Source organism: Mya arenaria, chromosome 7 (genome assembly GCF_026914265.1).
Source record: "Mya arenaria isolate MELC-2E11 chromosome 7, ASM2691426v1".
Classification (NCBI taxonomy): Eukaryota; Metazoa; Mollusca; class Bivalvia; order Myida; family Myidae; genus Mya; species Mya arenaria.
In genome coordinates, this window is record NC_069128.1 from 23,584,323 (window position 1) to 23,728,501 (window position 144,179).

General features: G+C 35.3%; 3 protein-coding genes across 9 annotated transcripts; all 3 read left to right on the plus strand.

Moving 5' to 3' along the window:
- The first annotated feature begins 3,322 nt into the window (after positions 1-3,322).
- Positions 3,323-12,087, plus strand: LOC128241928 (uncharacterized). The gene is made up of 6 exons (XM_052959065.1): positions 3,323-3,421; positions 4,883-5,385; positions 5,654-5,781; positions 6,454-6,612; positions 7,230-7,401; positions 7,840-12,087. Exons 2-6 carry the CDS (start codon positions 4,950-4,952, stop codon positions 9,975-9,977), a joined length of 3,033 nt encoding a protein of 1,010 aa, XP_052815025.1. The 5' UTR covers positions 3,323-3,421; positions 4,883-4,949; the 3' UTR covers positions 9,978-12,087.
- Positions 12,088-16,759: 4,672 nt separating this feature from the next.
- Positions 16,760-29,278, plus strand: LOC128239884 (uncharacterized protein C7orf57 homolog). Of its 2 annotated transcripts, XM_052956325.1 has the most exons (9): positions 16,782-16,891; positions 17,099-17,134; positions 19,989-20,165; positions 20,566-20,689; positions 21,688-21,869; positions 23,093-23,198; positions 24,082-24,312; positions 26,353-26,484; positions 26,904-29,278. In XM_052956325.1, exons 1-9 carry the CDS (start codon positions 16,861-16,863, stop codon positions 26,953-26,955), a joined length of 1,071 nt encoding a protein of 356 aa, XP_052812285.1. In that variant the 5' UTR covers positions 16,782-16,860; the 3' UTR covers positions 26,956-29,278. The 2 variants fall into 2 exon arrangements, with proteins under 2 accessions (XP_052812286.1, XP_052812285.1); XM_052956326.1 differs by lacking the exon at positions 17,099-17,134 and having other exon boundaries at positions 16,760-16,891.
- A 5,251-nt stretch (positions 29,279-34,529) lies between these two features.
- Positions 34,530-118,122, plus strand: LOC128240915 (collagen alpha-1(I) chain-like). Of its 6 annotated transcripts, none has more exons than XM_052957904.1 (33): positions 34,530-34,670; positions 36,962-37,038; positions 53,465-53,776; positions 80,918-81,031; positions 82,573-82,701; positions 89,982-90,529; positions 90,772-90,831; positions 91,557-91,667; positions 92,962-93,064; positions 93,277-93,440; positions 93,878-94,060; positions 94,849-94,948; positions 95,392-95,577; positions 96,063-96,151; positions 100,075-100,137; positions 100,733-100,891; positions 101,022-101,186; positions 101,792-101,908; positions 102,427-102,825; positions 103,062-103,148; positions 103,740-103,820; positions 104,048-104,221; positions 104,440-104,475; positions 104,698-104,811; positions 105,148-105,336; positions 105,565-105,696; positions 106,515-106,556; positions 107,458-107,484; positions 110,158-110,223; positions 110,699-110,896; positions 112,429-112,544; positions 112,805-112,926; positions 113,356-118,122. In XM_052957904.1, exons 1-33 carry the CDS (start codon positions 34,660-34,662, stop codon positions 113,445-113,447), a joined length of 4,566 nt encoding a protein of 1,521 aa, XP_052813864.1. In that variant the 5' UTR covers positions 34,530-34,659; the 3' UTR covers positions 113,448-118,122. The 6 variants fall into 6 exon arrangements, with proteins under 6 accessions (XP_052813864.1, XP_052813865.1, XP_052813867.1 ...); XM_052957905.1 differs by lacking the exon at positions 107,458-107,484 and adding an exon at positions 108,498-108,518; XM_052957907.1 differs by lacking the exon at positions 107,458-107,484.
- The last annotated feature ends 26,057 nt before the right edge of the window (positions 118,123-144,179 follow it).

The window sequence follows — 144,179 nt, forward strand, 5'->3', positions numbered from 1 at the left end:
GTAATACTCGGGCAAATACATCGAGTCTGAAATCGTGTGCGGCACAAACGTAATACTCGGGCAAATACATCGAGTCTGAAATCTTGTGCGGCACAAACGTAATACTCGGGCAAATACATCGAGTCTGAAATCTTGTGCGGCACAAACGTAATACTCGGGCAAAAACATCGAGTCTGAAATCGTGTGCGGTACAAACGTAATACTCGGGCAATAGCAGACATATATTGAATACTCTCGAGGAAATGTCGCAGAGAGACCTCCATTAATTCTTACACTTGTCGCATCGTTATATAGCCTCTTGGATAGTACTACATGTATGTCGCAACTATTTAGCAGTTGTTTTGACGACGACACCAGCAAAAAGTTCACATTAATCATATTAAGTTTACATTTCTTATTCTGAGTCTGAAACTTAGACTCAACAATATTTTAAATATGGGCCCAGATTTGAAAGACGTTTCCAGTGTGAACTGAGTCCTCGGTCCACTTTTCTACCAAATAAACCTATAATCTTAAAGAAAAGGGAAAGTACGATAAAAACTCAAATGAGCAAACAAAGAAGATTCACTTGGTGATGAGTTTTGAGGTTTATTTAAGATAACGTTTTACGTTAGTTTAACTACGTATACTAGGAAATAAAAAAGCAGCATGAGAATAACTGGTTAACGGGCCAAAATGTATACGCAGGTTTTGGTTTAAAATGAAGGAGATTACAGAACAAAAAGAGGCAGGGAATCTGAATTAGCTGACACTATTGTCATACAATTATTTTGTTCAAAGGGTCATTTTTTTTATTAATTGGTTAACGGATTTTTTTGAAAAAAATGTTGGACGGGTGGTGCGAAAAAAAAAGGATTTCATACTCATACTAATTCTTTTACAATACATGTACATGTATTTTTCATAGCGTTTGTGGCGAAACCCAAAACCAAATCATCAAAATAACAACAAACAGGAAAGACATGTTCATAGATACATATGAATGATTTTTAAAGTGCAAAAGTATGTTTTGATTTTTTTTGCAACACAATGTCTTCAATGCCTCAATATAATAATGAATATTGATATTATGCTCAAATGCTCAACTTTGTCATACACATATGTTTGGCTTTATAGTCCAATTTTCTCTCCTACCAATTTCAAATTCAAATTAATGTAATCATTATATAAGCATTGTATACACTTCCACCTTATAATAGTGTCACTTTTTAAGCCAATATTGTTTTTCTATTTTCAACACTATTTCCACATATCAACCTTACAATGAATATCTCTGTGTCTCCGTATTGCTGGGCACTACTTCTTCTCAACAGAAAAAGCACAACAAATTTCACTGACTCAATTATTTATTAAATGGAATATGAAATGTAAATAACAACAAGAGCTGTCACAGAGACAGCGCGCTCGACTATTCCGCCGCTTTTTAGTGTAAGGATTGAAAAGTTTTGGTGAAACATGCATTGATCACTGTTAGATTAGATTTCAATGCAATACATGGTGTGCTGAGATATTAACATAAATGTGGTTCCATGCAAAAAAAAAGTAATGAGAATTTCTAAGTCTAATAATAAAGGGCCATTTTTGCAAAATACAGTTATCTAACTTGGTTACTCAATTAAGTTGGGTGGTTGAATACCATTGTATAAAGTCTCAATGCAATACATCTAATAGTTGCTGAGATATTATCCTATGTGTGCTAACATGCAAGACCTTAACCAGAATTTCTAAGTCGCATAATAAAGGGGAAAAAATTATATATTATGAAATATAGAGTTATCTTACTTAATTAAATAAGAAGGTTAAATAGATGGGAGCCTGTGTGTAAAGTTTCAATGCAATACATGATGTATTCGCTGAGGTATTGACTTAAAAGTGGTTACATGCAAAACCTTAACCAGAATTAATATGTCGAATAAAAAAGGGGCCATTATTTGAATTTAATGCAAACTTGAGTTATCCTACTTGGTTATTTCAGTAGATTGGATGGTTGAGTACCATTGTATAAAGTCTCAATGCAATACATCAAGTAGTTGCTGAGATACTAACCTATGTGTGCTTACACGCAAAACCTTAACCAGAATTTCTAAGTCATTAATAATGAAGGCCCATAATTTGCATTATATTTTAAAAAGTGTTATCTGGGAATACATATCTAATGTTTCAATGCAATACATGATATATTTGCTTAGATATTGACTTTAATGTGGTTACATGCAAAGCCTTAACCAGAATTTCTAAGTCGAATAAAAAGGGCAATTATTTTGCATTAAATGCAAACTATAGTTATTTAACTTGGTTAATTAAGTAGGTTGGGTTGGATGGTTGAGTACCATTGTATAAAGTCTCAATGCAATACCTCAAGTAGTTGCTGAGATATTAACCTATGTGTGCTTACACGCAAAACCTTAACCAGAATTTCTAAGTCGAATAATAAAGGCCTATTATTTGCATTATATTCAAATAATTGTTATCTTACTTTCTTAATTTAGTATGTAAGATAGTTGGGAATACATATCCAAAGTTTCAATGTAATAACCGATGTATTTACTGAGATAATGACTTAAGGTGCTTACATGCAAAACCTTAACCAAGGTGTGACGCCGACGCCGCCGCCGACGCCAGGGTGAGTAGTATTCTTCGAATAGTCGAGCTTAAAATGACTTTATATTCAGTAATGAATTCTTTGAAGTAAACATATTTCTCTGCAGCTTTAACAAAATTTAAGTTACCCCAGATTTTGATTACTTGAATAGTAGTCTCCATATAATTTGTTTAACATTTTATGGCCCCTGGGACAAACACATGACAATATATTTTATCAATTACTATGGTTTATATGTGATTAGTTTTCGAAAATATTGGGCGGCTGATCTTTTAACCAATTTATTAAAAAAATAGGCCAAGTGCTTTACACTCTTTAAAGTTTCTATGAAGTGGGAACATCCTTTCTTGGCAAACAATCTTACACTTCAACACAAAAACGCATTTGAGAACTTCCGTTTGTAATAGAGAAATACTTCCTTACTTAGACACTAACTTAAGATATTATAATTAACTAAAGCCTGGTTATTACGAATCTGAATATGATTTATATTTGTTATTAGTAGTGCTAACAAGTGTACATATAGAAAAACAATCCATAAAGCAATAACTTATTCTCGAGACAAACAAATTGTACACTTTATTGCGCAGTATTCTTCAAGTTAATATTCATATAATGGGTCCGGCCACTTTCTCTTCTCATTCTGATATAAGTGCTATATTTAGACTGAAGTAGTCTTGAAAATTGATATTGGCCGCTTTATGAAAGTGCACTAGGCGTAATAATCTGACTATTAAACCATATCTCTCCCGGCTAGTTTCGATTTAAAATGAGTTGGAAGTGGGCCTATGGCTGATAATAAGGGAAATATGTATTACAGTAAGTCACGTTCATAATATTTTCTGAAATTTGGTCAAAAGAGAAGTTCTAATCCCCAGTTAGGACGTTAAAAGTTAAATATTTTTATTTAGAGTGACTATTGTTGGGCAATTATCATATGTTTAACATTCCGCAGCACCCGATTGTTATTTGTCAAATCTGATTTCGCCTCTATTTTGAAAAGTTGATGGAAACAAATATTTCGTTTAAATGGACAGAAAAATATGTTTAAACATTCTGAAATAGCTCAGGTACTTAACAACATGATGTTGCATTTTTATTGTAAAGAAAAACAAAATGAAATGTTTTTTCTTTGTTAGTTTTGACTTTGCATGGAAAAGGCCTGCACAACATTAACTCTTCGTTTATAAATCTCGAATTCAGCTTTAGGTATAATATAAAGCTTCTTGCAAAGTCATATATATACGGGACATTCGTTTCTATAAAATCCACCTTTTTCGCTGCTATACGTTTAAAAGGGACTATTGTTTCACCTTGTTACCGTTATAAACAAAAATAATTATTATAAGCAACACTGGCGTTTTCCTTGGAGTCTGTGATAATTACTGGTGAACAATTTTACTACGTCGTATAGACAAAACATAGACATGTTGTTGTTGTTTTTTGTTGTTTTTAAATTGGGCCAGAAAACAACATTATGGTGATTAGGATGACATCCTTTTCAAAATCAGGTAGGGTAGGTAGGTTTTTCATGCTTTTTGAATAAACGTTATTGTCAAAATTTGATAATTGTGTTTAAGTAATCTTCTGTATAAAACTTTGAATGTTTAAACTACATATTAAAACACACACTAAATGTGTATTATAACTATAGGCCATAAATACGGTAGGGTCTGGTAACTCGAACCAAAAGTATTTAGGCCTTGGCACGAAATTTACAAGGTTAACATAGACGTCATACAACACACGGTTTAACTCGGCTTATCAATGAATTAAAGATAGCATGTGTCTCATTATATGGTATCTATTTTTGTTTAAATTGCGATTGTTGGATATAAAAAGTTAATATTTCACGGAGTCATATTATTATCTGGTTTAAAGGGACTCGTTCATTGGTCAAAAGGCGTGAAATTTGTTCCAATAAACAACATGAAAAACTTTTAGATTTTATAAATGGATATTGAAAAATATGAGAAGATATGCTTTATTTTGCCGAAAAGTGTTAGTACGCTATTGGAAAATAAACAACATGAGGGATTGATTTACAAAATAAAATGTTCGATTGAGTAATTGCCAGTTCGGTGATTGTTCATAAAGTAAGTATAGTAATTATATTTCAACATTTTTTTTTAAAATTCCCGCCACCATAACATCTGTGAACGAGGCCTTTTAGCATATGCATGTCCAACAGATGCGATCAATATAAAAATATATTTCGAGTTTTACTTCCTTCAAGAAAATGTATTAAGGTACTGTTATTCGCCATGTTTATACATTTAGGTGCCGTATACAACGTATTAGGAACTCCAAGATAAGATTGGATCATCGAGGAAAAAATATTGAAAAAATGGACGAACGTCAAAGTTCAGCGAGGAAACCTTTGAACACAAACTGGTACCGCTGCTGGCAAAGTGTCTGCATAACACATGCCGTCTTGGTTGATTTAACAACCGATGGATTTGATCGACTGCAGCAGGAAACGATTGATTATATCAACAGCCTCAATGGCTTCAAAGAACGCACCATTTGTTCGTCATGTAACACCATTAATGTGTTACCATGTTGGACAAAGAACCTTTGCAAAGGTACAAAAGGAAACTGCGAAATTCATTCAAGTCCTGCTTTGCTATACGGCTCATGTCCGACAAACGGGTTTTGCAACGAATTTGTAAGCAAGCTTGTTGAGAGCCATCGCTTTGGAAGTCCAGTATGGGCAAATACAGATGCTGCAAAATGGTGCTCAAATGGTTGGGAAATTGCAAAATGCTTTATGCCTCCAAGTGGTAAGTATTCGTAACCGTATTTTACGAAATTTACAGTTGCATTGCCTGTGAACTTCGTATCCCATTCGATCAAGTTTATAAAAGGTTATATACAAAGACAGCAATTGATATAATGCTGATATGAAGGGTAGTGTGTTGTTTTCTAAATCAATGTAAATATGTTACTAATACTATGGTTACTGTTTGTGATAAGTGTAATGTAGTTAATTGTATCATCTATTGAAGCATACATTCAAACACGTTTACATGGTGAATAATTTCTCTAAAGGTTATGCAGACAAGGCCAACGCAAAAGAGACCGATGTGAATGGACTTATTAGCTGCATCATTAATTGCACGTTTTTCCAGCAATACTTCCATGACGATCTTTCAAAGCCCAATAGCATCGCTGCGAAGGTACTTACATTCCAAAACACGTTAGGGTAAGAGTGGTCTAAATTAAAGCGCCCTCATTCAAATCAGAAAGAAAATCTGCTCGCTTTTTTGAAAAAAATCGGTATGATCTAAGGTTTTTTCATGTAGTTTATGTTGAATTATTTAGATGGTACTGATCCGACGAAAGAACAGTGATTTATGAATGCACTGTGTTCCATACACATAATGATGTACCATAACATCTCTAAACATGTGTCAGTAGGTCCGTATAGAGTATATATCGAAAATATAGGCGTTAAGAAAATGTTTACTTTATTTGAAGTGTATTGTTACTGCACCATATAAAGCTTAAGATAACTATTCTAAGGATAATGTATGCAGAACAGGTCATGCAATAATCAGTTAAAAAGAAGGTACTGCTTTATGCTGTTATGAATATATTACGTTATTTATTCTTTTTAAGTGGTTATTTTTTTAGTGTTCTTTTAGAATTCTTTTCCTGTTTCAAGTATATTGATAATTTTCAATCATGATATCAATAATCGGCTCCAAAGCGCTGCGTTTAACTTTCTCTAAACAAGTTAAGCGTGTGGCCATTGCTAATAATCCTTTAAACTTTGGAGCAAATGATAAAGTCAGTGTGATCATTTTGATTTTATTGATAAAGGTAAGTATTAATCTTTGCTATTTTAGGCCAAAGAGCACGTGACTAAATTGAGACATAATCCTGACATGGAGCTCACAGAGAATCAGACAACGTCCCTAATTGAAGATTTCATCAATTTACTGGATGACGAGACATATCTTAGAAAGAACGACAAGGCAATTTATGCATGCGAGCAATTAATAAAGGTAACACAAAACTCACACAACGAGCTGCCGCGTAATAAGACAATAATACAATGGAAACAAGAGACAAGCAACGTATTCAAATATTCGAATATGGTTTATTAAGAGGGACTAAGAAACGGCACTGAATGAGAGACAAAAACGTACAAACACAACAAGCAGTCTATAAACGCATCATAATACCTGTACAGTCATGAAACTGTCAGTGAATCGCGGGGGTGGGATGGATTAAGTGATTGTCCGCAATTTTTAATTGCAATAATGACGATACTCAATAATTACAAGACAAACTTATAGAATCGATGCATCTATTTTGTCTGGGGAATATTTAGTAATTTCTCCTCCCCCTTTGGGCGTCCTAGACTGGGTGCATATGGTTTCGACTAGTAGTCACCCAGACGGACAAATGGAATTCTTTCTTACTCGACTTTCATACGACATTTTTTTCCATTTCGCATTTCGTTATCACATTAACCTTTTGCTTTATTATTGCTATGACTTTTCAGAATCCTTACACAAGCCTTGTTAAATAATATATTGAATATTGACTCATGCCCCTACGTTGTGATTGTTGTTAATGTTTATTTTATATGGAAGTGCTTGTTCTCGTTTTATGACAGGTCAAGGACGGTTGCATCGAATTCACAGAGAGCGAAGTTGCAAATTTGATGTCGTGCATACGAGATGTTGAAAGTAACTTCAAAGAACTTCAGTGTTGTTTTCAAAGGTGCATGCTAAACGCTCAACAATGCATGCATGTTGGTTCACAGATGTTAGCATTTTCCCAAGCAGGTAGTGTCAAATCTCAATATTTTTTTGTAAATGCATTAGTTTCCTTTGCGTGTTGATGACCGCATGCAGACAGGAAAGGTTGCTTTCTTAAATAGTTACATGTATTTTGCATTCTCAATGGTACCCAAACATCGGATGATGTCTATGTAATATAAATTAGCGGGGTCAGTCTCACAAACTATGTATATCGATAAAATATATACCACACTATCCTATATTTCGATTGGACAGTAACATCTTGATAGCCAAAAAGTATTGTGTGTTTTCACAATAATTGCTGTGAAAGCAGTCCCGGGGATATGCTTAACACTTAATTAACTGATCAGAAACAGTGTTGTTTACGAATTAAGTTTTTATCTTATGATAGCAGATTTAATTCACAAGTACAATACATAGATAGGCGTTATTTATAATGTTTAATTATTTAACACGTTACAGGTTTTCGGGAAGATTTGAAAACGCTTTACAAAACACAGCACAATACTCTTCCTGTTTATCCGTCCGTGCCTGAAATTGATGACAACATTGACAATATATATGTTAAACCAAAAATCATCCAGCTTGACAAAGGAAAGTACGACAGAACATCATTCCACAGCAATACATTAAGACATGGCCAGGATTGGCGAAAGAGAAGTGTAACAACGCTTAGAAATATGTTCTATAAACGTCAGCAACATCTTCAAAATGTTTACATCCAAGGCGAGCCAGGAGTTGGAAAAACATCGTTTTGCAGTATGCTTGCAATTCTCTGGAGCAATACACAATTGTACGGCTTAGGTTACATTGAGAAAACTCCTCCATTTACAGACGTCGAGACCATCAAAGAATATGACTTTCTTTTTCTGGTTGCATTGCGAGATTTCAGCGGCTATGAATGCAATGTTGAAGAAATGATTTGGCGCCTTATTGTCAAACGCATGCGTAATAAGCAAGCATATCCAAGGGAAACATTGACCGAAATCATGTGTACAGCAAAGTGTCTGATCCTGCTAGATGGCTTAGACGAATGGGTTCATCCGAAGACGCCTTCTGAAAGTTGTATTTGTGGGACAAACAAAACCATCCCTTTCAGGGTCCAACGAGAAAATTGTACGTTTGTGACTACAACTCGCCCATGGAAGATGGCTTACGTATTCGTCAAAGACTCAGAGGTTGATCGAAGGCTCGAAATATTGGGTGTGAATGATCCACATGACCTCATCGGAAAAGTGTTGGATAGCTTAAACAAGAGAAAAGGAGAAACGAAGACATCCGATGCCTTTCTAAACGAAGTAGGAACTAGAGGACTGAACCATCTCCTCGAAATTCCTATCATACACATGCATTTGCTTTGCTTGTGGCACGACGACAGAGCCCTTGAACCGTCCGTTTGTAAAATATACAGCAGTATGCTGGACATGCTGTTTGGGAGAGCAATGAATAGCAGACCACATCAGGATCAAAGCCATGAATTGTCCAGTGGAAATTTGAGCCTTCCTATAAGTCTCGCAGACGATGAAAATTTGCAAGAAAACAAAACCCTTGTCGTTTCCCTTGCCCAACTGGCCTTCAATACGCTGCAGAGTCGCGAACAGGAGTCTTCCATCGTCTTTAAGAAAACTCAAGTCAATGAGTATTTGTCAAAGAGTGAGTTGGAGTTTGCCCTCAACATTGGTATTTTGACACAGAGACAATCCTTGTCTTCAACCAAACCAGTGTTGACGTATTCTTTCCTTCACAAGACATTCCAAGAATTCTTTGCTGCGTTGCATTTAGCAAACAACAAAGGTACAGAATCAGAGAGTATATTTTTGCTGCATGGTAACAAGATTAAAGTCCATGACATATCGCTTCTCTTCATATTTTCATGTGGACTTTGCCCCGAAACTGCTCAAAAGATATCTATTGATCTTATGCGAAGTATATCGGAAAGCTGTGCTGAGGAATTACACCGGAAAGGGACGGAGACGCCCTCAAATCAAAGTCGCCATTTAGCCGAAATAGTCGATGCACAGCACATAATACTTCAAGGTTTTCATGAAGGGCGAAATAATGGAAACTCAGAAATCAAGCTGACAATTCGGCACGTCGCTGGCCATATTCCTAAAGGTAAATATTGTCTTTGGAAGGAACTGGTAGAAACAAATAAAGACCACATCGAAACACTACTTCTTGATGAAACAGACACAACAACAGAAGATGTCACATTCATACAGGATGTCATTTCGAGCTCAAGAAATGCATTGAGATATGTCCACTTTAGAAACCAGCACGGTTCATATGATTTGAATCAGTGTGGCAAACTTCGGTACTTGTATATCGAAAACACAGATCACGACTGTCACACTTGTGTAGATATAAACTCAACAGACCTGATGACTTGTATTATGAATCATGTTACACCAGCAACGGAAAAATCTGTCATATCGTCACTGACCAGAGCCTTAAAACTACGAACCTTGCAGATACATCGTTGCAGGGACAGTGGTCGGCTTTTAGAAGCAATGTCCGAATTGAGAAGTTTGGAACAAGTCAAAATCTGCAATACAGATTTCGCTGAAGACCAAGTCCTTGTGCTGCCCGAATGTATTTAATACATTGACCTCTTCAGAGTGACGGTTTCGGTCGAAACTCTTACCAAACTCTCCGAATGGTGCGTGAAAATACCACACTCCATCACTTGCAAATTGAAAGACTGCAGCGTCCTGCCGGGAAAGAAGTTTCTTCAATTCAAGAAACATATAAAGAGTTGCACAGACGAATTCACAGTCATCAGAGACGGTTTCAAGTACAAATATGAAGAGGAGTATGAATACAGTGTATTCAAATTCACAACAGCGCACCACTAAGTTGGAAACGTGCAAATGGCTACGCTTCCTTACACTCATCAAATTGTGCAATCTACAGTGCGGAGGGCAATGGGTATCTCTTGATCAACAAAATATTGACATGGTGGGTCACATAATGCAAGATAACCTGGTACGATGTATGCCCAAGTGTAGCTCTAAAAGGACTTGTTAACGAGTATATTGTATTGTAGAGTTATCTAGAATACATGTTGACGCAGGAATCGTAGACATTAGTTTCAGTTTGGTATTTTTCTTTATTCATGAGTGTTGGGATAAGAGTGGGGTTTGTGCACATAAACCGGTTTAAACCCCCCGTAAATCTACATTTTACTGACCGTTCCAAGGCGGTACCTAACTATCCGTGATAAACATGCCTAGCTTGTTTATGTAGTATATATGCACTGTGTTGTTTGTGGAGTTTTGTACTATTGTTCCATGTTTTTTTGTGTTCCATGACTTTGGCGTTTACCCTGTGCGATTAAATGGGGTTTATGTTTAAACTTTGGCTAATGAGCTTGTTTCTGTAGTTTTTCACATGAGTTATGATATAGGTAATGCAATACAGATGCCATAATAGAAAGCGAATTGTATCGATCGTTTTTAATGTGGTCAAGTATTTATTACAATATAATTAATGATAGCGGATTAGTAACTGGATGTACGTGGTATGTTAAACCAACAGGTCCCAGTTTCATGAACATTTGAAAGTTTTGAATACTTATTGTATATTTCAAGGAAATAACCTCATGATTATCACAATAAACTACTTTTTATATTGTAAAATAAAGGTAAAGTAGGTAATTTTGCTTATTGGAATAAGATACTTAACGATTGTACATTTTTCGAGCCGTAACAATAACTGTCTATATACGAAGGTTTACATTCATGTATTTTGAATGTTTGAAATGAAATAAAATCTTGTTCTTGTTCATTCGTGTCTTCAATATGGTTATACCAGTAACATTCAAGATCACCGTAACAAATTGTGTATAACGCCTTGAAAACCGGTATGTACAAAATTGGACTAATATTATTCATTCGCGACCGAAGTTGTATTATTATAAACAATTTAAGGGACACTTTGTGTTTAATTAAAATATCATTGGGTAAATATGAATGATGAATATAGAACTGTGATATGTTTGCATTTTCACTGAATCGAAGTTAGGATATTATATAATGTTGCACGTTTAGGTTGTACATACATATTATAATATGTAATGCCGATATGATTGAATCTGAACACCACTTTATGTTTAGTTGTCAAATTTTCTCTGATTTATGGCTACACTACCCTTTTGCCAGATTATGGAATTCATTGAGTACATTTATCTTTACAATTACTTAAGAAAATATAGATATTATAAGATGTTTGTCTTACTACATTAACAACGCTTGCAACGATATGTTAATGCCTTGATGTTGCTTCATGTTTTATATATGCAATCATGGATATTTCTTCAGCGTTTGAAGCGATAATTTTTGCATGGTCGAATAAAGTTATAGCATTCAACATAAGATCATTAACTAAGAATTGTTAGAATAAATAGATGTATTGTTTATTTTATTGTATTGTACTATAATAACACCATACATGTTTGGTTTTTAATGATTATAAAATCGACCCAAATATTTCTTTTTTAGAAAATAGAAATACCATTTATATCAATTGTGTACCTATAAATGTGACTTTGATTCGTCTGTCTATGTAAATGACATGTCCATAAAATGTTTTATATTTGAAATAGTTCGTTAGTACATTATGTACTTGTAAAGAGTAATTTCTGTATGGCAGTATTGCAATTTGAGTACATTTCAAAAGCTTGTGTATTGCCGATATTGCCAATAAATCTTGCATTTGGTACTAAATTTTTCATGGCATCATCTTTCCAGCTATTTCCATTGACAAAATTAACCATTCACTAACAAAATCCTATGATTTTATGTCACTTTCATACAAATCGACCGTATAACAGAATGTCAAATGATCGTTGCTATGTTAGGTCAGTTGACCAAGTGATTTGTATCTACGATAAGTTGCATTCGGAACTCCTCGGCCATTATTTTCAAAGACAACCTCGGATGTATGCCGGTACATCAGTTGAAGTAGTCCGTAAAATTTTAAATAATATCATTAATTAAATGTAGTGTTTAAGAGTTGTATTCATTGCTCTCAGTTTAAATTGATTGCCAGTGAAGTGTATTATTGCAAACATAATTAAGATTCCCAAGAATTAAGTCATAAAGTTTAACTACTAAATAAGATTACTACGCGATCTATTTGCAGCGGACTTAAACGTACCACTTTTGAGTATGTAAACCGTCCAAATACATCCGAGGTTGTTTTTGAAAATAATGGCCGAGGAGCTCCGAATGCGATCAGTCGGTCACGAGCCCAGTATCAAAACCTTACATAAAATTGATTTATAGATTGATTGTACAACGCATCGAATATTACTCACTGGTGTATCACATCGCTTACGACACAAGTATCTTTCGCAGTTTTTGCGTATTTTTCCATCTGGAAATTCACTGAGTTTGTCTACCACGCGAATCCTAGTTAATTTAAAAATAGCAATGGTATATGTATTAAACTGTACTCATCATGTTACGTTCACATTCCATATATACTCACTATAAACTGGGAAACATTATGCGCCATATTTAAACGGGTAAAATCAGCTGAGTCAGTGACAAAATATTGCTTTAATCATCTAAAATGATGTATTGTCCGCCTCGTACGTTTTTACAATTCTTGGCTTATTTTGTGGAAATAATGTATTTTCCGATTTGGGGACCATCTTCTAAATCCTTTAAGTTAAACCTTTATATATCAAGGATAAATAAATCTGATTTGTATATAAAAATACAGCGTCCATTGACGTCAGTTAGGGTTTCATCTAGCTATGACGTCGCGCAAACTAACTCGCAGTAAGACCACATAAAGCTCGTTTCGCATTTCGGTATAGAGTATGTGTCATATAATACACAATTTCAAGTTTAACTTCTTCAACTTTTGCTGAACTTACAAGCATATTTCGTTGACAAGTTGAAAAACAATTATGTATTAGAATACAAGTGTCAAGTGTCAGAAAAGAGGAGTTAAAAATGAAGGGTAGGCAAACAGGATAAAGATGAAGGAAAAAAGGTAGAGGAGTTGTAAAGAAGGGATATATGAGGAGGAAAGTTCTCGTATCATGCGCGATCACATACGCATGTACGATGATGATCATAAGAGTCGATGGCAAAGACAGAAGAGAAGACAAATCTCGTCCCATGCACGACCACACGTACGAGCGATGGTTCTATATCGCCCCATGCACGATCACACGTACGAGCGGTGGCTCTATCTCGTCCCATGCACGACCACACGTACGAGCGGTGGCTCTATCTCGTCCCATGCACGACCACACGTACGAGCGGTGGCTCTACTCGTCCAATGCACGACCACACGTACGAGCGGTGGCTCTATCTCGTCAAATGCGTGACCACACGTACGAGCGGTGGCTCTATCTCGTCCCATGCACGATCACACGTACGAGCGGTGGCTCTATCTCGTCCCATGCACGACCACACGTACGAGCGGTGGCTCTATCTCGTCCCATGCACGACCTCATGTACGAGCGGTGGCTCTATATTGTCCCATGCACGACCACACATACGAGCGGTGGCGCTATCTCGTCCCATGCACGACCACACGTACGAGCGGTGGCTCTTTCTCGTTCCATGCACGATCACACGTACGAGCGGTGGCTCTATCTCGTCCCATGCACGACCACAAGTACGAGCGGTTGCTCTATCTCGTCCTATGCACGACCTCACGTACGAGCGGTGGCTCTATATTGTCCCATGCACGACCACACGTACGAGCGGTTGCGCTATCTCGTCCCATGCACGACCACACGTACGAGCGGTGGCTCTATCTCGTTCCATGCACGACCAAAAGTACGAGCGGTGGCTCTGTGAGAGTCAGTGGGAAAGACAGAAGAGAAGACAAATCTCGTACCATGCACAACCTCACATACGAGCGGTGGCTCTGAGAGCCTTGGTCGAAAAAACAGCACCGTCAGTTTCCGTAAAAATTTCAAACCCTCGGGAAAAAATTGTCAGTTATTATATATTGGGCTTTATTAACATACAGTTATCTCTCTTGAAATTATTGCATAAAGTGGCGCACTACGAGGTGTACTAATTTATTTTTTCGATGTCTGTTCTTAATTATTAAAGGTTACTCATCAAAATTGTGTCACTGGTTATACTTTTTTGAATTATCACGAATTTCTGTCTTCCGGTTATTGCGACAGTCTACTTTATTTCTATATTATTAGTAGTTTGCAAATAAAATTATTATAACCATAACAATGCTATGATGTATGACGTTTGGTCATTTCAATGAATGGTGCAAATAATGTAATGGAATGAAATGAAGAAGCATACCGGCGCAAAGCATATAGGTCACGCACTTTGCGCATTTTCAACGTAGTTATATATTTAAGCATGCTTGCAAGAATTATGCGACTACTGGAATTTTCAAAGGTCGATGATAAAATTTATAAGACAGGCATCCCAGATAATTTAACTTTACATAGTTTTATCATCTTCATTCTCGTTCACCAGAGTAATGATGCTATGTGTGTTAGATTTATCATTATCAAACCTCTGATGAATGAGAATTATCATCTTATGAAGACGACAATTTATCAATAATTGACTTGATAATACAGTCGTACTTGTAGGTGGTATTGTGTGACTTTATTTATACTCGCACTCGGGCCTTGCCCATTCGGCGAGTGTTCCGTTAAGAGTGTTAGTAATTTTAGGTTTTCGGAGCAAAGTGTACAGACAGGATGTAACCCTGATTCGAGCTACCCTGGTTCTTTAACGTGCACCAGTGCATTACACTGTCACACGGGACCCCCATTTAATGTCCCTCCCGGAAAATGATAAGTAGTTTTAGTGATGCGACGGGGACTCGAACCTGCGACCCCTTAGATTGATAGTCAAGTGTATTACAACTAGACGACGGATCCACCACTCGTACTTTATTTGAAACACCGCATACATGTAGATTGGCACCATCGGACATGACAGGTCTGGCCTCTTCAATTGATGAGTTTTATACAATTAGTCAGCTTCAAAACCTTATGTAGTTCTACATAAAGTGCTTCCAACAAAACTAAATATTCGATTTCACATCACATAATGAAGGTCTGGGGTGAAATACTTAGCTCAATTCATATGTTTTTCTCGTCAAGTTGACATATTAGTTAAAACTTTTCATAACTTAATTAATACAATAAACTATGTTTGTTTTTATATTTGAAACAGTTCTTGTCACGTGTTGTTAAACGGCCGGTGAGTGATACATGTTTTAAATGTGTTTTTGTTAATACATTGAGAAGTGACTATTTGATAATCGAATGACTATATATATATATATATCATTGTGAACATGTTTTATACTTATGTTGTATACGTGTATGTATTGTATATAATTTATTTAAAGAACTCTTTTAAGAAGACAACATCGAAAAGGGGGCGTTTTAGAGTCCTTAAATAAATCATTATTGTGTATTTAGATTAAAATTTAACAATACGTGTTAACATAAGATTGGTTTAGTAAAACGGCGATTTTAAAAACGTTATACCATTTGTAAGAACTCTTATATGTCCTATTGATTTTCGTTGTTAAATTGCATCACATTTCCATTACAAGATCGAAGTTCGATGACAAAATGATACAGACATGAGGGTACCATCAAACTATCAAATCGGTTTCAAGCGTTATACATTTTTCCTAGAAAAATATTCCAGGATAGCATGCCCCCGGACTCATTCCCCTAGAAAACTGGGCCTTCCAATCAAATCCACTCTAGCAACACCCTAGGCATTATTTTTCTTCCAAATAAACTTCATGCCTCAATTTGAGTAGCCTCGAAATTGAACTATACATGCGTCGTGGAGGTTACGAAATGACCAGATCCCCGTCGTTGCGAGGACAAGCATGTGCACATTAAACTTTAAATCTACAGTTAAAGGTTAAATTTACTGTAATAGTCTAAACAATAATATCCTGCAGCCCGGACTTGAAGCCCTCGATGGTATTTGGCTGAAGTCACTACATCTGGGAACGAGTTCCATAATCGTATGGTGCTAGGAAGGAAGGAGGCTTGATGTATCAGGAGCCTTGAATGCGGGACCAGGAATGTCATGCTATGACACCTCAGTAGACCGTGAAATGTAGGGGCGTAGCTAGGCCTAAAAAACATGTAGGCCCAATTGTCCTATGTTAATTATTGTATAACAATTCATCAATAAACATATGTACACTAGTCCAAATAATTGAGCGTTGACGGATTTTTTTACGATTTCTGATATGACAAATCCTTCATTTATTGGAAGAATCCCGTATAACACGTCAATTATGTTAAACTACAAACATGTGTTGCTATAATTATCATGTCGTGGGATAGACAAACAAATATTTTTAAACGTCTTTACTAATGGTTGTGTGTGGCCTAAAAATCAAACGAGCTCTACCCTCAACACCGTTTCGTTGGTTACGGAGAAACACCTGCTAAAGTTGTTTACATGATTTTCGCTTCAATTTTACAATAATTGTTAAAAAATGACCACAAATCAGAACGTTAACGAAGCTGGTAAGTTGTATTTTCATATCTAGCACAGTAGGGCACGTAAGTTATGATCAAATATCGTCAAAAATGCCATGTTTTATAGAACTTTATGCATGATTCGGATATTTCTTTCGGATGAAAATAAAATTGAATTGAGTTATTCAATAATTTATAAATTAAATAAGATTGGCTTTACTGTAAGGGTTATATGATATTTTTATTCTTATTTAGAAGGTTACACGTCTGATGAGGATAATAATTGTCCAGGTTTGTTTTGCACATATCATCACATATTCGATGGAGATCTAGGTCAACTGTTATTGACTCTGAACAATAACATCTTTTTGAATTGCATGCATTATAAATAATTTCATCATCATTTTTAATGATGATTTTCTTGAGGAAAGTCCTCTTTTCTATTCATCTGAAGTTCTGGCTGAGTTACGATATATGCCGTGAAGTTTACGATGTTTAAGATGATGCTATTGGTGAAGCCTACAAAATAAATTAACTTTATGATGAAACATCTCACACCTAATTTGCATTAAATTGTATATTCATAACATGTATTGGACGAATGGTATACGATCAATGAGAGACAAAAAAGAAATTGTGAGATGAATAGGCATAGATAAACTATATGTAGGGGTTAGACTCGCAGACCCGGGCCTCTGTCACAAGGGTTTAGACTCGCAGACCCTGGCTTCTGTCACAAGGGTTTAGACTCGCAGACCCGGGCCTCTGTCACAAGGGTTTAGACTCGCAGACCCGGGCCCCTGTCACAAGGGTTTAGACTCGCAGACCCTGGCCTCTGTCACAAGGGTTTAGACTCGCAGCCCCGGGCCTCTGTCACAAGGGTTTAGACTCGCAGACCCTGGCCTCTGTCACAAGGGTTTAGACTCGCAGACCCTGGCTTCTGTCACAAGGGTTTAGACACGCAGACCCGGGCCTCTGTCACAAGGGTTTAGACTCGGAGACTCTGGCCTCTGTCACAAGGGTTTAGACTCGCAGACCCTGGCCTCTGTCACAAGGGTTAAGACTCGCAGACCCGGGCCTCTGTCACAAGGGTTTAGACTCGCAGACCCGGGCCTCTGTCAAAAGGGTTTAGACTCGCAGACCCTGGCCTCTGTCACAAGGGTTTAGACTCGCAGACCCGGGCCTCTGTCACAAGGGTTTAGACTCGCAGACCCTGGCCTCTGTCACAAGGGTTTAGACTCACAGACCCTGGCCTCTGTGACAAGGATTTAGACTCGCAGACCCGGGCTTCTGTCACAAGGGTTTAGACTCGCAGACCCGGGCCTCTGTCACAAGGGTTTAGACTCGCAGACCCTGGCTTCTGTCACAAGGGTTTAGACTCGCAGACCCTGGCCTCTGTCACAAGGGTTTAGACTCGCAGATCCGGGCCTCTGTCACAAGGGTTTAGACTCGCAGCCCCGGGCCTCTGTCACAAGGGTTTAGACTCGCAGCCCCGGGCCTCTGTCACAAGGGTTTAGACTCGCAGCCCCGGGCCTCTGTCACAAGGGTTTAGACTCGCAGCCCCGGGCCTCTGTCACAAGGGTTTAGACTCGCACACCCTGGCTTCTGTCACAAGGGTTTAGACTCGCAGACCCTGGCTTCTGTCACAAGGGTTTAGACTCGCAGATCCTGGCCTCTGTCACAAGGGTTTAGACTCGCAGATCCTGGCCCCTGTCACAAGGGTTTAGACTCGCAGATCCTGGCCTCTGTCACAAGGGTTTAGACTCGCAGACCCGGGCCCCTGTCACATGGGTTTAGACTCGCAGACCCCGGCCTCTGTCACAAGGGTTTAGACTTGCAACCCGCGGGCCTCTGTCAAAAGGGTTTAGTCTCACAGACTTGGGTCTCATGTTTGTTTTTTGTTTGATTCATATCTATAATTACCTTATTTTCCCTTTTTCAATTCTTTGCTTATCTCTTCTAGCACCTCAGGGTAAGGTACTGGTCACAGTTCCAACTGGTGATGAACTGGTGTATTTCTGTGCTTTGTGGCTTGCTAGCTATTGTCATGTCCCTTTTTGCAGGTTACAATTTGTATGTGTAAGTAACTATGTTTTGATGATACCATTAAGGAGCTAGATCTAATAATAACCATGATATATTTAAAGATTATGACATAAATATTCATTTTTATAGGTTTAAAGCATTAAAATAATGTCACTTATTAATATGTGACTTATATTTCAAAGCCAGTATTAACTGATTATGCAAATTTCATAAGGCCGATTGTTCAGAACTATGTTAACGCTTTAGTTGTATACTTTAAAATGTGAACTATATTATGATTTGCTAATATTTAAAAAAAAAATAAAAAAATCTTAACATGGCTGGAGTTAATCTGAACAATCTGCCCACTGAGTACACAGTTTTTAATTAGGTGTGTGCAAAATAAAGGCTGATTGTATGCTAGATTATATAAGATTTGTAAGTTAACAGTGATGACATAAATTGATGTTAATCATGTTGTTAATTTTATCACAGTTCTGAAAATCAGCCCATTGCGAGTATATACCCCAGTAGTTCTAAAATAAGTTTGTGCAAAATATATGTAGACTGATTATATGCTAGATTATATACCATATATATATATATCATATGGGTATTGGTTTTAAAATATTTCTAGTCTGTTTGATATGGGAGATGCAAAACATATTGTAGCAGTTGTAGTTGCTGTTACCTACAAAGAAATCATATATAAGACTTTATGAGCCAGTTTTCTATCAGCATAAATGTGAAAACTTTAGCAAAAATGAGCCAGTGACATGCTATCTGATAGCATGTCACTGGCTCATTTTTGCTATAGTATCAACATATAGTGAGAAAGTGCTAAGGTGAATGTACAGCTGCTCTTAATGACATGCATAAAATTAGCGATAATTTCAAATTTCATATTGTATTTCAAAAACGCTATGATTGCCTGTGTATGAGGTACAATGCTTTACAAAAGACTTGAAGAGGACTTCTAAGTGTATTATTTTGATAACATTAATAGTTCAAATAACATTTTAAGTTTACAGAGCGTTTTTAGCCTTTAGACAGATATATGATAAGATCATTAATTTAGGGTTTAAAAATTCAAATATTAGAATGCCTTTTTGTTGTTCAGGATGGTTTTACCATGCTCCTGCCCGCAGAAGATCCCTCGAGCCCGTTGGATACCCTGCCATGTCCCAGATCCCGGGCTTAGCAGAAGATGAAGGCCCTCCTGAGGAACCACCCAGATCTCTCTTCCGGGAAACAGACACAAAATATGTGCGCCTGGCAAAACAGGGCGGACGACAGAGTAAGTGTGCTTGTGAAGGGGTGTGTGCATGAATTCTAATAGTGTCCTTTTATACACAGGCCTGACAAGGAATGTAACATGCTGCAATTGTTAAGTAACATTTTGAGATCAATGGTTAACTTAAATGTTTGTTACCCCAAGTTCCCTACTGCTTTCCGCACATTGAACCGGAATTCAGAACTCCGAAGGGAGTCTTAGATGACCACGGAAAAGTGACATGTTGTTTTTCAGACAATGATGCTTTTTGTTAAAAAAATGAAAATGTAATGGCAGTTATTGTTTTAGATCACATGACCATGAACGGTACCCCTTGTATATTACGCTAGAACTACCTGTAAGATACCACAAAAGATTACAGAATTATTTTATGTGCAAAAACTAATTATGTCATCATATTCAGATCTCCTGATGATGAAGGAAAACTCTGGAGAGAAGAAGCCCGCTGCTTACTATCCCAGGAACGAGTGGTTCTACTTGGCAGACAATGCTATGGAAGATGAAGCGGAGAAAAAGAAAAATGAAATGTACATGGAAATTTTGTTTCATAACAATTTGAGTACAAAGGCTAACTTAGATTAAAGGTTGCAATAATGTCAGACTTTGTGTCATTGACAGTGGAGGTTTCATTCATAAACTTTCAACTTGGTAACTCAAATGGTATAAATGATATATAACATGAAACTAGGTACCCATTTCTGCAGTTATGACACTTTGGTTGAAATATGACTGGCAACATTTCTATTATCCTGGGTAATAGATTCCATTACTATGGCTTATAATAACCCCACTATATGTCCCCTTGTCCATCTGATAAAATATGATGAGTATTGACATCAGATTGTGGTGTTCCTGTTTCTCATAGATTAATGATATTTCATGGAAATAAAACATTATAGCAATGTTTAAAGAACACCAATGCTTGTGTAGGGGATCTTAGATAAAAAAATAGGGCATACTTCAACAATAAGTAATTTCAGAGTTAGAGTGTAAAAGGTTCATTAATGTTTTAGAATTATGGACTAAGTTAAGGAGTTTATTATGATGACATCTAAACAAAGGCTTTGACATAATTATACCTGAAAAAAAATCTACAAGCTTGTTTTTGAGGTTTTGTAAGAGCATTGGTGTTGTCATAGTGTCATCATGGTGTTGTCATAGTGTCATCATAGTGTCATCATGGTGTTGTCATGGTGTCATCATAGTGTCATCATAGTGTCATCATGGTGTTGTCATAGTGTCATCATGGTGTCGTTATGGTTTTGTCATGGTGTCATCATTGGTGCTGGCAGGGTTTATTTTTCAATAACTTAAAACATTGGCCATAACTCATAAAATGATCAAGATATGGGAATGAAACTTAAATGGTACACATGTTGCCATTGATATAATGCACATTGGGAAGCAAGGCCGACACTCTGGCTTTGTAGAATTATACCTTATTTTCGATTCTAAAATAACAAACCAGAGCTCTTTTTTCATTTCTATGTATCACTCTTAATGTAGTAAATGTTGATTATTGTAGTGAGTACGACTTCTTACGACCGGAATACATGGTCCATGAAGCCTACAAGCAGGAACCAGGACATTTGTATGAGCGACCTGCCCGGGGACCGATTAGCCATGACAAACTCTCTGTGTTTGAGAGAGATGGAGGGAAGCGTGTAACAGACAAGACCGTCAGGCTTCCTGAAGTCAGAAAGCCAGGTACATTATATAATAATATCTAAATGTATACAATTGAGTTGTCAAATAAGTTGTTTTAATACTATTTGTTGAAGTAGTAAATGGACAAATTTAATAGTTTGATTATAAAGTTTATTGACAAAGATATTTTATAGCGGTAGCGGCCTCCTGAAGTGCACCACAATTATAATCAGGGAACTTGTGCATCTTTCTGTGAGAACTATGTACATTTTATACACCATTTCCATTAGATGTAAAAGAAAAACATCACATTAATTCCCTTGTACAGCATCATGGCCAGGACACTAGTTGTAGTATTCTATAGTTTGTGTAATGTTCTCTTTTAAAAGACATTTGAGATTTTAAGAAAATTGTCTTCGTAAAATCACCTTGAACAACTTTTTATTTTGTAAAATAAAATTTAATCAAGTTATTTGGCTAAATTCTGTATGATATTTATTATAATATATATCATATAACATCTAAGACATTGCTGAAATTAAGACTGCTGAAATTGGGGCCTTGTGTGTTTCTTGCTGGTTTGTCTATTTGGGTTCAGATCCTGGAGCGAGACGTTGCAAAAGCTTTACACTTTCTTCTCAAACACTTTCTCTGGTCTGAGAAACCATTATACTTTTAATCATTTTTCTCATGTTTATTTTGTTTATATATATGTTATCATTATATTTGCTTGCTCATGAATGCATTATGATTGTATGTTTTCACATGTAGAAAGTTTTTAAATGAATATTGTTTAAACCAAGACCCATTGAACGTTCGTAATAGGTTTTAGCTGTGTGGCTTTCAGCTCTAGTTTGATGGCATTTCAGCTTTAACAAGGGCATGTTGATTGATAAGCATTCATCTTTCAATGGTCGAAATTAATACAGGCCAACAAGTCCTGCACTGGTAAAATGTCTTCCGGGCTTGCTCATGTTCTGAATTTTATATAGCAGGGCTTGTTCAATAATTTGATGCCAAGTAATAAAAAGAATTCGGGCTTGTACTTCTAAAAATCTAATTTCGATGACTGATCTTTACCATTAGCTCACCTTCTTCCTTTTATTTGTAGCATAAATTATCTCTTCTTCAGGGTATAGGGTAAGAATTGGAAAACCACTTAACGTGCCCAAACAATAATCCTAAGTTAGCTGACACAGAACCCAGCAAAATGACCAAGGGCTAAGCCTATTTATAACTAATTTAGATGACATTACATAAAACATAAATTATCTCTTTTTCAGGGTATGGTGTAAGAAGTGGAAAACCACTTCGCATGCCCAAACACAAACCCCAGTCAGCTGACACAGAGCCCGGTAGAGGACCCAAGCCCCTTAGGTACCTGCCCATGTAAGTATAGCAACAAAATATAGCCACAACCTTTGTCTTTCCTCATTACTCTCTAAGCTTAGATTCATTATCATTTTGTTTATATTTATTTATTCACATTTAGCATTTTGAGGAATGCAAAATAAACAAAAAGCTGACATTATTAATCAAAGGTCAAGGAACTTATACTATAAATACCTGTATATTTATATTGATATATTCTTTCATATAGGAAACAGACAAGGTATACTACATGTATATAGTAAACGTTAAGCCATGTACATGTCATTTGTAGTGAGCAGTTAACAAAATATGTGTCTAAAAAGCTTTTTACCACTAATAATGCTTGAATTCAATATATTTTCCTTTACGTGTTTAAAAAGTATAACATTCAGAAAAAAAGAGAGAATTGTATCAACATTTGTCTGGAAATGTTGAATGCATGGTTAATTTGAATGCTTTACTGACTAACTAATAAACTAGTGGCATTTGTCCTTTTTGCCTATTTTTTTTTTGAATGAAAAATCTGAAGGTATATTGATAGTCTTGGCGCCTCACTGTCATCCAGGTCTTGGACATCAAGCTCAAAAGAAGTTCAAACTGTAAACTTTACTGTGTTGCAAGACCATTCATATGTATTTGTTGCACATCACAGAATTCGGGGCCCAAGTTTAATTTAATAAAAATTAGTTATTTACATTTTATAATACTCTGCAACAGTCAAAATATTCTTCCTGCTCATAAAGTCTGTGATGTGACAAATTTGTTGATAATCAAGGATGTCAGTCATATATAATAAAAGAAATATTATGAAAATACTTAAAAGCACATTCTTAGATAAAATTAGTCAATTGACAATTTAGTTTTGCACTGTATAATTAAACTTGCACGCAATTAACTTTAGGCCAGGTTCTGCAAACAACAAAGAAAAACCAAAAATGAGCAAAATTATTGGCTACGCATATGAACGTGAATGGCAGGACGAACATAGAAAATGGCAGGATAAACAGGAAACCGGGAAATATCGGCACCAGCAGATGACGAATATCAGACAAGTTCCTGAGGGTTTTGTGCAATCTGAGTATAACATGAGCTTTGGTAAACCCACCGCAGTGATACACACAGAAGTTAACAGGTATTATAAATATAATGGAGGAATGAAAGTGTTAAAAATTTATCGTGAAGATAATGTCATTGCCTTGTGTCAGCGGTGGTGTCCACAGAGGCAGCATGCAACCAGTGGAAAATAATTGTTATTAAAAACCACAACCCTTAGAACACATAACCAATGAAAATACCACATGTTCCTGAGATGATTTGAATAATTTTATGAGGTTGTTTCTTTTGCATTTAGCCCTAAATTAAAATTGTCCATATTACTTACTTGAATCCCAAGTTATGAAAGTTTTAAGTGTTTTAGATAATTTGCTTTTTTCATGTGTTTATAATATCATATTATTTTGCATATGAACATACTGAACGTTCAGCATGTCTGAAATAATTGATATGACCTGTTCATTTCTGTATTGCGGAAACTGAATGGTTTAGAGGAAATTTATTAAATTTTAACAGCTAAAAGAAGAAAACAGGTAGTGTTCATCACATAATGATATAGTGAAAGAGAATGTCATCTTGTATTGCATGTTGAAAATAAAAATAAATATTGTTGTTAATATATAGGTTTGCTAGCACAGTGTAGATACGTGTATATAGCACCATACGTTATTGAGTAGTGATTTTTTACTCTAAAAAATGATTGTGGTCAACATGCACCATTGTGTTAAATATTCAGTCAGCTACAATAAAAGCAACGTTTCGGATAAATGCTGTAGCATTATAAATAGGTCGTACTAAATCGATTCTATGCTTTAATAGTGTAAGGTTCCATTTTAAAAAACCTACAGAACCCAGCAGTCTCAAAAATTGCCTTAAAACACATCATCATCTTTAGTTTCTTAGACAATAAAGCTGAAATGATAAGTCATTTGTAGGTCCATATCTGTCAAAAAATTTAACTTTTCACAGTGCACACTATGTCTCATTTTATAATTATAGTTGATCCTTAGATCTGATTATTTGGGTCATTATTTTGAGCTTTCATAATGTTGTTTTTATAAGCCCATTTTATTAAACGAGGCGTATTATAGATTCATTGGCAATAGTTTTAAGTGTCCACTATATTGTAGGTACTGTAAATTGTGAAGTTTTTGTCCACTCATCACCAGACTTGGATAATATGTGTATGGTCCGAATATCTCAGCAAAGTTCAATAATTCCCATCTCTATCACTTCAGTATTATGGCCCCTGAATTGCTTATATTAAACAGACTTAAAAAGACACAGTCATTATTTTGCTGGTCATATTATGTGACAGTTGTGCCACTGTTGTTTACAATTTGAAAGACAAAAAACCCGCACACCCAATGGTGCTAAACTCTATAGAATCACTTTGTCCCAGACTTTTGTAGTTTATATAGTACTTTTTTATGCATGAACAATTGTACTATATTTATTATTGCAATTTATATCAGTGAATTGAAGCACTTGCATGTTATTTAAATTTCATATATATATCAATGAAGGTTTTCAAAGGAAGTTTAAAAATACATGTCTTTTTCAAAGAAAGTTATCACTTTGATGTAAAGTTAATCATAACAGGTATTATCATTACGGTAATATATAGATGATCTTACATTTATTATGATTTAATACGGGATTTATTAAACTTGTTTTCTATAATTGATAACAACCTTGGTGAGTTATTTTGCAACTTTAGCAAATTCAAAGTTTATTAAATTTCTTATTGAATGACTATGAATGTGAGATTCTTTGAATATCATCTATACGGTGTGTCAGTTTACAGCGCTAAAAGTCAATACAATTTTTGGATGATTATTTCATTAGTTATACATCAAAACTATATATTGACGTTATTTCATGATGGTTATGTGATTTATGAATATGACAAAGATGGGAATTATGTTGTGATAGTTTATTATGGGCTGATTTGAGGATAATTCTGTTTATCCAGAATCATTATTTAAATAATAATGAAAAATTAACTCACTTGATTTTCCTATGGCATCTGTATGTTCTCAATTTTTAATTATTTTTTTTAATTTAATATACTTATATTTTTCAATTCATTTACATTGTAAACTACTTGTGTTTTCAGGGAAGACTGTCAGCAATCATCCCGACCATCAGAAGGGAAGAGCGGGTATTCTGTACGCCAGACTGAAACTCAGAGATTACGTGAGGCCAAGCTTCAGAAATCCCCGGAGAAAGAGGTCTTCAAAATGACTAGGTAGGATAACATACTTAATACCGATTTTATGTTTGTTGATTCATATTTAATAGGATTCAAAGAAATTTATAATGAAAATATCAATGACAGATTTACATGAATAAAACAGGTATTGGGCCACAAGTCTTACCAAAATTAGTTAATGCTCTCTCCCAAGGTTGGTGTTTCATTGTAAACAAACCAGAGACTTGAAGGTTGGTTTTCTGCCATAAAGAACAGTCTACCATTGAATGACATTGATGTTTGCTTGATCTGAATTCCATACTCAATTGATACTGGCCCTTCTAAAACTGTAAGTCATCATACACATTACTTCAACGGTAAAGTTTCCTCAATGAAGTGATACTGTACATGCATGTGAAAATTGTGTAATAATATACTTCAGCATGTAAAAACGTTGATGTGTTTGTTTGTTATAGGTTTAAGAACATTCCCGCCAGGACTGAATCCCACAGACCCCAGGCGGTATAGGGTAGCCAAACCCCTGTGGTCAGTTCAGTATTAGGACATTCCACATGTATATAGTTAGTTAAAGACTGGCACCACAGCATTCAATATCGAAGATGGGAACCATTCAACACAGAAGATGGGAACCATTGCATATATTTATCGTTATAGGCGATGATATGGTCTATTTTTTCAACAGGCAAATAAGCTGACAAGGGTTGATTCCTACCCATTGCAGTATTAACTTTCCTTGTGCATATGAGGATAGTCAGGGACATAGACAATATTGATACCAATACATGCAATTTTGTAAATTACATCTGTTTAATTTACGCAACTTATCTCCCAAAATTAGTTTTACATCAGACTTTGATACCAAAAAAATGTGTTTGTGTAAATCATATACACCAAATTTATCTACCAAAAATACCTTGCAAGTATTTAACAAGTGCTCCACTGCTGTTGCTTTGTATATAAATATCTTCCAACCGTATCCTGATCTTATATTCTGAGGCTTAAATGATGGATTACATTTATTTATTGAGAGCCATGATTTATACAATCGTTAATTGAGGTAATGAATTAAAAATGAAAAACATTCTGTTTCACATTTCACCAAAAACATTAATCAACATCTCCATAGTTGCAATATTGATAAATTTATTGAAAAAAAAAAATTTTTTTAATGAGATGTCTCCTGTTCGTTTTTTGAGTGTTCAAGAAATGGAACTGATTCCATTTTAACAGGGTCACACTGTATGTTACTCATGTTTGTCATTTAATCCATTTTATTCTGAGACCCCTCCAGATAAGGTTCCCTGAATGTCTGGGCATTTTCCAATAACTGATGGGCCATCTAGCAGTCTCCCAAAAAATAAATAAATAAAGGTTAAGCATACATATATATATGTACTATTTAATTTTAGCATAATTATCAGTATTTAAGATTTTAGCTAAGTACTAACATTGTTTGATTATTTTTTTGTGTAAGGAAATGGACTCCAGAAATATTATTTTTGAAAAGTGGAGTTTGTCTTGGTGGTTAAAACATAACTGCAAATTTGTTATGGATATTACCTGATCTGTTGAAGATGCAAATGAGAACATTAGATTGTTTTGAGTTAGTGTGTTTCTTTATATATTTCATACAACACTGTTAAGCATAATGTCTTAGATGTATATATGTATTGTGATAAAGAATTGTGATAATTTATTGGTTTTAAACATTATATTTTAACAAATCTGTGTTTCGTTTTTATTTGTTGAAATGTTAAGATTGCATTACAATTTGTTTGTTACATTTATTCGTAGTTATTGTAATTGAATGACTTGAATTGAACTGATATGGGTTTTTTCAGATAGAATATTGTATTATGAACAACTTCTTTATTAGTTTTTCTGAAAGCTATGCTTTTTAAATTGTATATTAATATTCAGTATTATAACTGACTTGCTTTTTGGCTATAAAAGTTCCTATACAGTACGTATACATGGCATTTCTTCGTTAAATCTGAACTGAAGGTATCTTATACACAACTCCGCGAATCTAAGGTGCCTGGTGATCCCATACTGTGTAATAGTAACTCCACCAGCAACCCCAGTCATTGAGATTATAGTATAAATAACAAGGTCAGTGAGTGATGTAGCTGTTATGTAACTTGTTGCCAAGGGCAACATTCAATGAATAGTGAGCTGTATAAGAGGGTTGTGATTTATACACATGGTTTAATAGAATACACCCTATTCTCGTTGTTACTGATCTAATATGGTAGTGTAATGTGTAGATAAAACAATGGTACTATTTCAACTTTCGACTTTTGTGTACTGAAAAAGAAACTGTAAATATTTCCTGAAAACAATATAACAAACAGTGTTGTTTGGCAGTTATATATTTCAAAATATGTAATTTAACTTCAAATTCAGTAAAGTAAGAAAAATATTCAAACTGCCATAACTTTATGCGATGTTCTTTCAGAAAACTTTCACATGACACCTACATTGCATAGTGTCATGAGGCATGAACATCTTTACTGAATGTAAATGGAGCTGTCAAAGAACTTATTTGTAGGTCTGAATCCTTCTGTGCTGTTGAACACACATTATGTTTACAGGTTCTTGCCTTGTACTGTTTGAGGTATAATTGAAGACAGAAGTATTGGTGTCAATTGGTTCTATCTATATTTAGCATTATTACTTTTTTACCATTTTGTATTTTAATAGTAATGCTTCACAATGCAAGCATGTTAATTAGATTTTAACTTCAATGAAAGAATTGTTGAGTTTATACAATATATATTGATTTTATCATGAAATAACATGGATGATTTACTTTTAATAAATTATATTTGAAAAATGAATTGTTGATTCATTCTGTAACATTCTACGAGTATACAGTATTGAGTTTGGTTGAAGTTAGCTGAACAGTTTTTTGATTGGTCAATTTTTATCCAATAATAAATATTAACCAATCCAATCATTAAATTGTGCAAACGAGGCTTAAGATAATCCCAAGTTTTATACCATTGACTGCTGCTGATCACTTTGGCATGGCAGTATTGTATTCAGCTAACTTCAACCAAACCTAAGAAGTTTTATACAATTTGCTGCAAAAAGTTAAGTTTTAGAACGAAAAAAACACATTTACCAAAATCTTGATTAAGCAAGAAAATATGATTGGCCTGAGCCAAGTTATTCAAATGAGGATGATCTCAGTCAAGATGTCTATCTAATACATCTGGGAGTTTAATTATATGGATCTACCTGCAAATGTAAATGATGCTTTCTTTACAACGTTCATTGTTATAATCTGCTGTCAACGGCATCACAAGAGATAATATTTTGTTTCCAACGATTTTTTTCCTGCTAAGTGAAGTACATTTTATCCATAAGTCGGTACATTCAGCATTTTAGTAACACAAGCTGTGCAGAGCTTTTTAGTCCGACTATAATGTACATTTCTATGACATTAAACATCCTCAAAAAAATTAAAAGTAAGGATTAAGTCAAATAGATTTCCGAATAATGCTGCTATCAAATAGTTTCAACTAGCATCGTGGGCATTGTAAAAGCATTAATATATATATATATATATATATATATATATATTAATGTACGAATCTAAATAATAGTTTCAGACTTAATAAGTTTTGAACAGTTTAATAACAAGTAGAATTGACATATACAACGTAAGCAGCTTGCAATTGGTAAACAAATCACAAGAAGCAATGCAGATGAAATGGAAAGGCATGTCTAAAAGTACAAAGCATACAAGCAATTCAAACTAGAGTCAAAGGAAACAGGTTTGCAGAGCAGGCACATAAACAAAACTAATTATACAACAGCTTACAGACATGTAACAGCACACGATGGGCATGAGCAAATGGAGTCCTCACAGAAACCAATCAGAAAACAATCATTGATTTGAATTGAGAAAGGGTTGATTGTTTTTTACAGGACTAGGCAGCGAAATCCATGGTATGGCTGATGAAAACCTAAATCAATTAAAACCATACAGCGCACTATAAACATTTGGCAATTATGTCATGAAATTTTTTATACCTTAAATCATTGCTAGATTTTTTAATATTTACAATATCCTATAAATACACAAGACCTTGTTTTTTCAAGATTTTAACAAATTTTACTGCAACTGTCCTCGTACCCCTTATATTTCATGTGGGGGTAAGCCTGATTGTTCCAGGAGATATTCATATTAAATACTTGAATTCGGAGTTTTTAAAAAAGAATACATGGTCAGAATAACACGTGTTTTTAAGACTGCCGCCTCTTCTTTTTATACCATTGAGTTGTCTAGAAGCTTTCTTTCAAACTAGTCACATGAGTTTTGAAAGGAAATCAAAAGTAAATCAAGTAAAACAACTTCATCATCATTGTTGATAGTAACATCGTTGAAATTAAAACTTAGGTTCATATCGTGTTGTGTTTTTTTCTTTCTCAGGGATTTAGCCTGAAATTTCTCAGGGTTGACTTGCATTGAGTTATCTGAAAAGCATTTGATCATTGTCAGACTGTCTGACTCTAAGACCTAAATAAGGATTTCTGGTGAAGTACTGGCATGAGACAGGGTATAGAAATCGTTATAAAAGAATTATATATAATAAATAAATTTAATACATAAAACCGGCCTAAGAATGGAGTCCCGTGGAACTCCCTTGACTATGAATCATGCAGTATGGTAGCCCTGAAAGAGCTTAACCATGATTCAAGTTTAACATGTAATGTTTCCTGCTTGAAAGATAACTTTTAATAAGTGAAACAGAACTGTCAGTTATATTACATTGTTTTAGATTTAGCAACAGCAAGTCATGTGGTAAGCAGTCAAATGCCTTTGAAAGGTCCACCAGCACAGCTGCAAAATAAATGTTTCCATCTAGAAGTCAAGTCAAGTTTATTTAGTTACTTATGGCCAGAAAAACATGTGTATATCAATGACATACAATAATAGCATCGTCATTGTCATGACTATTATAACAATATTATGTAGACACCTACCGATGTTTAGTAAGCGTGCATAATCGCATGGATGAATCGGCATGTCTTTAACAATTTGTCATAATTTTTGCATGAAAGTTTGCTATAAAATACTTTCACCGAAAAAATGCAGTTGTAATATTGTCAAAATAAAAACATCGTATTATATCATATTTCTTATATTCAAAGAAACATGGTACTAACCTTCAACTACATCTGTATCTTTATCGAAACAAAACGCACAAAATCTATTATCACGTACAATTCCTAGATGTTCACCAGTCTCAACAAAGTTTTGGCTAGAACATATGAATTTTGCAAAGCTTTTGCGCAAATATAACTGAAAATCTGGCATTTATATATCATTCAACATCGAGGAGAGATTTAAAATATTTATTGCACTGACATCTAGAAGATTCGTTCATATTTTTGTATCTTGTTTTAAACTATCTGATACACGACTTTTGAACGTTCACATCGCCAACTTCCTGACTAACCCACACCAAGCCAACTCCAGATTTAAACAAGGTTTCCCTAACCTCGGAAGACCACGTTCGCCTCCCTATATCATCTAGCTGTTTTAGCATACAATAACAATTCTTGGTGTATCGATAATTCGACACGATGAGTTATTTGCATCAATACTTTATAAATCTCCATGATTGTAAAGTCTAGAAGAAGAGGTAAAAGACCACATTCCCCATGAGCAACATTATTATTGGCAGTCTTATTCACGCCTAAAACCCTTTTACAATATTTAATTTGAACTCGTTCTACTAATGGAGAATGTTTAGTCCCATACTTCGGATTCATTAAGCAATACAGGTTTCACCATAGAATCAACTGAAAGCTTTCAGCATAGTTAAGATATCCATATTTACGCTGAAAACCTTGGATACAATTACTTGTTACCGATTTTGTACCTTGCATAGCTAACTTATTTAATGCTTTGGACCATAACAACGTTGGCGTAAATAGCAAGCCCATATACTTATGAAATGTAGTAACATAAATTGGCGTGACACCAAATGACCACTTTCACGTGCCCCAGAGAGATCCATCGTTACGAAACACTATAATTTCAGTTGTGTTTGTCACCCCGGTGTCACCACGGAATGTTTTAATTGCATGCACTTGCCGCTTAAGTTGTACCAACGTTGTTGCTGGGTTTGCAACGTCATCAGCTGTTTCCATCTAAAGTCTTTTACCCAACCTCAGTGATTTTTCAAACAGTGTTTTATTTCATCCATAAGTTGTTCTAAATGCATAATAATTCTTAAAATATTTTTAAAATGTTCTAACAGCCGTGTGTGTATATATGCCTCTTTCAAATACCTTTTACCTGAAGAAGACTTACATGTCTATACTTGTCATTTTCAAGTTTATGATTTGGGGCCACCTGTGCAAGCTCCTTAATTAGGTAGGTAGCAAACACAATTTTTGAACACTTAATAAGCAATAGTTTGTAACCAATCTTTAAAAAGCGAACGTGTGTTTCTATTAGCCACGTCGTAAAAGGGTTGCTCATTAGATTAAATATAAGGGCATCTTGGGTAACACTCGTACCGTCCTTAGATGCCACGTTATCTACCCAATCTTTATGATGATTTGTAGGATTATGTGTATTGTTGATATCTACTTCCTCTTGTTTTGAATAAAAATTAAAAGTTATATACATGGTACACTTGTTTTATTTTCTATCAATAATAAGTTGAATGATTATGTCAAAGTGCCCTTAGTTGCAATGGAATGTAGGATAAACAATACCAGAATGCATAATTTCAGACTAAATAGTCAAATACTTCATGAACGGCTGGGTGTGACCCTCCGAAACATAACCACTTTTAAAAAATATAACTTCCGTTTTTTGGAACGTGGCGCATGGCCAAAGTTGTGTCCCTTACGCACCGGCACCGGATTTTCAAACTTAATCATTTTTAAAAAAAAATCAAAAAAAAATCTTATAATTCCTTACTAAAAATATATAACAATGATATGTAACAAAATATTGAATTTTTATTTTATTTTTAAATATGCACTTAGTATATTATACAGTACAAAGTGCATATTTAAAAAAAAATATTTTTCAACATTTTTTTACATATTCGGTTTTATATTTTTTAGTTATATATATATAAGAATTATAAGATTTTTTTGATTTTTTAAAAAAATGAATAAGTTTGAAAATCCGGTGCCAGTGCCCTTACGTTGGGTCTCCTCCATGCACTGTTTGAAATAAAAACTATGTTTTTCAGAGCAGAGTATTTTTGTACAGTGCAATGAAAATAGCTGGTGACATGGGGGCGTGGCTAGGTTTGCAGCCTCATTTACTGTATTAGCCTGTGTTAGGTGGGGGAGGGTGGTGGTGGGGATTATTTAATTCAAAATTTGGTAGCGTGCGTTTATTGGCCACTATATCTCTGAATAAGAAACAAACAGCAAGTGTCCAAACACCTATTTCATATCATAATCGTACACTTATTTGACTCAAATCATTTAGAGTGTGTGTGTTTGTGTTTAATGAAATATTTAACATTTCATTGAAATATTATGTAAAGAAGGACAGGACCACGTACTCAGAATACGCATGCACTTCTCTACCTTCCGACTGCCACATCATCAAGATGGGCAAGTATAGCAAAGTGATGTGGATTGTGTCGAGGTAGTCTCCCTTGTAAAATGTTCGGGTAAATCATATTGGCCCGACAAAATTCAACAACTTAAATTACTAAAATTAAGTCTGATTTAATATGGACCTTTCCAAAGTATTGCATACATCCGATGGCTTAAATGTCAAGAAAGATATTACATAGCCTTTTTTATTGTGGGTTTAATCTGTTGTATATTTGTCCTTACTTAGCAAGACGCTTCAATTTTAATATAATGACTTTAAGGACACTGATAAAATATTGTAGATCAGGGTATGTCCGTTTTTATACACTTGACTAAGGTTTGTGAAAGAAAAACGTGCCTTCTAAAGTTCTAATCCCCTTTCAAATAATTAAAAGCTAACAGCTTGAAACTCTCGTACTGGCTCGGCTGCATGAAAACTGCTTATCATGCGCAACAGGTAACCGCCACAGTCGAGTTTACGCGTACATATTTCACAGCGGTTTACCTTAAGTACCAAAGTTTGTCGGATAACTTGTTAGTCTGTCGTATGGTTCACATTTGTTGTAATGTCGTCTGATAGCTGAGTGTTAATTTTTCGGATATTTTTAAAACATTTTCAACAAGATGAAGCAAAGGTACTGTTTTATTTTAGTAGAAAATATTGCGATTATTTTTAAAATTTCTATCAATCAAAATTAATGATATTCACGCGCTAATTAAACAGGTGTTTTTTATTAATCGGTTAAATTGTTAATGCACTGACTGAATCGAACATGCTTTTGGTGAAAGTATCTTCTGCAGTTTATCGCGCTGGCGATTTCTCGAAATATTGTCATACATTGGCCATAAAATGACACAAGGCATGTCAAGATGAATTCATTATTATTCATTAGTTTATCAATTAAGGGACAATGTTAAGGCTTCCAGAACTATGATGACGTTGTCGAGACGTTACAGTAGAGGGCCGGTATTCGGGTATTACATAAAAAACATCTTAAGTCATGTTTTAACTTCAATCAATTGCTAAAGTTAAGTACCTCAGTTATTATATGATATAATAACTTAATATTATCTGAAATTCCTTATACGCATTTATTTGAGGCCTAAAAAAAAGATGTCTGTTTCGGGTAACCCGACCCTACCTATAAAAATGCGCAGACCCTTACTATTTTTCCGTATCTGAGCAAAAAAAATATTCTTTAGCGAATAGAGAGTTACGAAGGGCAGAGAAATGCAGATTTTAATCAGAATTATTGTTTATATGATAAAACAAAGTCAGGCAATGACTGTTACGTAGGAAAGACTGCCATGTGCAAGAAAACACTCTGAACTTACGACAGATTTTGATTTTTTTTTTTTTTTTAAATCCCTACCTACCCTACCTAGAAATTTTGGGAAGGTTACCCTAAACAAACAATTATTTTTTTTTTGGCCTGATTGAAAAATACATACTATCAATTTAAAAAACACTGATAATTCAATTATTTTAATTCTATTTATAGGAAATTGACTGAAGTTCAGATGACTTAAGATGTTTAATGAATACTGACCCTGGTCAGAAAGTGAAATCAATCCTGTTTGTTGAAGTTCTTAAGCTAACAAAATGTTTTAAAGTCATATTTGTAATATTCTTTAAAATATTTGATACAAAAAATACTGGTTATGAATCAGAGTAATTTTAATGAGTTATTGAATTAGTAATTGTGATAAGGGCAACAATTCTCAAGTTATTGATAGTTTACACAGGCGCAAGTCTATAATTCCAATCATGCAGGTTCCAGGTTATTGAGATAACACATATAAGCGCTAGTCTATAATTCCAGTCACGCATGCACCATGTTATTGAGATAACATACAGGCGCAAGTCTATAATTCCAATCACGCAGGTTCCAGGTTATTGAGATAACACACAGGCGCAAGTCTATAATTCCAGTCACGCAGGTTCCAGGTTATTGAGATAACACACAGGCGCAAGTCTATAATTCCAATCACGCAGGTTCCAGGTTATTGAGATAACACACAGGCGCAAGTCTATAATTCCAGTCACGCAGGTTCCAGGTTATTGAGATAACACACAGGCGCAAGTCTATAATTCCAGTCACGCAGGTTCCAGGTTATTGAGATAACACACAAGCGCAAGTCTATAATTCCAATCACGCAGGTTCCAGGTTATTGAGATAACACACAGGCGCAAGTCTATAATTCCAATCACGCGGGTTCCAGGTTATTGAGATTACACACAAGCGCAAGTCTATAATTCCAATCAAGCAGGTTCCAGGTTATTGAGATAACACACAGGAGCAAGTCTATAATTCCAATCACGCAGGCTTCAGGCGCTGTAACTGTTTTGTATCATGCTGTCAAAGACAACAATAAAAAAGCATGTGGTATGATTGAATAGCCTTGTAATTCATCAACAATATAATGATTACGCTCATTTTACTTGTTACCCTTTATAATACAATGCAGACAAAAAAAAAGTAAAACACTTTCAAACATGATACAGCTTAATTTTCACACCTAGTGTTTTTTCCAATTTAGGGGAATGGAGGCGAGACCCTTGGAGAAAAGACAAATAGCTTCGTTTTGGCAAAAAGGGGAACAAACTAACATGATTCATATAATGTTCATCTTGTTTTCAAACCTTTTATTCAAATATTATATCGACATAGTTATGAATGGTACATTATTGCTACATTTGCTGTTAAGATGTCAATTCACCTCCATTTTTTTTCAGGGAATATTTTTACATCGGTAGGGATAAAATATATATTACTCAGAAGGGAATGGAGCCCCAAAAAGGGCCGAAAAAGTACACTGAAACCAAATAGCAACAAATATTATCGTCAAAATGTTAATGTTCATGTTCTGAAATTTTGTAATTTTTCGTTTTTTATAGATAATAATATATTTTTATTTTTTTCAGGGCGCTCGCGGGCGCAGCCTTGCTGTTGTTATTTGGAATAATTCCCAGCATTACAGCGCAGAGTAGGGGCGACACAGGTTAGCTTTTATATGTGTGAAAATATGTAATCAGAAAATAAATCATATATATTTGCATATAAGGAAATCATTTTTTACGATAAATATTTGGTGATTATACTGGTCCTTAATGCAAGATGCAAACATTGAAATATAATTATAAAAGAAGTAAAGCAAGATATGAATAAGTAAAAAAAGAAAAGAAAAGATAATAAACAATGAAAAAATCCAAACACTGTTATTAAAATTACTTATTTTGGTTTTAATATTAATCATTATATAAATGGAGCAATGTGCATGTTGAGTGATTCTGGACCTTTTTCAATCCTCAGACTATGTACTTTTTTCAATCCTTATTTGCAGTTGTCCATTTGTGCATTAGATTACTTTCAGAGCTTATCATTGCGGTGATAGATGATCAAATAATCTTCCAAAAAAAACTATTTTAGTCATTTATCTCTGTATGTTAGCAGTCATTATAATCGTCTTTCTGCATTTTTCTGCTGTGGTATTGCACTGAAGATGTCTATCTAGACCTCAGATCTGTCATTGTATGACAAATTTAAACATTGATCAGTTTTGATCAAATATTGATTTTTAATAATCACTGAAGAGGATGTTCTCATGTTGAAAATAGGCATAATACGGATCCCAAAGTGTTTGGGCAAACATCATTTTAACAGGCATTTAGGTAAACACAAACTACAAATGAACATAAGTGGGAAAATTTCAACATGTGCAGTTTTTATCTGTTTACAAACAAAGCTTCAAAGGCCTGCACAGAATAAATTGTAGATTTATGAACCAGTTATCAATGGACATACAGTTACTCATAGAAGAGCACAAACTAGTGTTGTAGGTCGCCTGTATACTTGTATAATGATCCTAGGCTGTAACCAACCCCCGCTCCTGTTTTGGTATACTTGTGACACCAGTAAAGTTAACCTGGGAGGAAAAGTGTGCCTGCTGCGAGACTCGAACCCACGTCCCCCTGAACACTTAAGCATGGCCCTGCGCTACCAGCTGAGCTAAACGGGCGGCTGGTTCTTATACCTACACACATTTCACAATTCAAGGGAATTGAGTACTCAGCACTCTTTGTGGAGGGTTAATGGTATGCAGAAACTCAAATTTGAGCAAACTTGGAATGCAGACCCTCACAATTGTTTAACTTATTACGCAGGATTCAGTCCAAATATGAAGGGAGTATTTGGTATGCAGGGGGCAAGGCATAACCCCCTCTTAAGACCAGGCTCAAATCCTCTAATTGCATTAGTTTTCACCCCTCCCAATGTTTACTGTCCTGTGTGTTTATATGACCTCTGAGTTAAACATTTGGCTGAATTATACACACAATTGACTTCATAAATGACAGACCTACATTTTAATGTACTTGAAGGCAATTTTTGTGTCATAAAAAGGTTTAATGGCTATTCTGAAATGAACTCTATACCAGTTTATGCTGAGTGAAAGTCTTTAATTAAATACAAAAGATTTTCCACATGATTTGCAGAAAAAATGTTAACTTAAAAGGGTTGCTTTAGTTGTTCCAGGATTTGCATGTTGTGTTGTTTGCGTTTACAAAGAAGTTTTTGTACTTAAGTTTTGTATGCATATAATTAGCTTGCATTTGCTTTTTTATTCCTAAATTGCATGCTTTCAAATCATCTTGGCATACATTTCAATATTTCTGAACTTTATTGCACTGTGAAGCTTTATACCCTGTATAGTTTTATTATTTTGTTATGTTTTTTTCCTTTCAGTTAATTTAGGAATGCACTTCTGCGGATTATATTATGATTATTAGGTGTAATATTTCTTCAAGGATTAAAAGGTTTAAATTGTAATGCAATAAAATATTCTCTGTTTAGCAAAAAACAACAACAGTGATAAATCACGAATGTATTCAGCATTATATAATATGACAGGGGTGTTTCCCAAAGAACAAAAATTCAAGTGGTCATATTAGTGAAATTGCGGCAGACATTACATGCTAGATATGGGGCTATAATTTCATGGTAAAAGCTTATTATTCAGGAATTGATATCTATTATTCTATTTGTGCAGATATTTTGTTCCCTCCTAAATGTTTTATTGAGACTGACAGATACTAGATAGGTCAACATGATGATGGTCTGTGTGCGGTATTTTAAGAGTTCATCCGCCAACATCGATGAGTGTCCTTTATAACTGCGACATTTTGATTGCTTAATGATTTGGATGTTTGAAAATGTTGTCCAGTGTTTAACAAAGCTTTGGATTCTAAGGTGACCTGGTTTTGAGAAAAAAATGTTACCTTGATCATTTAAAACTTCTGTATTGAAATCAGCATTTTTAGTTTTCATGCTAACTTGTAAGCTTTTATTGCAAGTCACTCATTTGTAAGGCAAGTTAATTACCCATTGGTCTCATTAACGCTATTTTAGACAGACTCTAACATGTACACAAAGACCAGGGGTGTATTTAGAAGGTGGTCCCCAATTATAAAGGTTATTTGCATGGCTAAGTCATTCCTCCCATTTTTCAAATTTTCATGATAAAACAACTCAAAGAAACTCTTGTTTGGCTGTATTAAGATCCCCCTATCAGATAACACATTGAAGAAATAGAACTTTTTTAATCAAAATCATTTGCAGTATGAAATGTACAGTATGAGTGGTGGGGGAAAGCCGAATCCTATACCATACTTTTCGATTTGTGCGGTGTTTGATTTCACTGAAAACGTGAAGAATGTCCCAAAGTAATTTTTCACTCCTGTTTTCAAGTATTTATGCGACCACGGTCACAAAGCGTTAGAGCTACTGAATTGGCAAAGACTTAGATAAACTGATGTCTTACCTTTAATTAACTAGAAAGAAATGAGAGCATTTGTCTACATGATTTTGTGAAACTGTCGCAACATATGATCCTATTTAGTTTAGTTTTTAATATTGTCTGCATAGCAAATAATTTGCATAATAGCCACATTATTTAGAGGCTATAATTTATTTAGTCGCCCAATGGGAGTAGGCAAATTGTTAACATTTTCCACTAACCCTGCTGTGTTTTTATATTATTTATTTTAATGAAATAGCAACCAACAAGTAATCGACCATTTATTTCTTTTTCGCAAATGTGTCAGCCTATCAGTGTTTGCTTGTAACAAGATAATTTCATTGACTAATATTAAAAGAATGTTTTACTTTTGTACGGGTTATGCATAACTAATACACAGAAATAAGCAATTACTTAGTGTTGGCATGAATGTCTTTATAGTAGCCGCGCACAAGAGGGAACAGTTAAATGAATCAGATATCAGTTTATAATGCCATTTTAATGGAAATTTGACGGCTGTTTTCATCAGGGAGGAATGAGCTTCACCAACGACGAATATGTCTGCTTATATTTTGTTCAGTTTTGTAATTGTAGCTACATTTATTTAGCGTAACACCAAAATGATTCAAAATTTCTTTTTCAACCTCACCAACATTTCCTGGACAATATAAACATTTCATTGAACTATTTTCCTTTATATTTTGAACAGCAGCATAGGTTAGTTTAAGTTGAAAGTGTATGAGTGACATATTACAAATTAATTAACAAACAAATGGCACAGCTGTCCACCAGCTTTGTCCATCATAATTATAAATGGGGGTCCTATGTTAAGTCAGGTTTACAATGCAACCCTTGAGGGTGGCCAGTTTCGATAATGGCAACTGTCACTTCCTTCATTAGCAACAGTGGACTAAATGTCACTTGAGTGTTGTTTTTACACGCATTATACCAACAATAAAAACTGCAGCAAAAAAAAATACAAGTACGAAATAGATGGTGTATTGTTTACAGTCTCAATTAGAATGAACTTAACCAGGTAAATATATATCTGCTGTGAAAAGATGATTTAAATAAGTTTGAAACTGTTGAACACAGAAATGCAGCTTCTTTCACTCTGCCCCTAGGGTGAACACATACCATAAGGTCAAGGGTATTTTAGTCTCCTCCTGGAGTTAGTGCTACCATAAATATTACTGATTTTGTTGTTGGAATTTATCAATAGTCATCACAAACAATGAAACATGTTCGTCACTATGTATAACTACTGTTTGCCAAAAAAGGATGAATGCTTGGTTTAGATGGAGTCCTTTTCTTTAGGAGCTGTAAGTTCGTGGTGATATTTCACATGTATATGCCACTGATGGCTGCAGTCAGCTTCTTTGATGTGGGATGTCGATCTACTGGCAATAGTTGTTGCACTTGACTTGAAATCCACTTAAGGGATTTGGGCCATCCTAAATAAAATGCTTAGTTCATTTTCAAACAGAAGTTATTATGTACATGTAGATATCTTGTTGTTGTTGTTGTTGTTCAAGTTGGCAATGTCTGCAAGAAAAATACAATTATTTACAAATTCATTGACCCGGCATTTCATGTTTTTTGACCTGAACATTTATTACATTATTCATCATTGCTGCTGTCAGAATGATTTTCAATTGTTGTGATAGTTTTGAACCAAACTATGAATTATTTGTGCCCTTTTCCTGCATATTTGACATTTTCTTACATTCTTTCTGTAGCAAATAACATTTCATTCAACCCTGCTCAACATTCTACAGATGAAAGAAAAATTCCCACACTAAAAGCATGCAGTTCCTGTTTATAAAATAATGAAATCTACAGGAGTCAAATGTGCAAGTGTTTTAGACATCTGCAGATCATGCGATGCTAAGGTTTCTAATGTTTAAAAGTGCACCGAAGTTAATCCTTAAATGCCTGCAGATGGAGTTGATAACAACAAAAATGCAGTCACAATTTTAATGATAAAATAATGGGCCATGCAACTATGCGGCACCATGCAGCTCTAACCCTTACAGATTGACATGTTCGTCTGATGGGAATGTGACCTACACTTGAATCAGTCAGCACAAGAATGTAGTACACTTGCTCACTCTGGCACAAGAATGTATGACACTTGATCACTTTGGCACAGGAATGTAGTACACTTGATCACTCCGGCACAAGAATGTATGACACTTGATCACTTTGGCACAGGAATGTAGTACACTTGATCACTCCGGCACAAGAATGTAGTACACTTGATCACTTCGGCACAAGAATGTAGTACACTTGATCACTCTGGCATAAGAATATAGTACAATTGATCACTCGGGCACAGGAATAAAGTACACATGATCACTCCGGCACATGGGATGTAGTACACATGATCACCCAGGACACAGGATGTAGTACACATGATCACTCGAGACACAGGATGTATAGTACACATGATCACCCAGGACACAGGATGTAGTACACATGATCACTCCGGCACATGGGATGTAGTACACATGATCACCCAGGACACAGGATGTAGTACACATGATCACTCGAGACACAGGATGTATAGTACACATGATCACCCAGGACACAGGATGTATAGTACACATGATCACCCAGGACACAGGATGTAGTACACATGATCACTCGAGACACAGGATGTATAGTACACATGATCACCCAGGACACAGAATGTAGTACACATGATCACTCGAGACACAGGATGTATAGTACACATGATCACCCAGGACACAGAATGTAGTACACATGATCACTCGAGACACAGGATGTATAGTACACATGATCACCCAGGACACAGGATGTAGTACACATGATCACTCGAGACACAGGATGTATAGTACACATGATCACCCAGGACACAGAATGTAGTACACATGATCACTCGAGACACAGGATGTATAGTACACATGATCACCCAGGACACAGGATGTAGTACACATGATCACTTAAGACACAGGATGTATAGTACACATGATCACCCAGGACACAGGATGTAGTACACATGATCACTCCAGCACATGGGATGTAGTACACATGATCACCCAGGACACAGAATGTAGTACACATGATCACTCGAGACACAGGATGTATAGTACACATGATCACCCAGGACACAGGATGTAGTACACATGATCACTCGAGACACAGGATGTATAGTACACATGATCACCCAGGACACAGGATGTAGTACACATGATCACTCAAGACACAGGATGTAGTACACATAATCATTTGGAAACATGATGTAGTACATTTGATCACTTATGACATGATATTTAGAACACTTGATCACTGGGACACGGGATGTTAGTACACATGATCAGAGTCTATATGCTCTTTGAATAATATCTTTTTTTTATTTATTTCTGTTTGTTACTTTGAATTACTTTTATCCTTTGATATGTTTCTGCCATTGCGGTTATCTATTCTTCATTTTGAGATTTTTGTATGATTTATTCTAATGATTATTTAATCAGGGTTTCCGCCATGAATTTCCTAAGGCATGTCGGAAGGGGAGGGTTTGGGAGGGGTGTCCCCTCCTGACGTCGATTTTTTTTTAATTTTCGTATCCAAAATGGTGCAATTTCCTGCATTTTAAACAAGTTTACAGTTATGTTCCTATGATTTAGAATTACCAACTCAAGTCCGATTAACATTAAAAATATTTGTGAAAAAGTTTAATGGTTTCTCTTCATTAATTATTGGTATTTCTCAAGTTTTCCGACAATACAATATCGACGATATCGATCGACTCGTATTTCGTTTAGTGCGGGTATTATTTATATTGACACCGTTGACGTCGCAGCAAAACGTGTAAAGCACGCTGCATGCTGGAACACAAAAGAGCCCGGAGCAAAGCGACTGCTCGTGGGTGTATTCGTATTTAAGCTGCTACAGCTAATATTTTTAAAGCCGGGTCGGCTAAATAATAACTTAAAGGGAATGTTATGTGCATTTTCAGATGTATTTATCTTTTTTTCTAAATAAATTAAAAGAACAATAAAATAATCAATGTTTAATAATAAGCAACACAAAATATAACTTTACACTTTTAAACTAAAGACGGGAACGCGACTCAATTACATACGACGACATAGCATAACCCTTGTTTATAATAACACAGATATCTTCACACGGTTCTCAATAATAATTTAATAATTGGTTAACAAACGGACTCGGGATTAAGAAACAAAATAAAACGACACATGATTAATGTTACCGAACTCAATTAAGACATATTGTTTACTTTGCATTCATAGATGATTATAGTGATGACGGTCGCAATTACGACAGTGGTGTTTTTCACACATTCCCATTTTGATAAAGAATAGGAGGAGTTTGGTTAATTGGACCGTCGATCCTCACCGACACGCCTTCATGCTGTCGTCGATCCTGAATGGCTGATACAAATGCCGTATTAGTCCCGACACGCCCTCTGGCTGTCAGTCAACTGTTGCAACCGTTGCAATCGCAACAAAATTGTGTAATGTCAGAACTGATGATTGATTTGATAAGGGTTGTCGCTAAGCGGATTAAAGCATGTCGGCATAATTAACGCATGTCGGTAATTAGCCTTGCCAGCGGAAGGCACGTCAGGCCCGACAAGCCATAAAGGGCTGGCGGAAACCCTGATTTAATTATTACCAATAACTAGTTAAACATCTAGAGGGCATTTTGTATTTCTGAGATATCCTAAAGTGCACTGCAGTAAAACTAGCAGGTATATCAATTAAGACAATCCCATCTCTTAGAGATAAACCAATTAATAAAAGCACCCTTCTTGGGAACAGGTTATTAACCGAATTGCAAAGATTTTAATGAAAGTGCCTAGAGATTCGGAAATATTTATAAGCAAATCTGAGGTTTTTGCCTCCAGACTGTTATGTAACTCTGCATTATTATGCTTAAAACCTCTGTTTAGTTGTAATGCACTTAGACTGTGGGTGCTGCAGTTTCTCCTGACAGGAGAGATTTTAACAGACCCAATGAAAGACTGATGCAAGTAACTCCCTTGTTGCACTTTGTCTCCATACTGTTTGCTCAGGCACATCACTGCCCCCTCCCAATAGAAATTAATCAAGTAAAAAATGTGTGTATGTTTAAAAGTAATTGCTTACATATTCGATATTGTCAGCTCACATTTCATGTAAATTTTTAGTATTAAATGTATTATCTTCAAAGGTCAATTATCTCTGTAGAAAGAAAAACAAAAACAATGAAGATTAATTAATTAGAGGGACTTTATTCTTATTTTATTGTTCATATACGACCACGCCTTTTTTACAACAATTTATTTTTTGTTATGATTGCAAAATTTAAAGTACATTTAAGGTTCTATGCATAGTTCAGACTGGAGAATGACTATGGATGAGTTAGGGGAAGTTGAAGCATTAAGTATTTATAGGGGCCACTTTGTCAAGTGTTTTGTTGGACAATTAAATAATCAAGGACTTTGTCAGATGTTTGCTAAGTACATTGAAAAATGTAGTAACATGGTGTCTGATTTCAAATAAGATTGACATTCTACAAGTTAGCTCGTTCTTTTAATTGACAATTTACTAGTAGTGCTTGACTGTTTTCTTAAGTACCGCTGGTAAAGAGGGCGCAGCAAAAAGTGTGACTTACTGTGTAAATCTCAGTGAAAAAAATCCAGTACCTTAGACAGTAAAGAAAACAAAATTATATGACAATATAAAGTAAGACTGGTTGAAGATTGTCTCCCTGGTGAGTCTTTGGCGTATCTACAGGCTGTGAAACACACTTCCACGCTTTAGGGCTTACTTCGAATGTATAAGGCATACTTCCAGGCTTTAAGGCATTATATAATGTCCATGGTTCATTTTAAGGTAAAAGGCAAACCATCAGGCTATTATAGACTTGATAAAGAAAAAACAACCCAAAAGAAGAGAGGTGTACTTTAATGCATATAATATTTCTTCACCTGAAATTGGGTGGCTTTAAATTTCGGTTATAAATGAAATAATTTTACTTCAAACAGATTGAAATATCTGAAGCCAGCTGCTAATAAAAAAAGAGTTGAGACGAATAAATAATATATTGGCATATTAAATGGTTTATGAATGCAAAGAAAATGTTTATATTGAAGAAATTTGATCGATCGGTTTGATAAATAAAATCAATTTCACCCTAGACAAACAGTAATGCAGCCAATCTTGATTCCCTGCACATTACCATTCATACAAATGAAGTAAAGTGTCTGAATTCATCAATTCTGATGTATAAATACATTTATTGTGAGTTAGTTTAAGCTTGTCTGGTCCGTATTCAGTATCATCCTCAGTCAAGTCTGAGTTTGAGAAGTATAAAATTGCTTGTTGTAAAAATGCTTTAATTGCAGGATCAAGCAAATATGGTCAAAAGCGCTCATTATACATGTGTATCTGTTACGGTACAAATAATCAGTTTTACGATCAGAACACATCTTTTGCCAAAATGAAGTGTATTATAAGCATTTCTTCTGAGTCAATATATCGTTTATGTTACAGATTACTCCGTCCAAAGGAGCAAAAAATTGTAACAGTTTCAGTGTGCTGTATTATTAGTTACATAAAGTTAAAAGGTTAGCATTAGATTTGTCCTCAATGAATTAATATCCGCTATCTGATAATGTGCCATTTATGCATGTAATTAAAAATCAATTAAGTTTATTCATAAATAAAAAAACAAGGGTAAAATGGCACTAGTGGGTCAAGGGAGGGGGTGGGGGGTCTACTAGGTGAATGAGCTATCAAATACTATCAAGTGAACTTTTCATGTCAAAATGGTAGAAAAAATATGGATAAATTACACCAAAATAGCTTAGGATAAAACTAGCCGCGGACCATGTTCCCAGCCTACTTTAAGGTTTCCTGGGGTATGGGGCACATGCCCAAAGTTGCGCCCCTACAGTGCCTCTAACGTCAACTCCTGGGGCTGCCTCGGAGTGAGTCAGTGTCTATAGTATCTCACTGGAGTGTTATTCTAGATATCAGATTAGAAGTGAAGTAAATCATACTATTATACTGTGACAAGATAGACATTGTCAATAGAATGATTTTATTGTCTTCTGGCCTATGTATGGTGATCTTTATATTTTAAGGCAATTATATTTTCCACAAGGCAAGACCATTCATAAATTGAATTTATTTATATAATCAGTCAACCTGTAAGTTGCAAAAAAATTAGCAAAATCCATTCAGGATTTTTATGACAGAATGGTCTAAAGTGCATATAAATAAATGCTGAATAAAGCTATATTGAAATTTATCTAATGCATTTGACTACATTCTGATGATCAGATAAAAGTAAATACATCCAATATTATGGTAATTTGATTGAGAAAACTTTTATCCTACGTTATTCAAATTTTTAATGGCTCCGTTGTTTTGAGATTCAGATCTTGCTGTCTGAGTGTATCTGCTACCTCCGTGTTGTATTGAAGTCTGAGGACGCCCTCAAGTTTTGTAAAACACACTTTTTTATAATGACGAAATAAAGTGTGGAAAACAGTGTTCAAGTCATAAAATGGGCGGTTGAAATGGCAATTGGACTTGTTAAATTTTCGAATATTATCATAAGGAGTGTTAAAAATAAAATACTGACAGCTGGAACGCTACAGCAAATGTTGATTTTTGCTCAAATATTGTCTTTGAAGAACACAATTTTTAATAATATTGCTAACAATTTTGATTCGTTGTAGTGTGATTGGTTGATAGACATATACAGATGATGATATTAATGTATTTTTAAAAAGTCCAAATAAGAATCAACTGTGGTGGCCTAGCAGTTAAAATCTTGGTTACTAAATTTTTCTTGACTTTACCGGCGTTGGTTCGAATCCCACTAAAAAACTACATATTTTTTTTATACTTTATGATTTTTTTCTGCAATTTGGGTAGCAACGAGTAAAATAGTGTTAAATTAGTGCTTTAATTTAGATGCATTTTGCTATAACAAAAATTGATCTGAAAACAGTTTTCTTTATAAAATAAATAAACAAAAAGTAAAATAGTAACACTGAGCAAACATTGTCTGAGTTCCTACTTTTATGCGTTAACCAAATGTTTTTACAAGCCCTGTATATATAGTTCTATTAAAGAACTATATATATCATCCAGATTTTGACCAAACCCGGAAAGCATTTTACCACTATGGGCATAAATGTGGGCTAGCTGGCCCATTTTGACCACTTATTTCAAAATTTCTATCACTAGAAATTAAAGTTTGATTCCATGCCCTCCCCTGTGCACTGAACCCCTGTACTATAATGATATTTTATGATCAGATCGTATCAATATTATGTAAATAATTGCACCTACACTTGGCAAGGTTTTCAGCTTGAATTCGATCACATCACAGTTCTTCATACCAGCTTTATCTTTTTATTACAGCTAATATTCTTGTTATCAAAGTTAAAATAGAAAACAAGATTGAAGAATTACTGCTGACTTGATGGGGTATGATATGGAACTATCTCTAACATTGTAGGTTTATTGTATCTCGAAATAATACAAGATTGTATTTGTGCACATGCTGCATTCTTGATATGACACTTTACAGTGAAATTGCTCAACGCCACTAATACATGAACGAAACATTGATGAACACAATTTATAAGATGTTAAACTGTTATGTACATAAAACTGCAAATTATGTTGTCTATATATATTGAATCCCACCCATGCAGTATTCCAGGGGTGATTTGTTGAAATCCTCGACTTCCCGTGTTCGTTGGGTCATGAAGGCATAAATGTAGCTATGCAAGTCCGTGTTAAAGTTGTGTGTAATTTTGCTTTAATAGAACCATTCTTTAATTTTGGCATATGAGACAGGCACAGCTGTCCAAAGATTTTTTTTAATTTAAGCAAATAGAATAAATAACTTACTTATGTGTGACCACGAATAAATAACTTACTTATGTGTGACCACGAATGCATCTATTCTAGCCACACATGTGCTCGAGCTTCAGTAGACCACACTTTATATTGTTAATTAATGACTAAATGGAAATTGGGAGTTTGTTTTTTGTCAGAGGCTTTCCAAATGATTAATTGTTAACTTAAATCTTTGATTGTACAAACAATTAGCTAAAACAAATCGGATTTGTAATTGTTTATTCTCCTTAACCAGCTGTCTGTCACGGCCAGTGTCAATTGTCAGGGATCAAAGGATTACACTCATTACAATTAACAATTATACCGATCACTCAATAATTACATGGGCTTAATTTCGTGGGGCTGCCCTTAAGACCTCTAGTTGAAACCTGAATATATGGTTGAAACCCAGATATATGCCCAGGGTACATTAAAGAACTGGGGTATTAGACTGACAAGTGTTTTCTTTTGTTTTAGGACCAGTTTTGACAGCTTTGAAATCTGTCATTCAACTTGGTTTAGGCCATTTGAGAATTTTTGGTTAGGTTTTGTGGTGAAATGTTTTAAGGACCTGTATTATTATGCAAACAGGCTGTAATCTGCTTTTGTAGTGCATATAGTTATATGTTAACAAGCCTGTTTTTTTTTAAGAAGTCATGCTTATAATTCTGCTGTCTGAGATTAGAAATTAATTAATATGTACTTTATTAACTCGTCTGTTTTTGAAAGAAACAAAATAGGGTTGTCAGCGATGGCGATGTCAGTGCAAATTTTTGACCTTGGCCATTACTCAAAAAGGGTTTAAGATATTCTAAGGAAATTTGGTACACAAGTTGCCACTCTGAGATACTAAGCTCATATTTAGCATGTATAGAACACTTCTCAAGCAAGTTATGGCCCTTAATCAATTGAAGAACCACAAGATGAGCATTGGCAGTTGCTCCTTGCAAGGTGCTCTTCTTTCACAAACACCCTTGTGTATTTCTTTGGCCTTAATTTGAATTTCCTATTTACAGCTGATTAAAGGTAATTGTCTTTAGAGCAGACAGCTTCTACCAAAAGGGCATTGAGGAGGCACAAAGGCCATTTTGACATTTGGTATCATTAGCCTATCTCTAACATAGAATCTCTTTGAGAAGGGTTTTGTCTGTTGTGGGTAAAAAGACATTTAAACATGGTTTTAATGAGAATCAATGACTTCAAAGCCACCTGATAAAAGCTAATTAGTGGTAATGATCATTGTTTAAAGGTATTTCAGATATGCTCTGAAAGAATTTGATTGTTACTTGTGAGGCTGCCTTGCATCTTTTACACTTCAAAGTTGTGTCACCTTATTTGTATAATTTGTGTCTGGGAATTTCATTTGATTAAAAAATTGAATGCACTGCCCCGTATCTGCAGTTGTCTTCAGCTGTTTTGTATTTAAGAACAAAAGTGTTTCTTATAAAATAGCTCATCTGTATTTTGCTAGCCTTGAATTGCTCTGACGGGTGTCATTGTCATCATAATGCTTGGCAATAACTCAAAAAATTTCAAGAAATTCAAGTGAAAGTTGGTACTCATATGTTGCCTGAAATGATGCATACACGGAAACCAAGGTCCATAACTCTGACTGTGATAATTGTAAAGTTATGCCCCTTTTAACTGATAAAACATCAACTAACGAGCGTATGTGTTTGCTTCTCAGCATTCTTGGTAATAATCTCAGTACCCCAAGCAAGCTCAACCCATATAGTCATCATTTGCTGTCAGACAGAACAGGGTTCTCGATCAGTTTGGGTTGATCTGCCCCAAATGGCAAGGTACACTCTGTGGATACAAGTTCATAAACATTTTCAAGTGGTTGCTTCTTCTACTTCTACTTCGTTCCTGCCTAGGGCGTAAGAGCATTGCAGGCAAGTGACGCCATGAAAAACTAAACCAGTCCAATTTGTAGGTATTCTAAGTGGCAAACAGGGACTTTCATTTACCAAAAAAAAAAATTTGTTTTTTTTTGAAGCGCCCAAGTGCCATTTCAGCCAGTGGCCAATTCTTATTGAAAACGCCTGGAACAGCTAGTCCCAAGTAGACAGACCATTATCATATGGACATTATAGAACAAAGACTCTGGATAAGATACACTTATTAAACTGTTTGTATGGGCTTAGTCTCAACCAGGGTGTCGTCCTTCCATAAACATCCTTGACTATAGCTGGCTTAAATTGCTGGGCAGATGGACCTACTGATACAATTCATGGTTTAGATAAAGTGGTCAACATTTGAACAGCTTAACTTGCATTGGAGGCTCCGTGTAGATTGTCATAGCTGGCATAGTTCAGATGACGGATAAATTGGATCAAATGTGACAATCATAATGAAGCTAATGTGACCAGTGTTTAAATTGAGACATGATCGTTTGGACTACAAGATACAAGAATTTAAGATCTGGTATATGATAACAAGAAACATTAGCTTGATCTTGCAATGAGCTATTTTCCAACAAATTAAAAAATTAAAGAAAGTATTTGTATACTCTTCAATGTTTTTTTCATGTTTTCCTGTCATTAAAAACTCGAACTAAAAAGAGGGACATTTTCAAATTGCCATAAGTAGAAATCTTCAAACTCAGCATAAGTGAAAATTAAATTCTTACTTTATTAACCATTGAATGCTGGGTAAATTGTCGTCTGCTCAAAAATATTGTCTGCTTTATTCTAAATTTCTTTCAATTTACTTAAAACTTTGGGGATACATGTATATTGACTGAGTGGCAAACAGCTTGGAGCCTGACCAGGCGCCGAGTTACTCGGTGCCTGGTCTGGTTCCAAGCTGTTTGCAAAGCCTTTAAAATCGCCATCAGCAGCCTAAGGGATAAATATCTCTCTTCAGCCCTTGCTATTAAGTTACATTGTTTTACAAACCACCGTCAGATTAGGCTGCCTCTTGTCACAGGATGTAAGACAACACATAAAAAGTCGAAAATGAGATGGGACAAATAAAAAGTGAAAAAATGAAATACCTTCGTGGACCACTGGTATAAAAATTAATGAAGCTGAAAATGCAGATATACACTATTCTTCACGCCTCACGATTTTTGTCAATGGCTCTTGGTACAGATTTTAATTGTAAGGAGACACAGACTACCCTCCTGAGGTCATCCAATATGTTCGCACTAAATGGATGGTAAATAATTGTCAAAAATTGATAAACATGTATACCATGTTTTAGAGGGAAATATTTAGTGTATACATAAACAGGTCAAGTGTGATATTTACATTAAAGGTACATCAATTTTAATAATTGCCTGTCACCAGGCCTCAAGTTTGGTTCCAGTTTCCATTCCCATAGTTTAAGGTGTAGTTTTTTTTCAGTTCCAAATGCTTTAATTCTGTTCTGAAAAAGAAAACTAAAATATGAATACTGGAGAGGCATAAACATTCCAGGAGAAGAATTCGGGTTATTTCCATGACATCATAACAATTACGGGAGAATATACTTAGAATACAGGTTATTTCCATGACATCATAACAATTACGGGAGAATATACTTAGAATACCGGTTATTTCCATGACATCATAACAATTACGGGAGAATATACTTAGAATACCGGTTATTTCCATGACATCATAACAATTACGGGAGAATATACTTAGAATATTTGTTATTTCCATGACATCATAACAATTACAGGAGAATATACTTAGAATACCGGTTATTTCCATGACATCATAACAATTACAGGAGAATATAGTTAGAATACCGGTTATTTCGATGAAATGGACACAATTCTAGGAGACTATACTTAGAATAAGGGTTATTTCCATGACATCATAACAATTACAGGAGAATATACTTAGAATACCGGTTATTTTCATGACATCATAACAATTACAGGAGAATATACTTAGAATACCGGTTATTTCCATGACATCATAACAATTACGGGAGAATATACTTAGAATACCGGTTATTTCCATGACATCATAACAATTACGGGAGAATATACTTAGAATACCGGTTATTTCCATGACATCATAACAATTACGGGAGAATATACTTAAAATACCGGTTATTTCCATGACATCATAACAATTACGGGAGAATATACTTAGAATACTGGTTATTTCCATGACATCATAACAATTACATGAGAATATACTTAGAATACCGGTTATTTCCATGACATCATAACAATTACAGGAGAATATACTTAGAATACCGGTTATTTCCATGACATCATAACAATTACAGGAGAATATAGTTAGAATACCGGTTATTTCGATGAAATGGACACAATTCTAGGAGACTATACTTAGAATAAGGGTTATTTCGATGAAATGGACACAATTATTGGATAGGAAAACAAGTATTTCCATGTTGTCTCTTTGTAAATCACAGAGTCTGCTTGATACTTTCTAAATCACAGCATCTGTTTGATAGGATTGGATGTCCCAGTAGTTTCATAATTTTATACATTATTTGAAGGTTTTGAATCTTTGGCAATGTTTTCAATGTGAGGCTTATCTAAGTCTTATAAGCATAATGGTTGCAGCTTTAAACCATGTCTTGTCCCTATAGTTTTCATTGCTTTATTGACTTGTGGAGTGGACTTTGATATCAACAGAGCATTCTGAGATTGGCATGAGCATGAGAATGTATATATAAAGCTGACATTTTCTTCTCTGCTGGCATGGAAAAGAAAATACTACTTTCTAGAAGAGTATACAAAAAAACGTCACCAATTTCATGTTTTGTTTCAGTTAATGTTAGACTCACAGGTCCTGATAATGTGAAAGAAAACACAGACGTAAGTCTTGTATGCAATGTTACCACTGCTTTAAACGCAGATGACAGTCCGTTAATTTTTGAATGGTTTAAAAATGGGCAAGCAGTTGAGCATCGTTCCGGAGATCCTCGTATAGAATTTTTGACTTTGCCTGGAGTAGGCAATACGTTCATCAGTGAGCTGATCATCCATGGGAGTCAAATGCCTGATAGTGGTCTATATGTGTGCCGAGCGTCAGTTACTGGCCAGATTAACGCTGCTAGTCATCGACTTTATATAGAGCCGGGTAAGGACAGAAGGATTTTATGTTACTACAGATGGAATAAAGTATACTCAATGCGTTGGACCCACTTTCCTCGATCACTCCGAGGAGCGAAAATCCGCGGAGGAAAACGGAAAGTGGGTGTAACTCTTTGAGTGTACTGAATATATGTAACCATCATAAGATGGACATGAGCGAATATAAGCAAAATTCAATATGCTTTTTTAATTTTGTTTCCCAATCAGACTATTTTCATGGTATGTAAACTGAAGTGTTACATGATGTATCTTTTAATCACATAACATTGAATTTAATGCTGTTTAAGGGACATGGTACTAAATTGGGATTGCCATATCCAGCCCCTGAATGTGTATCATGCAGTTACTTTAATAAGTGTTGTCATAATATGTATCATCAATATCTGCTATTGACAAATTCTGCAATATCATCACTAGTTTAACTAATTTTATCACAATTGCTTGTTGATGTTTCTTGGAATGCCTGGATTTAAAGTGGAGCAGGAATTTAAGCATACATTTCGTCACAAATGCCTGTTGACGCTTCTCGGAATGCGAGGATTTCAAGTGGTGGGAGAATAAAGCCTCGTAAGTGTGTGCAACAAGTGAACTTATTGTAAACGTCAAGTGTTTGTAGGTGTTAATTGCCAGTGGAATAAGAGACTACTTGAGTCTTAAGTAAAGTCATCAGCCTCATGCTTGACATTGTTTTCCCTTTTTTGGCCTTGAAAGTCTGGGTCAATTTGAAGAATATCTTACATCAGCATTGTGATATGTCATATATTTTCTCGTTCCTTTTCGCCATTGAACTTGACTAATGCTAAGTTTATCCTCTTGTTGACCTATTGCCATTGTGAACAGTCTCAAACAAACAGACATTGCTATATACATGCTACAGATGTATTTTTTGCCTTTAAATGATTGGGTAATCCAACAAAACAAGGCAACTGCATGAGCCTTTAAAATCTATCCCTGTGGAGAATTTAACATAACAGTTTATAAATGGCTCATGAGTAATTCCTGAAATAGTTTGATCATGATCACTTCATGAATTGTGAAACATACTTATCTCATCAGAGAACACAATCTACATTACTAATTGATGTAAATAGAGAGTTTTAAGTCACATTATGGGTGGGTGTGTGCAAAGAATTTGTACAGTGATACAAAACACATAAAAAATGTCCAAGATATCTTAAATTTGCACAGAGTATGTCAATATTCCAGAAACTCTTCACTCTGTGGAAAACAAGTAGAAGAATATTATCACGTTTGTAATCATGTTTGTACAGCCTTAATGCTTAAAACACTTCTATATTCTTTGCAAGGTATTAATGCAGTAATTTAGTGCAATGCGACCTTATAATGTAAACACCAGTCTCAGGTATGTGGGAAATGCAGAATGTGCGTCTTTGTTAGTGTCGGTGACAGTACAAATATTTGCTGAAAGTGAAAAATAACTGTCCTTAATTCTGAATTCAACGCAAAACTGGGCTATTTGCCAGTCATTTGCCTTGCAAGTTATAGACAAGTTTAAACTATTTCCTCATTTCGTGAGTCCCGAAGAACATTCAGTCATTTACTGTGGGGGCATTTAAAGTTTGCACTTTTAGATTGAAACAAGGGAAACAAGTTATTACATTATATTTATAACTCTGGTTGGCATCATGTTTCACGAAAGTGTTGTCTTGTAATGTGGGGGAAACCGGAAAACTTGAAGGAAACCCACTTTGTTGTCGCACATTCATAACCACAAACCAAACACACATGCAACCTGCAGGCAGGCTTTTCAATACCTGGATGCTTAGACGAGGAGCAAATGTGCTAACCAATGCACGCACCAATCAAAAGTATTGTCATTGAAATGTATGCAGTTAACTCTCAGGTTACTTTATCAATATGATCACGGATTCTCTAGGAATAAATTAAAAGTTTTTACACAAAAGAATTTCACATCACAAGTCCTTCTGTAACTGGTACTTGTTTGTGTTTTGTGTTCTGTGTACTTTCCTGAAAAGACAAAGGTTCTCTAAGTTGGTCAAGTATTGTAATGATTATCCTCTTTTTTCATTTGTTACAAATTATTTCATTATTAATTCACATATCGCTGTAATTGTTTTAATCAGATCACCTCTGTACAAGATGAACATCATGTCACACACACTGTTCAAGAGAATTGGCAGACAAACAATTATCTTGTCTCTGCCAATAGTTTGAAGGAAATAGATCTAAGAAAAGCTACATGAAAAAATGTTGCATGAGAAACGAACCTCTGAATTAAGAATGATGTTGGTATGTGGAAAGTGAGTGACATACTAATTATGAAATGCAAAAAACAATAGTGAAAAGTACATCTCTGCCAAGAATTAAGTAATGTTCTGGCTTCATTTCAACTGGGTCTGACAGTTATGTTAGGAAACTGTTGTTAGTATTTTGCTATTCTTGTTTATAATGTCACTTCCCACTGTCACTTTGAACACTTATTCTTGACATACACAAACGCTATTAGGTTATTGGTATCATTATATGTGACCTGGTTTGTATAAGATGCTGAAGAAGATTGGCCTTGTAGATAAGTTCTAAAGTAATGTTAAAAAAGAGAGAGTCTTAAGTCACATGCAATAGTACTGTCAGATACACAGTCTAGCAGCCAAACAGTTAATCATGAATGCCTTACAGACATTGGACAAGACACACCTGATGACGCAGGAGAATAAAATCAAATTAAACTATCATTACGGTACTTGTAAGTTGAAGCAAAATTATTAGTTAATACTTGTGAAAGTAGCAGTGTCAGCAGACAAGATGAATGATGGTTCTTGATGTAGAAACAGCACACTCAGCAGCATCCTCTATGGTATTTGTTTAATAGTGTATCTGCAGGCATTAGTGTAGCAGTTGAAAGTGAACTTGCTGCAGTTGAAGCAGTAAGGAATGTGCATGAATGCAGTTAATGAATAATTGTTTAAAGTTGGAGTCATTAAGCAGCAGCATCATGAATAGCCATATCAGCAGATATTATCAGAACCAATATCAGAAGTAATATCAGCAACAGTTTTATCAGCAACACTTCTTATCAGCAGTAATTGTTAAACACAACTTACATTGACAGTGCATCAGTAAAAAGAAGTACAATGAACAATAGCAACAACTTCAGTATACGAACAAGAGCAACAACTTCAGTATACGAACAAGAGCAACAACTTCAGTATACGAACAAGAGCAACAACTTCAGTATACGAACAACTTCAGTATACGAACAAGAGCAACAACTTCAGTATACGAACAAGAGCAACAACTTCAGTATATGTGAAGTATTTATCACTGACAATGTTAACAGTCACAACATCCAGCTGATGTGTCACATTGTAATGCTGTAAGAGGTTGGCCCTGCTAATTCATTAATTTATCTGATATAACAGAATATATTTACCAAGTTTTTTGTTGGACAAACTTTGACATTAACCATTAGCTCTTGGGAGAATGCCCTGTTTTGTTACTGAATGGATTTCCTTGTCAATATATAATAGCTAATTGTTTCCAACAATGTTTAGAGGTAAGAATTATAAATAAAGCAGTGAATGCTTGCACTATCAGTGGGAAGATAGACCTTATTAATGGTTGCATTCTTGGAATATTCCTGCACAGTGTTTCTGCAAAATTACATGGATGATTAACAGAAATAACCTCGACGCCGACACCGACTTTACAGAGAGAATACGGTACAGATATTCTACACTGGCTGCTTCTGCAATGACGATTACCAATTTCTTGCTGAATTGTAATTGGCAAAAATAACATTTAATCAACAGGTTTATCAAACAAACAAGGGGTTTATATAAGACAGGCATTCATTGCTTAGGATTGGTTGGCTAGAGGCTGATGAGTCCATTATAAGCAGTCATTTCCTACAGCTTTAAACCTTCCTTACAGTTACACCAGTCCTTCAGAAGAAACAATTGTAGTTATTTTAAGGAACATGTTTCCAATTGAAGGATGAGTGTTAATTGCTTGTGAACAATTACAATGTACTGGTCTCTACCCAGGAATCAGAATCCTGAGGATGAAATCATAGCAATTGAACTAATAGAAATAAGTATTAAACAATCTAACTTTGCTAGTGATCGATATTATTACCTAGATTGACCAGGACAACAAAGTTTTTGCTCTGATGTTAATAATTTGGCATATTTGACTTGCATGTACTTAAACAAGATGTTAATATGGCATTTTATTGTGCATATACTGCTGATTGGATGGAATCCTCATCCAATAAACTGTTATTGTTTTGAGGTATATGTGTGTTTGACTGAATCATGAGTTATTGTGTCTGGATAATGCCACACTGAGGCAAAAAAGATTGTAACCAGTCAATCTACCCTTTTAGCAATATAAATAATACTATGTGTCTGAGAGCCAATTTGTACCTATCGAAAAAGAACAGTGGTGAGGAGTGTTGTTTATGATATTTGTTCTTTAGAATGAAATTTCATGATTTCTTTACCTAGAGATTTTTATCTGGGTAAATTATGGACTCATGTCATAGATTCTGTTTCCTAAATGTTGTGCCATTCCTTTTTCATGATAATTTATATTTTATACGTGGGGGGAAAAGATTCAGAGCTGAGTTATACTCTTGTTTTTTTTTCGCTATAAAGGGAACAGAATATCAGACCGTGTAAAAGATGTTTTACAATCGTAATACAAAAGACAAACAACATGTTTGCAAAACAGCGTACAAGGTGTTTGCGTCACAAGACACTCTGTGTGGGTTTTTTGCTCATTTGAAACATTAATTTGTACTTAAGATTTTTTTTGAAGATATAAATTCTAAATCTTGAAAACTTGTGATTTAACTGTCAGTAGCACCTAATCTTAATGTGTTAACTTCTGAAAATAAAGATGATGTTATTACAACAATATTAATGATTGATTTCAGTTTTTTCCAGCTCTTTCTTTTGTTCCTCATCTGAAAAAGTACCTTTTCTGCCCTGGTAAAAAATTCCTTAAAAGACATGTTACCGGGGTTGGGGGAGCATTGACCTCTAAACATTTAGCAAAGGTAACAATTTAATGCCATTGATAAATTTGTTAAATAAAGGGTTTGAAAACAAGTTGAACATTATATGAATCATGTTTGTTATTTATTTCTATTTTTGCCAAAATGATGCAATTTTTCCCCTATCAAAGGGCTCCTCCACCATTCCCTTAAAACTGGAAAAAAAAACTGGATGTAATGAACAAACATATCACAATCATTTTTATGGATGTATATTTCTTCTAATACATGTATAAAGGCAAATGAGGCCGTATAATCAAGCTGTTATGCTATTATGACACATAAGTTCTAAAATTGTATGCATCATGTGGAAAACATAAACACTAGCTGAAGTATGCATCATGTCATACTGAAGTGCTATTGCTTGGAAACATTTGGTCAGGATAGAGTGCTGAATGATGAATTTCTAGATAGGTAATCCCTTGTTTATGAATAGTTATTTACTGCTTTAAAAATCTGTTAACCCTGCACTGTAGACTAACACTGGACAGACTGTATAGTGTAACCCTGTAATACCACCTAATGTGCCCCCCAGATAATGTCTTAAACAGCAGTGACATGACAATACCACCTTGTATATTACTTGTTAATGTCTATTATGGAGCAAGCTGAATGCATCCCACACTTTTAAATGCTTTGCTTTAATTTGATGTGATGTTGGCTTTCTGAGGGCTGCAAAGATAAGAATGTTAAATGTATGTTCACAAGGTTAGAAAGATATGATGTAAAACGTTCACACTCAAATTATTTGGAATAGCAATTGACAATTCACATTTGGTTACATTTTTTTGCATTTTTCAAAAGGTCCGGATTGTTACTTTTTCTTGGGATTGATAAAAATCATACAATTAAAATAAGGCTTTAGATACAGTTATACATTCTGCCAGATCAAACATTCATCAGACCTGATCACTCAGGATTGGCTTGTGAGACCTTTACCAAATGCTTAGACCAGGGGAAACATTGATGTTTTATTTTTTCACCTTGCAAAGATAAACACAGAAATATAACCTGATACTCTTAACATGCTGGCCTGTCAGGCAGAGACAACAATAGCCATCACATGATCAGGAAAGAACAACAATAGACAGCAACAGAGCATGGAACAACAGGGCATGATGATGATGATAATGATGATGCTATCAACAGAAATGGAAAAACCATTAAACCTATAGGTCTCTTATCAGTGTCTGGTGGTAAGGAGCTTTTGTTATCAAGGACCAACAAGGATGAAACAAAGAAGGAAAGAAAAAGAAAACATTATAGTGTAGAATGGTGGTGGAAAAATTTCATTTTGCAGCATCAAATGACAAAATGAATAAAAAAACATGCAAGAAATTGGGAGGTGGGCTGTGGGGCTGTGCTGTTGGAATTTGGTGGTTTGCAGACAACTGACCAAGACAAATGTTTGGCTTATAAAAGCCTATGGTGACAAAGCATGCAATAGATACCGTCTCCGTGGCCTTGTGGTTAAGGCATCCGCATACTGAGCGGGAGGTCGTGGGTTCGATCCCGGGCCGTGTCATACCGAAAGACGTTTAAAGCTGGTACAAGTAGTTCCCTTGCCTGGCGCTCTGCATTTAAAGGGTAGTGCTTGGAAATGTGGTGTACTCAGTACTGGTTCAACCCAGGAAAGTTGTATCCCGTGTATCGGTGCTTTACACCGAGCACGTTAAAGAACCAAGAGGTCTCTTCGCAAAGAGCTAGGGTATTGCACCCGGATCTCTTGTATCTCACTCTGTTTCTTCAAGTCTTCCAATGTCTGGATTTGACTGCGAATTGCTGTCACTTCTATCTCATGTCACTTATGGCATTTAAACACAATTTAAGTCGTGATGGCGTCACGGCGGGGTCAAGCCATAATGCAGCCAATGGGCGCAGGCAGACCTTGATAAACTCAAATAAACAAACAAACAAGTATGCAATAGATGCAATGGCTGTTATTTGATGCTTATATCTCTTTAGTGGGAGTCTGACATCTACACTTCATCTTTCTCTTCAAGTGTTGAAATCTCAGTAAACTAATTGGTTGAAGAACTTACCAAGAATGATTAACTGAAGAAGGATCTAATATCTCATTCCTTAATTGTTTGTTCTAACTATTGTTACTCATTACCAAGCAAATAATGAGAATGTGTTTAATGATGAATTCAATTTCCAAGAAGCCATGTTTTATCAAGTTTCTTAGTTTATTTGTAAACTTAAATATTTCAAATATTTGTATCACCTTCAAAATGTATTGCAAAATGTATTGCATAACAAAAATATCATCAGTGAAATTTGATTGATTTATGAAAATCTGTTATTTCATTCAATTCAAAATGACTGTGAAATAAATAGTTTGTATCAAAGCATGATTTCAGACCCATTTTGTCAAGGTATGCCCTTCTCAGGAGGAGCTAGATTGAAAGAAAACAGTTTTCTATTGTCTGGTAGAATTTTGCAGGATACCTTCCTGACATATTAATGAAATGTGTTCATTGGTTACCCAATTTCTGAAGCAGTAACAAGTCTTGGTATTCTTATGAATCTCATTGAGGATAGGAAGTGACTTGGAAAGGCCAATTTTACTTTCTAGTAACCCAACCTCCATGTTCACTTTGCTAAAAATAGACCTCTCTCTGTAGCTTGATTCCTGCTGGAATGATATAATAATCACAGGGTTGGTGCACGATTGCAACTTAATATAGAAATTGAAGGTGTAACAACAGTCTTGCACTAATAGCCCTCAAATTGTATTACCTCATATCTATACAGGGCTGACACCATATTATGTGATAGATTATCTGATGGACCAGTTAATGTGAAAAAGGTTTTTATTTGTACAAGGACTTGTTTCAATTCTACATTACCCAATATGTACATCTATAGGTACAGAAGAGAAAATTTAGCATGACCTTAATATATCGCTATCATGTTTTGAATACTTTGAATCATGTAACTACTTCATTTATTATGATTGTGTTCAATTAATATAACCATATCAAATCGTTCACTGCCATGATTTAAGTTCTTACCTAATAAATATTAAGTCAACAGTATCAAATTGTTTGTCACCATGAACATAATCAACAAAGGCATATTTCTTTTCCAACTTAAAATAGTTGGGCATGAAATTAGAAGCTTGACTCATGAACCGATTTCATGATTCGACTGTTTAATTGGTGTATAATTGATATCATTGATGGTTTTGTGTACAGATCATTGTGCATGATAGTAATTAATTAGCTACATATGTTTTTCTTGCACCTGTTATAGAGTGCCTTTGATGTAAAAAGGGTGTAATTTATTACAATAATTTTCATTTAGAGTTTACTGTTTGAGAAATTTAGCTCCTAGGTTCACTGTAAAATTAATGACTTTACTGCAGCAAAACATAAATAATTGCTTGTATTTTATAGAAATTTTATTTTTTTAAGATGAAATTATGTTTAAGAGCATTTTTCTTTCATTTGGAGGTAAAGATCCTTCCTATTGCCTATAGTGTTTTGTGTCTTATGTTATTGAAAAAGGTCATAAAAGAGTGCATCGATGCAGACAGCAAAAATAATTAAATATGTAAATTAACATGATGGAAAAGTTCTTGTTTTCCATTTCCTTGTTTTGATGGCCTGTTAACACTAAACTGCAGTTTAATGCTTGGTGTTGTGAATTTTAAATGATGATTTTTTAGTTTGTTAAAACGATCAATTGTTTCAGGTTCTATCACTTATAAAAATCATAATTATTTTGTGAACTATGATCTAGGTACACAACAACCTGAATTGTCTGCTCAACAATTTGTTAAATATGGGTGTGGTCTAGTGGTATAGGTGTCCGCCTCTCACTGAAGAGGCTGGGGGTCTGATCCCCACCAAGGGTCGATCTTTCTCATGGTCTCTAAAAATGGACACCACGGCAGTAATAGTTTCAACTCAGACATCTGACTCACAAGTGATTAATATCATCTTTCATTTAAGTATTCATAATCAAGGTTAATTAAATTAGCATAAATTTATACTGTCTAAACTATAAATAAACATGCAAGGATACAGTAACCTAGTCATAGACCATTAGAAAAGTAAATGCAAAACATTTGTGAAATTATATATTTAAAACCAGTACTATTTTGTTGACCACTTATGATCACCCATAGAGAACAACAAAGCCATAGGAGCCTTTCTCAAGCCAATGGGCATTGCTTGACATTTATTCTGTCTAACGAATCAAAATCTTTTGCCAAGTCAACAAAAGGGCACATGGGGTTTTAAAGGCTTTGACAGCATCACTTCTATGGTGAGTGTTAAATGCAACATTGTGTTATACACTTGAATTGACAAAGGAATATAATACCTTTTTGCTTAAAATTTGTGAACTGCTCTAAACATGTGGCCTTAATACTGGTAATTTGAGAGTTTAAGGGCACTACAAGTTGACTGAAGTGTGTGAAAGGTGGTGGGTCAGGCATTTTAATGAAGGGTAGCTGTTCTCTAATTGTACTATTATTATAATTGAATTTGTTTCACATTAGTATCATCATTGAATTAAGGTCTTTTAGTGGGATGAAGATTTTTGGCTGTGGGTTATGGTGGGATGAATATTTCTAGCTGTTGACTGTGGGTTATTGTGGGATGAATATTTCTGGCTGTTGACTGTGGGTTATGGTGGGATGAATATTTCTGGCTGTTGACTGTGGGTTATGGTGGGATGAATATTTCTGGCTGTTGACTGTGGGTTATGGTGGGATGAATATTTCTGGCTGTTGACTGGGTTATGGTGGGATGAATATTTCTGGCTGTTGACTGTGGGTTATGATGGGATGAATGTTTCTGGCTGTTGACTGTGGGTTATGGTGGGATGAATATTTCTGGCTGTTGACTGTGGGTTATGGTGGGATGAATATTTCTGGCTGTTGACTGTGGGTTGTGGTGGGATGAATATTTCTGGCTGTTGACTGTGGGTTATGGTGGGATGAATATTTCTGGCTGTTGACTGTGGGTTATGGTGGGATGAATATTTCTGGCTGTTGACTGTGGGTTATGGTGGGATGAATATTTCTGGCTGTTGACTGTGGGTTATTGTGGGATGAATATTTCTGGCTGTGGGTGGTAAGATGAATATTTTGTTTAGAACTAAGGCCCCAATGTCGTAAAATGAATTTTGATACATCATTACACTATTATAATTCCTTTATAAAAAGAAAAATATAAGATCTGCTAGCAGTTGAGTGAAGTCACATAATGACTATAATAACTGAACAATTTTTTTTTTGTCCCAGAGTATTGAAGTCCCAAACTTTGACATAAAATGTAATTAAATTGTCATGGCAGTTTCATTTTATATTAAAGATCATTTTGTTATACATATAAATTATGTTTTGGGTCATAGAATCATAAAATTGGCCCTGATTGAGGAGACATTCACAGTGTAAAATATAATATGGTAGAAATGGTATAATTGAAAAATCATTACAAGTGTTTTTATATGCCCCTTGAAACATCGTCAGATTAAGTGTTTTGATAAATCACAAGGGTTCGTTGATATGATCACTTAAATTTGAAGAGTTGACTTTAAGTTTGGACTCACTTTAAGTATGGTATTTAGTTATAAATGGCTTTATAGGAACGCTTTACACATTCACTGTGGTGTTGAAAAAGGGAATTGTTGGACCATTAAATGCATCTTAAGTTGTCAAAAATGTTTATAAAGCATGCAAGGTTGACAACGATAAATCTTTTGTAGCATTACATAATGAACGTCTGACAGGGGTGTATCCAGAACTACATTGATGTACATGTGCAGGCATGGAAAAATTGAAAGTGTATACTAATGGTGCTTTTATCCAGAGGGAATTGACATAACATTTTGATATAAAAATGTCTCTAACTCATTTTTTCTATATGGAGAAAAGAGAAAAATGCTTTGCTGCTCCGAGCCTCACTACCTTGCTAAGTTTCACTGCAGGCCGGAGCAATATGGCCGAGGTGATTAGTAACACCACTGAAATAATACCAAGAGTTACATTGTACAGATTTTTGTCATTTAGCTACTGGAACATGAGATGTTAGAAAGTGTAAAAACATGAAATTATTGTAATGTTTGCCTTTGTGTGTTGAGTCGGCATCCAACATTCTTGCATAGGTATATTGCTATATGTTGATGAAGTTATACCACTTTTATTAATTGAGAGAAACAGAATCAGACATAATCCCTACCCCGGAAAGTATCTCCCCAACAATTTTTGGATAGTTGGACAAAATCTGCCCCCTGTCTGAAAACAATATTTCCCAAATTGCATTTACTGAAGATGATGGTTTTTGTTGAAGACCAAAGGCATCTTCATGTACATAAATTTGAGAAAATTCACAAGCATAACTCATGACAACCACAATCAGGATTTCTTAACAAATTGATTTCTATATCACAATTTGCAAGTTCATGTAAGTACTGTATAGAGTGTGAATAGTTCAAGTTATCAAGGAGAATGAGTGGCATATTAAACTAAGCCAGCACTTTTGTAAATTAATACTGGAGTATCAGAACATCAAATTTGTACTTTTGGCTTAATGCAGACAGTCTCCTCATTTTATTTTATTTCAATTATAAAACCTTACATTATCGCTCATGAATGTTGATGAAATTATTTAGCAGCTAGCAGTTAATGAATTTATTAGCATTTGGCAGTTGATGAATTTATTTGTGTAACTTTTTCTTTATTGAATAATCTTACCACATCCTAACCTGGTATAACAAATATTGATAAAAAAAATCATACCGTATTAAGTGGTTGAAATGCACTTTATAGTGTAAACATGTTATGTTTTTGTTTTGTTTTTTACTTTCTATTTGCTGCATGGACGCAATGGGTGTAATTACATCATCATGAGAGTGTATCAGTGTTTGCAGCATTCTGTAGTATTAATTACTAGGATAATTGGGGGGCTTTGATACCAGTTGGCATTGAATTCATGATATTCATTACAATAGCAGGTGGAAGAAGCCTTCTATCAAATCATGGCTCATTTTATGCTTACTCACAAATTAGTTCATTAGGGCAGTGTTTTTTTAATTACAATTTTATTGCACAGTAGGGTATAGGATTGAAGAATTGTTTGTAAAGCCCCTACAAAGTGAACAATCCCAAGTTTTATTTTCAGTTTATGAGTCTACAGAAGGTTTGTGAGTAAATAATTATGTAACTTGTTATAGATGATCTTAAAGGGAGAAATGGTTTGAGACCACCCCAACACTAATTGACATGTGATAATGAGCGAGTCCAGGTTTTGTAAAAATGTGTGTAGCATATTCACCATGGTATTTTCAGTATTGGTGAAATAGGCATTTTTCAATAGTAATGATAAAAGGAAAATTCTTCCAAAATTTTGGGATAGGATTACAGGGTTTATGCCAGAAAGTACCGTTTTAACCTTCTATATTCTAATATTGTATTTTTTTCTGATAATCTAAATTTTGTGAAACAAATTTTGTACACAATGTCTGTTAAAAAGAAATATTGGCAAGAAATGCTGCATGATTCATTGCATCCAAACAGTGCCTGCATCAGGCAATTAATTGCATCTGTTCAAATTAAATTTTATGACCAATTACTCCTCTCCTCCCAACATATAATCACAATAAAACACATGATACAATCATTGTTTTACTTCATGAAAAACATCCAGACAAATATTTGGTTGCTGTTGTTAGTACAGGTGCATCGTCTGATGCCTGCAATGGCAGGAGCGATACAGACATTATCCCAATTGTGATACTAACATACGGCAATATATTTTATATAGTGATACAGATATACTTGCTTTCCAGCAGCGTACAGGCATATTTGAGTGTTTAGCAATACCATTAACATATAATGAAAAGTCTGAATCCAGCCTGTCTGTGACATCAGGCACAGTCTGAAGTCCCCCACTGCAGTGCATGTTGTCCCTTTAAAGTATCTTTCGGTTGTCAGATATCCCACTGCAGTGCATGCCGCCCCCATCTTTGGGTAAAGTATCGCTAACTGTATATAATGGCTCTTCAAGTGCATAATGGCACTTTGAATTTTCACATACACAATGAATGATAAGCAGTTATGTTCACCAGTTTTCGGTTAATTGCTTCATTATGTACTTGAGATGAAATGGTAATGAAATATTGAACCAAGAATGAAATTATGTAATGATAATGAGAACATTTTCACCCTCTGTTCCAACATGCTCCAAACATTCTCTAAATGCAGGTCTGCACATCAGATACTGATCATTATTAAAAAGGTTGCGCTAATGGCAATTGAATGTTAAAATAGTTTAGAGAGAAGTTTCATATTTTTTAGATAATATGTTTGCTATTGTGAACTTAGCATCCAGGGGTCTGAACAAGTATAAGGTTCATTTGAAACACATCGCATTCAATTTTGATTACTGTGATCTTAGCTTGTCTGTTTTTCGATGGATTTTTTTTCAAGATATTGTCATCATCAATTACAATTGCAAATTTACTACACATACCAATTCACACAGCATGCAGTCTATTTAGGGAATTTTATAACATTTTTATGAATTACTTGGGACTCATAATGGACTGGTGGACTGCAGAATTGCATGGACAGCAGATTCAAGCTCAAATTTTGGAATAAATAGGTATGCACTGGAACACAAAAATGACTCATTTTATTTGAATTATAGAATAAGGTAGAAAATAAAGTATGAGATTGGGTTACAACCTCCATAGAAAAAAAAATCATTGAAGGTTATGACAGTAATTTAATGGTCAGCTGTCGTTTGCTCTACTTAATAATTCCTGAAAAATGGCCTGTCTCCTAATCTCAGTGAACTATTTTGGAATTTGTCTGAGTGTCTTTATTGATGTTGCAAAGTGCTAAGATAAGCATCAATATGTTTGTAATATTTTCTATTTGTGCTCAAGTGGATAGGTTGTTATAATAAATGAACAATAATTTTAAGATGTATCATCTATTATTTAGTTTTGTTGGTGTTTTTATCTTTACTTGTTTACTGATTTACTGACAGTCTTATTTTGTTATGATTGTCTGCTTTACATTTTGTTGCATGGGCTTTATTTAATAGTGTACTATAACCATAATAAAGTTCTCTGAGTCTCTGGTTAAACATTCAGAAGTGCAGCTTAATAATTCTGTATTGGTTGCCAAATTGTAACGGGGCGCACTTGTTGATGCCATCACTAATAGACACGTACACCAATATCATTACAGCGCATCTATGGTTCAAAAATTGATGCGCAATTGTGTCTATATAATTGACATGTTCCTCATGCAGATTCATCGATTCTGACATAATTTCTACACGCCCAATTTCTGAAAGTTAAAGAGATAATTTCCAATAAAAAGAAGAAAAAAGACACTACATGATCACTATCAGTATCAGGAGTTGGGAACAAGACAGAACTATCTTCTTCATTATTCAAGGACACTTAGAACTCTTTCACTCTCATCTCTCCATAGACCTCCCTTATACTCATTTGATATTTATTTATGTGCAACAAAAATGAACAGACACATCAAGTTTCCCCGCCCACTTAATCTTTAGATCTTCTTTCATCAAACTCATGGTAGAAAATGATCCCAAAACAAAGGAGTAAATTTTAATTAGGAATTTTTCAAAAAAATGAGAATCCAAGGTTGCTGGTCCCGGTATCATAGTTACACTGGTAATCCGACCATGGCAACCTTGTCAATATACCTGTTAAAATGGACATGAAAAAATAACCATCAAATAATCAAAGGCAGTGTGCTCAATACCTGTAGAAGCTGCAGGAAAACCTATGAGAAGGGCAGAACAATTAAATGCTATAAAAATGGAAAAAATACTACTACTATCCGGTCAAAGGTGGGTCCATTTAGCTATGACTTCCTGGAATACCTGTATAAAAATGTTTACATTGGATGTCTGGAAAATATCGAATGAACCTTGTACAAGATATCAAAGACAAACTCTTGCCTCTGTTTATGCAAAACTTCTTTTAATTTCTCATTCACAAAAAGTGTTTGTACATGCTAATGTGTAATTTTGCGTAGGATTTGGAATCCGAATCCGGCTGAAATCTTGTAACAGTCACGATTTTAAGTCATGATGCAGTTATTTCACAAGAACTGGAATTCTAGGAATTCTTCCATTTTATACTTGTCCGTTGATGTGTCATTGTTTTTTCTTCAGGTTTGTCATCTTAACCCTTGCAGTAATGATTATTTGAGTTTCCTTCTTAGTTAAGTGTGAGAAAACAATTTACTTGTTGTACTCTTATTGTACGGATCAGCATAACACTTGCTATTGAATAGTGTCATGAAAAATGATTCATTTTAACATTTTTATCTCATCTTTATTCCCAGAAAAAAGGAAGAACGGATGTTGTTGACTCTGCCATCTGCTTCATTTAGCCTTGGACATACTTCAAAAACTGTTCCAAGATTTTCAGTCGATCAAAACAGAACATCAAAATTCGAAATATGCGCTTGAGCAGCAAGGCCCATAACTCTGGCTGGAATTATTGTCGAGTTAGCTAATCTTGTTTAACTGAAAAAGAAGAAGAGAAAAATAGCGAATCAAGGGGAAGTCGCACCCTGTGTGTCAAAATTTAGCCCCAAACCTTCTTGCAAACATATTTTAAACCAAATAAATTTTGGTTCTGTGAGATTGCAAGTCAAAAGGTTACACCCCTAACTTAAGACCCGTCTAACGTTAGACCCTGGTTATGCCCTGAGTGTTGAAGATAGTTGGCTATCGCTCTAGCTGGGTATATTGTCTTGCAGTGTATGGAAATAATGCCTTATTTTGATGTACATTTAATATTTTGTTTACCGACTAACACACTATCTTACCCTACTCTGAAACGTTTGTATTACATACTGTATGTCATAACAATATGCTGTAAATTAAATAAGGAATGGCAAAACTGACAAAGCACTTCCACCTGTGTATACTGGAGGAAAATATGAACCTCTCCATCAAGTTTTGGGATCAAAAGAGAAGCTTAAATAGCAGGATTATGTAAAAAACATAAATCTTTTGATGATGTGTTTGTAGGTCTAACTTACTAATAGTAGGGTATAAGGTTTTCACACACAATGGAATGGTGGGGTAGAGATTTATATCACACTGTTGAATTGGTAGAGCCCAGAAAACCTACACCCTATAATGACACCTGATCCTGTGATTGGCACGGATTGTAACAGTAGGGAGGCTGCATTTAGACAGATGCAACAATAGGGTAGCTGCATTTCCACAAAGTGATGGATGTCTTGTATTTTATCATACTGTCATCATATTTAATAGACTGAAATTTATCTTAAACTTGAATAATATGCAAGAAAAACTCTTAAAAAATATGAATTTGTAATTTTAATATAGTGAGTATAATTTTATATCACACATGGTTTTTATTGAATTTCCTCCCCCCCCCCCCCAAAAAAAAAAAAAAAAAAAAAAAAAAAAAAAACATATTTTTTTTTCTGATAGTCTTCTTTTGCTACTCTTTTTTTGCTACAATAATGAAATATGTACATCTAACAATTCTGAGAAAATTTATGTTCTGATGAAGTCCAATCTTAACTTGATAACACAGCGCTTAGTCTGAAACACTTTATGAGGATTTATTTTCATCAAAATTTTACCACACCATTATTTATGAGCATTTTTTAGTTGTTTCTAGAAGAACAACTTGATTATGTTGAACAAAGTGGATCTTCAAGGGTATCCTTCATTTCTTGAGATAAACACAGAAAATCTAGTCTGATGGGTTTTTGAAGTGCTTGCACAAAATGTCATAATGAAGCCTATTAAAATTCTCATAACACTTATTTCTAAGGAGCCCCCTTATAAAAGAATGCACTAGCTGGCATCAAATCTGTTGAATCAACAGGATCACTTACTAATATTTGTGTTGTCCCTGCATGTTTGTGCCTTATAACTCCTTGAAGTTTTCTACGAAATAAATCGCCTAGAACTGGAAAAACATACCCCCTGGACCAGGAGAAACATACCCCCTGGACCGGGAGAAATAGAACCCCTGGTCCAGGAGAAACATACCCCCTGGTCCAGGAGAAACATACCCCCTGGACCGGGAGAAACATACCCCCTGGTCCAGGAGAAACATACCCCCTGGTCCAGGAGAAACATACCCCCTGGACCGGGAGAAACATACCCCCTGGACCGGGAGAAACATACCCCCTGGTCCAGGAGAAACATACCCCCTGGTCCAGGAGAAACATACCCCCTGGTCCAGGAGAAACATACCCCCTGGTCCAGGAGAAACATACCCCCTGGTCCAGGAGAAACATACCCCCTGGACCGGGAGAAACATACCCCCTGGACCGGGAGAAACATACCCCCTGGTCCAGGAGAAACATACCCCCTGATCCAGGAGAAACATACCCCCTGGACCGGGAGAAACATACCCCCTGGACCGGGAGAAACATTCTTGGGGAGAAACATACCCCCCTGGACCGGGAGAAACATACCCCCTGGTCCAGGAGAAACATACCCCCTGGTCCAGGAGAAACATACCCCCTGGACCGGGAGAAACATACCCCCTGGACCGGGAGAAACATTCTTGGGGAGAAAGATACCCCCTGGACCGGGAGAAACATACCCCCTGGACCGGGAGAAACATACCCCCTGGACCAGGAGAAACATACCCCCTGGACCGAGAGGAACATACCCCCTGGACCGGGAGGAACATACCCCCTGGACCGGGAGGAACATATCCCCTGTACTGGGAGGAACATACCCCCTGGACCTCATAGATGCACATGTTGGTTTAGCTATTCCTCCTCCCCTGAATCAGCATAATGCTTTTAACAAGTTTCAACTTATCAGACTTGTCATATACAATTTTGTTGTCTGAAATGGATGTTAACTCTACCCCACTAATATATAAAATGACATATAATATCCAGTGTAATATGAATCTGCTCTTTAAATGCATGTTAATGGCTTTTTAAAATTGGGCTAGAGGTCAAGAAATCAGACTGTTGATACCACTTCCTTCTAATGATTGCACCAATTTCAACATTTTCATGATAACTGTTCACTAATTTTGGGTCATTGAAATGTGAATGATCTTAACTGAAAGGTAAAGGTTCCTTACTGTTACTGAAAGGTCAAGGTTCCTTACTGTTACTGAAAGTTCAAGGTTCCTTACTGTTGCTGAAAGGTCAAGGTTCCTTACTGTTACTGAAAGGTCAAGGTTCCTTACATCTACTGAAAGGTCAAGGTACCCTTACATCTACTGAAAGGTCAAGGTTCCTTACAATTACTGGAAGGTCAAGGTTCTTACATCTACTGAAAGGTCAAGGTTTCCTTATATCTACTGAAAGGTCAAGGTTCCTTATATCTACTGAAAGGTCAAGGTTCCTTACATCTACTGAAAGGTCAAGTTTCCTTACATCTACTGGAAGGTCAAGGATTCTTATATCTACTGGAAGGTCAAGGTACCTTACATCTACTGGAAGGATAAGGTTTCTTACATCTACTGAAAGGTCAAGGTACCCTTACATCTACTGGAAGGTCAAGGTTCCCTTACATCTACCTAAAGGTCAAGGTTCCTTATATCTACTCAAAAGTCAAGGTTCCTTACAGTTACTGAAAGGTCAAGGTTCCTTACAATTACTGGAAGGTCAAGGTCTCTCTTGGAGGTCATTCTGACTGTGTAAAGATGTATAAACAGTTTTGAATGCAAGCAAATTGCCTGGCGAATCTGATTTTGTTTTATCTGGTTCCTACAAAAAGTTATTAGTGAATCAGTGAAGTGTTGGAAAATGTTTGCTTTTTGTAGAGTTCAATATTACAAGTTTGACCAATTATAAAAAAAACACAATATTAGGTTGTTTGCATGAAGAAATATGGTAAAGTAATTTTAGCTGTTTAAGTATGTTGACAACATGGGTTGATCTTTTTAGATTGATTTGTTGATATGTCTGTCTGTCTGAAAAGAAACTCTTAGTTGAAATGATTTTTGTTAGTTTGTAAGACTTGACACTTCATGGTATACAAAAGTATGACTTTGTGTAAATTAGGGTGGGTATTTTAAGTTCATTAAACCGTTGACAGTTTCAAATAGGGGCTTACATTATAAATTGTGAAAAAATATAAATGAGTTTAAATAATTTTAATTGCAAGTTTCAGGGGGTAGATATAACCACTCTGTTGTATTTTAAGTCTTTTTATGGATAACAGAGTTTGTGCATTTAAATGGATGTATAAATGTATAGAATCAAATGATATAAATTACATGCTTAAATCATTTTATGACTATATTTAGAAGTAAAAAATATGTAGTGGCCTGCAAATGGTCCGACTCGGGAGATAGATTTACAGCTGAAAATAATCACAGAAAGGCACTCCTTATTCATGGTAATCCCATTATTTCAGTATGGTCTGATCGGAGATATATTTTAAGGATAACACCGACATTAACATAGCTTAAACCAATCGGGTGCCAGACCATATATCGAACCATTTCATTCATTTAAACAAATGAATGGCTTCAATTGTACACCCTGGGAAAAGGCTATAAATTTCATGGTTGTCTAAGCTTATTGGCTGCACCTTACATGTGCAGATACCTCGGTCGATTTGCTCCTTATCTGGTGGTGGGTTTTTTGCCACTCTCGTTTTGGCAACTTACAATAATAGGTTTCTTCTTCCCCTGGTTTCATTAATGACTAATAAGCACGTTATCAGAAACTGGCCCCCTATCTGTGACTGTTATTTACATTCAAAATGTGACGAAAGAGGTGATATATTTGTTTTTAATGTACACTCTGTGAAACAGCATAAATTTGCGGTAACACAGGTTTACATTACAGATTCAGGAATGATTAACTTATGATTAAACATAAATAACATGTCAAGTTAATAGGTATTGCTTGCAAATTATTCGTTTTTGAAATAAAGTAACTTTAAATTTTTCCTGAGGATGAGGAGGTTGTCATGCGCAAATACTTAAATATGCATATTAGCTTCATATTTGTTTGAGTTACATGTTAAGTTATATAATAATAATAGGTAAATTTAAATCAGGCTAAAAATGAGATATGGAGTTTTGTTTCATAGGGGACATATTATAACCGCTGTAACATTTCTCAAAAACCAGTCATGACCTGCACATCAAACTTTGTTCACATGCATTTGATTGCTACTCATAATATGTTTTACAAACAATGCCCATAGGTTTGAATAATCGTTGAATTGTTGATAAGATATAAGATACAAGAATCTTTATTTAAAGTCGGGGTATGTGTTAATAATTGTCTAGGAGAGTGGGCAGCCACAGAATGGATGCTACTGTAGTAATTTGTGGGGTAAATTAAATGCCGCAGTAAGTATCAAAACCTTTTAAATTTAAAAGTTGCTTGGTACTTTCCAGCATTTACCCGTTAAGGCCAAAAAAAATATTCTTTGTTTCCAGTCTAACATCTCCGAGGAAAATAGAAAATAGGGTAGGTTCATATAGGCATGGATATATATAGCGTTTCTTTTTGGAAAACCAGGATTCTGTTCCAAACTGACCTATATCAGGGTATATCACTATTGTAGGAAGTTCCTAATATAGAATAGTCAAATTTTGACATGGTCAATCAAATAATTTCTCTTATTTAGGAAATTATAAAAATCACACATATGGATCAAAATGCAAAAAAAAGTGTAGGGTTGGGAGGAAAAAATAGGTTTGGATGGGTAAGACTGGAAGCAAAGTTGTTGTTGTTTTTGCCTTATTATTTTGCTGATATGCCCAAGCCTGGCATATTTACTTATATTTAAGTCTGAGTTTTAGACTCCAGACTCGAAAGTGCAATTAATCGTCCTAATTGTAATATTACTAATGATGGGTGGATACTTTGTTACTGAACATAATGGTTCCACATAGCAGGTTTAAATAACCAATTAATGCATATCTCGTATCCTAAAAAATGATATCAAATATTTGTTATTTTATTTCAAAACTAAATATCCATTTCTGAGTCCGAGCGTCACTCTCAAAAAATTAATGACTATGAGCCCAGGGCTTATGTAGGAGAAGTATTTCGATACCGATATTTTTTTTAACTGCACTGGTTTTGCAAGAAAAGGAGTTCATTATCTTGCTTAAAATCAGATTCTATAACAACAGAATAAACATAATATAACATTGAGATGGGGAAATCTAAATATTTGATAACACTAGCTGAATCAGCTATGGATATAGGAAGCCTAGAAGCTCAATGAGTATTCCAGTGATAGTTTCCAGAATTTAATTGTTTTTCTTGCAATAGTGCCAGCCTGCTGCAGAATTTCCGGAAAATGATGTGCACATTTTTTGGTGTCTGTAAATTGACTTACTCATGAAATTTGCATTTTGCTGTTTTTTTGTTTTGCCCGTGGATTCAGGAGATGTCGGCATGTGATTAAAGTAAAACTGCAGAACAGCTTTTAGCATAATTATGAATATAATCATGGGTGGGTCCAGGATTTCGTAATTTAGAGGGGATGCAACTTTTTACATGCACCAAGCTCCCTCAAAACCAAAATGCATGTGGTTTAGTTGTAGAGAGGGGACTTGCAGGGTTCCCTCCCCTGAAGACAAATTTTAGTATGAAATGGTGCATTTTATTTGTTTATTATTCCAATTTTGGTAAAAGTTAACTTGGAAAAAAAATTGGAGGGGGGGTGTGTGCATGTTAATCGTTAATGTTCTATTTGAAGTGCATTTGATTGTACAGAATATTTTACGGTAATTGCTGTTATATGAAGGTTCTGTAGTTTCCCCAAGTCAAAAATAAATAAGTCACAGTCAGGCCTTAACAAGCGCTGTTGTCCTTTTCACAATTTTCAACAGGAGCATTCTTTTCACGAGGCTTTATTGCTGAATAATTGAATTATTTCGAAGATGATGATGCTTATTTTTGTATAAAAAATTGACAAATCTCTGTCTTTTTTGTTATGCAAAACTGGTGTATAAAATTTAAGATGTACAAGTTGCAAGTTTATAGTTGAAGGAATTACAAAATTTATGACCATTTTGTATGTTTATGCGTAGTTTATTATATAAATTCCTGCATACAATTTCACACACTGGCGAGTTTGAATGTGAAGAAGAGGCAGCCTGAACTTGCATTAAACGGGAAAAAAGATGGTCTGATGTTGGAATATAATAATAACATTGTAAACGAGTTTTCTATTCACTTAATTAATTTAAAAATAGCTTTCTTTCTGTCTTTTTGGAAATCAATACTATGGTTTTAAATTGCTACATCAGCTCAATGTGAAGACGGCATTGTCGGCAATGTCGGTATTGAAAAAGTGTCATTTTACAATGGTGACAGTCTGAGCCTTAAAATTGTCCTTTTTCCACAATTTTGCATGTATTAAATACTGTGGGGAGTTTGGTGCACTCAAGTTGTAATATGAAGTGTTATATATTCATTTAAATTATACATTTATTTTAATGATAATTTAAGGAATGAATTGCGGGGTTGATGTCATTATCGAGGTATGAACGCAGTTGGGTTGGTCAATGTGTGTGGAGTCCGAAGGAAACACTTCTGGTACCATTATATTTAAAATATAATAAACTAACACTTTTAAAAATATTGATCTATATTTTACGGGACCTGCAGACATAATACAACCAATAACAAGATCAATAGCTTTCATGTATATTGTTATGCAATGAATTACGATCCGAACATATCCGAAGATGTTGCGTTCATCGATTGATGAACACAATTGCCGAAAGGCAGTTCATTTCAGGAATGGAAGTTGAGGTGTAAATATTGTTATATAAAAAGATTCATTTTATAACAAAAAACTGCAATGCAATCTGATATTTAAAACTGTATATTTCTCAGCGAGTTTGAGATGAATTAATTTTTAACTTGACTAGTATAAATATAAACTGAAATATTTTTTACAAAAAAGGGAGGTAATTCAGAGAGATGTATATGAAATTGTCAGAAATTGTCGTGAAAGGCTTGTGGTTTGACCATTCACCTTATATGAACAGTGGCAGCTAGCTAGTGTATGCAGAAGTCTTCTTCATAACTGACGTTTAACAAATCAAATACTGGACATGACTTGAATGTTTACTTTTTGTATGTGGCCATTTTTCACACTTGGCTCTTAATGGCTGAAAGGTAAACTTTGGTATAAAGGCTTAATCCAATCACAGATATTTGTAAATATTTGTTTTGGTTAGTAAATATTATACACTTTGAAAATGTTTCACTTTGAAATTAGTATTATTTCCGTACAAAGTATAAGACACAATTGATTCAGTGCTAATTGTCTTTGTCAAAACTTGCCACTTTGAATGATCATTATAAATGTCATTGATTATCAATTTTTATAATGTGAAAGAAAATTTCGTTAAAGATATGATTCTACAGTGATAAAATAGTAAGTTGTAGTGCCAACATTCATGCCTCTGATCAGCTATTGGCATATTGACAGACAGATCCTGGGTGAATGATAAATTCTGGGTTAATGATGTAAAAAGCTAGTCTGACAAAAATAAATAATATATTATATAACTGCCTAATTTCCATCAAGTCATAAAGTTGGTCGGCACCTGTGCCATGGATAGAAAGGGGACCTTCAAGCAAAATAATGATAACTATAATAACATAGTCAGGCCACACCAAAAACAGAAAACACCATTAAAGATCAGGCTTAAATAACTCACGGGCTAGGCTTAAATAACTCACGGGCTAGGCTTAAATAACTCACGGGCTAGGCTTAAATAAATCACAGGCTAGGCTTAAATAAATCACAGGTTAGGCTTAAATAACTCACAGGCTAGGCTGAAATAAATCACAGGCCTATAGGCTTAAATAAATCACAGGCTAAGCTTAAATAACTGTTGGACTGCAAGTATTTTTGTAAGTCAGTTTTCATGGCCAAACAGCAGTTGATTCACTGTTAAATAACTGTGGCCTGACTGCGAAAAAATCGTGAAAATCTCTCAGCTTCAACAGAGTGCTCTCATTGAGTGAAAATACTTTTGATAATCACATTATTTTTTGGTGCTTTGATACTGTAAGTGACTTGAAATGATATGCTTACTGTTGATATATCAGTATTATGTTTTTATAAGTGGTCATGTTCCATTACTGAAATGCAAGACTCAGTTTGTGAAGTGCATCATTTTTTTTCAGCTTTGCAAAGTAAAGAGAGAGATTATGAATAATGATCTTTCATATCATGTGGAAAGATTGTGCAGGATCCATGATACTAGAATTCCTTTGCAAGCGGTGTTCTGTAACTCACTGCAAAAAATGCATTCTCATAAATAATGTATGCAATATGTTTCAAGATTGTGGGGTGGAAAAAAAACTGGAATGATTAATGATATATGCGTCTAGACATTTAATTTTCAACTGAAGTTGATGTCATTTGGTAACATGAAATGTAATATTATGTAATTATGAAAATCTAAAGCATAATTTGTTGAAATATATTGATATGGAATACATTACATGCCATATGTTCCAAATATTAACAACTTAAACTCAATCTTGATATATATTTTTTATAATGTGTTAGCGTTTCATCATAGTTTCGAATTTGGCGGCAGCAAGGAAAATGAAACTTTGTACACGTGTGCACTACATGACTGTACACACACTCAAAGCATTTTAGTCCAATATCGTTTATTGTAACTGGCTATTATAATGGCTGCATGAGTTACATCCCTTGAAAATTCAGAAAGAAAAAAAGAAAAATTAAGCATTGACATTCACTGTACTGGTCACTAAGTTTCTTTTTAATGTTATCAATTTTTCAGTTATATCCTGGTGGCCATTTCAATCCATTTTGCTTACACTTTGATGCTGTTCATAGTTCAGTGTTTCAGAATATTTTGTTATTTCAACTTGATTCGAATTGCTGATATTTCTTGTGATTGTTGGTGACCTTTTATGTGATATCCAAAATAATGGTGCTTTTATGTGATATCCAATGATAATTTGTCATACATGATATCCAGAATGGTATTGGTATTTCTTGATATAATTTCATGTAAGTTACAAATGGTTTTGATATTTCACTTAGTATTATGTAGTGCTTCATGTTGATAATGCAAGTGATTTCCCTCATACTGCTATGGGTAGTTCACGCGAGAATGTTGTTGATATCTCATGGGACAATATAGTTGATATCTCATGGGACAATATAGTTGATATCTCATGGGACAATATAGTTGATATCTCATGGGACAATATAGTTGATATCTCATGGGACAATATAGTTGATATCTCATGGGACAATATAGTTGATATCTCATGGGACAATACAGTTGATATCTCATGGGACGATACAGTTGATATCTCATGGGACAATATAGTTGATATCTCATGGGACGATACAGTTGATATCTCATAGGACAATATAGTTGATATCTCATGGGACAATATAGTTGATATCTCATGGGACAATATAGTTGATATCTCATAGGACAATATAGTTGGTATCTCATGGGACAATATAGTTGATATCTCATGGGACAATATAGTTGATATCTCATGGGATGATATCTCTTGGGACAATACAGTTGATATCTCTTGGGACAATATAGTTGATATCTCATGGGACAATATAGTTGATATCTCATGGGACAAAGTTGATATCTCATGGGACAATATAGTTGATATCTCATGGGACAATATAGTTGTCTCATAGGACATTAATATCATTTTGATAGTTGATAGATCATATGAAATAAATGTTGATATTTCAAGGGGCATAATTGTTGATATTTCTAGTAACAACAGTGTTAATATTTCTAGTGGCAACATTGTTGATATCCCAGGTGACATGTTTGTTGATATCTCAAGGGACATTATTGTTGATATCATGTGGGACATTTCTGTTGATATTTCAACAGACAATGATGATATCTCAAGAGACATAGTTGTTGATATCATGTGGGACATTTCTGTTGATATTTTAACAGACAATGTTGATATCTCAAGGGACATAATGGTTGATTCAACAGACAATGTTGATATCTCAAGGGACATAATGGTTGATTCAATAGACAATGTTGATATCTCAAGGGACATAATGGTTGATATTCTGTGGGACATTTCTGTTGATATTTCAACAGACAATGATGATATCTCAAGAGACATAGTTGTTGATATCATGTAGGACATTTCTGTTGATATTTCAACAGACAATGTTGATATCTCAAGGGATATAATTGTTGAACTCACAAGGGACATAATTGTTGATATCTCATGGGAAATTATTGTTAATATATCAAGGGACACAATTGTTGATATATCAAACGACGCAATTGTTAATGTTGTATGTGACATTATTGTTGATATCTCAAGGGACATAATTGTTGATACCTAATTGTTAATATATCAAGGGACACAATTGTAAATATATCAAGGGACACAATTGTTAATATATCAAGGGACACAATTGTAAATATATCAAGGGACACAATTGTAAATATATCAAGGGACACAATTGTTAATATATCAAGGGACACAATTGTTAATATATCAAGGGACACAATTGTAAATATATCAAGGGACAAAATTGTTAATATCTCAAGGGACACAATTGTTGATATATCAAGGGTCACAATTGTTGATATATCAAGGGACGCAATTGTTGATTTATCAAGGGACGCAATTGTTGATGTTGTATGTGACATTATTGTTGATATCTCATGTGGCACAATTGTTGATATCTTATGTGACATGATTGTTGATAATTTATGAACATAATTGTTGATATCTCACAGAAATTATTGTGAAATCTCAAATGGCACAAGTGTTGATACCTCATTGGACGCAATTGTTGATATCTCATGGACATAAATTTGACACCTGTTAGACAAAATTGTTGGTATCTGATTGACATAATTGTTGATATCTTATATGACATGATTGTTGATATCTCTTGGGGCATAATTGTTGATATCCCAAAAGACATGATTGTTGATATTTTATGGACATTATTGTTGATATCTCATTGGTCATTATAGATGGTATTTCCTGGAACATAAAAGAGGAATGCCATGTGATATAATTGTTGATATCTAATGTAACATAATTGTTGAGGTTTATGTGACCTTTTCCAGGTTGTGGGCCCGGTGAGTTTCAGTGCCTTGATTCTGGAACTTGCATTCCTATATCTTTTACATGTGATGATCAGCCTGACTGTAGTGATGAGTCAGATGAAAAGTTTTGCCCACGTGAGTTATGGTGTTCTCATATATCAGCTAGTATACATGTTATGACTAGATGATTTCATTTAGTGAAAGACATTGGTTTGTATATTTATTAACATTATTCAGCATGAGTTGTCATCATTATGGAATGGTTTCAGTAATGTTTAGATTTTTCAAGGAAAGCATGTCTGTTGTTTCCATGGTAAAGCATGTTAGTTGTTTCCATGGTAAAGCATGTCAGTTCTTGTCAGTTCTTTCCATGGTAAAGCATGTCAGTTCTTGTCACTTGTTTCCATGGTAAAGCATGTCAGTTCTTGTCAGTTGTTTCCAGGGTAAAGCAAGTCAGTTCTTGTCAATTGTTTCCATGATAAAGCATGTCAGTTCTTGTCAGTTGTTTCCATGGTAAAGCATGTCAGTTCTTGTCAATTGTTTCCATGGTAAAGCATGTCAGTTCTTGTCAGTTGTTTCCAGGGTAAAGCATGTCAATTCTTGTCAATTGTTTCCAAGGTAAAGCACATCAGTTGTTTCCATGGTAAAGCACATCAGTTGTTTCCATGGAAAAGCATGGCAGTTCTTTTCAGTTGTTGCCATGGTAAAGCATGTCAGTTCATGTCAGGTGTTTCCATGCTAAAACATATTAGGTGTTTCCATAGTAAAGCATGGCAGTTATTTCCATGGTAAAGCATGTCAGGTGTTTCTATGGTAAAGCACATCAGTTGTTGCCATGGTAAAGCATGTCAGTTCATGTCAGGTGTTTCCATGCTAAAACATATTAGGTGTTTCCATGGTAAAGCATGGCAGTTATTTCCATGGTAAAGCATGTCAGGTGTTTCCATGGTAAAGCACATCAGTTGTTTCCATGGTAAAGCATGGCAGTTTTTTTCAGTTGTTGCCATGGTAAAATGGAAGAATCTATTTTGCTGTCATGATAGAGCATGTTAGTATAGGATGAAATATTTTGTTGCCATGAAAAGCATTTTAAATTTAAAAATCGAGTGTTGAATTTACTTTGTTAGATATTATAATAATAAATTGATATTTTATACGAACTCTTTCTTATTTCCACAGCTTTTAGTAATGCTATTAACCTCTACTGTCAAATGTTCCATGCTTGCACATTTTGTTTAATGTTTACTATACCAATCATTAGTTTAGGTCAACCTTAAAAAACAACTCTGTTTGTAAGGACTCAAACCTGAGTTTTCAACATCATGTTTGTAGAAAGGAATTGTTATTCTTTTATGACTGAGTAATGTATAAGAAGGCATGTCTTTAGAACAGTGCTTAATGGTGGGTAGGATATCAGTTTACTAGGGGCAATTTGGGTGAATCAGAAAATGATTTGGGTCATTCTAAGCAGACAAAATTTTAAGGATGGCCATATTATAACCAGCATATTAGTAAACTACAACTTGTTTAAGAACTTTTTTCCCATCTTTATATTTTATGGTGTGTTTTTTTTTGTATAATAAAATCACAATACCACAATGACCATTTTAACCCATTATTTATAAGCCATTATATATCAACCATACTCATTCACAAGATATAATGTATTACTGTAGCGGTAGGTGGGTGTGCGGAAGGGAGACAACTCTGTGATGATCAATCCAACTGTTTGACAAAAGACCAGATCTGCGATGGAAATAACGATTGTACTGATGGCTCTGACGAAGATATTATTGAATGCTCTCGTGAGTAGACAGCCTGGAGTCATGCATCCCCTGTATGTTGTGTTACCTCCCTTTTGTTCTGTTGCCTGCCTTTCTTGTTTTCAGTAGTTAGCTCCCTTTGTATCCTATATTTTGTACCCTGCCTTTATAATATTCAGAAAATAGCTCCTTTTGTTTTGCTAACTGGAAATTCCTCTGTTAGCTCCCTTTTTTTGGAGGGGGGTGCTTTTTTATTCCCTCCCTTGTTTAGCTTACAGGTGATGAAGCTGCTGTAGCTGTTATGTTTTGTAACCGTTCAATGCTTTCCTGCAAGTTTGGCAAACAAGAAAACCGGAATATATTGATGCTTATTTCTTCTTTTTTATTTTCCTTTAGAGAATGCATCAGTTATCTTATGATTTCAGTTACCTCCCTTCAACTGGCATCCAGGAGGTACAGATGCTTCATTACTTCCCGTGCTTATTTTCCCCTCATTTTCTCTGCTGATGATTATACATTCGAAGCATGCATTATAGGCTGTAAAGACAACATGCTGTCTGATGGTTTCAATTTTTGATTTGCAGGCTCGTTACTTGTTAGAAATTACATTTAATATTATGTTCTTGCTTCTTTTCCCTTTTATTCTGCGCATGTTTCCATTGTTTTGCTGTTTTATTTTATTATAGAATGAATTATTTTCAGTCTCTGCAGAATCAAAACCCTATAAGTTTTACCATGAAATAAATTAATAATGTGTTATATACACTGGGTTTAAGTGTTGTTTAAATTACAAGTAAGTATGAAGGCATATGTTCATTTACACATTTACATATCATAAATTATTATAATTTTAATAATTGAAATTATATCAAAGTAACTTAACCATGATATGTTTTAAGTGAATTTTATTTGATCTCTTTTCTTTTTTTTTAAAAAAGAGCATGACCACCTAGAAAAAAAGAAAAAAAAAGAAACCTGCATGATACTACTAACATTTTCATATCGCAAACACTTGTATCTCTAAATTTGATTATCAAGATACAAGTGTTTGCGATATGAAAATGCCTTTATCTGATTAGCCTGTCATTGCCCATCAACATCCAGACTAATGGTAGGGTGCAGATTTCTATTACACAAGGTCGCACTAAATTTATTTCAAATCAAGCAGGATAAGAACAAGCTGTTGGCCTGACACAAGTGCCCTCTGACACATGTGACAAAGGGAGGTTATCCAGGAATTGCTTGAACAAGTGATTTATCTCTAAATTTGATTATCAAGATAAATCACTTGTTCATGCAATTCCTGGATAACCTCCCTTTGTCACATGTGTCAGAGGGCACTTGTGTCAGGCCAACAGCTTGTTCTTATCCTGCTTGATTTGAAATAAATTTAGTGTGACCTTGTGTAATAGAAATCTGCACCCTACCATTAGTCTGGATGTTGATGGGCAATGACAGGCTAATCAGATAAATGCTGATATCAAATCAAAGGCATTGAATGTTATCTGCAGTATAAGTGATGCCTCTCAAATACTTCTTGGAAAAAAATGTTATATCTGAGATTAAATACCCTGTCATCATTTGAAACTGTGAATATTGAATGTCAAGTTGTCAGCAGTTTTATAAGAGCACATATTGGGCTGATGCCACATGTCAGGAGAATGTTGTTACTCAGTCTGATATCATAAACACGTATAAAACTGTTCTTTTCTTAAAACTGATGTTCTTTCATGACCCAAGGGGATTTTTTTCTCATTTTTTTCAGAAACTGATGAAAGTAGTTTTGGCAGATTTATATTCTTGGATGTAGATTGATGGGTATAAATTAAGACAGACTTGACAGAACAAACATTTTAAAGCCACAATGGTCTAGGAATCAGTTCTGTTGGGTGCACATAGTCTGAGTATTATGACAACAATAATTGCTATAAAAAGCTGTTTACCAAAATTGTTCAAATAATGCCTCTTTGGTCATTTAGCTAGCCATGCCCCTGGGGTCCCAGGTTTACCACATACTTGCCCTGCCCCTGGGTCCCAGGTTTACCACATACCGGCCATGCCCCTGGGTCCAAGGTTTACCAAATACTGGCCGTGCCCCAGGGTCCCAGGTTAACCACATACTGGCCATGCCCCTGGGTCCCAGGTTTACCAAATACTGGCCATGCCCCAGGGTCCCAGGTTAACCACATACTGGCCGTGCCCCTGGGTCCCAGGTTTTCCACATACTGGCCATGCCCCCGGGGACCCAGGTTTACCACATACTGGCCATACCCCCGGGGTCCCAGTGAGTGAAAACTTTGTTCTAAACCATAACTTAAAAAACACTTAAATATTCAAACGAAACTTGGTACATGATTAATATGACTCAATGCTTTACCACAAAATGGCTTTTCTACACTTGAGGATTGAACAGTGTACAGTTTCACATACAGTGAGTCATGGATGGTGATGCACCCGCTTCTTATTTGGTAGCACCCTTCTGCCTTCATAGAATTTTATACTTATAGACTTTCAAATATTTCTCTGGTTATAATGATCGATGCTTTAAACAATAGGATATGAAATACATTCAAACTTAATATTAAAAATATTGTATAAATTTGAGATGATCAGGTGTTGGAACTGTATAAATTAATACGTAGCTGGGACCCTTGATGTTGTCGATGCTTCAGCTGAGTGCTGTTACACAAAACTTAAAAATTGTTTCTGATATAATATCATGAAATATGGAACACATTGCCCAGGAGTTACAACAATATTATATATGTTAATTATATATATAGCAAGTCCCGTAACTCTAGCTGAAGTATTTGTTGAGTTTTTAGCCTCATCATGTTGGCTTAGAATTGAGTAGGATGCTTACAGCGTTTCTAAATGCTGCATTCCTGAGTTAATGTGTGTTCCTAATACTTGTATTCCTTCAATTCCTATAGGTTATATTCCTTATAACTAATAACTGTGTTTCCAATAATTGCACTCCTCATAATTACAATGCTCCTCATATAATTAATTAAGTGTTTCTAATAATTGCATTCCTAATAATTATATACAAGCAAAAAAAATGGAGATCTTTAAATGTGCATTACATTATTGATACTGTAATCTGTCCCTGTAGAGGATTTCATGTAAAACATAAAACAATTAAAAATGAGTGATTCAAGGTAAGATTGATTGGTTATAGGCATTGTAACATGCATTATTTGTAACTAATGTTGTAATAATTCATCAAAATATTAAGGATAATAGCCCAAAACTTGACAATATTGTCATGTTGCAAATTGTTCACACTTAATGGTGCGGTAAACTTTAGCTGTCCAATTTAGCTGGAGTTAAAAAGATGCGCGAAGGGTTTACGTAAGATTGTATATTTTATCAATTAAATGGCATATTCAATTTAGTTGCGTGAAGATTAGTTATAAATTGAAAAAAAATAGCAAAGGAAATGTTCAAATTTAATCATTAGTATTCCTGTCAGTCTGCAAAAAAATATTTTGCCGACAATTTAAAAAAAGATGAATCAGAGAAGATTGGTTTATTGAATGAAAGCATTGCGAGGATTATATTTACGATGCATGTGATTATTTGTTGCGCTAGACCCCCTAAATGCGCACATTTTGGCACATCTCTGCTAAGTAAATATTTAAATAAAGTGTGCAGGTAATAAGATTAAAGGATCCATGTGTATCATAGGTTTGTCGATCATTTAAATTGGATGCACAATCAGCGATATGTTTAATTTCAATGATATAAAAGCTTTAAAAATTTATTACAACCCCATGGGTTTTCACGAACAATGGCGTGCTTCTTCTGCGTTTCTCCATCATGCGCCTCAAGTCATTGAAAATAAGAATTGCATGTCTTTAAAATGTAAAGAATTTATTAGCTCATCTGAGCTCAAAGTCCTCATGGCTAACCCCTATTTTGAAATTGCCCCTTTTTCATTATAATGAGACTTGAGTCAATTTTGCAGCATTATATTTTATGCAAAAGTCAAAACTAGAGAATGGCTTTCAAGATATTCAAATGGAACTTGTATACAGATGGCCAGAGACAAGAATAGAGGCGTATTACTCTTATTTTCATGATTGTAGAGTTATCCCCCTTGTTTTACTGAGAAAGGAACATTACAGATATGCATTGTTCACTCGGCATTTAATCATTCTTAGTGCAACATTGTCTGGCCTGTCTTCATGAAACTTGTTCAGAATGTGTTTCACTGTACAGGCATTTTAGATCAAGTTTGAAAATGAGTTCTGCTGGGGCAAACAAAAGGTGATATTTTAAATGTTAAAAAAAACCTGATTGGTTTATAACAGTGTAAAGATTGTTTTATAACAGTCTTAAGGCAACATTTTCCACCAAATGTATATGAAACTTGGTAAGAATGATTGTATGTATCTTTGAAACCATTTGGTCAAATTTGGTGGTAACATGGTCATGTTCGGTTAAAGAAAAGTCACTCTGTTCAAAGCTCTAAATAACATCTTGGTATCTTAACCCATGGATTCCATGTGACAAAACTTTGCTAAATTTGGTCAGAATGACTGTTAGAGGACATTTAAAATGCTATCATGTAGAGGTGGGCGATATATCTCCTCCATGGACTCCTTGGTTTTGTCATTATGTGTGAACCAGATTTCCACTGAAATGGCAGAATAGCAAACTCAGTGGTTAAGGGCTTTTATGCTTCTGCACCTGTAGACAGAATTATAGAAGGCTTGTCCCATCCAATTACCACAGTCAGTAGTAGGCTTTTAAGTGCAGAATTTTTGCCCATTTTCACAATCATAAAATCTGAGTGCTTAGTTAAATCTCTCTTATCGCTTTGAATAAAATATCACATTAAACAAATGAGAAAAATTAAAACAAACATAATTTGGAAGAGGCTTCAAGTTTCTGCTGGAAAAAAATAAATGTGCTGAAAAAAAGAACTTTCAAATTAAAAACAACTAATTCTGTTTACTGAATAAGCTGTGTTTTGTTTACTGAAAATCTTCATGATGTAAATTGCATTTTAACAGAGAAAGATAAAAATATTATTTGTTTTGTCTGGAAAGATTATAATTATTCTCAGAGTATTTGTTTTTAGACTTAATATAGCCAGCTGCTGTCAAACTGCATGTTGGCTAACGCATGCAAAACATTGTCTAATAAATTATGTTCCTGTTCAGTAAAGTGGAGCTTTTCCCAGCAGAGTCCGAAAGCAATGTAACCGATATCTGGAAAAAATATTAAGATTTTGAAGCCTGAAATGAATTTATTGTCGACAAATATTCCATTTATTTTCCTTTTTGATGCAATCAAAGAATTTTAATGTCATAAAAACATGGAATTTACATGGAAATGGCTACATGATGATATCAGATGTTGATAAAAGTTTGTTAAAAAAAAATCTAAAGATAAGTGAAAATCCTGGATTCAAGAGATTGTATCAAACATCTAACATCATACTTGAAATATTCAGAAGAATTTTGAAAGAAACAATTTTTAGAAAAGAAATATGTCTTGGAAATTTCAGCATTCAGAATCGAGTGGGATTATAATATGACATATGTTCATGGTACAAATATTTATAAGGACCGAACGTTAACATTCAAGTGTTATTATACAGAATCTCCAGAAACATATGACACGTGTCCATGATACAAGTATGCATAATGACAATTTGTTAAACTTTTATTGGTAATAAAAAGGTAAACAAGTTGTGGAAAACATTTTTAGAGAAAAAAGTCAATTTTTGCACAATCACTTGACTAAATTACCTTGGCTACCTCCCTGCTAAAATTGAACCCCTTGAATTAAAAGAATGAAAGATATTCTACAGGTTGCGCAATCAGAACAGTATTCATAAATATTATTAACTTGATCATAATCATAACCTAATTATTATGAAGTAGCAAGTTATGGAATGCAATCCTTCTATGGTTTTTCATGCATGGAAACCTGCTGTAGGACAAATCACTGTTCCCCTCAATGAGTAATGAAAGATTGACGTAAATTATATATTGATATAATTGTGTCAGGGTTTTTTTCTAGGTGACTGGGGCTTGTTGATTGTCTGAAACAGATAAAGCACTGTAAATATCTATCAATCTTTTTTTTCCTTTGCAGACAAAATTTCATTAATGCCATATAGGTCTAAGTCCTGGTTTCTGTCACCGAAAAAAAGTTGTTATTGCGCTATAGTGAATTTTTGTTCGTCACTTTTATCTGTGTAAAGCAACTTTAAGATCGACTCCAAAAAACTGCAACTTTCTTCGGTCATATTGTGGTGAGGTCATGGTTTTGTAATAAATCAGAATTTTTATGAATGAAACCTTTAATATGTAAATAGTTTAATTTAAACGAGGTCCTTACTTATGTCAATAATGCCCTGCAATTACCATTATTAATGGCACAAATTGACTGATAGCTGGATAACTCAAAAACACCTGCTCTTTTATTTTTTAGTTCTAATTTCTTAAGTGGGAGAGGTTGTATATGATAGTTTACTGACAGGGTCGTGTTTTATCTTAGATTTCAACCCCTCATAAAAAAGAATAGATGTTTTGTCGCAGTTAAGTCTTAGTCACCATTTTTGCAAAGATACGTTGAAATTCGGTAATACCTATGTTTACGTAAGTGCTGTTTAGTCACAGATAATTGCAGCGGTTTGCACTTTTTCTGCACACTGGCATTTTCCCTTTCATTATCATTGATTTAGAAAATGAGGCTTCTTGCCATCAACATAGGTGCTAGTAACACAATGTCTTCTCTCCCTTCAGTACAGAAAAAGCACTTAATTATTTCTTGAAAAGTCAGTTAAAATTGCTCATTGTTTTGGGGAAGATTGAGTTGTTTTTTTCTCCTACAAATTTACAAAATTTGATATTCTGCTACTATTACCAATTTTTACAACTTCAGAAAAGAAATTGTCATCAGTCAGATTGCTATTGTCTCAACTCAACTCAACTCAACTCAACTCAACAATGTCCACTAGGAAAATGCAGAATGTGTCATTACTGCTTTTTAAAAATAACACTGTTTATATAAAATTCAGACAATATCATTGCTACATTTCATCATCAATTTAGAGCGAAATTTTACATAGTATTCTGCTCTCCCTTGATCTACCTTCTTCACCCCGCTCCCTTTGCTCCCTCCCCCGTCACGCACTTTCTCCAAGTCATCGACGTCCTCCCTTCCCCTCCAGTAACAAAAACATGTCATCTGTAATACCAGCACACCCACATGTATGCCTCAAACCAACCAAATTATTTCTCAATGTTAAGTAATGATAGCTTTTAATTTTTTATGTAACAGGATGTAATTTCTATTTTCAGTTCAAGATGGCATTATCGATTTATTGGTGCCGCTTGGGGTCGGTGACGCTAGCAAGGGAATCGGTTTTGAGCCCGCAGGAGTAATTGGCCCAGTTTTTAAAATCAAACCTGTTCCGGGAAAAGAAATAAGTGATGTCGCTATGAAATATTTTAGAGAACCAGTTGAAGACATTTACATAACAGTGTTGTTAAAGCTTTTATCTGACGATGCAACATTGTTCGCAGTTACGTCACCTTATGATACTGTTCTTCTGGGATTAAATTTAAATTCTTTTGAAGAAAAATCAAAAAAATTGACGCGAGTGGTAGTGTATTATACATCAGACGACCGTGCGAGAAGGTCAGAATTTTTTCATGTGACAGTTCAGGATATACGTAATCGATGGGCGAAGTTGGATATTACCATAAAAAGTTCATCAATGGAAGTATACGTGGACTGTCAGTTTGCAAATACAGAAGATTTGACCTCACATCAGCCTGTGAACTTTTCTCCTGGGTCCACTCTGTATGTCGGCAGTCAGAGCAGCATGCCTGGCCATGAGTTCCAGGTAATCTTTCAATAAAGACAAACACCAATTTCTTCTTAACATTTCAGCTTTGCATTTCTACATCAGGTTATGCTAGATTAGAACAGTTGCATAACAGGTAATAATAGTTAAGTCTTCTAGATTAACATGATAATAATACACCACAGCGCTGTCATCTAAGGGAGGTAAATGTTATTGATGACAGAAGATTTTATATGTAGAGTCGTTTCCCTTTGATTGAAGGTTTCTTATTTATTTTACAGGGTTCCTTGGCTGAGTTTAAAGTTTACACAAAATTAGATCAAGTACCGAGAATGTCTTGTGTAAGTATCGTTTTATTTTTAAGTTTCTCTCATTTCATTGAACAAGTAAAATAATCAACTTTTACTAGTATAAATGTTATAACAAGTCTGATAGGCAAATCATCGACATTTCATGGGCTTGAAAAGACATGCAACTTTAAACTGCAAAAAAACAACTGTTAGGGTTTACACCAGACAATGGTGTGTTACAGATGGATGGGCAGTTAAATCTCCACACTATTACGAAGGGGTACTCTCTGATTGGGAAAACTGTTTTGTTTGGTCATATTTAGGCAATTCCAATTTTATCCCAAGAAATTAACAAGAAGTAAGTTAGAGCCTTAGATGGAGAAAACTAGTAAGACTGATAATGTTTGATCATGAATTTGTCCATCCTAAAAGTTATTTTGGTGTGTTCATTTTTTTCTGGGTTTTTATTTTCTTTAAAAGTCAAATTGGGAATAATAACATGAACATTTTGTTTTGACATTGAGAATGGGGCCAAATTTTACCCTCAAATTGGTTAGAAAAAAAGCGATTCAGGTTCTGCTGTTGAGTATCTTACCCTCTTCATATTAAAGTGAGGAATTACCATGACATTTTCAAATGTTAGGACATCAGATGACGATGAATTACCATTGGATGGAGGCTCTTTTATTCTTGCATTAAAAGTTATTCTGCCTTAGTAATTAAGCAGTTTATTATTCTCAAGCACCAATATGGCATTTCAAAATATCGTGTTCCAGGCTTCACTCAACATGTTAGAGACATCAGAAGACGATGATGATTTACCAATGGATGAAGGCTCCGGTTCAGGCGGGGAGGAATTGACGATCAACATCGATGAAGTGACAGATGTAAGCTTTGACTCTCAGTGTAGACAGGGGTAGTTTACCAAGATAATTTTCAATGTAACGCACCAGCTTTGAAATCAAGGGCTTTATTTGCTTTACCCTCCTGGCTTTGACCAGTTTTGTGTTTCATGGCAAACAAATGCACCTCTTGATTGCTGTTTTTCAAAGGGACTAGACACAAACACAAGATGGTTCCAAAATTTGTTGAAATCAACAAATACAGTATTTCTTGGAAACAAGAATTTTCAATACCAGCTAGTATGAGGCTGATAATATATAATTTTAAATGATTATTATTTTGTTGCTGTCTTTGCTGAGTTTATCCTTGTAAAAAAAGTGCATAATGGTTTCACAGTTCATAATAGTGTGTATATATTTAGTATGGGAATGTCACGTGGTTAGTATTTTTAAAATAACTGATTTATGTGGCAGACACATCCAATAAATGTTTGAATTGGAAATATACACAAAAAATTGAAAGATACATTTAAGGAATGAATTGTGTGGTTGATGTCATTATCATGGTATGAATGCAGTTGGAATGGCCAAAGTGTGTGGAGTGACCGTCCGATCATGATCAAATTTAAGCATGTATTTTGGCTAATTGAAATAAGGTACTTAAGTATGTTAAGCTTATGGTATTTCGAGAGTCTGGGGCCAGGACCGAGAAGCATGTGATTGATCATGCGTCACTAAGGGTGCTAGTCTTGTTGGATATTTATATGATTGTTGTTAGGCCTTAGGGAATACAACATTATGTATCCTCTCTTTAGTTAACTCTTCATTACCTATAACAAAGAAATTCATGTTCCATTATCTATGCATTACGTTTGCCAAGTCTAAAACTGTAACTAGACATTTATTTATATGTATAGCTGTAAAGCCATGTTCAAGAAGGCCTTATGACTGAAACTAGTGTTGGGAATCGGTTCCAATTTTACAATCGATAATCGGTTCCACTCAAGTAACCGATTATGGATAGTTTTTTAAAATACTAGATAAAACCTAAAGTGAAGTTTTATTCATTAAGTGTTATATAAAAAATATTTCATTTTTACTTCCTCATTGTGGCTTTCATCTGCCATTTTGTTAAAGATAACATCTGAACACTTACTTATATTTTTTTTCATTTTTTTTTTCGATGATCGATTATAACCAAATACAATCGATTGTCGCCAATTTCAGGCCCAACCAATCGATTTTCGATTATAATCGATCATCGGAACATCACTATCTGAAACGTCTATAAAGATTTTGCTAAAGCCTTCAATAGAGGATTTGAATATTTGTACTTCAGGCCCCTGTCAAATACATGAAGGGGGATAAAGGAGACCAAGGGGAGCAGGGACTACAGGGTGAAAAGGGAGATAGGGGAGATCCCGGACTCCCCCCACCTATTGGTGAGTGGTAAACATTTTTGCTTTTTGAAATAAGAGAGGGGAACTAGGAATGCTGGTGGAAATAAGAGATCTACCTTCTCCAGTAATGGATATTGAGGATGTAAAAAATGTTACATTATCTTATATCAAGTGTATGCACTTAAGATTCAGGGGTATCAAAGCTATGCTTGGATAACATGAGGTTGATATTTTGTTTATTCTCTGTTTTTTAGGACCACCACCAGATCCCACTGACATCTTGGGGCCACCTGGAGAGAAGGGAGACAAAGGTGATAGAGGGGACATGGGAATGCCTGGTCAGCCAGGGGTCCAGGGACCGAAAGGAGATAACGGTGACACAGGAATACCTGGGCCACAGGGTCCCCAGGGAGAACAAGTAAGCGGTCCTCAAAATTAGACTTGCAGATTAAGAAGCCCATTTTCTTGGTATCAAGATATATTGATTGGTATCAATTTCAACACGCCCTTCTATAATAAATCCAGATTGTGAGCAAGCGAAGATAGTATTTTACTTGTGCAGTACTTGCAGGCTTATGCTTATTTTGACCTCTGAGTAAGTGGTTACCGGCATATGGGTTAAATGTAGGGGATTGTGGGTACAGTCAAACCTGGTTGAACGGTCACCTCCTTTAAATGGCCACCTGCCTTAACGGGCCACTCCAAATCCCCCCCGTACGTTTTTACTCTATAATGTACGTGCATTAAGCGGCCAATCAAGACTAGCAATTGCTTGCCTAGCAATATGATTATAATCAAACCAATGCCTTGTTATATGGTCCACTTATCAAAACCTCTCTGTCTTTGTACCTCCAGGGTCAGCCTGGTCTCACAATAGTAGGACCTCCAGGACCACCAGGACCCCCGGGGCTGAGCCCAGAACCACCCCCGATACGGGAACCAGAAGTAGGGATGAAAGGGGAAAGAGGAATTGATGGATTACCCGGGCGGGATGGAACAAATGGCATTGCGGGACTGCCCGGTCCACAGGGTGAAAAGGTTGGTTATTATACCTTGTGAGCTGTTATCAATGTTCTTCAAATTAAAATGCTTATAAAATGGTTAATTTAGGTTTACATAATTTTAATGATACCAGGATGTTAGGGCTTCAACAATATATCAATATGCAGTCTGAGGATATGGCAATATGATTTCCGTCATAGATTTTTTCAAAGATGAATTCTTGCATTCTTGCAGAATTTCTCAAGTTAAAGAAAATATGTTGTTATTGATTTAAATAGATCACAATGTACTGCAATACATGTCTGGCATAATGTTGTAGCCATAAAGCAGATGTAAGTTTGCCATGTTTCCTAAAGTAAAATATGCAAACTAATTTAAAATATATTCACAAGCTACAGACAGAACTGAATATTAACCACAAAGTCATAGACTCATGTGGCCAAGCAACAACATTTATAAAGGACAACAGCTATTTTAGATATTTGATTGTCTTTTACATAAATTAGTATATTTATCACTTGATCTGTTTTATCCCACAGTAGAGTCTGTTAAGGCAGAGAGGTACAGGGGGCATCCTGCCCATACCCAGTGGCCCACAATGTGGCAATGTTCCCATGTAAGATGTTTACTGACATGACCTATGTAACCAGGTCTACAGGGGATCCCCGGATCTCCAGGACACAGCAGCCCAATGTACCCATGTAAGATGTTTACTAACTTGACCGATGTTAACCAGGTCTTCAGGGGATCCCAGGAATTCCTTGACCCAGGGTCCAAATGTTCCCATGTAACATGTATACTAACTTGACCTATTTTAACCCCAGGGCGAATCAATCAAGGGAGATAGAGGAGACCAGGGTCTACAGGGAGTCCCCGGACCACCAGGACCCAGTGGACCCCAATGTGGCAAAGTACCAATGCTTGGTAGGTATAAGTTTGAAATGATTCATTCCTTAGACAGGAATGTATCTGAATTCTCCAGCTTTTACAAAAAAAAACACATAAAAAAACATGCATTGAATTGATTTAGAGGCAATAAGAACACCAGTTCTTAGTAATGATTATCATGACTTTTAAGTTTATATGCTGACTGGTCGCCATTTTGTCTTTATGTACTCTCTCATAAACACCTAAATCAGACAGGTATGTTGGACTGTGGTATCTGGTAAATCAGTTGTTTAATTTTTCATTTTTGAAAGGAAGTCAATGAGGCCATAATTTTGACACGAATATTCAACTGCAGCCTTATGAGTGAGGAAGAATATGGAAGCTTGGACCAGTTTGTGAAGAAATTATGGAAATTTGAAAATAAACAATAACATGATATGTTTGTTCATGAGTTCAGTTCTTCTTTTGCACGTTTCTAGGTGATGATGCCCTTGAGTTTGGTTCAGGGGACATAGACATGGCTGGAGGATGTGAAAAGGGGGAGAGGGGCTCACCTGGTCTGCCAGGCAATCGAGGCGATATTGGTCCTGCTGGCCATCCTGGAGAGCCAGGCCGTGACGGCTCTCAGGGGCCTATGGGACCTGCCGGGCCCGTTGGTCCACGCGGTAAGTTGTTAAGGGCAGGGTTGTTTTATAGCATATTTTATTGTTCCAACCCTGAGATTGTATTATTTGCTCTAATGGTCTTCCTGGAGAGCCGGGCAGTTATGTTCCTCAGGGGCCTATCAAACCTGCACCTCTGTTGGTCTTATTGGGAGGTAAATGTTATAAGCATAATTATAATGTTTGTATAAAGCTCAGCCCTGAGAGTGCAAACTGAGTTGCCCTGCTAAACACATTGAGGGTTCTTATTGGCTTATATACCAACACCAGCCTGACTTTGAGTTAACCTCAGTTAACACTACATTTTATCACAAAAATTTGATTTTTTGTTCATTAACAAAGAAACCCTCAATCAAAGATGCACTTAATCAAAGATACACTTAATCAAAGAAACCCTCAACCAAAGAAACCCTCAATCAAAGATACCCTCAATCAAAGATATCCTCAATCAAAGATACCTTTAATCTTACTCTTGCTATTTATGACAGGCCCACCAGGGGAGATTCCTGAATTTGACGTTGAAGACTTGAGGGGTGAACCTGGTCAGCCAGGAATTGCAGGCCCTGAAGGACAGCCCGTGAGTATTTTGAACCCTTGTATTATGAATGCTAACTTTACAAGATTTTGTCTGATTTCCTTCTTACAGTACTAAAGGGATCTGACCCTGGAATTTGATAAAAGATATAAAGATGTAGATGAAAGCACTGTGTTAATCACTAACTGTTTTTGCAAAAGAGTTTGTCGGACTTCAAGCTCATTAGATTCTAGATTTAGATTTTTAACCCTCTAAAATATGCATCCTTCTAGATTTATTAGACTATGTTTTGTTTAAAATGTCAAGTAAAATGAAATGTTTTGTAATAATAATACAAAAGAAGGAAAAATCAGTTTCTTAAAAAAAGTTAAATCATTTCATAGATCTTATAAAACTGAGTCTGGCCAACCTGCCTTGTCTGGTTAACCTGTCTTGTCTGGTTAACTTTGATTGGGTCTTGTCAAATGCTGGTTGATTGAACAGTACTAGTTGAAAAAGAACAAAAGTTGGATAAGATCAAGCCTGTATTCTAATGTATGTTTTTGTGTATGACCTATTGTATGAGTGGAGCTAACAGCAAGTGTAGATTAACTCTGTTTCCACGTTCTTCTAACTTGTTTTATTGTATTAACCAAAGGGAAGCTGGTGAGAATTTGATTACCAATAACCACATGTGATGCTTTGAATGGTTGTCAGTTGTGTATGTGTTCACTGTTAAATCACTTATTTCTGTTTGTAGCAATTTCAGCAGCTGTATAAATTAAATTACTCATTATAAGTCTTGTCCATATTCTTGAAATAATAATGACTACTGAAAGTACATGACTATTTTATATTTTAAAGCATTTGGAAAGTTTTATGAAGAATAATTGTTACGACATGTATTATGTCTGAAACATCTGACAGAAATCAGGTGGTAACAGTTCTGTCATTCTATGCCTTTAAATGCTATAACATACTCTGAAATAAGTGGTTTTGCATTATAAGTTTGTTTGGTGTTTGAAGAAATTAGGTCGAGTTGTTGTGATAGCCATGTAAGTCATTGACGGTGTCAGTGTTGTTATGCTAAAACATTTACTGTGACCATCACTTGAAACAGCTCAACATTTTCCCATGAAATATGTTGCCAGCGACAATTCAATTATTTATATCAGAGCCCATAACCCTGGCTGTAATAGTTGCCAGCGACAATTCAATCATTTATATCAGAGCCCATAACCCTGGCTGTAATAGTTGCCAGCGACATTTCAATCATTTATATCAGAGCCCATAACCCTGGCTGTAATAGTTGCCAGCGACAATTCAATCATTTATATCAGAGCCCATAACCCTGGCTGTAATAGTTGCCAGCGACAATTCAATCATTTATATCAGAGCCCATAACCCTGGCTGTAATAGTTGCCAGCGACAATTCAATCATTTATATCAGAGCCCATAACCCTGGCTGTAATAGTTGCCAGCGACAATTCAATCATTTATATCAAAGCCCATAACCCTGGCTGTAATAGTTGCCAGCGACAATTCAATCATTTATATCAGAGCCCATAACCCTGGCTGTAATAGTTGCCAGCGACAATTCAATCATTTATATCAGAGCCCATAACTCTGGCTGTAATAGTTGCCAGCGACAATTCAATCATTTATATCAGAGCCCATAACTCTGGCTGTAATAGTTGTCTCTTTATGCCTCTTGATGTCTGCCTTGGAAACAGAGATGAGCTTTGACGTTTGTGGCCTTGTTTTTGTTGTTATTGTTGTTGTTGTTGTTCCACCTCACGTTCCAATTACTCTGAGAACCCACTTTTTATCAAGGGGCTGAAATGTTTTGTACTGCTAATACCTGAAATCCTAGCTTTCAGTTAGACATTTTATTCATATTATTTCATATCTAATTGTAACAACCATTGCATTATTATTTTTGAGCGTTTTTTTGTGGTTCTGAACAGTCTCTCATAATAAATTAGTCATTTTTGTTGATTATTGTTGGCTAATGAAAAACTGACACATGCTCATATCATCTTCCAGTGACTAAAAATCTTCATGTTCTTTTTAAAAAGTTAAGCAAACAATATTTGCAAATTGCATGGGAAGGTCGTCATGAATTTATGTTATATACTTCGGGCTATCTATCCATATAGGCCCAAATACCTAAATTGCTTTTCATGGACATTTGTCACATTCCTTGAACAGTTCTTGTTAATATATTGTTTTTTATTATAATTCTTGCACATTGATGCTTGAGACCAGGCTATGTGGGAGTAAGACCGGGCTTTGTGGGTGTACTGACAATGTACCAGTCAATTGTAACCACATCCTTGTGACATCCTAGGTAAGGCCCATTCCCCACTATTTTTGTGCGAAAACAAAACCACTACATTCACTCGGCACTGTGGGGCCACGTTGAAGGTAAAAACACGGCCCATCTTCCCCGCTATCCCCATTATACCCCTGGAGCTGGTCGGCCGTGGTTACAATTGACTGGTGCATGACTGTGTGTCAATCCAACCATGAATGCTATAATCTACAATGTTTGGTGTATGTTATTCTTCTAAAGGACCTCTGTTCCACAATGCATGCCATTGTTTTCATTCATTTTGTTTGATCTGTGGTGTAATGTTGTCTCTGGAAAAAGTGAATTGAAGGAAACTTATTATTGTTTCATAAAAGATCCTTATAAAGATAAACTTGTCAAGACAGTGCAAAACTAAAGACAATCTAGTTTATTTATTGAATACATTTCATCCCAGTAGCTCACTTCAGTAACAACTTATTAAATAAATAATCCAAAATTTTCCTTTTTTAGTGAAATCTTCTATTTGAATTCCAATCACACTTAATAGAAAAGAGGTGTTTCACACATGATAGCATTCATGCTCTTGCCTCAAAGCCAAAGTCAAGGTCACACCTTTGAGGCATTATTGGTTGATTTGTTCTTGATTTGTCACCGTCCTGTGTCAGCTCTTGTTTAGTCAGCATGACGAGTAACATCTACATTATAAGCTCTTCAAAACCAACTTATACTTCATATTGCAACATTTTAGTAAAATAATTCTTTATTCTTTGACACTTAACTTCGTACTTCAACAATTGTCAAGTTACAACCATTGTTCACTTGAAAAGAACATCACAAAACCGACAGCTGTTGACATTTTCTCTGCAGCTCTCTTGTTTTAACTATTCGTTATCAGCAAACAAATGATGCTTGTATTATACTGGGCATCACCAGGTATCAACATTTAACATTATTTCCCATGACTAATAGGATAAGCTTATTATGCCCCCACAAAGTGGCGGCATATAGGGTTGCCCTTGTCCGTACGTACGTCCGTACGTACGTCCGTACGTACGTCCCGAAGATTGTTTCCGATCTAATTCTTGAAAACCGTTTGTCCAATCCTCACCAAACTTTAAACACATGTTTGTGACCATAATATCTTGATCAAGTTTGATAGTCATGGAAATCGCTTTAGTCATTTAGGAGTTACGGCCCTTTTTTGCCAAAAATACTTCAAAAATATATGTTTCCAATCTAATTCTTGAAAAGTATGTGTCCAATCCTCACCAAACTTTACATACATGATTGTGACCATAATATCTTGATCAAGTTCGATAGCCATGGAAATCGCTTTTGTCATTTAGGAGTTACGGCCCTTTATTTGCAAAAAAAGACTTGAAAAATACGTCCCGAAGATTGTTTCCGATCTAATTCTTAAAAACTGTTTGTCCAATCCTCACCAAACTTTAAACACATGTTTGTGACCATAATATCTTGATCAAGTTCGATAGTCATGGAAATCGCTTTAGTCATTTAGGAGTTACGGCCCTTTTTTGCCAAAAATACTTCAAAAATCATTATGGCTTATTTTCTGTGACAAAAAACCGAAGTGGGGGCATCCGTGTCCTATGGACACATTTCTAGTTTAACATTAAATACCTAGAATGACGCTATCTCAACTGTATTGCAGGGCATGCAGGGACCTGCTGGTAACCCGGGACTGTCAGGAGTGCCTGGTCTGAAAGGAGCTACGGTAATGCGGGATTTACGTTCTTATCTTTTAAAAAGAAAATATATTCTTTTGAAATTGATTAATTTTCATGCTGGTCTTATATAATTTATGTCTTTCACACTCTTTTAATTGATAAAAATTGTCAAAATATGATCATCTTGGCAGATCAAAAACAGTGTATAAATATATGATATTGATTATAAAAACTGATAATTATTTAAATTTTAGATCCAACCCCTTTGCTATGTTCTTAAATCATTCATTTGGCGGTTATTGCACCCAACCCCATATGTGCCATATCTCCTGGCAGGGGAAAAAATCCCTCAGATTTCTGACCAATCCCCGGAAGAAAAATATCCCCTGGAATTAAAAAATCTAGATCCAAGGTTGACAGTTGAAAAAATCCTTAATATTATGAGTGTTAAAATCAATGAAAACACTCTCTGTTGCTTTTTTGTTCAACTAAGACCATCTGTAATATGCCCATTTTTTTTTGTAATATGAGCGTCCTGTTTTCATGAACGATTAAAAAAAATAAAAATAAAATTATTGCTATAAGAATTGACTCTAGACAATTTTGTAAGCAATTTAACAGTTTATTTCCCTCATTCTCTAGGGAGAAGATGGTGCATCTGGTGTGCCCGGTGTGGCAGGACCCCAGGGTCCCATCGGACCCCAGGGTGAGCCCGGTCGAGATGGAGTGCCTGGAACACCGGGTAAAGATGGCCAGCCTGGACTTCGAGGACCCGCAGGACCTCCAGGAGAGGGTGGAGCTGTATGTGTTGTTTTAGGCTACGAATTTGTTTCTCTATCACAAAAATTATGAATGATTGTTTACCCAATTAGTGCCAGTTCTTAGATTAACTCCATTCCCCTCTCATGACTATCAGTATTTTGATTTTCAGGGACCTGGGGAAGGCATCCAGGGCCCAGAAGGACCACAAGGACCACGTGGGCTGCCTGGTCCAATTGGACCAACAGGATTAACTGGTCCCCATGGACCGCTAGGCCCAGTAGGAGAAAGAGGAGAACCAGGATTGCCAGGACCACAGGGCATTAAAGGAGATAGCGTGAGTAGGATTTGGGATTTTGGGGGCAATTGTGAATGAACATGACCCTATGTCAAACATACCATGAACATTTGCCATTGTTTGGTTCTTTTGGATCATTAGATACGACAATTAGAAGACAGTTACAGTCAGTTCTAGGGGCATGTTGACTGTGTTTCATAGATCTTACATTGCTGGCTTTGAACAATTCAAATGTGAGCCGATCACACGCTGGTTAGAATAACTTTTTTACACAAACATAGCCAACAGCAGCCAAATGTATAAAACTTGTTTATTCTTTGGTTTAGTCAACATTAGCCATAATGTTTCTTGATTAGGCAATATTTATTCTATATTTATTATCAGCAAATCAAAACAATTAAATATCAAAACAATTAAATATTTACAAGTTTTATACAATTTGTTGCAGGTGGACAACTCACCTGAGTTTACACAATTGGTTACAGGTGGACAACTCACCTAAGTTTACACAATTGGCTACAGGTGGACAACTTATCTGAGTTTACACAATTGGTTACAGGTGGACAACTCACCTGAGTTTCCACAAGTAAAAATAGTTTGTTTTTTAAAAATACTCAATTGCTCGTTTACTTGTTATTCCCTAGGGTGAGGATGGTGAGCCAGGAATTGCCGGAGTCCCAGGAGAGAGAGGGCCTCAAGGGTTTGAGGGTTTACCGGGAAGCCCGGGGATAGCTGGTATCCCTGGAAACCATGGAATGAAGGTGAGTTATTCATATTCATAATTTACCTCTTAGAGAGAATAATTTAGTGGATGTCTTTCAATGCGTCAATGATTTTCATAAAGACACATTTTATAAACTTTGAAAAAAAATGTCTTCACATCTGATAAACTATAACTAGCCTGTAATTGTTTTAAAAAGAATCAAACATGAAGTAAAAAAAAAAAGTCCGAATTAAACAGGTGTCTGTTTTATGTAGTCTGGCATAAAATATATGTGTTGTATGAAAAAAATATGTGTAAAAATGTTGACTTTCCATTAGAAGTTTAAAAAAGGGATAATAAATAACAGAAAAAGTGTCCGAAAAATGCTTCAATATGACAGTAATTATTGGTGACACAATTTAAGATTGATTTATTTTTAAGCAAGATTTTAAGATTAATTGTGTTTAGTTGGGTTTCTGTTTGTTGCTGTTTATATTCAGATACATTTAACAACAACAAACAAACTCCATTTGAAGGTGTCATTTTAACTCAATCTTGATTTTGCTATCTTTCCAGGGAACAAAGGGAGACCAAGGTGAGCCTGGATTACCCGGATCATCCATTGTTGGAGCAGATGGTCCGCGTGGATTTACTGGACTTCCTGGTCCACCGGGACCGCCTGGACCACCAGCCATCCACACGGGAGGAACGGTTGATCCCGACTGGGAAGTCATTGGTGACATAAGCGGGGATGGAGAAATTAGACAGGGGCTTCCAGGATTACCCGGGGTACAAGGTCCTAAGGGTGACTCCGGGGAGCCTGGCATCATGGGAGAACCTGGGCCGCAGGGTGAACCGGGGATAAAGGGCGATAAGGGTGACCGAGGAATGGATGGGTTTCCGGGTGAACCCGGGGGACCAGGTCCTATTGGGTTGACTGGGGAACAAGGGGAACCTGGAGTTGGTGGAGTAATGGTAAACAAAAAAAAATTGATTTTTTAACATTGTTTAGTGCAATGGTTTTCAATATTCTTAATTAAAAGCTGTACAAGTGATTTCAAATTAAGTGTTTTGGTAAGCTGAGTTAATAAGCATTGATGTTAGAATCACATCTTAAACTCTTATTGACATATGATATAATTGATAAATCATATTGGCAAAACCTTTTTATTGGAAAACATTCGTGTAATAATCTAGTTGGTATTTTCCAGGGCCCTAAGGGAGATGTTGGCCCCATGGGCCCAGCAGGACCACCTGGCCCAGCCAATCTGATGACTGGGGATGGTCAGGCTGTACAGGTATGATAAGAGATATTGATTTGCATTAAGTGATCAGATAATGTTTGAATTTTCACAGTGTTTAAATATACCGGTAGTAGAGGTAAAGTTTTCAGGGTTTTCAAAACACACAGGGTCTTCAGTGTCAGCCCTTCCTGCTCCTTATTTGTGCCCTTTGAAACCTGAGCTTAGAGGTCTCCCTCAACACCGCCTACTTTCAGCAATTACCATACTTTCAAACAAAATGGAACTCCTGGTTTTACAATTTAGTACTATATTCAATGTACTGGTATATGGCTAAGTTTGGTCAATAGGGAGAGGATTTTAATTCAGTGGCAAGAGAATAATTCCAGATTTTAAATTTTAAAACTGATAACCAGTGATCATGCCAAGTTCAGTTATTATACATCGTTTAATTTTAGTGACCAAAGACTGTTAAATTTCCTGTTTACTGACTTTTACCTTAAGTGAATGGGAAGTGTTAAATGATAGTGACAAGAGAATGTTTGATATACATTTTTATACTGAGTTGAAATTATTGGAACTAAGTTCACATTTACATATTATGGATTTCAGACTACTCAACACACATATCTGTCATTGCTATTTTAGGGACCCAAGGGTGACCAGGGCCCGAGAGGACCACCAGGGGCAAAGGGAACAAGAGGCCTGATTGGATACCCTGGATTTAAGGTAAGATATTCATGAAAAGGTTTTACAAAAGGGCTAACTACAAATTCTGAAAGGTTACCATAGTTTTAATATATAACACAAGATAACAAATGAAATAGTATTGCAGCACCTTAAAATATAGATTTATGGACCAGAAGGAAGACGTGCTCTTTGGAAGATATGGGGAGCCAAGTATCCCTCAGATGTTTACTATAATCTTGTAGAAATAATAAACCATATATTTGTAGGGCAACCAGGGTGACCCAGGAACCCCAGGAAGGGATGGATTAAGGGGCCGTAAGGGAGACAGGGGCTACGGGATCCCGGGTAGAAACGGGGAACCGGGACCCCCAGGCCCACCTGGAAGGACTGGAGAGCCAGGAATCGGTATTGGGGCCGGATCTGGGGCCAAAGGAGAGAAGGTGGGATTCTAAGAATTTTTTTTTTTTTTTTCAGTAAAAATCTCCTTAGACTGATAAAGCCTTTGTATCCGCGTTTATGTTTCAACATTTGCAAATTGGCATAACTCCAAAAACTGTTGAAGATATTTGTATGTAATATAGTTCACAATTTTCCAATGTATTGCTGTTGATGGAAGTGGACATTATTTTCACAGAATGCCTTTTTTTATGCTTTGTAGGGTGACAGTGGTGAGGACGGCAAACCAGGTTTTGATGTAAGTAGCAATCTTAAAGTAATCTTTTGAATGTTGTATATATCTGGTTAATTACTTCATCTCAGTGTCAGAGAGGTGTTTGGAAATCATATCAAATGTAGTTAAACTGACTTCAATATAAAAAAGCAGGGCATTGCATGTTCTTAATATTACAATGTCACGAAAAAACTGAACGAAGAGTTTCAAATTAACAGCTATATAACTGCTGTTTTAACATTTCAGGGCGCAAAGGGTGAGGCTGGTCCTCGAGGACCCCCAGGCTTGCCGGGTGAAATCTCAGATGAAGGTTTCTTGAGAGATGGTATACAAGGACCACCAGGACCCACAGGTGCACCAGTAAGTGTTGACTGCTCTTATCAGTAAGTGTTGACTGCTCTATTTTAGGTTCAGGCTGTAAGTGCTTCAACATATTGTTTTAAACTGACCACCAGGACTGTCTGGTAACATTTCTTACAAGGATTTCCTGCAAGAAGGGATTACCAGGACTTCATAGTCTAACAACAAGTCAACAAGTGTTGTCTGCTCCTTTTTGGAAATTGTTGAGTACTCCTTAAGTGCATTGATACAGAAACTGACAAATTGTTAAGTATAAGTTTGACTGGAACATTGTTAATTTATGTTAATTTCAAATGAGTTACCTTGATTTTTTACCATTGACCTCCTACATTTAAGGGCCCACAGGGACCCCAGGGACCACCAGGCTATCCAGGCAAGGATGGGCTCCCAGGTCGGGATGGGGTCGGTGAACGAGGTCCCATGGGTCCCCAAGGTCCCCCAGGGGATGGGAGAGGCACACAGGGACCCCCAGGCCCGCCTGGACCCCAAGGAAAACCAGGATCAGGAGACGGGGCAGACACTGCAGTAAGTGTAGTGATATTGATTTAAAAGGAAGGCTATTGTGTTAACTACTTTTGTTTAAACTTTTGAAGACTCAAATGTAAATACATTATATTTTAAGTCAATTTTTCTGCCTTATTTCTCTGTCAGATATTACTTTAAAGGGTTAAATCTCCTTCTCTTCTGTTATTCAATTGCTGTTGAATCTTAAGTAACATTGTAATAAAAACTCATGATTAATCTTTCTTCCAGACCCCAGTTCAGTTTGCGGATGCCTCAGAGCTCCAGAGAATGGCACGGACCATACCTGTGGGTACGCTGGGCTTTGTTCTCAACACAGAGACACTGTACATTCGGGTATCACAGGGATGGAGGCCCGTCTCGGTAAGTTATATCTGGTGTTCTGTCAAGATTGTTTCATCTTTGTTTTATAATTGAACCATGCTGGAAGATTTGAACTCCACACAGAACTCAACCTCTCTGTGGGTCAGTGTGGGTTGTACTTTCTTTAGACTTAGTTTAAACTGAATGATTTGATAGTCAGTGGAGTGGTGTAAGGGAACCTAGGCCCCAATCAATGCTAGGTTAACATTGTGTAAGATTCTCCTTTTGAACAGTGTTGAGACTAGTAAGGGAATTATCTTATAATGATGATGAACTGTTCACCAAGAACTGGTAACAAGTTATTTGGCTGTTTGACATATGAGGCTTTAACAAGGTACACTCAGGCTAATGAGAGAAAATATGGCCTGGAGTTTATAGAGGGTTGTATAGGGTTTATACATTGTTCCATCCTTTCAGTTAAAGAAATAAACTAAACCAAACAATTGTTCTGTAAATGAGATATTATTGCTCTGTAAATGAGATAAACTAAGCAATTGCTCTGTAAATGAGATAAACTAAGCAATTGCTCTGTAAATGAGATAAACTAAGCAATTGCTCTGTAAATGAGATAAACTAAGCAATTGCTCTGTTAATGAGATAAACTAAGCAATTGCTCTGTTAATGAGATAAACTAATCAATTGCTCTGTAAATGAGATAAACTAAGCAATTGCTCTGTAAATAAGATAAACTAAGCAATTGCTCTGTAAATAAGATAAACTAAGCAATTGCTCTGTAAATAAGATAAACTAAGCAATTGCTCTGTAAATTTCTGATTATATTGATATGAAATATTATGTTTACCTTATTTTTCTTCCAGCTTGGTGATGATTTGATCCCCTTGCCTAGAGAAACACCAACAGTGAGTTTGCCATTTACATTCTGATATATAAAGTTTGCTAGACATTTGTGCATGCTACATGATTGTTAAGTGTACATGAATATACAATGTAGTTCTATAACAAAATAACTTCTTGATAAAAAACTTAAAAATATCTTTACTTTCGTGTTATGGACTTGTTCTATGTATCATATATTCTAAATATCAAACATAAGTTTTCTATTAAAAGACTAGTGCCTGTATGATTTTATGAAAAAAACCACATAAGAGTAAAGTTTTAAATTAAGCAATCATTAAAAAAGAGAACATTAGAATTTAAAAAATCATAGATTAAAAAGAAAGGTGAGTGTAGGTGTCTGCCTATCTCTCAGTGAGTGCAGGTGTCTGCCTATCTCTCAGTGAGTGCAGGTGTCTGCCTTTCTCTCAGTGAGTGCAGGTGTCTGCCTATCTCTCAGTGAGTGCAAGTGTCTGCCTAGATCTCAGTGAGTGCAGGTGTCTGCCTAGATCTCAGTGAGTGCAGGTGTCTGCCTATCTCTCAGTGAGTGCAGGTGTCTGCCTATCTCTCAGTGAGTGCAGGTGTCTGCCTATCTCTCAGTGAGTGCAGGTGTCTGCCTATCTCTCAGTGAGTGCAGGTGTCTGCCTATCTCTCAGTGAGTGCAGGTGTCTGTCTAGATCTCAGTGAGTGCAGGTGTCTGCCTAGATCTCAGTGAGTGCAAGTGTCTGCCTAGATCTCAGTGAGTCCTGGGTTTAAGCCAGTCTGAGACCACTTCAAGTTTGAGTGCAACCTCTCAGACAGGAAGCCCGTACAGGTTTCTAGCCAATGAACGGGCTCTTACATGAATATCCAGTTGTAGCTGTCTCTACAATTGAGCTATATAATCAAGTGCAGCTAAAGATTTAAATAATCAATATGAAATTTCAGTACCAGGAGATCCGCAGAAAATATCAGGTTAATTATCACTAAGCGCAGACATTGCTTATGATGTACACGTATACTTTAAAATGTGGGAGCATGTCGCAAAATGGAGTATATCTTTACGTCAGACTCTTCCTGCCTCGGGCTGTACTATAGTTTAACTTGAAATTGTACCTATTTCTTAATTTTGATATTTTCCTTAACTATTTATTCCACTGGTAGAAAAATTTAAATTTTGAATATATTGCAAAACATTTTTTTTGAGGAAAAATAACAGATCAAAATTTTACACTGAACTTAAAAGATTTGAAAATGGTCTTCAGTTGGTTCTATAATACGGCCCGTGGTTTATGAACTATCTCTTGACTGAAATAAGCTCTTTATTCACTGGAAGGAGTTCGTGTTCGTTCACAGATGATATACTAGCTGTATCAGAAAAGTGCCTTGTTCTATATGTCACCAAATAATTCACCATCTTCATCAATATTGGTTATAGTGTATTGGCTTGATTTGTCTGTTAGTAAAACGTAATTTAATGCAGTTTAATTGTTGCACCTATTTTTTGCTTGTTTAATGATATCAAGCTCTTGTATAAATAACCGTGTACTTAATAAAAATGCATTTTGTCTACATAATCCTTGAATGCACCCCAAGGGTTGATATAGCGGGAAGGTTTTAAGTGACTGTAAAGGGAGAGGCAGATAGAACCTTCTCACACTTACCCCTTGAGTTGCACTTACTCACATGTATATAAAACATATATACTTCCGAAGTTCACATATTTACTTAGCTTTTAACTAACTTAACATGTTAGGTTTTATATTCATACATATATGGATCAGGTCGACCAATGAAAGGAAATAATGAACATCAATTGCTTATTTCCAAGGTTCTAATGATTCAATGTTTTATGGGCTCAATAGTGCGATCAATTCAATGATTCTTTGCACAGTGAGATAAGAAGGTTGTAAATATTCATTGCTTATTTGCATAATGGAATATTAATAGGTCATGAATATTCAAAAACCTCATTTGCATATTTTCAGGAGTCCACCTCTTTGACAACGGTAAATCCCTGCGCATTTACTGCCAAATGTTAAGCTCAATTCGGTGTTATAATTTTGCGTATTTTTTTTAATTTCAATTTTTTGGTGTTTTGGGTTTTTTAAACTGTCACAGTTTCCGTGTTCAAATAAAGTTATTTGTCCCTTCCTATTATAATTTGTTAAGTTATTTACATTCATATAAAACTTGTTTTATTATTTCAATTTTTGTTGCTACTAATCAAGTTGAAATGTAACAAATACGGCATTGTGCTTTTGTTGAAAAACAACAAGACACAGATTAAAAAAACAAATATGCTAACTCATAATTAGAAAAGCTTTTTGTTTTCTGTAAATGCTTTAAAATGCTGTGCTTCGTAATTTATTTACATTTAAAAAAAGTACTAACTGTAACATGGCAATACTTGTTAGTTTTAGTTTTTAGAAAATATCACATTTGCAAACTATCAGATATCTCAAAATCCTTCCAAAGTTCTTATTTTTGTTTCCTTTCTTGCACAATGCCAAGCTTATGTTACTAACTTCACCAGCTTTATGTGTAACTTAGCTGACACTGTTACATTTGATAATCTTTAACTGTTTTGTAACATTTTTTTGCCATTTTAACTTTATTGGTATAGATAGCAAATTTATCTGTTATATTTCAAATAGATTTTAATTTGCCTGTTTGTCGAAGAAAAACTTGAAAAACTCAAGATAATGTCAAAAACTTTAACTTGACAATACCTCAAAAACCTTTCAAGAATTTTGTTTGAGAGTTAATACACATGTTGTCAAGGACATAATACAGATGTACACCAAGGGCCATAACTCTTGCTTTAAAGCAGCATTCTCATAGATTGTACACAAAGGACCATAACTCTTGCTTTGAAGCTGCACTCTCACAGATTGTACACAAAGGACCATAACTCTTGCTTTAAAGCTGCACTCTCACAGATTGTACACAAAGGTCATATAAGATATATATATATATAATAACTCATAATATAACAGATCTCAATTAGTTAGGGAAAATGCTGAAAGTTTCATTTTTCTTAAAGGGTTTGTAACACTGATTATTTGTCAGCAGTCTCATATCGCTGCTTTCCTGTCAAAAATTGGCTCATTTAATGACAAAAGCTAAAAAGTTTATCAAAATCTGTGAGGGTGCAGCTTTAAAAGTGGTTAAGCTTATATTAAGAACCCCTTTTGGAATTAAAACGAAAACCAAGATGAGCGTTTGCATTTATTCCATGGCGCCTTTGTTGTGACTGATGTTGACTGCATGCAAGTCTAATGTAACTTTTCATAGATTTTAGCATGAACATGTTGTGTGGTCATTTATTTAGGAGCAGTACTGTAGTTGGTTTTTCTCATTTAGTTATTATATAACATCCAATATAAAGATTAAAACACTAGAAGAAACTTGTAGTATTTGATTTAGATAAATGATAACTGGAGCACTGTGTGTGAAGAGATCTTGAGAAGCATTTTGAGTTTATTAAATATTGTGAATATGAATGCACACATCCTATCAGTCATCTTTTAGGTCTTACACAACTTAGAAATATAATGTATTTGTGGTAGCAAACTTAAGTTTACTAAAAAAATATGTTCTTTCCTATACAGTTGAAATATTATTTTATGTGTTTGTGTTTTTTAGCCACCGACAACAACTCCACAAACAAGACCGCCAGTAGATATCTCTGACATCAGCAGACGACCAAGAGTAGGATTTACTATTTGTTTTAAGGCCAACGGCATGTTGATAATATTTCTGTGTAGCATAACAATATTGGAACATACCGCGGGATTAATGCGATCAGATATTTATCATAAAATAATACGGGTTTGTTAAGTCTGATCAATGGTACTGAGAGTGGTGTAGTGGTTGCAGACCCCACCAATTGTACCACCTCTCACCCAGAAGGTTGTACGTGTGAACCCCACCAGGGGTACTTCCTCTTGGTGCCAGTACTGGTTTCTGCCTAGGGAACAAACTGGAGAGTGTTTAATGGCAGCTTATAGCTGTTTCTATATAATCGAGTTGAAATAATTAATTACACTATTATTAGCAGTGTTAAAAATTTGTTTTTTAAAAAACAGACTGTAGAATTAAATAACTGGAGAGCATAGCACATGACAAGTTTGGTTTTCTGATTTCTCTTTGAGCACAGTGATCATGTATGTGTATAACCTTTCAGCTTCACATGATAGCTCTAAACAACCCCCACAGTGGACGACTGAGGGGAATCCGAGGTGCTGATTATCTGTGTCATCGGGAAGCTCGCGATACAGGAATGAATGGGACCTTCCGAGCCTTCTTGTCATCGTCTGACCAGAACCTGGATTCCCTCGTGTACTACCCCATTGATAGAAATGTGCCAATTGTCAATTCAAAGGTAAGAGTCCATTATAGGATACTGCGCATTTCTTTTAACGTTCTAACCCACATCACTTTTAAGAATGTAATGGTTTTAGAAAGTCATCCTTAAACAGTGAATTTGCTTGGAAATAGTCGATCAGGAATCATAAAGGGAAAACGTCCAGAAGGCAATGGTCATCATATTGGCTTTGTTTCAAAATATCTGTGGCCTTTATATGTCAGGTTTGTGCCTATGCCTAAAGTAAATAAATGATGGAAACGGCTCAAACATTTTATAAGATATGGTTATACTGTCTGAAATCAGCACAATTCCGTGATGAAATTGAGACAATTGTGGAACACAAATAATTTCTATAAGACATTATGATAAAGATGATTGTGTCGATTGAACAGTAAGATGGTGCCTGTGTCAATAACATAGCGGTAGTGTGATGGTCCCTGTTTATATTCCTTAGTATAATGATGATTGTGTCGATTGAACAGTAAGATGGTGCCTGTGTCAATAACAATAGCGGTAGTGTGATGGTCCATGTTTATATTCCTTAGTATAATGATGATTGTGTCGATTGAACAGTAAGATGGTGCCTGTGTCAATAACATAGCGGTAGTGTGATGGTCCCTGTTTATATTCCTTAGTATAATGATGATTGTGTCGATTGAACAGTAAGATGGTGCCTGTGTCAATAACAATAGCGGTAGTGTGATGGTCCATGTTTATATTCCTTAGTATAATGATGATTGTGTCGATTGAACAGTAAGATGGTGCCTGTGTCAATAACATAGCGGTAGTGTGATGGTCCCTGTTTATATTCCTTAGTATAATGATGATTGTGTCTATTGAACAGTAAGATGGTGCCTGTGTCAATAACATAGCGAAGTGTGATGGTGCCTGTGTCTATTCCTTAGAATAATGATGATTGTGTCTCAATGATGTTGACAGAATGGTGATGTTTGTGTCTATTTGACAGAATTGTGAAGTTTGTATCTATTTGAGATTATTGGGAGATTTGTGTCTATTTGACAGTATGACAATGTTTGTGTCTATTTGAAAGTATGGCGATGTTTGTGTCTATTTGGAAGTATGACAATGTTTGTATCAATTTGATGGTGATGTTTGTGTCTATTTGAAAGTATGGAGATGTTTGTGTCTATTTGAAAGTATGGTGATGTTTGTGTCTATTTAAAAGTATGGTGATGTTTGTGTCTATTTAAAAGTATGGTGATGTTTGTGTCTATTTGAAAGTATGGTGATGCTGTGTCTATTTGACAGTATGGTAATGTGTCTGTCTATTTAAAAGTATGGTGATGTTTGTATCTATTTGACAGTATGGTGATGTTTGTGTCTATTTGACAGTATGGTGATGTTTGTATCTATTTGACAGTATGGTGATGTTTGTATCTATTTGACAGTATGGTGATGTTTGTGTCTATTTGAAAGTATGGTGATGTTTGTGTCTATTTGAAGGTATGGTGATGCTTGTGTCTATTTGACAGTATGGTAATGTGTGTGTCTACCAGACTCTATGATAATGTGTTGTACATTTACAGGATGAAGTATTGTTCAACTCTTGGGAAGATATGTTGAATGGTGGTGGTGGATTGTTCAACCATGGTGCCTCAGTTTACTCCTTCGACGGTAAAAACGTGAAGGAGGATCCCCAGTGGTGAGTTACAATTTGATTATCAACTTATTTAACTTGACAAGGACCTGCTTTGGCAATTGATTACTCTTAATGTCTTAACTGTATTGTCAATAATTGTTGTTCTACTATAAAGACCTCAGCTCAATTACAGTCAGTTATTGTATTAATATTAAAGTCTTGAATTAGTTAATAATTTGAGCACAATAATAGCCCTGGATAAATTGTACTACAATAATGGCTTTTGACAACTGAAATACAATTGTTACATTTTTTCTCTCTAGGCCCATGAAGGTGCTGTGGCACGGCTCGGACAATAAAGGCAACAGAATGGAGGACAAATCATGTCGAGGGTGGAGCTCCCACTCCAGATACGCTAGCGGCATTGGTAGTTCCCTCATGGAGGGTAAGTGTATTCATATATGTACTTTAAAATGGTCAATAAACAGTTGCAGAGGTGACACACATCGGGGGCTATAATCAACGTCATTAATGGAAATAATAAATGTCAATGCACTTAAACCACTTACATTATTTTTTTGTGATGGGAATTTCACAGCAGTGTTAGACCAGTAGGATGAGTAACATTTAAAAGGCAATCCTTAAAAATAATGTTTGTAATGAGTGGCTGAACATAGACAATTAATTGACAGTAATTCTACATTCAACTTGTTTGATACTAGCATGTTTCCAGGGGTACAAAAATGAATATTAAGGGGGGTCAATAATTACTTCTTGATGTAATTTTGTGTTGGTTTTATGAACTGTGAGAACTTTTTTTGAATGTTGGAAATATTTGGTTCGTTTGATTTTGATTTTGTATCTTCATTTTCAGGCAAAATGATGGGAATGGATGAATACAGCTGCAATAATTCTTTTGTCGTCTTGTGCGTAGAGATAACCAGCCAAAAGAAACTGAGGAAGTGAAATTAGAGACATTATGCAACCAATTTAAGTATTGAACTTTTTTAGGATATAAAATTTGAAATTGTATAAACTATGCAAGATATGACAATATATTTGTTGATTTGTTTCAAGTTACAATGGCCAAAAATGGCAGCAATGTGTGCCTTATGCAAATAATTGATTATTTCAATATCTGTATATTTCTGTTGAATTAATGTGTGTTAAGGTAGAAAAAAGATCAAAAGCTATCAAAATTTGTAGTCTGTGATAAATGTTGTTTAGAGACTCCAACATTCTGATTGGCCGAAACATTGTCAACTTAATTTGATTGGTTGGCAGTCTTTGTCAGCATCATGTTGATTGGTTGGCTGCAATTGGTATCTAAGAAGAGATCTGATTGGAGGAAGAGAATATCTTGAAGACCAATGAAAATCCAGTATTCACAGTTGCCATAGTAGTGTTTTGAGACATAGAAAAGTTAGCATTGTACATGACTGGAGTATAAAATAGCTTCATAGTTGTATTGATAATAGCTGCAGAACCTTTTGACATTCATTTCAAAAGTGTGCATTTTAAATGAAATACTAAGCCCTGTTTAAATGTTGTAAAAATATCAAAATATTGAGACTTTTTTTTAATGTTGAAGAGTAAAACAGCAGAAAATCAGTGGATCCCTTTTCTTCTGCTAGGAGACATTTGCAACAAATGAAGAACTGTAAAATAGTAGAGCCACATGTATGAACATGACAGTATGCTTTAGAAATAATACACTAACTTGGTGCTGTGCATTGCTTAGAAAAGCATAAGCCAGTTTACTTTTGAAAGATTTGTACAAATTAAGTGATTGTACATGTATACTATTGAGTTAAAACTATCATCTGTAGTGAGATAAACTCCTAACAAATTAAGATTTAAAAATGAAATTTGCATCAATTAATGTTTCTTGTATTTCAAGGTTTATACTGTTATGATTTTACACATTGGTTCAGCCTTTGGTCATTTTGCTTACATATATACATATATCTACAAAGTGTTTTTGTTTTTTTTCAATCATGCATTGCTTAAATATTTTGTGATTGTAAATTTGTATTGTATATATTAATATTGAATGCTTTAAGTGTCCATGTTTCATCTTTTCTTTACAGGCATTGTATTTGATAGCCAATGATCATTTTTGCACAGTCCGCGATTTTTTTTGTGTACTTTAAAAATCTCAGCTGAATTTTCATGATGTAAGAGCTTGAGCTTGAAATATAAGCAGCTTATCTTTTTAGACTTGAGTTTCTGTAAATAGCTTTGTGTTTGCAAACTTACCGATACTACAGTAGATGGTACACTGGGATGGATGGATAATATGTAGGGGAAAATAGCCCAACTCTCCCAACACTTTGTTTATTACAAAGAGAGAAAAGTGACACATCTATGCATTTCCTGTATATTATGTAGGCAATAATTTTAATCAGATTCTGAGAAAATAACATCATACTATCTATCGTTAGAATCGGTATTATATCCAAAGATGTTACAGTATGAATGTTTTTGTTCATGTATCTGTGCTTAGAAACTGTATTTGACAAAAAAAGCTTTAACCTTCACTGATGCAGTTTAATGCTGTTTATTTTTTAGAGTTAAGCATGTGTGAACCTTAAAAGCAATTGTTTATCTGTTGGGTTGAATGGGTTAACCTGCCAGTTGTATAAAATAGGGTTTGTTTGGCTAAATGGAAAATAAAACTATGATAGGTTGATATTAACCAAGGAACAAACATTGGCTCATGTTACATTAATGGCAATGTAGGATTGAAATGTTTCAGTGCTCAGTTAACTGGAATACCAGAATGGCGTGATTTGGTGATAAGGCTTCTGTCAACATTTTATACAATTGTCTGCAACTGACAAGGTTGATAGGTACCCATTTCTACTCCTTCCTGTATCTTTAATATTGCTGTATATTGATGATTGAATGCCTTAAGTTTATCTTGTATTGCGCCTCATGCCAGGTTGTATTTGAGTTCTTCTGATTTAAATAATAGCCACTAGAATTTCTAGCATAATTACTTAATAATATTCAATGAAGGTGCAGTTCGATTAACACTGCTACATGTATTTTGCATGGATATCAAAAAAAGATGGAAAAAATTATACCATTTAAACAACAATGATTAAACTCTACCTTCTTTACCTCAATTACTGTTGGGCCGAAGGCCGAGTGATTGTTAAATAATAGAGAAATACATCTTTTTTATTAAAAATATCTTTTGTACATTAAAGAGCAGTGATCTTGAGCAACCTGTATATTGTTCTTGTTGTTGTTGCTTGACCTAAGAGTGGTATGATGATGTTAATGCTAATGTAAAGTGTATTTCTGATTAATGAGTTATGAAGTTCCATTGTTAGATTATTGTTAATACTGGAAGAGACTCTGTTATAACAGTAGAAACGGTAAAAACACAGCCCATGGTTTTATGTGGCCTGCGTACCATGCGGACACATGACGATCAGATTGTTCAGTGGCATCTTCTTTCGGGGTCATACTTTCATTTCTGCTCTTTAACTTGGACATTTTTTCTCCAATCTTTACAAAACTTGGCAGCAATGCTATTGGCTCAATATCTCAAATCATTGTGATTGCCAGTCAGATGGCTATTGTCATTCTAGAGTTATGGCCCTTGAATTTCCAGAATTATGGGCACTCCTGAAAGGTGCCACCTCAACTCGCTGCAATCATGGATGACATTTAGAATAACCAGTCTACATATCTTGCATTTATGTGACACAAATTGGGCAAACAAGTCTTATTTGTCAGACGATAATTTTCAATTAAAAACATGCTTGTATCTCATTATTTATGGAGGCTAAAAGAGAATCGAGATCAAAGTCATTCTACATTTAAAAATGTTTTTTGTTTCTAGAACTGCAACAGTGAAGTACAGGGTCTCTTGGAATGTTTTCTACCATATGTTAGCATTCTTTAACATTATCATGTGTGTGTGAAAGTTATGTGTGAAAGTATCTTTTAATGACTTAAACACAAAGAAAATTCAAGGGTGCCAAATTCTAGTTATTTTGTGTAGTGTAAATGTATATGCTTGTTATATATATTGAATTAGCATAGCATTATTGGAGGGGTCTTTAGCTATTGCAGAATAGATTTGTCCCGTAAACAACTTTTATATCCTTAAATCTTTTTATGCATTTTATTCTGATTGTATTAAAAGAAATATTATGATCTTTTATTGAATATTTTACATATTACAACAATTTCAATGAAAGAATATTGAAAGAAAAAGAGAAAATTATATAGAATTACATTGTTTTCGAGCCAACTTGTAATAAATATAAATTAGAGATAATTATTTCATTAAGTATCAAAATCAATCCATTTAATGTGCTCCGGTGTAAGCTAGTGTTCGTTTCATAGAAAAGTCATCTTGCTTTACGTAATTCACTGCATTAACCATGAACATAGTTAACTGTCATTAGGCTTTATACTGCTGAAAGCAACTGCTTTATAGACTTAAACACAGCTTTAAATATCATACCATTCTTAATACCCATTTTTTTACAACTTTTCATAGATCTGATTTTATTTTTGTTAAATTCAAGAATATGTTTCGCATTTTTTTTTCTTTAAACCCTGTGATTTACTTGGATATATTGTGGATGAACGCTAGACTGTTCTAAGTGCTTTTTTATCAAATATCACTTAGAACATTCCCACTTTAACCGTGGTATAATGTGTTACTTTATTTACAACAACTATATGTAGTTTTACAACATTTACATGTAGCAGTAAAGTGTAACAAAGTTGTTTGTTTCTGGTTTCACCTATTCCAACTGACCCAAAGTTTTGTATCTGACATTTCGGTTCTAACCAATGGTATTTTATCATTTTGGGTCCGTGTTTTACAGAGTTTCTGGATTAAGAAGAGTAACATTTCTATAGAGAAGCCTAGATAATGTTAGCCCAGACCACATGTCTCTGTTGTGACATGGATATTGAGGCACAAGTTCAGCTAAAACTCCCCACCCTTCTTCTCTACCTTTTAAAGCCGTGAAATTGGAAACAAGCACCTTTCTTACATACACTATTAACTACATTTAAATGTAGTTGTAAGGGATTTAGCTTTAATTCACTTTCACAGATGCTTTAGTTTATTGTTGAAAATGTATAAAGATTATAGACATCATTACATTTACATAGTTTGTGTCTTGTTTACCTGTTCAACAATACAAAATTCGACTTCTGTTTTTCAAAAAAACTGTTTGTCAAGACTCTGAACAATTGACCAAACAATGGTTTGTTATGATAAACATGACTGTACCGGCCAGTATGCATGCTTTATGTAGTTTATTACCATCTGTGGTTATGCTTTTATCATGTTAACAACAATATATAATGTTATATGATGGAACAAATCATGTTAATTTAAAACTATGTGATAAAAACTTGTTTTCCATCAAATAGGCAAAGCCAGTTCACAATCTACATCAGTACAAATATTGAACAAACTTCCTGAAATTGCAAACACTGACATTTCTGTCATTTTAGCCTTTTTATTTTCTAAGTACTTAACTGTTAGGCAGTCAATTCTTGTGTGTGTTTTGTTCTGTTTTATATTTTGCTTTCCTATCTGACATTAACTTATTTCATTCATGAGCAGACTGTACTCTCTCAATAAATTGTATATAAATGACACGAGCGTTGCTTCATATTTTCTTCCTTGTAATGTCAAGGACAGCACTTGGAGAGGAGAGAGGGTTGTCTGTCTTTTACCCTAAGACTATGGTTTTAGTTTCCAGAAGATACAGTACAATTGTAGTGTGCATGAATATCTTGAGTTGGTTCCAACTGGTTGTCATACCCGTGGGCATCATGATTCGCCCTCTCACTTAGCATAGCAAAAGTGTCTTTTGCATGCAAAAAGCTGTAATACACAAAGAAGAAATACCATATTTCTGCACCTTTTTATTTAAAATTAAACATGGTATTGTTCATAAGAACCATTGTTTTTGATATTATTCATCATTTTCGATAAATTAAAATGATTGTGGCTAATCTTATTTTGGAGTAAAACCTTGCCATTTTTTCTGAACTCTATTTGCCAACAAAAGCAAATGAAAGACTAAGAAGGCGTACCTAGGGCGTCCTAGTCACAGACAAGGATCTTTCAACAGGAAATATATCGTTATTTGTTGGTCACTTTCCATTCAAGGAGGTGTATATAGATATTTTATTCTTGTTTTTATTGTGAAGGACTACCAGTCAATTGCATTCAGGAACTTTCCATACAGAAGCAGTATTCAGGAACTTTCCACACATTAGCAGTTTACAACCACTGACCACATTGTGACATGGCAACATTTGCCATACTAGTAAAATAGCAGTCTTATTCTTCTTCATATTAATTCTTAAGTATTGTTGGTTCTATATAAATCATAAGTAAAAAAACAAGTGCCTAGTCTTTAGTTATTGTCTTTTAATATCGCAAGAAGTAGAAATGCAGAATTGCTGATTGCGACATCAAAAGTAGAAGTGGTAATGCCAATCAATGTTGTAGTAGTTAATGGTAGTGCTGATCTCTCTCAGAAGAAATGGTAATCAGTGCAACAGTAGTAGAAGTGGTAATGCCAATAAATGTTGTTGTAGATAGTGGTAGGGCTGAACTCTCTCAGAAGTAATGATAATCAGAGTCACAGTAGTAGAAGTGGTAATGCCAATCAATGTTGTAGTTAGTGGTAGTGCTGATCACTCTCAGAAGAAATGGTAATCAGTGTTGCAGTAGTAGAAGTGGTAATGCCAATCAATGTTGTTGTAGTTAGTGGTAGTGATGATCTCTCTCAGAAGAAATGGTAATCAGTGCCACAGATTTGCTCTCATGCCCCATACAGAAGGTCCGCTTCATGACACAACACATTGGCTTTCATGTCCCATACAGAGGGTCCGCTCCATTGGCACAACAGATTTGCTCTCATGCCCCATACAGATGATCAGCTCCATGACACAACAGATTTGCTCTCATGCACCATACAGAGGGTCCGCTCCATGACACAACAGATTTGCTCTTATGCCCCATACAGATGATCAGCTCCATGACACAACAGATTTGCTCTCATGCACCATACAGAGAGTCAGCTCCATGACACAACAGATTTGCTCTCATGCACCATACAGAGGGTCCGCTCCATGACACAACAGATTTGCTCTCATGCACCATACAGAGGGTCCGCTCCATGACACAACAGATTTGCTCTTATGCCCCATACAGATGATCAGCTCCATGACACAACAGATTTGCTCTCATGCCCCATACAGATGATCAGCTCCATGACACAACAGATTTGCTCTCATGCCCCATACAGATGATCAGCTCCATGACACAACAGATTTGCTCTCATGCCCCATACAGAGGGTCCGCTCCATGACACAACAGATTTGCTCTCATGCCCCATACAGATGATCAGCTCCATAACACAACAGATTTGCTCTCATGCCCCATACAGATGATCAGCTCCATGACACAACAGATTTGCTCTCATGCACCATACAGAGGGTCAGCTCCATGACACAACAGATTTGCTCTCATGCACCATACAGATGATCTGGCTCCATGACACAACAGATTTGCTCTCATGCACCATACAGAGGGTCAGCTCCATGACACAACAGATTTGCTCTCATGCCCCATACAGAGGGTCAGCTCCATGACACAACAGATTTGCGCTCTACACCATACAGATGATCAGCTCCATGACACAACAGATTTGCTCTCATGCACCATACAGAGGGTCCGCTCCATGATACAACAGATTTGCTCTCATGCCCCATAAAAGGGTCAGCTCCATGACACAACAGATTTGCTCTCATGCACCATACAGAGGGTCAGCTCCATGACACAACAGATTTGCTCTCATGCCCCATACAGAGGGTCAGCTCCATGACACAACAGATTTGCTCTCATGCACCATACAGATGATCAGCTCCATGACACAACAGATTTGCTCTCATGCACCATACAGAGGGTCCGCTCCATGACACAACATATTTGCTCTCATGCACCATACAGATGATCAGCTCCATGAGACAACATATTTGCCCAATACATATGATTGAGTATGATCATCTGTCTCTGGACATCTTATAAAGAATCTTAGTGATAATAATTATCAAAGAACAAGCAACAAATGTTGAAACGTGTTTAAAAAGATATTAGCATTGACTTTACGTTACGTTCAGTCTCTAAATTCAAAGTGTTGTCACTACAACTAAATAGACAGATCATTGAAAGCTTACATTGGTGTATTTCATGTCGGAATACATCAATATTTGTCAATCAAAATACCTTTTCATAATGCCATTTATATCTTAGATTATCATTGTTAACATTATTAGCTCATCTAATGCATATTTTATATTGAATGTACATGTACTAGCAAATGTTAAGACTATAGATCGTATCTTTAGCCTACATACTTTGTATAAAATAGAGTGTAATAATATTGATCTTGTTTTTGGCTAAAATTTTGAAAGACAATTTTTTTTAAACAATAGATAGACAATGAACAGATTGTTCAGAAACTTTGTTGAATTTAAATCAAATTAGCTCTGGAAGTTAATAGCAGTGTTGGGACTCCAACAGAAAAACATCTACCAATAATCGGTTTATAAAACCGATCAATTATCGATTGTTAATCGATTTAATCATTATTTTAACTATTTTTGGCCATTATATTTAAGGCATATACAAACAGCATATGCACTAGTTATAAGCACCAATGTTCTCTTACGATATTGCCTGTACATTTTGTTGTATAAATTAGGCTATTTATTTAGAACTGAACTATATTTTAGTGTCTACAAGTTACTATTATCATTTCCTTTTTTTCCGGAAAGGGTTGGCTGTAAGGGGATGGAGGAGGTCAATAATTAAAGCAAGTTCATTATCAAAATATAACAACATAAACATTATCATAGTACGTGTATGGTTTGCAACTTTTGGGAAATGTCAACTACTTTGAAAGTTGTTTGTGAAATATAAATGTTAGATATATTGACTTGAATCAATGTGACTATATTTCTTTTTTGTGAGCATATTTTAACTTTTTGAAAAATAAACACCAACTTTGAACTACGTCTTTTCCTATTTACATGCTTTAATAAGATAACATACCAGATACATACATAGTGTGTATGGCCTGTGTTTTCGTCGAAACGATATCAAAAATAATCACATAGTCTTGGACAAGGTCCATGCACCGGTTCACCAAAAAACTGCAGACAAACAATTAATGATGAGCTCTGGAAGAGTAAGCCATTTGTATGAAAGAACGCATCCAGTCCAACCTTGTTGTCTTTAACTCCCAGGAAACGGCGAAAATACATCGAGCTAAGCGGGGATGCCTATATTTAGTATTGATAAATAGGTCCTTTACATCCAGTTCGAGCCAACGGGAGCGAGATAATTCGGCCTACTATCAAGTCGGCCCAAAGACGTTTTGGCACCTTAATTAAATTGACTCGAGACGTTTTGGCCCCTTACTGATTTTCAAAAGTGACATTTCGGCCCCTTAGTTTAATTTTTATTTTATTTTAAATATCAAGACAAAAATACAATTTGACAATGAGATCATTAAATTCACAAATAGACAAATTTTCGCCATATGACAGTCTGTCTAAAAACATCTTGTAACTATCGGATTTCGTTTTTCATTAATTATTCTCAATCTTCAAAGCATCTCCAGAGAAGATATTTCATAATAAGGAAATAGTTACCTAAAGAACAGTTCGTCTGCAAGCCCTGTAGAGCTACTGGAACGAGGGAAAGAACCAAACCTATCGATGTAAGTATTTGAACTTAAATAACGTCACTATGCGTATATATTATTAGTATAAATTAGTAAGTTATCGGCATATCAAAACAATTGTAAACATTGTGGTAAATCATATTTGGGAGTAAGAGTGAACCTTAAACGCATCAAACAGATTTTGAACAGAATGTATGTGTTCGTAATCAGCCCGTTCTGCGCCACGTCCAGCACCTGGGGCTGAAGGCAACATACGAGCGACGAGAGGGAGCCCACAAACTCATCAGGAAGCTGTTGGCACTTCCATTCCTACCAGGACAGCATATTGAGCGCGCCTTCTTGAAACTTAAAAGACCGGGCAGATGCGAGTTCGACCCAGATGACAAACTCAGATCGCAAAAATAGTCCTGCAATCATTTGGTTTGAGCATGAAACTCTCGTTTGAGATAAAGGTTCAGCTAGTTATCGTAGCATTCGGAACTCCTCGGCCATTTTTTTCGAAAACAACCTCGGATGTATTTTGATGGTTTACATACTCAAAAAGCGGTACGTTTAAGTCCGCTGCAAGTAGATCGCGTAGTATTTTAATTAGCAGTTAAACTTTATGACTTAACTCTTGGAAATCTTAATTATGTTTGCAATTATATACTTCACTAACAATCAATTTAAACTTGGATCAATAAAAACAATTCTAAAACACTATATTTCATAAATGATATAATTCAAAAAATTACAAACTACTTCAACTGATGTACCGGCATACATCCGAGTTTGTTTTCGAAAAAAATGGCCGAGGAGTTCTGAATGGTTATCGTAGTATTACAAAGATTATTGCAAAACCAACCAAAGGCTACATTCCAGTTCCAGCGTGAAAGATACCCCAAGGACGTAAACGCTTCGCATTGGCAAACTGGTTGCTAGAACCTTTTCTGTAATCAATAATTATCCCGGGGCATGATGGCCAGACGGACAATACATTACAAAATGGCAGTCAGTGATCAGAGTTTGACCCTTTGCGGTTGTGCAATGTTAAGCACCGAAAACGAACTCTCAATACATTGGTTCATACTATTTTAGCTTGGTTTCGACCGAAAGCTTGAGTCTCGAGTCTGTTTACTGGGCAGCAACCAGTACTGTGTCCATTTTAAGAGGCCATGAGAACGTACTTCTGTTGGGGATCGAACCCATAACCTCTAGGCTGAGAGGCCGACGTCTATACCACTTGACCACTCTCACAATATATCACATTAAGGATCGAACCCACAGCCTCTAGGCTGAGAGGAGGACGTCTATACCACTTGACCACTCTCACAATATATCACATTGAGGATCGAACCCACAACCTCTAGGATGAGAGGCGGACACCTATACCACTTGACCACTATCACATTGAGGATCGAACCCACAGCCTCTAGAGTGAGAGGCGGACGTCTTTACCACTTGACCATTCTCACAATATATCACATTGAGGATCGAACCCACAACCTCTAGGATGAGAAGCGGACACCTATACCACTTGACCGCTCTCACAATATATCACATTGAGGATCGAACCCACAGCCTCTAGGGTGAGAGGCGGACACCTATACCACCTGACCATTCTCACAATATATCACATTAAAGATCGAACCCACAGCCTCTAGGCTGAGAGGAGGACGTCTATACCACTTGACCACTCTCACAATATATCACATTGAAGATCGAACCCACAGCCTCTAGAGTGAGAGGCGGACACCTATACCACTTGACCACTCTCACAATATATCATATTAGGGATCGAATCAAATTTTTGTTTGCCTTTTAACCACCTTTTTATAAAATATTTCATTGTGAAAATGCACAAGTTCATCAGTAACTGTAAGAGTATATATGTTCTGTGTTTTTTACCTTATTGCTAGCTCATACTTCAAAATGTAGCGCATTTTTAAAAATTCCTAAAAATACATATTTTTTCAACAAAAAAATAATCATGAGCTGTTTGGCTAAAAACATTTTTTTAGCTCTGATGTTTATAAATATGTATTAATATAAAATAAATAAAATGTGTTTTTTTTACATTATTAATGTCATTTTAATTCCAATGTTTTGAATTTGACCTTTTTTGCAATTTCATTTCCAATCCCAATTTGCGAATTCAGATTATTTTTCAAAATATCGCTGTTGATCATCACATTAACTTAACTGCCTGCGTTTAACAGTTGTTCTAATTGTTTTGCCAGTTTAAGACTCATTTGAGGGCGAAATGGTACAGACACGTGTTCGTCGAAAAGCGATATGGAACAGACAAATGTCAGTTAAGGGAGAAATGGGACAGACACATACCAGTTGAAGGCGAAATTGTACAGACTCATATCAGTTGGGGGCGAAATGGTACAGACACGTGTTCGTCGAAAAGCGATATGGAACAGACAAATGTCAGTTAAGGGAGAAATGGAACAGACACATACCAGTTGAAGGCGAAATTGTACAGACTCATATCAGTTGGGGGCGAAATGGTACAGACACATATCATTCGAGGGCGAAATAGAACAGACACATATCATTCGATGTCGAAATGGAACAGACACGTGTCACTTAAGGGCAAAATGGAGCAGACACATGCCAGTTGAAGGCGATATTGTTCAAACTCATATCAGTTGGAGGCGAAATGGTACAGACACATATCATTCGAGGGCGAAATGGTACAGATACGTGTTCTTCTAATAACGATATGGAATTGACACGTGTAAGTTGAAGGTGAAATGGTACAGACACATATCATTTGTGGGCGAAATGGTACAGACACTTATCATTCGAGGGCGAAATGGTACAGACACTTATCATTCGAGGGCGAAATGGTACAGATACGTGTTCTTCTAATAGCGATATGGAATTGACACATGTCAGTTGAAGGTGAAATGGTACAGACACATGTCAGTTGGGGGCGAAATGGTACAGACACATATCAATTGTGGGCGAAATGGTACAGACACATGTCATTTGTGGGCGAAATGGTACAGACACATGTCAGTTGGGGGCGAAATGGTACAGACACATGTCAGTTGGGGGCGAAATGGTACAGACACATAGCATTTGTGGGCGAAATGGTACAGATACGTGTCATTTAAGGCGAAATGGTACAGACACATGTCAGTTGGGGGCGAAATGGTACAGACACATATCATTTTAGGGCGAAATGGTACAGACACATGTCATTTGTGGGCGAAATGGTACAGACACATGTCATTTGAGGGCGAAATGGTACAGATACGTGTTCTTCGAATAGCGATATGGAACTGACACGTGTCAGTTGAGGGCGAAATGATACAGACAAATGTCAGTCGAAAGGCAAAATGGTACAGATACATGTACGTTGAGGGCGAAATGGTACAGGCAAATGTCAGTTGAGAGCGAAATTGTACAGATACATGTTCTTCGAATAACGATGTGGAAATGACACGTGTCTGTTGAGGGCGAAATGGTACAGACAAGTGTCAGTCGAATTGCGAAATGGAAAAGACACAAAATTTCCGAATGGCGAAATGATTCAGTACGTACATATGTTAGTTAAGGTCGAACTGGTACAAACCATATCAGTCACAATGTGAAATGGTTTAGACAAATGTTATTCGAAAGTCGAAATGGAACAGACACATGTCAGTTAAGTGCAAAATGGTACTGACGAATGTCTGTCTAGGACAATGGTGCACAAATATATCAGTCAGAAGGCTAACTAGAACAGATACGTGCAGTAACATGTTAGTTGAACAGCAAACTAGTACAAATGCGTACAGATGCGTGTCAGTTTAAAGGCAAACTAGAACATAAGTGTACAGATGCGTGGCAGTTTAAAGGCAAAATAGAACAGATGTGTACAGATGCGTGTCAGTTTAAATGCAAACTAGAACATATGTGTACAGATGCGTGTCAGTTTAAAGGCAAACTAGAACATATGTGTACAGATGCGTGTCAGTTTAAAGGCAAACTAGAACATATGTGTACAGATGCGTGTCAGTTTAAATGCAAACTAGGACAGATGCGTACAGATGCGTGGCAGTTTAAAGGCAAAATAGAACAGATGTGTACAGATGCGTGTCAGTTTAAATGCAAACTAGAACATATGTGTACAGATGCGTGTCAGTTTAAAGGCAAACTAGAACATATGTGTACAGATGCGTGTCAGTTTAAATGCAAACTAGGACAGATGCGTACAGATGCGTGGCAGTTTAAAGGCAAAATAGAACATATGTGTACAGATGCTAGTAAGTTGAAAGGCAAACTAGAACATATGTGTACAGATGCGTGGCAGTTTAAAGGCAAAATAGAACATATGTGTACAGATGCTAGTAAGTTGAAAGGCAAACTAGAACATATGTGTACAGATGCTAGTCAGTTGAAAGGCAAACTAGAACATATGTGTTCAGATGCTAGTCAGTGGAAAGGCAAACATGCGTGTCAGTTGAACAGCAAACTAGTACAGATGCGTACACATGCGTGTCAGTTGAAAGGCAAACTAGAACTGGTGCGAACAGATACCTTGTAGTTGGAAGGCTAACTCGAACTGATGCGTACAGATGCGTAGTAGTTGAATGCCTTACAAGTACAAATGCGTACTGATGCGTGTCAGTGCAAAGGCCAAACTAGAACATATGTGTACAGATGCGTGTCAGTGCAAAGGCCAACTAAGACAGATGCGTGGTAGTTTACCGACAAACTATTATAGATGCGTGTCAGTTTAAAGGCAAAACTAGAACATATGTGTACAGATGCGTGACAGTTTAAAGGCAAACTAGAACATATGTGTACAGATGTGTGGCAGTTTAAAGGCAAAATAGAACAGATGTGTACAGATGCGTGTCTGTTTAAAGGCAAACTAGAACATATGTGTACAGATGCGTGGCAGTTTAAAGGCAAAATAGAACATATGTGTACAGATGCTAGTCAGTTGAAAGGCAAACTAGAACATATGTGTACAGATGCGTGGCAGTTTAAAGGCAAAATAGAACATATGTGTACAGATGCGTGTCTGTTTAAAGGCAAACTAGAACATATGTGTACAGATGCGTGGCAGTTTAAAGGCAAAATAGAACATATGTGTACAGATGCGTGTCTGTTTAAAGGCAAACTAGAACATATGTGTACAGATGCGTGTCAGTTGAAAGGCAAAATAGAACATATGTGTACAGATGCTAGTCAGTTGAAAGGCAAACTAGAACATATGTGTACAGATGCGTGATAGTTTAAAGGCAAAATAGAACATATGTGTACAGATGCGTGTCTGTTTAAAGGCAAACTAGAACATATGTGTACAGATGCGTGGCAGTTTAAAGGCAAACTAGAACATATGTGTACAGATGCGTGGCAGTTTAAAGGCAAACTAGAACAGGTGTGTATGTTAGACCTTATTTATCCCAGATCATTTTCTTCCCACCTGGGAAAAATAGGTTCCTTTTCTTCACAGCCATTCGTCACATATTTCGAACATATATGTCACAGCTCCTGGGAAAATTGTGATCCAAGCCGGGTTTTTTTTATGTTCCATGATATCACATTCCTCACAGGTCAAAAATTGCATCTTTTTTTTCAAAGAAAGTAAATTTTACAACTGAGTCACATTTGTCACAGATTGCTTTTTCCAGTATTGCAGATATATTTTATAAATATACATGTATGCGTATATTTTCTAGTCATAAAGAATCGTTGATTATGTTGTTGTCGTTTCTATGTTGTTGTTGCTGTAAGTTGGCCGCAGTTGTAGGCGCTATGGCGGTTGTTGTAAAGATAGTTTATTTTATTGTTGTTGTTGTTCGGGTATTAATGGTATAAGTAGGATAAGTATTGGTTATTGTTGGCACCGTAATAGTTGGTGTATGCCTAGTAAAGGTAGATGGCATTGTGTTTGTTGTCGTGAGTTGTGTTGGCATAGACAGATGTACAGAAGTACTGAAAAAAATATTTACAACGCTTTCAACGGCTTAATTTCGGGCAAGCAGTAAATACCGCAGTGCTAGAAGAGCTTTGGTTTAAAGAATGCTCTGTTCCGAGCTTGCCTGATATGGTCGAGCAATTTCAATAGTGTAACAATTCACCCTCGGAGACACAATCCGACCAAGATAAATATAGAGAATATTTAGTTTTAAGAATTAGTGTTGTTGTTGTTGTTGTTGTTTTTATTGTTGTTGTAAGAATATGTTTTATTGTTTTTGTTTAAGGCGTAGTTTTAAGAATATGTGTTGTTGTTGTTGTTGTTGTTGTTCTCCTTCTTCTTCATTCTTCTTCTTCTTCTTCTTCTTCTTCTTCTTCTTCTTCTTCTTCTTCTTCTTCTTATTATTATTATTATTATTCCTCTAATTATTATAACTACTTTTGTCATGTATTATTATTTTTTTTATTTTTTTTTTTATTATTACATTTTTAATATCAAATTTATCAAACAGCAATGTCATACGTGAAGAATATGATTCACTTGCTTAGCACCATTTTGGTCAATCATATACGTCACAGTTTTAAAGCTGCACTCTCACAGATTGAACGTTTTGACAACTTTTTTTATTTTTTGTCCTGGAACGAGCCATTTTTTGGGAAAATCCATGGAAACCAGTTATATAAGACTGCTGACAAAAATTAGATCACAGATTTTTATATTTAAGTTAAAAAAATGATGTTTTATGCATATTTCTTAAACCGTTAGTAACGGTTTAAGCCATAAAACATTAATTTTCGAACGGAAATATGAAAATCTACGATCTGATTTTTTGTCAGCAAACTTATATCATTGGTTTGCAGATATTTATGCAAAAAATTGCCTTTTCCAAGACAAAAAAAATAAAAAAAAGTGGTAAAAATGGTATATCTGTGAGAGTGCAGCTTTAAAGCCTTGGTCAAAGCGTCAATGTATGTAGCTTATTTAACAGTCAGTAAGCTTACGTAACTTGTTTCGAATTCTTTATTACGGATTAAAGAACAATCCAACTTTATCATTTTCCCGATATATTTACTTTTTTCCGGTCGGTTGAATATTACATTTTTTCAGCTACATTAATTATGCACTTATTTAAGTTTGAATTGAATGTTTTGACTGCAAATTTAATGCTTTTTAATGGTTTTGATATTATGGTATAAAAATATTCAGTTATACAGGAATATTTGTTTTCGGTAAAACATATAAGATATTTTATTTGATAAGTTTCAAGTTGTATTTACAGAATATCAAGAAGGCCATGGCCATTGTGGACAAATTCATACATGTAAATAAGTGTTACAGTTGAATCATTGCATATACTCATACAAAATAAATAACCAATATACAAAAGTTGAATGCATAAACGTATTTATGACAAAAATATATCAATCGGAGAATTATTTTACTGTTTTGTAAGGATATGAATATACCTCTATTTAAAAATGCCATTGCTTATGCATGTTTAATATATTTCTATATATTATTGTTTGTTCACATGGTTAATGTTTTCTTATTCAATCAAAATTCGTAATTCTATTAGTCTACAACCGTAAATCCCTTCAAATAAACAACCTATACAAAACTAAACGTTTAGGGGCCGTATAGAATTTACCTTAAGAATTAATTTAGTAATATATACATGTAGTTCGAACCTCAAGTAAAGTAGAAATCTTTTGAAGACTTTAAATCCAATATTTTACAAGCTAAAGAAAACATACAATGTATAATTTATTAATAAAATATAGGGTTGTTAGTACTTTTTTATCCGGGAGGTTGAATTCGACTCGAGTGTATTTTTTCAGATTCGGATTTCACGAGGCGTAAGAGTCGAATTTTTCGGATCAAAGCGCAGTACTAATAACCATTTTATTATACACACTACTGGTTCGATCACTAAAAAGCCACATGTTTTCTTAATAAGTGAAATATTTTGTTTTAAGACGCCATTTTAACATCGCGCAACGATACTTGTCATGACGTGACGTCACAAGAGTGGAATAAGGCATTATTGCACTGGAGTGGAATACGGACTACCGTATTTTGCGATATGTATTGCGTGGATTAATGATGGTTATATAATTAAAGTGAATACCAAATATGCCTTTAAAGGCTACAAGACTACAAGATGAATACCCAACTACTAGCTTGTAATTTAAATATAATGTATGCTAATGTATTTGTCCGAACTACAAGATGAATAACCAACTACTAGCTTGTAATTCAAATATTATGAATGCTGGTGCAGTTAGGGTGAACTACAAGCTGAATACCGATATACAAGCTTGTAATTGGCGAACTACAAGTTAAATTACGATGTACAATGTACAAGCCGAACTACAAGCTGAATACCAAACTACAAGCTAGTAATTGGCGAACTACAAGTTGAATTACTATGTACAATATACAAGCCGAACTATAAGCTGAATACCAAACTACAAGTTTGTAATTGGCGAACTACAAGCTGAACTACGATATACAATGTACAAGCCAACTTCACATACCTCTTTAAATGAGTGTTGTTGTTGTTGCTGACAAGAGTTACCATAAAGGTAACCAGCAAACTTTAAGCTGCACTCTCACAGATTAAACGTTTATACAACTTTTTTTGTCCTGGAACGAGCCAGTTTTTGCGAAAATCCATAAAAAAACAGTTACATAAGACTGCTGACAAAAAAACATAGATCGTATATTATATATTTAAGTTAAAAAATTGATGTTTTATGCATTTTTCTTAAATCGTTAGTAGCCGTAAAACATTGATTTTTGAACGGAAATGTGAAAATCTACGATCTGATTTTTTGTCAATAATCTTACATCATTGGTTTGCAGATATTTACGCAAAAAAATGATCATTCCAAGACAAAAAATAAATAAGTTGTCAAAACGGTAAATCTGTGAGAGAGCAGCTTTAACTTGGGGTCACATAAATGGCAACCAGGTATATGATGTTTATCTCGTAGACATTTATTCTTAAACTAATCATTCATGCTAAACATACTTCTACGGAAAAAAGTTTCTCCCACCTCAGATAAGAATATCCAATAATTTAACCATGCTAGATATTCTTATCTTGCCCACGGGCGAAGATAAAATGCCCGTATGGAACTCCTTTTAAATGGTCACCACATTGCAATTACCTCCCTTGTTGAAGACTGTCGTCAGTAGCATCAAGCAAATCTTGTCTTATGGTAATATTTAGAATGCTGATTAATTATTTCTCGCTTCAAATGTCAGCATAAAACAGTTTTCACGCACCATTCAAGAAATAATGCTTCATTCTCCTTAGAACTATTTAAAAAGTCCGATTTGACTATTAACATTAACCTCGTTTCCGCAAAACACCCTACGCTCGGGTCGGAATGAACTTACACTCTCGGCCATGGAAGATACTTATAATCTCACATATCATAATACCGTATTGTAGTTTATAAAATAAGGGTATATATTTACACCTGATATCCAAATATAAGACAATAGTGAGTACACAATATAAAACAAACAAGCGATAGACGTTGTAACGGTACAATAAAACAATAGTATATTAAAGGGACTATACACCAGATTGAGACCAAAACTATTTTTTTCTGTAACGAATCTCAGGACAACTATTTTATAAAATGATTTTCTCTTTGATATCATTATTGTTAATGTAAAACCTGCGAAAAATAAATTAATTGTAAACTGTGTGGTACTTCAGTTAGTAAGTTTCAGTGCAGTGTACTCATCGATACCAAGTTTATGTCAGGTTTCGAAATTTTTCTTTTTTCCGCTATTTCATCATATGGAGTACATCCCCTTTAAATGCGATCCATTATTTTAACTTTATCCAAAAATATACCATGCTAAGTTTTCTCAACGATCTCAAATTGTTTGCTAAATGATTCGCGATAATAGATCGGTAACCCACAGCAATATCGGCCTTTATTTAGTGATAATAGATCGGTAACCCACAGCAATATCGGCCTTTATTTAGTGATAATAGATCGGTAACCCACAGCAATATTGGCCTTTATTCAGTGATAATAGATCAGTAACCCACAGCAATATTGGCCTTTATTTAGTGATAATAGATCAGTAACCCACAGCAATATCGGCCTTTATTTAGTGATGATAGATCAGTAACCCACAGCAATATTGGCCTTTATTTAGTGATAATAGATCAGTAACCCACAGCAATATCGGCCTTTATTTAGTGATAATAGATCAGTAACCCACAGCAATATTGGCCTTTATTTAGTGATAACAGATCAGTAACCCACAGCAATATCGGCCTTTATTTAGTGATAATAGATCGGTAACCCACTGCCATATCGGCCTTTATTTAGTGATTATAGATCGGTAACCCACAGCAATATCGGCCTTTATTTAGTGATAATAGATCGGTAACCCACAGCAATATCGGCCTTTATTCAGTGATAATAGATCAGTAACCCACAGCAATATTGGTCTTTATTTAGTGATGATAGATCAGTAACCCACAGCAATATCGGCCTTTATTTAGTGATGATAGATCAGTAACCCACAGCAATATTGGCCTTTATTTAGTGATAATAGATCAGTAACCCACAGCAATATCGGCCTTTATTTAGTGATGATAGATCAGTAACCCACAGCAATATTGGCCTTTATTTAGTGATAATAGATCAGTAACCCACAGCAATATCGGCCTTTATTTAGTGATAATAGATCGGTAACCCACAGCAATATCGGCCTTTATTTAGTGATAATAGATCGGTAACCCACTGCCATATCGGCCTTTATTTAGTGATTATAGATCGGTAACCCACAGCAATATCGGCCTTTATTTAGTGATAATAGATCGGTAACCCACAGCAATATCGGCGTTTATTTAGTGATAATTGATCGGTAATCCACAGCAATATCGGCCTTTATTTAGTGATGATAGACCAGTAACCCACAGCAATATCGGCCTTTATTTAGTGATGATAGATCACTAATCCACAGCAATATCGGCCTTTATTTAGTGATGATAGATCAGTAACCCACAGCAATATCGGCCTTTATTTAGTGATGATAGATCAGTTACCCACAGCAATATCGGCCTTTATTTAGTGATGATAGATCAGTTACCCACAGCAATATCGGCCTTTATTTAGTGATGATAGATCAGTTACCCACAGCAATATCGGCCTTTATTTAGTGATGATAGATCAGTAACCCACAGCAATATCGGCCTTTATTTAGTGATGATTGATCGGTAACCCACAGCAATATCGTCCTTTATTTAGTGATGATAGATCAGTTACCCACAGCAATATCGTCCTTTATTTAGTGATGATAGATCAGTTACCCACAGCAATATCGGCCTTTATTTAGTGATGATAGATCAGTTACCCACAGCAATATCGGCCTTTATTTAGTGATGATAGATCAGTTACCCACAGCAATATCGGGGCCTTTATTGATGTTATGTGGCTTACTACCGGTTATATGTTCACATTGATAATCATAAATATCCTGAGTTAATGTCCTTTTTTAAATCAATGGTTCTGATTGAAAATAACGTCATATTAGTTAATAATATGGATAAACTCAGTATCTAAGATTTGGAAATGCTATATATACTCCAGGCTAACGGTCTTAAGTACGACCCACAAAGTTAACCGTTTAAAACTTTTTGAAAAGAGTTCGGTTTATGTACAGTTTGTTCCCTGTGAGTCTCTCTTTCTCTCTCTCTCTCTCTCCACGATCCAAGTCCCCTTTTTGTGAGAGGGAAGACCGCTCACTGGTAAACAACAACAATCGTGGTCAAATGTTCTGGAACGAGAACCTCTTATTAAAAGCGCACAAAAAAAGGTTGATGCAAATTATATATTTTTTAATTCTAATGCCATATCGTGTTGAACTCCCTTGACTTTAATGATAAAAAACAATTAAAACATGTGGTATGTCACCCGATAAAATATTGGTGTATATAAATGGGGTTTTCAATTTATAGCTTCGTGGTTACAAATTCCGCTGTTAAAAAGCGCAACAACATAACATATATTTTATATCTGAACCTAGGGCAGGCATGCGCATGTTTGGGTTTAAAACATTCAAGTCTAATGAGTTAAACATGATTATGAATTAAAATTAAAATCATGAGTTTTACATCAACCAATAATGTTCGCCTTTAAAATAACTTCCCTATTAAAATAGCATTTACGGTCAAAAATGCCACCACAAAAGAATGGCATGGTGAGAAATGACAGAAAACGGAATTGTACGTCTGGTATGTTTTGTTTCTTCTTCTTTTTGGATATGTTTTAACTTAATACGAGGATGGGACAATAAACATTTGTCCTACAGTCTTGACATTCACTGATATGCTCTAATTTTAAGATGGGTAACATGCTATTTTGACAAGATTTACAATCTGTTTCCCAATCATTCCATGAAATTACAAGGCCGTAAAATACAAACATAAGATAGTAATCATTCTGGTCAAGTGGTCACCTCTGACCATAGGATGAGCCAGGAGTTTTCGTTGTACAGTGGTCTTAAAAGTCGTTCACCGCAGTGTTTTTCGGATGTTAAATTTTCGTAATTTTTGAGCGTCTTATTGCCACATATATATTACAAAAATAATATTTCAGATAATATTGTTTGAATATGACTTCATGCGGAATTTTGCGGGACTGGTGATTCGTTTGACATTGTATAGGTATTTGAATGATGTAAACTGAATTTCGTTGTTTTAAATTTATATAACACGTTTTTCCTTCGATAATTAGGATTATTTGACAGTGGGATTTACTGCTTTTCAACGATAAAAGGTTTATGCAAAAAGGGATAAAACTGCATTATGAAAACAGAGATGTGAGACAAGCTTGTATTGAATTTGAAATGCATAACATAGAGGTTAATTATTAGGAGAACTAGAAAAATTTACGAATATTTTATTGAATGTTTCAATTACTAAATAATAGCTCTTATAAGAAGAAAGTGCAAGAAATGTGAATTCTCCACAGTCAATCCCACTAACTGCAGGGCTTCGACTAAGGATCATTGCCCATTTTAACTGGGTTGTTTTCATCCGCACCCACGGTACGTAATCGAATAAATAAAACCGCGAAATAGATCAATCAGACTTATTATTAAATATATTAAAACACATCAAAAGGCAGATTATTTTCTAAAATTTAACGTCATGTACTCTACAAAAATCAGTTCGTTTCGGAAAACAGTGCATATATTTGGCGACCTTTGGTCTAACTGGAGCTGATTTTCCACGTCAAACGTCTTTCTTCAATTCAGACCTGAGCACTGAGTTGCTCTTTTGTGAAATATTCGATTAAGCACGAGATTGTTATTGAGGGAACATTTCGGTTGATCCGAAGTAACTCAGAGGTAAGAAGCAATCTTCTTAGTATTTTAGGCAACACAAATGTTTAATGTTATTCAATGCCTAGTCCGGGTGTTTTGAATGTCACAAAAATGAATGTTCACCTTTGGAGACTTTCTTCAAAATGTGTAATCTATGTAAGACCATATCGAGTTCCCGTCACATAGAGCTCCCGGTTATATAGAGCTTTCGATAAGCTCAAAACATCATTTTACATGATTGTCTTGCATTCAGTTATATATGCAATAAATGCGTACAAGATAATTGGTAAATGACATCTCCAGAATTAACAAATATTAACTGGTTAGAACCGGGTTTCGCAACTAATTGTTGGTTAAAGATCCATCAATATATTTCAAACTTACGCGAAAGGACTGTTTCCGTACGTAGATGAATTATATTCTTAAAATATGACGAAGACTTGATGTTAGGTACTTTAAGATACGCAATATCCCTAATTGTACGTTATACTCGGCATCCTTATACATGTATGTCGTGTTTAAAGTAATTGGACATTGCGTTATGAATTTCGTCACATCATTCGCTGCAAGTAATGGTTTTAAAACAAAGGCGTATGCACAAAAATGTTTAACATTGTCTTTACATTTATTTTTTAACATATGGCATATCATATGTTGCTACATCTATCCAAACTTATTTGACAAATTTTGACAAATATTTTAACTGAACATTTTACCAAAATTAAACATCTTAACAACTTCAAATAGGCTAGCAATCACTTTCAAACATTTATTGTCACTATGTATTACCTAATGTTTAAGCTGTTTTATTTTAAAACAAAATATACCACTTTCAACACCTATCATATTTATACCATTTTCATAAAAAAAATATTACAAATACTTTTCTCTTTATGCCCAACCCTTGCTTTCTCAGATAATCTATTCTCCCACCTCAGATAAGTAGATCCAATAATTTAACCATGCTAGATATTCTTATCTTGCCCACGGGCGAGGATAAAATGCCCGTATGAAACTTCTTTTTAATGGTCACCACATTGTAGTTACCTCCCTTGTTGAAGACTGTCGTCAGTAGCATCAAGGAAATATTGTTTTGTGGTAATATTTAGAACGCTAATTAATTATTTCTCGCTTCGAATGTCACCATAAAACAGTTTTCACGCACCATTCAAGAAATAATGCTTCACTCTCCTTAGAACTATTTAAAAAGACCGATTTTACTATTAACATAATCTGAATCAATGCGCGCATAGCCATGACAACCACGAACTATCAAATATCAATACGCATTATTTTCACTACGCACAAAAGAGTTCCAGCAAAAAATACATTTTTACTTAATTTTGTTTAACTGAGGTGGGAGAAAAAGCATCTACCATAGCCGTTCGTGTAAGATAGGTTCATCCCGACCCTCGCGCAGGGTGTTTTGCCGAAACTCGGTAAGCCTCGTTTTCGCAAACCACCCCACGCTCGGGTCGGAATGAACCTATCTTACACTCTCGGCCACGGAAGATACTTATAAACCCAATCGAATTGTTTTATAAAAACATTCGATATCAATTTGTGCCAGATTACACTAAAGCGTCGTGTTTTCATAGCAGTATTTATACTATCAAATAAAATGAACGATGCATGTGAAATAATATGTGTTTTATTGTTTTGTTTATTAGATAACTATTTACTTGCAGAAAATACTAATACAACAAATATACTGCATTTTCTCTCCAAAATAGTTTACTTCAAAATGTTAAAATAAATTGTTTAACTTATTTAACCCATGTCACTGAACCCGCAAATACGTTTATGAAGCTTTATTTCAGTTGTACATGTTAACATTATTATATTGTGTAATAATTTCGCTTCAATACCATCTTGTTTACCGAAACTTTATTGAACCTTATAGTCTGTTGTAACAAATGCTACCATGGCAAATAAAGGGATATTGTTGTAATTGTTGTTGAGAAAATATTGGTAATGAAATTCACTTTATAAAAAATTATCTCCATATAGGCGTATATTCTTTTCCAAAATGAAATGCTATTCTTTCCTTTCAAAAATTTTTATGTTGGATTCACACATTTGATTAATAGTTTAAATCTTATAGCACCCCATAAAAATGAAATCAAGTCGTAATGGATCTGGATAGTTTAGTTTTTCAATTTAAACTAATTTCGTCTATTCAAATTAAACTTTTAAACATGCTACCTGAATGACAATTTTTACTGATTTCTCTGTACCATCTTACAATAGAGATGGTTCGTCTGCAAAATGTGAAATGTCGTATTTCTCCCCATCGATACATATACCTTTAACCAGCTGCTGCCTGTAAGGTATTGCTTATACAATAATTCATTTTTGACAAATATAACAATGTTGATCAATGCAAATATGTTCATGATCGACTAAGTCAATAGCTTTCTTGAAGTAGCCAATCATCTAAATAGTAAGAGTGGTAAAAACACAATATAATACCTAAATCCATATTTAGACCGAAACTGTTTATTCATAACAAGTGTGAGTGCATCACTTCAAACGCCCCTATCACATTCAGCGATTTAACTTATTCAAATGTATCTTATGATCGACTGAATCAAAAGCTTTCCAGAAGAGTAGGAAAACAGTTTACTCTTTGACCCATACATACACGAATTAAGCAACGGTATGGACATTTAATATATTTTGTTTATCAACGTTTTATTTCTTTTCAAAATGTTGTGGAATTTGCAAAATTTGAGCTCATAAGCGATGATTGATTGATACTAACCACTGCGATCTCAGCTTCGCTACTCCCAGCGTTCCTTAGCTCCATATTACATGACCACATTCTTGGTAAATAAAAACAAAACTAAGCTAAATAAGTACCACAAGTATGTCCTTTTAGTTTGTTAATACATCAGCTGTTCATGAGTTTTTCATTGCTATGACGTCTTGATTTCATAGTCGAAGTTCGCGCAAGTAGTTAAGAAAAGAAAATGGTAAAATATACTTTTAAATGTCAAATCAAAACATCAAAAATACATGCTCAGCACGTCCCGGGGTTGTCTTGACATTTACCGAGCACTCAACGATTAATTATGGGATTACTTTTTTATTACCAGGATGGGGCAATGTTTACAGGCAAATGATTTCAAAAGGCAACTCGTATCATAAATTACGACACCCCGCCTAGCGATCAAATATGAGTGACTGATGACTTTCGAAATACCGTTTTATGTTTTAATAAACAGATACATGAGCATATCTTTATATAATATACATGTACAAACACAATTTCAATAAATCGAATCTTCTGCACGAGGCAGGCAATTACTAACATGGACTTTAGTCAGTTTGAACAATATAAAAGAAACATATGCGAGGATCCGATATATAAATTAGCTTTTAATTTTATTAAGTGAGCGGCGCTAATGTTAAAGTTCCATGCTTAATGACCCCATATAATGTCAATACCATCTGAAAGGTTATTGCATACTGATTACGTAAATTAGATGTCCGAAAACTGAATAATAATAAAGTTACTGCTGTTTGAATTCCAGTTCTTAATATTAATCGAACTTGAATATTTATACAGAAGTTCGATCTTCCAATGTATAAAGTTGGTTTCATAATTGTTTTTTGACATAGTTTGTACATATTTCTTTTGAACACATAAAACCTTTCAAATAATACTAAATATATGTTCATAATGCTTCGAAAATTCAAATAATTTTACACTGGATATCTTAAGTTCTTTGTGTGCAACTATTTATGAGATGGCAAACATAGGTCAAATAAACAGAGTATTACGTAATAATCTAACTTGGCTTGGCTAATGCAGTTGAAAAAACAACATTAAATAGACTGTTATTTAAGTCGCGATGGCGTCACTGCGGGGTCAAGCCATAATGCAGCCAATGGGTGCGGGTAGACCTTGATAAACTCAAATAAACAAACAAATAGACAGTAACACAATAACTGGCGTCGACAGGGACAAGGGTCGGCAATTGTTTTCTTAACTTTTTGTCTCTACAATTTTTATTAATACTTTGTGTATGATCAAACTTTATTAATACTTAGTTTATGCTCAAATTTAAAGACAGATGATTAAATAAACTTATGATTTTAACATATTTGGATTTTTTTTTTCAAATATATATAACAACCAATTAATTCAAAAGCTTTTCAGAGGTCGAGGAAAACAGTGCACGTTTTTACTCTTGCGTGAAAATAATTAAGGCATAAACATTATTTCGTTATTAGTTAACAGTATAGACACGAATGAGATTATGTACTTCAACAATATTTTCAAATTTTGAAGAATTTGCCAGATTTGAGCACATTAGCGATGATTGATCGTGAATAACCACTGCGAAAACAGCTTTGTTACTCCCACAACTGTTAGATCATAGAGGACAGAGTACATCCTTGGCAATTCAGTTCACAAGTATTAATAATAATAATAATAATAATTATTATTATTATTATTATTATTATTATTATTATTATTATTATTATTAAAATAAATTATTATTATTATTATTATTATTATTATTATTATTATTGTTATTATTATTATTATTATTATTATTATTATTATTATTATTATTATTATTATTATTATTATACTATTCAGTCACCTGTCCATGACGTTCTAAATTTTAGAGTAAAGTTTTACGCTTTTAACACAAAATAGATAAAATAGCAAAAAAGTGATGAAAAATAATAAGATCAAAATTAAACATTCCCATAAAAAATATTAAACCTAAAAACAAGATATCAATTGATTTTTTTTTAAATATTTTAAATTTTGATCCTTCAAACGACGTTTGTGTTGGTTTTAAATATTGGACATATTATGTTGCAATGACAAGTGTTCATCTATCTCGTTTTTATTTTTTTGTTTTAATATATTGCTTCTTAATTTATAGAGTAGTGTGGTGTCTAATGATTCACGCAATAATTTGGTTGTGCATTTAGCGAACAGAACGTCACATGACGTCAAAATTCCATTCCTGATAAAAAGCTTATGCTAGTTGATACTGCGCCTCTTGACCTCACTATGTGACTCGAAAATGCTCGATAAAATTCATATCTGGTATGAGGGCCGGCAAAGGTTACATTGACGTCATTTCTGTTCAGGAACTATAAACGAGCCCGTCGATGACGTGGTAGAATACTTTGCTCAACGTACGGTGTCCTAGATTTGATAGACTTGCAAGTTAGTCTAGGACTTCACGTGCTGTGATAGGGGCCGTCGCAAGTGCGTTAAAATGAAACTTTCCATAGCTGTGGTTGTAACCCGTGGTCTGCCAGATTTGGGACGGTTTTCGACACCTTTAATGTGTTAAAAGCTTCTTCGAATGCGAGATATTGCATATATGTGTCTTCCAAACGTTCTAACGACGCCAGTTAGGCGTTTACCCCGTACAAGCGTCACTTATGATTGAATGTTCTGATGTTCGGTCTTGGCTTTTCAGTGTAACGCAGATTTTTTATTTTATTTTTACCTTCATAAAAGGCACACCAAGTGATCAAACTCTTTTTATTGACCTGAAGCTTTACCATGGATTGCACATGTTGTTGTTTTTTATATTGATCTGTCATAATCGTAATACAATCGAGCTTTCTCCATTTCAAATAGGTATTTGATACGCTTGGGAGATAGAAAATGCCAAATATCGACAGTGTAGCAAACTCCAGACTGATCACTATCTGAGATATTTAAATATAAAAAGTAAACATTTTCTTTTTCAATCGAGTATATCTGTAAAATTAGTGTCCATAAACGATAATACATCAAGTAACTGCTGCTTGAATGTTTGTTCTTCGCTTCAGCTGAAATCGGACGTGAAATGGTCCTTTTTCAAATTTTAAACGCCGGAAAAACTTTTTACTTATACTTGATTCCTGTGTAAGTTTATATATTTATTTTTCTACTCATAAACGCATTTCAAATGATACCAAAACAAGATGGTCACCAGACATACACAGTCCACTTTATAGTGAATCGGATACCGTAATGTCTTTGCTCGCAGCAATTTAAAATATGTAGAACAAATGGCAAACATATTACACTACTATGATTCTGGCTTGGCAGCTGAAGCTGAATTACAAATGGAGAAAACAGTTGCACAATAACTTATGTCGATAGGTAATATTTGGTCAGTGATTGTTTTCTTAACTAAGAGGATTATATTATACAAACATTCCCGAGGCCGCAATGACATGTTCAAGTACAAGTTTTATTCATGGAAATCTTACTGTATTGTCATTTGGCTTTTTAAGTACTTGACAAATAATTCTTAGACAGCAAAACAACGACCCGTGTTGTATCTATTTTCAGACCGGATATCCTGTCAGGACAGCAATGCGTCTCTGGCGGTTGGTACCAGTGCTGCTCTTCTGGAGCTGTTTGGGGCTGGGAACCGTGGGTCAGATTACAGAATCAGCCAATAGAGGCGATTGTACGTTTACTTATTACTTAATCACTTGAATTATCACATGCCGGTAATATAACAATGCTTAATAAAGAGTCTGAAATTCCGAACTTCCTGTCTAAACATACATCTATATAACAGTATCAAGCCCAATTTCCACGTTGTTTCAATGTGCAATTACTTACCACAACTGACTTTTCTCGTAGTTTAAATGTGGGATCCCTTATCATAATTTACCCTTTCCAGTTGTTTCAGAGTGTGATCCCTTATCATAATTTACCCTTTCCCGTTGTTTCAGAGTGTGATCCCTTATCATCATTTACCCTTTCCCGTTGTTTCAGAGTGTGATCCCTTATCATAATTTACCCTTTCCCGTTGTTTCAGAGTGTGATCCCTTATCATCATTTACCCTTTCCCGTTGTTTCAGAGTGTGATCCCTTATCACTATTTACCCTTTCCCGTTGTTTCAGTATGCGATCCCTTATCACTATTTACTGTTTCCCGTTGTTTCAGTATGCGATCCCTTATCACTATTTACTGTGTCCCGTTGTTTCAGTATGCGATCCCTTATCACAATTTACTGTTTCCCGTTGTTTCAGTGTGTGATCCCTTATCACTATTTACTGTGTCCCGTTGTTTCAGTGTGTGATCCCTTACCACTATTTACTGTTTCCCGTTGTTTCAGTGTGTGATCCCTTTTCACTATTTACTGATTCCCGTTGTTTCAGTGTGAGATCCCTTATCACTATTTACTGTTTCCGATTGTTTCAGTATGCGATCCCTTATCACTATTTACATTTTCCCATTGTTTCAGTATGCGATCCCTTATCACCATTTACTGTTTCCCGTTGTTTCAGTGTGTGATCCCTTATCACTATTTACAGTTTCCCGTTGTTTCAGTGTGTGATCCCTTATCACTATTTACAGTTTCCCATTGTTTCAATATGGGATCCCTTATCACTATTTACCCTTTCCCGTTTTTCAGTATGCGATCCCTTATCACTATTTACATTTTCCCATTGTTTCAGTATGCGATCCCTTAACACTATTAACTGTTTCCCGTTGTTTCAGTGTATGATCCCTTATCACTATTTACCCTTTCCCGTTGTTTCAGTATGCGATCCCTTACCACTATTTACAGTTTCCCATTGTTTCAGTGTGCGATCCCTTATAACTATTCACAGTTTCCCGTTGTTTCAGTATTTGATCCCTTATCACTATTTACAGTTCCCATTGTTTCAGTGTGTGATCCCTTATCACTATTTACTGTGTCCCGTTGTTTCAGTGTGAGATCTCTTATCACTATTTACTGTATCCCGTTGTTTCAGTGTGAGATCCCTTACCACTATTTACTGTTTCCCGTTGTTTCAGTGTGAGATCCCTTACCACTATCTACTGTTTCCCGTTGTTTCTGTGTGAGATCCCTTATCACTATTTACTGTTTCCCATTGTTTCAGTGTTAGATCCCTTATCACTATTTACTGTTTCCCGTTGTTTCAGTGTTAGATCCCTTATCACTATTTACTGTGTCCCGTTGTTTCAGTGTGTGATCCCTTATCACTATTTACTGTTTCCCGTTGTTTCAGTGTGTGATCCCTTACCACTATTTACTGTGTTCCGTTGTTTCAGTGTGCGATCCCTTACCACTATTTACTGTTTCCCGTTGTTTCAGTGTGTGATCCCTTACCACTATTTACTGTTTCCCGTTGTTTCAGTGTGCGATCCCTTACCACTATTTACTGTTTCCAGTTGTTTCAGTATGTGATCTCCTATCACTATTTACTGTTTCCAGTTGTTTCAGTATGTGATCTCCTATCACTATTTACTGTTTCCCGTTGTTTCAGTGTGTGATCCCTTATCACTATTTACTGTTTCCCGTTGTTTCAGAGTGTGATCCCTTATCATTAATTACTGTTTCCCGTTGTTTCAGTATGCGATCTATTACCACTATTAATTGTGTCCCGTTGTTTCAGTGTGTGATCCTTTACCCCTATTTACTGTGTCCCGTTGTTTCAGTATGCGATCCCTTATCACTATTTACTGTGTCCCGTTGTTTCAGTATGCGATCCCTTATCACTATTTACTGTGTCCCGTTGTTTCAGTATGCGATCCCTTATCACTATTTATTGTGTCCCGTTGTTTCAGTATGCGATCCCTTATCACTATTTACTGTGTCCCGTTGTTTCAGTATGCAATCCCTTATCACTATTTACTGTTTTCCGTTGTTTCAGTGTGTGATCCCTTATCACTATTTACCCTTTCC

Bases quoted from the DNA above. Each gene is read 5' to 3' on its own strand.
- LOC128241928 (XM_052959065.1), top strand. From the start codon at position 4,950: ATGGACGAACGTCAAAGTTCAGCGAGGAAACCTTTGAACACAAACTGG. The intron at 5,386-5,653 runs GTAAGTATTCGT...ATTTCTCTAAAG, and splicing joins ATGCTTTATGCCTCCAAGTG to GTTATGCAGACAAGGCCAAC. The intron at 7,402-7,839 runs GTAGTGTCAAAT...AACACGTTACAG, and splicing joins GTTAGCATTTTCCCAAGCAG to GTTTTCGGGAAGATTTGAAA.
- LOC128239884 (XM_052956325.1), top strand. From the start codon at position 16,861: ATGACCACAAATCAGAACGTTAACGAAGCTG. The intron at 16,892-17,098 runs GTAAGTTGTATT...ATTCTTATTTAG, and splicing joins TCAGAACGTTAACGAAGCTG to AAGGTTACACGTCTGATGAG. The intron at 23,199-24,081 runs GTAAGTATAGCA...AATTAACTTTAG, and splicing joins CCCCTTAGGTACCTGCCCAT to GCCAGGTTCTGCAAACAACA.
- LOC128240915 (XM_052957904.1), top strand. The intron at 93,441-93,877 runs GTAAGCGGTCCT...TTGTACCTCCAG, and splicing joins AGGGTCCCCAGGGAGAACAA to GGTCAGCCTGGTCTCACAAT. The intron at 104,222-104,439 runs GTGGGATTCTAA...TATGCTTTGTAG, and splicing joins CTGGGGCCAAAGGAGAGAAG to GGTGACAGTGGTGAGGACGG.